The following is a 135,000-nucleotide window of genomic DNA, read 5'->3' as shown; positions in this document are numbered from 1 at the left end:
TCTCGGAGCTTCCTCAGCTCTTCCCGAACGATGGATTGCCCGCTGAGTACCATCTGCAACTCCCGCTGGCTCTCAGTCTCAAACGCATCTTCATCTGAAAAAGATGAAGAGTTAATGAGGAATCAGGAGATATATTTGTGTCTAAAATCATGAGGAATAGATCGGGTAGATGCCCAGGATCTCTGGCCCAGAGTAGGAGAATCGAGGACCAGAGGACATAGTTACAAGGTGAAGGGGAAAAGATCTAATAGGGGACTGAGGGGAAACATTTTCACACAAATAATAATAATAATAATAATAATTTTATTTATAGAGCACCTTAAAAACAAACAAAGCTGCAACAAAGTGCTGTACATCACTAATCATTGACAAAAAAGTTAATACACACCAAAAATAACAATCAAAAGAAATAGTAGGAAAAGACATGTAAAATAAAGAAACATCAAAAACACCACAAACAGAAGCAAAGCCTCAGGCATGGTCAAAAGCCAGGGAGTACAAATGTGTTTTAACACTGGATTTCAAGATGGTGGTGTATGTAACAAAGGATGGTGGGTGTATGTAACAAGCTGCCGGAGGAGGTAGTTGAGGTAGGGACTACCCCAACTTTTAAGAAACTGTTAGACAGGTAAGTCAAGTCAAGTCAAGTTTATTTGTCACATACACATACGAGATGTGCAGTGAAATGAAAGTGACAATGCTCGCGGTACATGGATAGGATAGGTTTGGAGGGATATGGACCAAACGCAGGCAGGTGGGGCTAGTGTAGCTGGGACATGTTGGCCGGTGTGGGCGTTGGGCCAAAGGGCCTATTTTCACGCTGTATCACTCTACGACTCTCTATGACTCTAGGAGCACGAGAAGGTCTACAGTGTGGTTAAAGAATATATTTGTCACCACATTCCCCCCCCCGATAAAGGCCCGGACTCCAATCAGATAGGTTGCAAAATGAATCACCCAAATCTCAATTCACTGCAAACAATTTGCAAGGTAATTCTTCCATCTATCCCAAGGGAAGCAGGATCCAGAGAAGGAGAAAAAGTTCTCTACCTGGTGGAGACTTTCAACACTTCCTCATGTGTAAAACCCTTGAATACAAGAGGATTATCATGAATTCCTGCAGCAATTGGAAGAACCCTCATCCCCCTAGAAATTAGTTTCCTCATTCCTAAGATGATCAGGAACTGGACCTCACCACCCCACCAGGTGTCTGTCGAAATACTAGAGTTCGATCCTTGGTTCGATCCTGACTACGGGTGCTGTCTGTCCAAAGTTAGTACATTTTCCCTGGGACCGCGTGGGTTTCCTCTGGGTGCTCCGGTTTCCTTCCACATCCCAAAGACGTGAGGGTTTTCAGGTTAATTGGCTTCGGTAAATTATCCCTAGGGCGTAGGATAGAGCTAGTGTATGGGGTGATCATTGGTTGGCATGGACTAGGTGGGCCGAAGGGCCCGTTTCAACGCTGTATTTGGAAAACTAAACAAATAATATCTTAAACAGCAATAGTTTCGTCTCGTTTTAATTTAGAGATACAGCGCGGAAACAGGCCCTTCCATACCGACCTGTGATCCCCGCACACTAACACTATCCTACACACACACTAGGGACAATTTTACATTCACACCAAGCCAATTAATCTGCAAACCTGTACGTCTTTGGAGTGCGGGAGGAAATCGAAGATCTCGGAGAAAACCCAGGCTTGTCACGAGGTGAACGTACAAACGCCGTACAGACAGCGCCCGTAGTCAGGATCGAACCCGGGTCTCCGGCGCTGTAAGGCAGCAACTGAACCGTTACGCCACCCGTAGGTTTTTAAAAAAGACCACTGATAATGTCTGCTCCCTCGATAAGGAAATCGAACGCGAGTCGACAGGGGTTTGTAACCTGCGTGGGTTTTCTCTGAGATCTTCAGTTTCCTCCTACACTCCAAAGGCGTACAAAGGTTCGCCGGTTATTTGGCTTGGTATAGGAGACACCTAGACAAGGTGGACAAAGACAATGATAGAATACTCTGACCCTTCAATGTCCAGCACCCTACCTGGAGTGGACAGCTCAGGGTGTTGCTTCTGAAATTCGTTCTTCCGCTTCTCCAAGTCTTTCTCAAAACGTTCATATTCCTTCTGGTACTCATCCTCCCCTTGCGCCTCCTGGCCTTGGATCGAGGTGGCCTGGTCATGATAGGGCAGGTAGTGGGCAAGGAAGATTCAAGATTCAAGATTCAATTTAATTGTCATTTGGACCCCTTGAGGTCCAAACGAAATGCTGTTTCTGCAGCCATACATTACAAACAAATAGACCGCAAGACACAACATAATTTACATAAACATCCATCACATCGCTGTGATGGAAGGCCAAAAAAATTATCTCTCCACTGCACTCTCCCCCCACGATGTCAGAGTCAAAGTCAAAGCCCCCGGCTGGCGATGGCGATTGTCCCGCATCCATTAAAGCCACGCCGGGTGGTGCGAGGTCGCACACCGGGTCTTGGTGTTAGAGCCCCCGGCGTGCGCTCGCAGAGTCCCGCGGCCATTCCAAGCCGCGCGGGGCGGTGCTGTGAGGCCCCGCTCCAGGAGCTCTTCGACCCCGCAACTCGGGCGGGAGAAGTCGCCGTTGCGGAAGCCCTGAAAAGCGGTCTCCCTCCAGGGACCCGCGGGCTCCCGGTGCCGCCGTCCGCCAGACCCGCAGTTGCAGCCTCCGAATCTCCGGAAGAGAATAGGATATGCAAGGAACTGTAGACGCTGGTTTACAAGTGCTGGATAAATCGCCAGGCCAAGCAGCTTAAGTTTACATTCACAAGTGATAGGAGCAGAATTAGGCCATTCGGCCCATCAAGTCTATTCCGCCATTCAATCATGGCTGATCTATCTCTCCTCCTCAATACCATTCTCCTGCCTTCTCCCCATAACCCCTGACACCCATACTAATCAAGAATCTATCTATCTCTGCCTTAAAAATACCCACTGACTTGGCCTCCACAGCCTCTGTGGTAAAGAGTTTCATAGATTCACCACCCACTGTGTGTATCTTATGCCCTGGAATCCTCTCGAGTGATATTTGCTATTTAGCTCAAGTCATCCAGGGAACTAAAGTAGGGAAGTGCTCTACGCTCCATCGGAAGGCAGGATGGGAATGGGAGGTGTCCCAGTCGGTGGAACCTTTTTGTTGGGATTTTTTAAACAAAAAATAGATTTATTCAAATATTTACAAGTACTATTTTACTATACCAACTAATTCAGAACAAAACCCACCAAGTAAAACTAATTTTCCTCGCCCTCGTCCTTGTCAAGGAAACATTCCACCCCCCCCCCCCCCCCGCGGTGCCCAGCGGTCCCACAAATTCCCCAGGGCGCACGTGGGCAGCGCGTGGACCCCTCTCTGATCGCGGACGTAATCCCGGAAAAGGCAGCCAGTTCGGGACAAGCCCACTTACACCTGCCGCTGCCGGGAACAAAGGAGGACCTGATGTGTTGAGACTGCCATGTGGGGGGAGGGAGCGGGACTCGGTGTGCGGGAGGGGGAGAGGGAGGGGGGGGGAGAACAAAGGTGGACCTGGAGTGTGGACCTGGAGGAAATGCCGTGAGGAAGGCGGGAGAGAAGACAAAGGAGAAGCAGGCGCAGGGTAATTTGTAACTTGTCAGCGCCCTTTACATGGTGACTATTCGCATACCTTGGGCCTATAAGTATTCGATAATTACACAATATTCAACTCAACTCAAACCCCCATAGAACTACCTCCCATCTCCGTACTTACAAACAAGCCTTGCAAAGACATTCTTGCCATAGAGGGAGTACAGAGAAGGTTCACCAGACTGATTCCTGCGATGTCAGGACTTTCATATGAAGAAAGACTGCATAGACTCGGCTTGTACTCGCTAGAATTTAGAAGATTGAGGGGGGGGATCTTACAGAAAATTACAAAATTCTTAAGGGGTTGGACAGGCTAGATGCAAGAAGATTATTCCCGATGTTGGGGAAGTCCAGAACTAGGGGTCACAGTTTAAGGATAAGGGGGAAGTCTTTTAGGACCGAGATGAGAAAAACATTTTTTGCACAGAGAGAGTGGTGAATCTGTGGAATTCTCTGCCGCAGAGGGTAGTTGAGGCCACACAGTTCATTGGCTATATTTAAGAGGGAGTTAGATGTGGCCCTTGTGGATAAAGGGATCAGGGGGTATGAAGAGAAGGCAGGGATGGGATACTGAGTTGGATGATCAGCCATGATCATATTGAATGGCGGTGCAGGCTCGAAGGGCCGAATGGCCTCTACTCCTGCACCTATTGTCTATGTTTCTATGTTTTTATGCCCCAGTTTCTTGCATAGACCAACTTGGCAACATTGATTAGTGGCATGACTAACACTAGCCCAATGCTCGCTTCCAAAGCCTCCGTCCCTTGACTCACCAGCGTTCCCGGGTCAGTCAAGCTGAAGGTGATGAATGACAGGACATCGTGGTCATCTGGAAAACATGGACCACATTATTATTGCAACTAATGTCTCAACATTTCGCTTGCTTTTAAAATTTTTAATTTGGTTGGAATCATGTGATGCAGCGGTACCGTAAAGGAGTGCTGATTTCAGTTCATGACGCGGATAGATCTACATCTCCGAATACAGATTTGAAAATTTCTCTTTTAAGGGGCCTTCTCTTCTATTTCTACTTTCCACTTTCTCTCTTCCTTTTTTATTTTTTATATACACACTTCACGTTTTTCTACTCTCTACCATCTATTTTTCCACTTTTTTTCCTCTTTCTATTGTTTTCTTTTTCTTGTCCTGCTTACTTCCTTCTCATAACATAAAACTAGAGGTTGTACATAGAATGGATTACGGTATTACATAGTTGGCACCTAAAATTAGGTTCCACTGTACTGTTTTGTGCTGTATTAACTTCTAATAAAATTAACAAAACACAAAAAAAAAAAAAAAAATTAATTTGGGAAAAAAAAAATCACCACCTCAGCATCCACCAGCTTCAGTAGTGATCACATCTAAAACTGCAGGTAGACAAAATTGCTGGAGAGACACAGCGGGTGCGGCAGCATCTATGGAGCGAAGGAAATAGGCAACGTTTCAGGGCCGAAACACAAAGGAAATAGGTAACGTTTCGGGTCGAAACCCGAAGGGTTTCGTCCCGAAACGTTGCCTATTTCCTTCGCTCCATAGATGCTGCCTCATCCGCTGAGTTTCTCCAGCAATTTTGTCTACCTTCGATTTTCGAGCATCTGCAGTTCCTTCTTGAACATCTAAAACTGCTTTACAGCTCGATGTTACTTGAATTCAGTTGCACTTTTCACATTGGTAATTGAGGTAGTTCCATTTCCATGGCACCTTCAGCATTCTATGGGTTAGGGATATCGGTCAGACAAGGGCAAGTGGGACTAGTTCAGTTCGGTAACTTGGTTAGCATGGACAAGTTGGGCTGAAGGTCCTCTTTCCGCACTCCCTAGCTCTGGGTGGGCAGCATGGTGGAACAGCAATAGAGTTGCTGCCTTATGCCCCTGTTGCTGCCTTATGCCCCTGTCCCACTTAGGAAACCTGAACGGAAACCTCTGGAGACTTTGCGCCCCACCCAAGGTTTCCGTGCGGTTCCCGGAGGTTGCAGGTAGTGGAAGCAGGTAGGGAGACTGACAAAAACCTCCGGGAACCGCACGGAAACCTTGTGATCCATATCCCTCTCTTCTCTGCACTTCCATTTGCCTATCTAAAAGTCTCTTAAATGCCACTAGCTGTTCTGCCTCCAGCACAATGCCTGGCGATGCGTTCCAGGCCACCACCACTCTGGGCAAAAAAAAACTCCATTAAATTTTCCCCCTCTCGTTTCCACAAGTTCACAAGTTATAGGAGTAGAATTAGGCCATTCGGCCCATCGAGTCCACTCCGCCATTCAATCATGGCTGATCTCTGCCTCCTAATCCCATTTTCCCATTCCCTTCTCCCCATAACCCTTGACATCTGTTCTAATCAAGAGTTTGTCTGTCTCTGCCTTAAAAATATCCACTGACTTGGCCTCCACAGCAATAAGTCCCACACTTTAATTACCCTCTGACTAAAGAAGTTCCTACTTTCTGAATGAGCGCCCTCTCATTCTGAGACTGTGCCCTCTAAGCCTAGACTCTCCCACCAGTGGAAACATCCTCTCCACATCCACTCTGTCTTTGCCTTTCACTTTATAGCTATGCCCTCTAGTGTTCCACCCTGGGATAAAGGTTCAGACTTGTTAGTCAAAGTCCAGCCTTAACACTGCCACTAGATGGTACCAAAGCCACACCAAAAGCGGAACATTCTGGAAATACTCAACAGGTTTGTTTTCTGTCCGGGTCAGATCTGACCTGTCCTACCTCAAGTTGCCCACCAGATATTGGCTCCGGTTTTCACCGCCTCAGCAACCTGTTTCCCTTCCTTCACTAATAAAACTGTGAAAGGCCTGGATAGAGTGGACGTGTTTTTCGTTTAGTTTAGAGATACAGCGTGGAAAGAGGCCCTTCGGCCCATCGAGTCCATACCGACCAGCGATCCCCGCACCTTAACACCATCCTACACACACACTGGGGACAATTGTTTACGTTTACCAAACCAATTAACCTACAGACCTGTACGTCTTTGGAGTGTGGGAGGAATCCGAAGATTTTGGCAAAAATCCACGCAGGTCACGGGGAGAACGTGCAAACTCCGTACAGACAGCACCCGTAGTCGGGATCGAACCAGAGTCTCCGGCGCAGCTGGCACTGTAAGGCAGTGGCTCTACCTCTGCGCAACAGTGGCCTCCACGGCATGTGGAGAGGATAGATAGATAGATAGATAGATAGATAGATCCTTTATTGTAATTCAGACCTTTCTGTCTGATCGAAATTATGATGTTTCTACTAGTGGGAGAGTCCAGACCAGAAAACGTCAAAATCTATCCCTTTGCCCAAGTTTTTGGTCAGTTATCCCAATATTGAGCCTAGGATCGAACTCTGTTCAATAAAGGCTAGCACTGCGATTCAGCTAATTAGAACTGCAGCCTCACAGCGCTAGGGACCTGGGGGAATATTGAATTGAGGACCAGAGGACATAGGTTTAATGTGAAAGGAGAAAAGATTTTACATAAATCTGAGGGGTAACTTTTTTCACACAAAGGGTGGTGGGTGTATGGAACAAGCTGCCAGAGGAGATAGTTGAGGCAGGGACTATTCCAACATTTAAGGAACAGTTCGACAGGTACATGGATAGACAGGGCAGGTTTGGAGGGATATGGACCAAATGCTGGCAGGTGGGACTAGTGTAGCTGGGACATGTTGGCTGGTGTGGACAAGTTGGGACAAAGGGCCTGTTTCCACTCTATGACTCTATGTCGAGTGAACCTACAAATCCACACGCCTTTGAGATTTGGAAGGAAACCAACACGGTCGGAGGGACACTCACCAGCAACTGCGCCTGTGGCTGACGACACTCCAAAGTGCCCGTCGATTGGTAGGTTCATGTCCATGACTTCAGTACACAACTCGTAGTTCTCATCGACATCAGCCCTGCCCAGATTTATGTAAACCTGTGGATGAGGAAGGCACAGAGCATTACCACAGAGTCGTACAGCGTGGAAGCAGCATCTTCGGCCCAACTTGCCCACGCCGACCAACATGCCCCATCTACATGAGGGAGTGCAGCGTAGGTTTACAAGGTTAATTCCTGGGATGGCGGGACTGTCATATGCTGAGAGAATGGAGCGGCTGGGCTTGTACACTCTGGAATTTAGAAGGATGAGGGGGAATCTCATTGAAACATATAAGATTGCTCAGGGTTTGGACACGCTAGAGGCAGGAAACATGTTCCCGATGTTGGGGGAGTCCAGAACCAGGGGCCACACACAGTTTAAGAATAAGGGGTAAGCCATTTAGAATGGAGACGAGGAAACACTTTTTCTCACAGAGAGTTGCGAGTCTGTGGAATTCTCTGCCTCAGAGAATTCCACAGTGGGGGCCAGTTCTCTGGATACTTTCAAGAGAGAGCTAGATAGGGCTCTTAAAAATAGCAGAGTCAGGGTATATGGGGAGAAGGCAGGAACGGGGTACTGATTGTGGATGATCAGCCATGATCACATTGAATGGCGGTGCTGGCTCGAATGGCCGAATGGCCTACTCCTGCACCTATTGTCTATTGTCTATTAGGATTTAGGTTGCCAAACCAGGCCGTAATGCAACAAGTCTATAAACTCTCCACTGTTTACTGTTTGGTATGTTGATGTATACTCTCCTGCAGAGATTTGGTAGAGTGTTCATCGATTTACCAAATCTTCGAGGAAGTAGATAGAGGCTTGGATGGGCCCAACAGTATCGATCACCTCAATACCAAACCCTGGATGTCAAGCTATATATCCCTCATGTCTGCATGAAACATAGACAATAGGTGCAGGAGTAGGCCATTCGGCCCTTCGAGCCTGCACCGCCATTCAATATGATCATGGCTGATCATCCAACTCAGTATCCCATCCCTGCCTTCTCTCCATACCCCCTGATCCCTTTAGCCACAAGGGCCACATCTATCTCCCTCTTAAATATAGCCAATGAACTGTGGCCTCAACTACCTTCTGTGGCAGAGAATTCCGCAGATTCACCACTCTCTGTGTGAAAAATGTTTTCCTCATCTCGGTCCTAAAAGATTTCCCCCTTATCCTTAAACTGTGTGACCCCTTGTTCTGGACCTCCCCAACATCGGGAATACTCTTCCTGCATCTAGCCTGTCCAACCCCTTAAGAATTTTGTACGTTTCTATAAGGCCCCCCCTCAATCTTCTAAATTCTAGCGAGTACAAGCCGAGTCCATCCAGTCTATCTTCATAGAAAATATTTCTATAATGAATGAGCAAGAGACTGGGGAGAAGGGGAAGGACATGCGGACTCAACGAAAACCAAATAGAGGCGGATCTAAAGGGGAGAGCATCAGTTCGAGGTGTAGCACTAAGGTTGAATAGCGAGTCAGAGTTTGTTGGCCATCCAGCGTTGCGTACCTGCAGTGTCTTCTGGTAGTACCGTATCCTCACGCGCACGGCCTGATAGCTGTTGCGATAATCGCGCAGACACCACCCCTGAGCCTGGCTAGCACCGTCTCTGCAGAAAGGATTGAAACCAGAGTGTTTTATTATCAACTGCTTCGAAAATGGACGAGTTAGTTCAATTGTGTAGGAAGGAACTGCAGATGCTGGTTTAAACTGAAGGTAGACACAAAAAAGCAGGAGTAACTCAGCGGGTCAGACAGCATCTCTGGAGAAAAGGAACAGGCGATGTTTCGGGAAGAGGGGCCTCGACTCGAAACGTCACCTATTCCTTCTCTCCGGAGATGCTGTCTGACTCGCTGAGTTACTCCAGCTTTTTGTATCAATCTTCGAGTTGATTTAATTGATTGATTGAAAGAAACAGCAAGGAAACAGGCCCTTCAGCCCACTGAATCCGCACCTAACATCAGTTTGAATCAGTAGTTCTATGTTACACCACTTGCTCATCCACTCCCGACACAATCAAGGCAATTTAGAGAGAGGTCAATTAGGCTTCAAAGCCACACGCCTTTGGGATGCGAGGGGGAATCAGAGCACCCGGAGGAAACCCACGAGGTCCCAGGGGAGAACGTGTAAGCTTCACACAGACTCTGGAGTTCAGAAGGATGAGAGAGCGAGCAACACTGGAAATTGGAGGAACAGCACCTCATATTCCGCTTGGGGAGTCTGCATCCTGGTGGCATGAACATTGAATTCTCCCAATTTTGTTAGCCCTTGCTGTCTCCTCCCCTTCCAACCTCAGCCCTCGGGCTCCTCCTCCTCCTTTTTCCTTTCTTCTCCCCCCCCCCCCCCCCCCTGAAGGAAATAGGCAACGTTTCGGGTCGAAACCCTTCCGGGTTTCGGCCCGAAACGTTGCCTATTTCCTTCGCTCCATAGATGCTGCTGCACCCGCTGAGTTTCTCCAGCACTTTTCGATTTTCCAGCATCTGCAGTTCCTTCTTAAACACCCCTGCACTCCAGGCCTGCTCAACCTCTCCAGTCCTGGCAAAATCCTCACAAACCTTCTCTGCACCCTTTCCAACTTGACAGCATCTGGGAAAAGCTGAACACAATCCACTAAATGTGGCCTCACCGTCTGATACAAGTGCAACACGACCTCCCAACTTCTACGCTCTGATAGTCATCGTCCGCGATTTCTTAAAAAATATCGCCAAAGACATCAAAGAGCAAAATTACTTTTTCTTAAATCGATTAAACGTAACACGACGAAATGAATGACAACTCACGTCATGTGATCATAGGCCATCTGGCCGTCATTTCCCGCCACAAGCACAATCGGGTTGTTTTTCTAGAAGCCAGCGGGAGAAAGAAAAGTTGGTTAGCGTTCAGCCGCCTTTCATCCACTGGATCCATCAAAGGTCCAAGGTCAACAAACACCATCTGTTGCATCTGTGAAAACGACCTCATTAACGACAAATCGAGAGATTTACATTTGCCGAGGCAACTCGGCTATTTTCCGCTGGTTTAGAACCTCTGGTTAGACTGAAACCAAGGATTGAGTCATAGAGTGGTACAGCGTGGAAACAGGCCCTGGAAACACCGGCCAACATGTCCCATCTGATTAGGGATAGTCAGCATGGGTTTGTATGTGGGAGGTCATGTCTCACAAATCTGATCGAGTTTTTCTGAAGACGTGACCAAAATGGTCGATGAGGGCAGAGCTGTAGATGTTGTGTCCAAATCTGAGGAAGGACATTATTGCCATAGAGGGAGTGCAGAGACGGTTCACCAGACTGATTCCTGGATGTCAGGACTGTCTTATGAAGAAAGACTGGATAGACTTGGTTTATACTCTCTAGAATTTAGAAGATTGAGAGGGGATCTTATAGAAACTTACAAAATTCTTAAGGGGTTGGACAGGCTAGATGCAGGAAGATTGTTCCCGATGTTAGGGAAGTCCAGGACAAGGGGTCACAGCTTAAGGATAAGGGGGAAATCCTTTAAAACCGAAGAACCTTTTTCACACAGAGAGTGGTGAATCTCTGGAACTCTCTGCCACAGAGGGCAGTTGAGGCCACAGTTCATTGGCTATATTTAAGAGGGAGGTAGATGTGGCCCTTGTGGCTAAGGGGATCAGGGGGTATGGAGAGAAGGCAGGTACGGGATACTGAGTTGGATGATCAGCCATGATCATATTGAATGGCGGTGCAGGCTCGAAGGGCCGAATGGCCTACTCCTGCACCTAATTTCTATGTTTCTATGTACATTCACTTCAGAAAAGCATTCGACAAGGTTCTGCATGGCAGGCTGCTCTGGAAGGTTAGATCTCATGGGATCCAAGGAGAGATAGCTGAATGGATAGAAAATTAGCTTCATGGAAGGAAGCAGAGAGTGATGGTGGCTTCTCGGACAGGAGTCCTGTGACTAAGACTGCTGTGCCTCAGGGTTGAGTGCTGGGCTTGTTACAGTTTGTTACCTACATCAATGATTTGGATGAGAACATACACCACAAGATTAGCAAGTTTGCAGATGAGGCAAAAGTGGGTGATTTTGTAGACAGTGAAGATGGTGAAAAATTGCAGGAGGATCTGGATCGATTAGCCAGGTGGGCTGAGGAATGGTTGATGGAATTTAATACAGAGAAATGTGAGGTGTTGCATTTTGAGAAGTCTAATATGGGCAGGACCAACACAGTGAATGGTAGGGCTCTGGGTAGTGTTGTAGAGCAGAGGGATCTAGGAGTGCAGGTGCATGGTTCCTTGAAGGTAGGGTCCCAGGTACAGTAGATAGGGTGGTCAAAACGTTTGGCACATTGGCTTTCATCAGTCAGAGTATTGAAGTCGGTAGGTCATGTTGGAGTTGGATCAGATGTTGGCGAGACCCCATCTCGAGTATTGAGTCACCCTCCCTGGAGCTCAGACCCTCGAGTCCTAGAACCTCAACATCCTCGTAAATCTCCTCTGCACCCTTTCCCATTGGAATTGGTTAAATGTTAAATGGTCAGCTCGACACAGATTACAAAGGGGACACGACTTGAGAATTAAGGGACTGAAGTTTAGGGGTAACATGAGGGGGAACTTCTTTACTCAGAGAGTGGTAGCTGTGTGGAATGAGCTTCCAGTGAAGGTGGTGGAGGCAGGTTCGTTTTTATCATTTAAAAATAAATTGGGTAGTTATATGGACGGGAAGGGAATGGAAGGTTATGGTCTGAGCGCAGGTATATGGGACATGGGAGGATTATGTGTTCGGCACAGACTAGAAGGGTCGAGATGGCCTGTTTCCGTGCTGTAATTGTTATATGGTTATATGGTTACAAGACCTACACCAAACCAATTAGGAGCAGATGAGGGCATTCGATCCAATTTGTGATCCCAGCTACAAAGACAGATGTGTACAGCAATTCGTTCTTCCCCCGCACAATTAAAGCATGGAATAATCTCCACCCAACTGTAGTTACCCAACCAGATACAACTAAATTTAAAGTAGCTCTTTCTTCCCAAAAACCCTTTCTGGCTTAAGTCCTCCCTCCACCATTATGCCTCCAAGGAAACCAATTGGAGTCCTTGGAGGCATAATGAATCAGAGTAGCCTTGTGGGGATGTAGAGAGTCAGCTGTGCTTCCTTGATCATGGGGAGTCAACATCTCCCCCCCTTGTTACTTTACAAAAAACAAAGTCAGTAAAGCTCACGCCTCGCTCCGTTATACTTACACCGCCGTCGTTGTCGAACGTATCGAAGAAGACGCCAACGCCGTTCCACTGGTCGGCTGCTCCGTACACCGGTCCCGCCAGCCCCTCTCCTTGCTGTACCACACGGCCTGAAGCGGCAGACGGCTCGAGTCACATTCACATCCAGAGGGGTGGGGGGGGAGAGACGTGGAGGAGTGGGGAGGGAGGGAGGGGTAGGGGGGTAGGGGGAGTGGTGGGAGAGGGACAGAGGGGTAGGGGGGGAGGGAGAGAGGGGAAGGGGGTGGGGTAGAGAGGGAATGGGGGTGGGGGGTGGGAGGAGGAGGGGGAGGGGGAGGGTGGGGGGAGGGAGAGGGAGAGGGTAAGTGAGTGAGAAGTGGAAGAGTGGGGAGGGAGGGGTAGGGGAGTGGTGGAAGAGGGAGGGGGTGTCAGAGGGGTAGGGGGGGAGGGGGAGGGGAAGAGGGAGGGAGAGGGAGGGGATGGGAGGAGGAGGAGGAGGGGGAGGAGAGGAGAGAGGGGTAAGGAGAGGGAGAGGGGTGAGGAGAGGGAGAGGGGAGGAGGGAGAGAGGGGGGGGGGGGGAGAGAGGTGTGGGGGAGGGGGGAGATGGGGGTACCACCTCCAGTTTAAATTCCATTTGGAATATTTTGGAGAACCAAGAACCACGTATTTCAACAAACAAGGACACTTAGAAACACAGAACACAGGTGCAGGAGTAGGCCATCCGGCCCTTCGAGTCAGCACTGCCATTCAGTATGATCGTGGCTGATCATCCTAAATCTGTACCCCGTTCCAGCATATCTCCTTTAAACTTTGCCCCTCTCCCCTTTCCCTCTTGTTTTTCCACAGTGGGGATAAAGGTTCATTCTAAAGAATGAAGAAGGGTCTCGACCCTTCCATGTCTTCCTCTCCCCTGACTCTCAGTCAGAAGAAGGGGCCCATCCCTAAACGTCACCCATTCCTTCTCTCCAGGGATGCTGCCTGTCCCGCTGAGTTAGTCCGGCATTTGTGTCTACCAAAATATTCTGACTGTCTACTCTACACTATCTATGTCTCTGGTAAATTTTACATGCAATATTTCTAAGAGGTGGCCCCATAACCTCCTGTGTTTCAGAGAATCCAACTACATTCTGCCCAGCCTTTCCCTGTAGCTAATACCCACTAATGCGGGCAGCGTTGTGGTTAAACCTTGAACATGTACACACCAGCCCGTCAGCACCAATCCGGTTTCTGCCTGTGATCCGGAAAGCAACTTCAATTTCCCAGTTGACAAAGGCGACACGGTTCTTGGTCCAAACCGAACCGCTTTGACTTCTTATCGAAGGTACAATCCGGACTTGGTCAGATCTTGGGAGGGCATCTGAAAAATAATCAATGGTTAAAGTTGTTACACAAGAACGGGCAAGGGGTGAAGGGCCTGTCCCACTTGGGTGTCATTGGCGCCTCATTTACGCGCCATGCAGAAAATTGGTCAACGTGTCATGACGCGTGGGTGACACGCGGATGGTGAGGCGTGGAATCGCACGCGGTATTGCGCGACCCTCCAGGATTTTGTCGTGTACTGAAATCCTCGCACGTCACCTGCGTGACGTATTGCTGACACATTGGCGTCGCACGCTGTATCGCGCGGTGAGGCATGGTTGCGTCACCGTGCGTCCACGTCCGTAAACATGCGATGCCCGCCTTTTACGCGTCACGTAACCTCCAACCTCGTCCACACAGACCTCATCCTGGGTTTCTTGCTAGCCTTTCTCATTGTACTCCTGCCTGGCTGATCTGTAAGTATGAGGGCTGCTGCTAACAGAAGTCTCTGTTGTAGTTCTTCCATGATGGTCATGAGGCAGAATAGAGAAGTAGGGTATTCTAATGACGTCACGCGCACAGACGGCCGTGCTGGCGCATGATTTGCTCGCAAACCATCGCGCGTCGATCACGCAAATGATGCCCAGGTGGGACAGGCCCTTAACTGTGTGAAGTCCAGTCAAGAGGAAAATGAGGAGACTACTGTTTATAAACACTGGTCACTGTGAGCCCAGGACCAGATCCACCACATCCCAGCACCTCTCACACATCCCAATGAGCATAATCAAAAACTGTTGATCAATAGTCACTGTAAAACTAATTGAAGAAAGACACAAAACGCTGGGGTAACTCACCGAGGCGGGCAGCATCTATGGAGAGAAGGAATGGGTGACGTTTTGGGTCCAGACCCTTCTCTCGAACCATTCCTTCTCCCCAGAGAGAGTTACTCCAACATTTTGTGTCTATCTTTGATGTAAATCAGCATCTGCAGTTCCTTCCTAAACAAGCTTTTAGGCAGCTTTGCTATAACAACACTTGAAAGACATTTGGACAAGTACATGTCCAGGATAAAATTTAAAGGGCTATGGGTCAAATGTGGGCGGGGGACTATTGTAGATAGGGCATCTTGGCTGGCAGGGGCAATTTGGGCCGAAGGGTCTGTTTCCATGCTGTATGACTCGTTACTTTGATGTATCAAACGTGGAGGATCATTTATTTTAATCCCAGCTAAAGTTCTTTACAGCATGTCGTACTAAAATAGCACTTAGATGTTGTCATGGCAACGTTTATAGGATTACACAGACCTGTCTACATTGCATTAGCGTGACAGGTTCTAATCTCATCACAGGTCGCCCATCTAAAGTCTGTAATCACTTGTCCCTCCCTTACATAAAAACATTACTTTGGAGAAATCAAATCTTCCATTTTCCTCCCGACACGGGTACCATGTAACCCCGTGCTACCCGCTCAATGGTCGGATAGTTGGCGACTAAACCGTCTCCCCCACCTGGTTTGCCAGGTGAGGAGGGGGGCTGTGGACCCCCAGCAGGACCGAAAACAAGACCTGACAAAGGCCGGATGAGCTCCTAGCGAGCTAACGGCCATCCACACACTTCAGTAGATGTTGCGATCACCGCCGTACATCGCATTGTAATGCCCCTGTCCCACTTAGTTAAACCTGAACGGAAACCTCTGGAGACTTTGCGCCCCACCCAAGGTTTCCGTGCGGTTCCCAGAGGTTGCAGGTGGTTGCCGGAGGTTGCAGGTAGTGGAAGCAGGTAGGGAGACTGACAAAAACCCCCGGGAACCGCACGGAAACCTTGGGTGGGTTGCAAAGTCTCCAGAGGTTTCCGTTCAGGTTTCCTAAGTGGGACAGGGGCACTGTGCCTGTTGATGTTTTCAACAATGATGATGGTGGTGATGAGGAGGAGGAGGAGGAGGAGGAAGGTTCTCAGAAGTTACACCAATGAAGGAACCAACAAAATTAAAATTCTTTGCCCACATGTAGTTTCAATGAAGGGTCTGCAAACTGAAATGTCAACTCTTATTCTCTTTCCAGAAAGATACATAGATAGGATACATGGACTGTGTAGGAAGGAACTGCAGGTGCTGGTTTACACCAAAGATAGACACAAAATGCTGGAGTAACTCAACGGGATGGCGGCATCTCTGGAGAGAAGGAATCTCCAGTCAGAGATGCTGCCTGTCCAGCTGAGTTGCTCCAGCATTTTGTGTCCATCTTGGATATATATGGCTTGGACAGGTGCGGGTTTAGATGGCTACGGGCCAAATGGGACAAAATAACCCAGAACGTATAACACGACAGCAGAGGAACGGGCCCTTCATCCGACAGTGTTTGTGTTGAACACAATGACAAGTTAAACTGCTCTCGCCTGCCTGTACGTGCTCCATATCCCTCCATTCCCTTCACCTCCACTGTCCCACAAGCATGCGACCTGCATGCGGCAAGCGTGACCAAACCAGAAGTAGGGGCCGCGCGGAGGTCGAGTGAGTGACGTGAAGTTCGAGCGAAGTCCGCGGGAAGTTCGCGTGTGACGTACGGTGTCGAGGTAGGCCGTTGCCGCGCGGAATTTTTGAACACGGTCAGTTTTTCGGAGCCCCGCGCGATGTCGGGACCAGCTCCGCACAACTCCATACGGCTCTGGCGATCGAAGTGGGACCGGCCACACGAGGCCGTACGGCTCAAGTGACCACGTTAGGTCGCGCTTGCCGCATGCAGTCGCATGCTCGTGGGACCGGCCCTTAAAAGCCTTTTAAACGGCACGATCGTATCTGCTTCCACCACCACCCCTGGCAATGCGCTGCAGGGCCCCACCACTCTGTGTAAAAAAAACTTCCCCCCCCCCCCTCACCTCGCACCTATTATGCCTGCATGGGTCAGCATGGACATGGTGGGCCAATGGCTCTGGTTCCACAGTGCAGAGGGATTGTGGAACAGCGGTAGAGTTGCTGCCTTACAGCGCCAGAGACCCGGGTTCGATCCCGACTACTTGTATGCTGTCTGTACGGAGTTTGTACGTTCTCCTCGTGACCGCGTGGGATTTCTCCGAGATCATCGGTTTCCTCCCACACTCCAAAGAGGTGGAGGTTTGTAGCTTTTGTGAATGTAAATTGTCCCTAGTGCGTGTAGGATAGTGTTAGTGTGCGGGGATCGCTGGTCGGAGCTGGCACAGTGGGACAAAGGCCTTGTTTCCATGCTGTATTTCTAAACTAAACTAAACGCAGCTCTATGACTCTGTGAGATGTTTCCTGACCCGAGTGTTTCCAGCATATCTTGTTCACATTACATTATGAGCTGTAAAGCACTTTGTGTCTTCCTTGTGTGATAAAAAATTGCTATACAGGTACTATAGAACTGCAAGCCTCGCATGGAAAACCACAGTTAATCAACTATTAAAACACAAAGTTCTCAACATTAACATTGTTAACATCCTGAAGTAACTAAACAGCATCTACCCACATCCTCCAGAGATTCTGCCTGAACCGCTGAGTTACTCCAGCACTTTGTGTTTTCTGCAGCATCTGCAGTTTCTTGTATCTCCATTAATCAACCACTGTTTTGTACATAAGAAGTGACAATGTTTTACTGGGGAGTGGCAGGGTGGTGTAGCGTTAGAGTTACTGCCTTACAACACCAGAGACACAGGTTCGACCCTGTCCACAGGTACTGTCTGTGTGGAGTTTGAACGTTCTCCCTGAGAACTACTCCGGCTTCTTCGCACACTCCAAATACATACAAGGATGTAGGTTAATTGGCTTGGTATAATTGTAAAATTATCCCTAGTTTGTGTAGGATAGTATTAGTCGCTAGTCAGCCGGGACTCGATGGGCCAAAGGGCCTGTTTCTGCACTATCCTTAAACTAAACTTACTGACTAATAATCGGGCTATTAAATGAAGTAGGGCCTCGACCCAAAATGCCACCTATTCCTTCTCTCCATAAATGCTGCCTCACCCACTGAGTTACTCCAGCATTTTTTGTCTACTTTTGATTTTTTTCCAGCATCTACAGTTCCTTCTTAAATATTAAACACTACAACCTCATAAGCTCTTAACTACAATACTGTTATTATTATTGCAATATTATTGTTTGTTTTTTGAGTATGTGTGTGTGTGTATATATATATGTGTATATATATTTGTGTGTGTGTGTATATATATATATGTGTGTGTGTGTGTGTATATGTGTGTGTGTGTGTATATATATATATGTGTGTGTGTGTATATATATATATATACATGGTGTGTGTGTGTGTGTGTGTGTGTATGTATATATATGTGTATATATATATATGTGTGTGTGTGTGTGTATATGTGTGTGTGTGTGTGTATGTATGTATGTGTGTGTGTGTACGTTTAGTGCAAGGTAAAGCCAGCAAAGTCCGATCAAGGATAGTGCGAGGGTGATCAATAGGGAGAGAGTAGTCCAGCACTGCTCTCTCTGGTTGTGGTAACTTGCCCTAATGTTGGGCACAGCAGGCTGGAGGTCTTGCCCCTGTATTGTACCGTGCTGTATCAGTGCTGTAACTCCACACGTGTACTAAACGCACGCGGAATATATCTACCAGAGCCGATAAGGACGGGACGTTTCACAATAGTAGACCACGACCAGCCAGAATAAGGTGGAAACGTGATGTACACACCTATCTCCACTTTTATTTACCCGTTCAAACTTTCAACAGCCGGACATTCAAAGACATTTTTGAAATATATCACCAAAATGCAACACGCGTCAGATTGCAGTGTTACGCGGGGCCAGCGAAATATACAAGTCTTAACAACTAACAATGTAGAGATGTCCAAAGGTTGATTAGTTTTGCAATGGGTCAGTTGGGAAACAGAAGCAGAGGGGGTTGGGGATAGCGTTGAGTATTAGACGGGGTTAAAACTTACTGCCGTGGTGGGTCCAGAATGGAATGGAGCCGTCCTTCAAGACTAAGTGCGGTCCTTTGAAGCTGTGTTTGTATTCGAACCTGCGACTCGGCCCCTCAGCTCTCTGGCCGGAGGTGGGAGCGGCGAGCAAGCAGATTAAGGGCACTGCAGACACAACAAAAGCCAACATCGTTCACCCTGCACTGAGCCGGCCGGCGTCCGGGGAAACCCTCGTCGAGAGAGAGGAGCCACTAGGCAGTTATCTATTGGCTGTCGCCGCCTGGGTAAAGAGCTTCTACTTGGGTCAATAAGGTCCCTATCTCAACGTGGTGTTTGTTGTTCACAGGTCCCAGCCAGCTGAAACACAGGCACTGCTCTAACAGGCAGAGGGGGGGAAAGTTTAAAGCAGATTTGCAGGGAAGGGTTTTGTTTCAACACACAGCAGTGAGTGGTGGGTGCCTGGAACATACCACCAAGGGTCTCTGACTGGGTTGTAATCATGTATTGCCTTTCTGCTGACTGGTTAGCAGCAAAAGCAACCAAAGCCTTTCACTCTACCTGGATACACGTGGCAGTAAACCAGTCTGCAAACTGTTGAATTCAATCAATGCAGCTGAAGGCAGAGTTGCAAAAAGGGTTTCAGTTCTGAAACTCCCAAAGTTTCGAGCCTGTCTTTCCAAAGACAAGGCACAATGCTGGTGAGCTGGGAGAATTGAATATAGACAATAGACAACAGGTGCAGGAGTAGGCCATTCGGCCCTTCGAGCCTGCACCGCCATTCAATGTGATCATGGCTGATCATCCCCAATCAGTACCCCGTTCCTGCCTTCTCCCCATTTCCCCTGACTCCGCTATCTTTAAGAGCCCTATCTAGCTCTCTCTTGAAAGCATCCAGAGAACCGGCCACCACTGAGGCAGAGAATTCCACAGACTCACCACTCTCTGTGAGAAAAAAAGTGTTTCCTCATCTCCATTCTAAATGGATTACTCCTTATTCTTAAACTGATACAAAGGTGTCGAATAATACAAAGGCAGACACAAAAAGCTTGAGTAACTCAGCGGGACAGGCAGCATCTCTGAAGAGAAGGAATGGGTGACGTTTCGGGTCGAGACCCTTCTACAGAGATGCTGCCTGTCCCGCTGAGTTACTCCAGCTTTTTGTGTCTACCTTCACCATGAATATCTCTGTTCAGGATTTCTCTGTACACTTATGAGGGTAATTTTTCCTCCTTTTATATCAAGTCAAAATATAACGTATTTAGATCATCCCGTCAACTGGGGCTCGAGGCCCATGACCGAGGAAGAACTAAGGAATGGACTTGAACTTTATTTTGCCTTCCATCAGAGCGAGGAATGTGTAGAGTCACTGTGGTGGATGTTCATGTTAAAATGTGTTTTTGAGTGATCTGTTGCTTTTAATTGTATGACTAACCTGGACAATAAAATTACTGGTATGTTGCAAAACATATTTGGCGAATAAAGTGTGATTCTGATTTTGATCAGAAGTACATGCCAACAAACCAAATACTTCCTGGTGGAGATACAAGGAGCTGCAGGTGCCGGGATCTTAAGCAAATTACAAATCGCTGGAATATCTCAGCAGGTCAGGCAGCATCTGTGGAGGGAATGGATGGGGGACTTTTCCTCAGGGCAAAAACAGGGCACTGATTGGGGATGATCAGCCATGATCACATTGAATGGCAGTACTGGCTCGAAGGGCCGAATGGCCTACTCCTGCACCGACTGTCTATAATGGAGGATCAGATAAAGCTAAACATTCATGCCAGTTCATCAGTGTGAGTTTACATTTACAGCTTGGAAACAGGCCCTTCGGCCCACTGAGTCCACACTGACCACCGATCTTCCATTCACACTAATTCTATGTCACCCCACTTTCTCATCCACTCCATACATACTAGGGGCAACTTACAGAGGCCCAATTAACCTCCAAAGATTCAGATTCAGATTCAATTTTAATTGTCATTGTCAGTGTACAGTACAGAGACAACGAAATGCATTTAGCATCTCCCTGGAAGAGCGACATAGCAAACGATTTGAATAAATAATAATAAGTGTCCAGGGGGGGGTGGTGATTGGCAGTCACCGAGGTACGTTGTTGAGTAGAGTGACAGCCGCCGGAAAGAAGCTGTTCCTCGACCTGCTGGTTCAGCAACGGAGAGACCTGTAGCGCCTCCCGGATGGTAGGAGGGTAAACAGTCCATGGTTGGGGTGAGAGCAGTCCTTGGCGATGCTGAGCGCCCTCCGCAGACAGCGCTTGCTTTGGACAGACTCAATGGAGGGGAGCGAGGAACCGGTGATTCGTTGGGCAATTTTCACCACCCTCTGCAATGCCTTCCGGTCGGAGACAGAGCAGTTGCCATACCATACTGTGATGCAGTTGGTAAGGATGCTCTCGATGGTGCAGCGGTAGATATCTTTGGGATATGGAATGAAAGGTCTGGATAGAGTGGATGTGGAGAGGATGTTTCCACTAGTGGGAGAGTCTAGGACTAGAGGTCATAGCCTCAGAATTAAAGGATGTTCTTTTAGGAAGGAGATGAGGAGGAATTTATTTAGTCAGAGGGTGGTGAATCTGTGGAATTCTTTGCCACAGAAGGCTGTGGAGGCCAAGTCAATGGATATTTTTATGGCAGAGATATTCTTGATTGGTGCAGGTGGCAGACACCAAATTCTGGAGTAACTCAGCAGGTCAGGTAGCATCTCTGCAGAGAAGGAATGGGTGACGTTTCGGGTCGAGACCCTTTTTCCGCCTACATATTGTGAAACTACATATTGGCTACATACTGCCACTGAAGGCCAAATCACTGGATGTATTCAAGAGAGAGTTAGATACAGCTCTTGGGGCTAACGGAATCAAGGGATATGGGGAGAAAGCAGGAACAGGGTACTGATTTAGGATGATCAGCCACAATCATGGCTCAAAGGGCCGAATGGCTGACCGCTGCACCAATTTTCTATGTTTCTATGAAACAACATATTTTTGTTATGTTTGTCATTAATCTGTGCCCTCTCCTTTTAGATATGAACAGAACGTGAATCTGACAGCATTTGCTGCGTTGATGTTAAGGTTTGGTGACTTCATACTTTTAATTAACCAATGCTACCACTTGGTACATGGGCAATACACAAGTACATGATTACAATTAATTCTCGGATGACTTCTCTCCAGAGATGCTGCTTGTCCCGCTGAGTTACTCCAGCTTTTTGTGTCTGTCTTCGTTTCAAAGCAACATCTGCAGTTCCTCCCTGCACATTTGGAACAGCCCTAGACAAGGGGACTGGAAAACCTGCCCAGCCATGCCTGCAGCTGTAAATAGCTTCTGTTGGGCTACACGTAACAAAACTAGATCCCCATTGCGATACGCAAAGTATTACCATAGCAAAAAGAATTACTCTCGACCTGTATGGGCAAAGCTGAAAATTCCCTTAGCTCCAAGTTTAATGAATCTACCTAATGGGTAATGCAGGCACCCATTTTTAAACTCAAGTCAAGTCAAGTCAAGTTTATTTGTCACATACACATACGAGATGTGCAGTGAAATGAAAGTGGCTAACTTTGATAACAACTGTTTTTTAGCTAGCCAGGATCATAGAAATAGAAATTAGGTGCAGGAGTAGGCCATTCGGCCCTTCGAGCCTGCACCGCCATTCAATATGATCATGGCTGATCATCCAACTCAGTATCCCGTACCTGCCTTCTCTCCATACCCTCTGATCCCCTTAGCCACAAGGGCCACATCTAACTCCCTCTTAAATATAGCCAATGAACTGGGCCTCACTACCCTCTGTGGCAGAGAGTTCCAGAGATTCACCACTCTCTGTGTGATCAAAGTTGAACAAGTCTGAAGAGGGGTCTCGCCCAGAAATGTCACCCGTTCCTTCTCTCCAGAGATGCTGCCTGTCCCGCTGAGTTACTCCAGCTTTTTGTGGCTATCTTTGAAGTTTAACAATGTGATGTAAAAATTCAGGAGACATTGCACTTAATTTTCAAGGTAGTTCGATCTCCGCACCTCCTCTAATCTTTGTTTCAAGTTATGTGCAAGGGGAAAAAATATACATATATATCACTTCACTTCCCTTATCAATAGTTTAATTAATGGAAGAATGGCATTCTGCAATTCTACGAACTGTATGATTGATTGGTTTTAATGTAAAAATATGGAACTGCAGATGCTAGTTTACACCAAAGGACACAAGTACTGGAGTAAATTAGTGGGTCAGGCACAATCTCTGGAGAATACAGAGTCATAGTCTTACAGCTTGGAAACATGCCCTTCAGCCCAACTTGCCCACACCGGCCAATATGTCCCATCTACATTAGTCCAACCTGCCTGCATTTGGCCCAAATTCCTCTTACCCCGTCCTATCCACGTACCTGATAAATGTTTCTTAAATATTGCAATAATACCTGCCTCAACTACCTCCTCCGGCATTTTGATCCATATACCTACCATCCTGTGTGAAAAAGTTATCCCTCAGATTCCTATTAAATCTTCCCCCACCTTGGTCCAAACCAGTCCTATCCATGTGCCTATCTAACTGCTTCTTAAATGTTGCAATAGTCCCTGCCCCAACTACCTTCTATGGCAGCTTGTTCCATACACCCACCACCCTTTGTGTGGAAAAAGTTACCCCTCCGATTCCTGAGAAATCTTTTCACCTTCATCTTAAACCTATGTCCTTTGGTTCTTAATTCCCCTACTCCGGGCGAGAGACTCTGTGCATCTACCCGATCGATTCATCTCATGATTTTGAACACCTCTATAAGATCACCCCACATCCTCCTGTGCTTGCAGGAATAGAGTCCTAGCCTACTCAACCTGGATAGGCGATGTTTGGGGTCAGGATTTTTCTTCAATCTGAAGAAGGGTCCCGACCTGAAACGTCACCCATCCACGTTCTCCAGAGATACTGCCTGACCCATTGAGCTACTCCAGTATGTTTAAGAAGGAACTGCAGATGCTGGAAAATTAAAGGTAGACAATAATGCTGGAGAAACTCAGCGGGTGAGGCAGCATCTAGGGAGCAAAGGAAATAGGCGACGTTTCGGGCTGAAACCCTTCTTCAGACTACTCCAGTGACTGGCTCGAGGTTGTTATTTTTTTTTAAATTCTGGATTTTTTTTTTACCCAATTTTAAATTCTCTTGCTATTGCGGTGGGGGTTAAAGTCCTGTGTGCAGATCATTAGTCATGCCAGGGATCTCCAGTCTTGTGTAACAGCATGAAGTCCGTTGCATGTTTAATTTGTATATGGGAATCTTGTTTACGTAACAAGGTACCTTTCTACAACACATTTTATTACAATGTGCAGCACCTTTACTCCTGCACACCTAGATTACATCTACAAATTCTCTCAGCAGGGCAGATACAAAGCTTATTCCATTGCAAGTTGGAACAACTTTAAAATATGAACACATTCTTAATTCCCTTCCAGTGTTATTGTTGCAGGATGCAAGCCAGGCATTTGTTCTTGCTCCTGAAACCATTAACCATTTCCTTCCTCAGATGCTGTAGGAAATGTTCTCGGAAAGATGTCGTCAAGCTGGAAAGGGTACTGATATTTTCAAGGATGTTGCCTGGTCTAGAGGGTCTGAGCTATTGGGAGAGGTTGAGTCGGCTGGGACTCTATTCCCTGGAGAGCAGGAGGATGAGGGCTGATCTTACATGGAACATGAGAGGAACGTATAAAATCATGAGAGGAATGAATCGGGTAGATGCACAGAGTCCCTTGCCCGGAATAGGTGAAGCGAGAACCAAAGGCCATAGATTCAAAGGACTACATGAAATTAGAGGTCAATGTTCATACCGCTGGGGTGCAAATTGCCCAAGAGAAATATGAGGTGCTGCTCCTCCAATTTGCGGTGGGCCACACTCTGGCCATGGAGGAGACCCAGGACAGAAAGGTCGGATTCGGAATGGGAGGGGGAGTTGAAGTGTTGGGCCACCGGGAGATCAGGTTGGTTATTGTGAATCGAGCGGAGGTGTTGGGCGAAGCGATCGCCAAGCCTACGCTTGGTCTCACCGATGTAGAGCAGCTGACAATATTCTGACGATGTAGAACAGCGGATGCAATAGATGAGATTGGAGGAGGTGCAGGTGAACCTCTGCTGCACCTGGAAAGACTGCTTGGGTCCTTGAATGGGGTCAAGGGGGGAGGTAAAGCGACAAGTGTAGCATTTCTTGCAGTTGCAAGGGAAAGTGCCAGGAGAGGTGGTAGTACGGGTGGGAAGGGATGAATAATATTATGTATTGCCATATTTGCAGTTTACCGAACAAGACCTTATTGGGAGACGCATAGTAAAGCTCATAAGCAAAAGAGTTGATCTAATCTGTGTAACATATGTCACTAGTAGGGTGCCAGCAGCTTCAGAGAAATTTCGACAAAAACCTTTTGCCATTATTCAGCAAAAAATCCGTCCCGTGAAATGCTTATTTGTAGAAAATAAAGATTCAGGGAAAAATGTTGGACTTGCCAGCTACCATTCACTTTTCAAGGAATGAAGGCCAAATATCTCTACAGAAACCATTTCAATCCTTGCACAATTTGTTCTTGGAAAACAGATTAGCAAGGAAACATTTATTCCACTTCCATGTACTCATAGGGCTCAAGAGTACCCGTATGATGGTGTACTGTTATTTTTAGAGTTGCATACTTAAGTGGAATTGAACAACTTGGCCTGTGATGGGAAATGTTTTCAATTTCAGTCACTGGTCAGGATCACTTGTGGGTGGCAGAATGGCAGAAATCCTGTCCTCGGGTGCTGTCTGTGTGGAGTTTGCACGTTCTCCCTGTGACCGCGTGGTCTGTTTCCCTCCCACGTCCAAAAGACGTGCGGGCTTGTACGTTAATTGGCCTCTAGTGTGCAGGGAGTGGATGCGAAAGAGATAAAGTAGAACTTGTGTGAACAGGTGTTTAAGAAGGAACTGCAGATGCTGGAAAATTGAAGGTGGACAAAAGTGCTGGAGAAACTCAGCGGGTGCGAAGGAAATAGGCAAAGTTTCGGGCCGAAATCCTTCAGATCGGTGGTTGGCGTGGGCCGAAAGGCCTTTTTCCAAGCTGCATCACTGAGAATACTGTATTCAAAATTAAATGTACCCTTCCTTTCTCAGCCTGCCAAGTTTCTATTGAACAAGATTTGCACTCTAGCCAAGTATGTGTCCAATGCAAAATAAATTGCCCAAGATCAGACTGTAAGATCAGGGTCTGAAGAAGGGTTTCGGCCCGAAACGTTGCCTATCTCCTTCGCTCCATAGATGCTGTTGCACCCGCTGAGTTTCTCCAGCATTTTTGTGTACCTTCGATTTTCCAGCATCTGCAGTTCCTTCTTAAACACATCAGACTGTAACAGTTGCCTCAACCTAACACAGGCACAATTCATGGATTTTATACGTTACCTTTATCCCATTACTAGATTACCATAAATTTAATTATCATGTGCATGCCAAATTGCAAATTACATTTTATTTTGACATATCCATATTTAGCTTCTTGAGACTATCTGCACATATTGTTTTCTTAGGTTTTAGCTGCATAATATCTCAACTTGAGTGTGTGTAGGAAGGAACTGCAGATGCTGGTTTATGCCGACAGGAGCAACTCAGCGGGACAGGCAGCACCTCTGGAGAGAAGGAATGGGCGGCGTTATGAGTCAAGACCCTTCTTCAGACGTTCATGACCCGAAACATCACCCATTCCTTCTCTCCAGAGATGCTGCCTGTCCTGCTCAGTAACCACAATATTTGGTGTCTATCTCAACTTAAGTGACAAGGCATATACGATGAAACTGTCATTTTATTCCTGTAGTCTGCAACAAAAGAATGTTGTACTGGGAGAACAATCTCCGGTCATCATCTATAATACACACAAAATGCTCAAGTAACTCAGTGGGTCAGGCAGCATCTCTGGATAGAAGGAATGGGTGACGTTTCAGGTCGAGGCCCTTCTTTAGACCTCCAGCATTTTGTGACTATAGAAACATAGAAATTAGGTGCAGGAGTAGGCCATTCGGCCCTTCGAGCCTGCACCGCCATTCAATATGATCATGGCTGATCATCCAACTCAGTATCCCGTACCTGCCTTCTCTCCATACCCTCTGATCCCCTTGGCCACAAGGGCCACATCTAACTCCCTCTTAAATATAGCCAATGAACTGGCCTCAACTACCCTCTGTGGCAGAGAGTTCCAGAGATTCACCACTCTCTGTGTGAAAAAAGTTCTCCTCATCTCGGTTTTATCTTTGGTGCAAACCAGCAGATGCAGTTCCTTCCAACATACCTGCTCATTGTCATCTGCCTGGTCTGTGGTTACTTGCAGTGAATTTTACTTTTGGAAATACTGCAACTAATGCACGTGAACCCGACAAAAAATTTCAACACGTTACCTATAAAAGATGGAAACCTTAACTAGGTTCAAATGCATCCAGTCTGAAAAGGCATCACAAATAGTTCCAGAAATATCAAATTACAATAATCCAATCTCACCTTGGCTCCAAATAACCAAATGGATTCCAACACAGCATTCAGAAAATATTAAGATCTAGTGATTGATTCCGATCTGAAAATCACTGAATGAATGAGACAAAGTTATCTTGTGAACATGCTAACTAGTGACTAGAGAAATCAAATTGCAGGAAGAGGCCTTTGGTGAAAATAGGATAGACAAATTAATGGACTAGTGATACAGAAGCACAGATTAATACAAGAATGAGCAAACACAAGGTGGTCGTGGAGGGGAAGATGCTCCTCAAACTGCGGAGCATCTTGGACAGTACAGCTCACCCCCTCCATGACACTGGTCAACCTGAGGAACACCTTCAGCAACAGACTAGTTCTACCAGGACAGAACACTGCAGGATATCCTTTTCCCCTGTGGCTATCCAAACTGTACATCTCCTCCCCCTTCTGTCGTGGGGTAGACAGACTCTCCTCTCCCCATACCCCTCTTCGCACATCCCCAATCCTTTCCACTTGTTACTTTAATTTAATGTATTGTCTTTTGTTTGATGACTGTTGGCAGATCAATTTCCCTCCTGGGATGAATAAAGTTCTATGGTATCGCATCGTAAGTTGGTTTAAAGTCTGAAGGAGGGTTCAGGCCTGAAATACTGTCTGTCCATTTCCTTCTGTAGATGCTTCCCGACTCGCTGAGTTCCTCCAGTGGCTTGTTTTCTTGCTCAAGATTCCTGCATCTACAGTCTCTGATAAAATAATGAGCTTGTTTGAAATTAGTTTCTTGAAATATCATTTTAACAAAGAAACATAGAAAATAGGTGCAGGAGTAGGCCATTCGGCCCTTCGAACCTGCACCGCCGTTCAATATGATCATCCAACTCAGTATCCTGTACCTGCCTTCTCTCCATACCCCCTGATCCCTTTAGCCACATCTAACTCCCTCTTAAATATAGCCAATGAACTGGCCTCAATACCTTCTGTGGCAGGGAATTTCACAGATTCGCCACTCTCTGTGTGAAAAACGTTTTCCTCATCTCGGTCCTAAAAGATTTCCCCCTTATCCTTAAACTGTGACCCCTTGTTCTGGACTTCCCCAACATCGGGAACAATCTTCCTGCATCTAGCCTGTCCAACCACTTAAGAATTCTGACACTTCATAATTGCATTGGTTTGGAATTACATGAACAATTAAATTAGCTTACATTTAAAAACCAAGATAGTCGAGGGGCTAAGACACCGGACCATTTGCAAGACATTTGGACATCTACGTGTACAGGAAAGGTTTGCACGGGAAGGGGATAACACGGCAAATCAGACTGGATTAGGTGGGGAATCTTGGTCAGCATGGACGAGATGGGCCGAAGGGCCTGTTTCATAAGGTCATAAGTGATAGGAGCAGAATTAGGCCATTCGGTTCAACAAGTCTTCTCCGCCAGTCAATCATGGCTGATCTATCTCTCCCTCCTAACCCCATTCTCCTGCTTTCTCCCCATAACTCCTGACATCCATACTATAATAAAGAACCTATCTATCTCTGCCACAAAATCTCTGCCATGCTGTATGACTCCATGGCTCGGTAGCATAACCACACTTTAGGAAAGACAACAATTGCACAGCACAAAAATGAATTTTAGAAATAATTCTAGAGCCAAGGGCTTAAGCAGTTGTAGACAAGGTTAGGGCAGATAATTAATTAGCCCCTTTGTCAGCTCATTGCTAACGCAGCAAGGATTGCAGCCTCACAAGCAGCATAGATAATTCTCCTGGGAAGATCACAGACATCACACCACCAGTCATTAGGTGAAAGACATTGCATGGTTCAAGAAGCAATGTAAACTTTAACCAAACTGGAAGGGAAATAAGTAGGAAGGATCTGCTGATGCTGGTTTAAACCGAAGATGGACACAAAATGCAGGAGACCAGAAGCATCTCTGGAGAGAAGGAATGGGTCACGTTATGGACTGCATCATCGTCAATATCTCTCGTTTCCCTTTCCCCAGTCTGAAGAAGGGTCTCGACCCGAAGTGTCACCCATTCCTTCGCTCCAGAGATGCTGCCTGTCCCGCTGAGTTACTCCAGCATTTTGTGTCTATCTTTGGAAAGTAAATCATTCTGATTTTTTAAAAAACTGCAAATACATTGTGGCAAGGATCACAACATGTTTTACTAGTTCACTGACTTTAGACTTTAGGGAAACAGCAATGAAACAGACCCGTCGGCCCAACGAGTCGGTGCCGACCAGCGATCACCCCGTGCACTAACACTATCCTACACACAAGGGACCTGCATGCTGTAAAAGAAAGAGGCTCAAGAAAGCTCACCTGTCCCCCCCAGATCCTGACCAACTTTTACTGCTGTACCATCGAAAGCATTCTGACCACCTGCTTCACGGTATGGTACAGCAGTTGCACCGCAGCGGATAGGAAGGCACTACAACGGGTGGTGAAAACCGCTCAGCACATCATCGGTGCCCTGCTCCCTGCCATGGATGTCCTCCACCGAAAACGGTGTCTGAGACGGGCCGGGAAGATCATCAAGGACCCCTCCCACCCTAACCATGGACTGTTTGCCCTCCTCCCATCAGGGAGGCGGTACAGGAGCCTCAGGTCTCGAACAAGCAGGATGAGGAACAGCTTTTTCAACAACACACTTACATTGCTGAACTCGGAGTCCCGTCGCTAGATATCTTTGGTCTCTCCATCCACATTGTTAACCAGTACTCTTCTTACTCTAATGTATGCTTGTTCTGTATTTTTTTTTAATTCCTATCTTGCACTATGACTATGACCAGACGCTAAACTGCATTTTGTTGTACCTATACTTGTATCTATGCAATGACAATAAAGTTGAATTGAAATAAAAACCTACTAAACAATCCCTTAATACCACGAGCCTGCATTTTTGAACATATACAATTACTTACCCTCAGCACAACGCTTAAAAACATGTGGGCAAGTTGATGAGAATTGAATTAAAACAAAATTATTCCCACACACCATGCAACTTCACTTTGTCATAGTTTTTCCAGACTTCGGTCCAGACTGTAGCAAGTCAGAATTCCAGCACCTTGTGCATGCAGCCATTTTCACTACTTGTGTGCCCAGCAGCGGCTAGTTCGGCGTTAGGCTAGATCTTGCTCTCATCTGTGCAGACTCACTTAATAACACAGGAAAGAAAACACAAGTTGTGTGACGAACACCCAAACTACCAACACTCCAATTCCTCCGTAAGGTTACGTCAGTGAGCGTCGAGACAAACTGCTGGGTAACATTTTAAAACATGCGCATCGAATTAATTCCTCTGAAAGTGATATTTATCATCATCTCCCTCTGCTGGAGGCAGGAATGAGACATGCATCATAACCTTTGCATCCATGTTGTGCAGAGAACATGCTTACAGATCCCACCGATTAATGAAGCATTGATGCTGATGGTACAGCCAAATCTGCCATGTGTAGGAAGGAACTGCAGATGCTGGTTTACACCGTAGGCACAAAATGCTGGAGTAACTCAGCGGGACAGGCAGCATCTCTGGATAGAAGGAATGGCTGACGTTTCGGGTCGAGATCCTACTTAAGAGTCTGAAGAAAGGTCTCCTGAGAGATCTCACTTCCTGAGAAGATTACGGAGGGTCGGGTTGTCAAGGAGGACTCTCTCTAACTTCTACAGGTGCACAGTAGAGAGCATGCTGACCGGTTGCATCGTGGCTTGGTTCGGCAACTTGAGCGCCCTGGAGAGGAACAGACTACAAAAAGTAGTAAACACTGCCCAGTCCATCATCGGCTCTGACCTCCCTTCCATCGAGGGGATCTATCGCAGTCGCTGCCTCAAAAAGGCTGGCAGTATCATCAAGGACCCACACCATCCTGGCCACACACTCACCTCCCTCCTGCTTCCTTCAGGTAGAAGGTACAGGAGCCTGAAGACTGCAACGATCAGGAATAGCTACTTCCCCACAGCCATCAGGCTATTAAACTTGGCTCGGACAAAACTCTGAACATTAATAGCCCATTATCTGTTATTTGCTCTTTATCAGTTTATTTATTCATGTGTGTATATATTTATATTATGGTATATGGACACACTGATCTGTTTTGTAGTAAATGCCTACTATGTTCTGTGTGCTGAAGCAAAGCAAGAATTTCATTGTCCTATCAGGGACACATGACAATAAACTCACTTGAACTTGAACTATCCAAAGATGCTGCCTGTCCCGCTGAGTTACTCCAGCATTTTATGTCTATCTACGGCCAACTCTGCCATGTTCATCTGAAGCGACAAACTCGAGCACATCTCAAATAATCAAATCAAAAATTAAAAGCATGTTGGAGGAGAATTATTTTCAAGATTATGGGGCATCTAATTTTTTTCATTTGTCTGTGTTACAATATTACAAGAATTGGTCAAATCATCAAATGTGGCAAAACTTACCACTTCTTTCACCAAATGAGCATTTTATCGAGTTGTTTTTTTTCCCCAACAGCTTGTGCTTTATTTATAAACAGATAATAAACATGAATCACTTGTGACATCTCCAATGCATCTGTGCAATTAACTACCTTTATTTCACATATCTCATGTTGCAAATGTACCTCGTCAGCCACAAGCATCACTGACTTTATCTACAGGTGAAGAATCAAAAATCCATCATTTTGCCATATACAAACAAGCCTGGAATAAAACTTTTTGGAATAAAACATGAATTCATTTTCTGGTTATAGCCCAGCACCTGCAAGACAGGCAACACCAGAGCAAAGCCATTCCAGTACTCCCTCAGTTGGAGATGAACGAGGCTACAACAGGGTTAAGACAACGACAGCAGGAAAATTCTTCCAAGTTTTCAAAAAATCTAATTTTAAAACGTAACAGCCATTTAGAAATGGTCATTATGGAATGGTTTATTTCAATATTTTAATCTCAGTCTTGGCAGCTAAAACAAATGCAATGTACACCTCCCACACTACATGCAATGAGTTCACTTCAAACCAGTGGAGCATCACAGAACATAAAACTGAAAATCCATTTTTCGTTTATAAAAACTACGTATTTAAAAAAAAAAATCCGAATAAACAAATTTAGGTGGGAAAGCAAAAAAAAAAAAAAAAACACAAACACAAAACTGTGTTATGTTGGTTAAGAGAAATGTTTCACCACGAGACCTCATTTTGACACAACATTTTGGTAGGACAAATGTTGCAAACTATAGATAAGCAAATAAGCACCATCTTTTGGCTGGAGGCACTTGGCACAAAACAAAGACCACAAGCAACTGAAGGTCCTGACAAAAGATGTGTAAGCATGCTTTTTCTAGTGGGGATAAGGGGATCACTGGGCTGCTGCAGTATACAACTTGGGGGTGGGAGAGGGGGAGAGGGGGGAGAGAGAGAAAGGGGAGAATGAAACACAAGGCCATGATATGCAGAGTTCTTTTTTTTGAAAGTTTGCTTTGTAAAAGTCTCAGCACTCTTGGTTCAATGTTGAGCAGTTTTTAAAAAAAAAGTTCCATGTCATTTAGGTTCTGTCACAGGTGAACGTCCTTAGTTCTGATTTCCTGCAACTTAGTGCGCAACTGCTGGAACGTTGGTCTTCGACCCGGGTCCAATTCCCAGCACAGTTTCATCAACTCATAAACAGACGGTGAACACCCATCAGGTGGATCCATTTTGTAACCTTTCTCAACACGAGGAACCACATCCTTCAGAGGCTGAGGGATCAATTAAAAAAAATCAGTTTAGTTTCTGTTCAGTTTATTGTTGCGGGTACAGTGAAAAGCTTTGGTTGCGTGCTAGCCAGTCAACAGAAAGAAAATACACGGTGGCGCAGTGGTAGAGTTGCTGCCTTACAGCGCTTGGAGCACTAGATTCCCGGGTTCGATCCCGACTACGGGTGCTGTCTGCACGGAGTTTGTACGTTCTCCCCGTGACTTTTCACAGAACTGACAGAACAAAATCTCTGAGATCTTTAGTTTCCTCCCACACTCCAAAGATGTACAGGTTTGTAGGTTGACAAAATTGCTAGAAAAACTCAGCGGGTGCGGCAGCATCTATGGAGTGAAGGAAATGGGCAACGTTTCGGGCCGAAACCCTTCTTCAGACTTCAGACAGGTTTGTAGGTTAATTGACTAGGTATAAGTGTAAATTGTCCCTAGTGTGTGTAGGATGGTGTTAATGTGCAGGGATCGCTGGTCGGTGCAGACTCTGTGAACTGAAGGGCCTGTTTCCGTGCTGTATCTCTAATCTAAACTAAACTAAACACATGATTACAATTGATCCATTCACAGCGTACAAACACATGATAAGGGACTAACGTTTAGTGCAAGGTATACCCAGCAAAGTCCGATCAGGGGTCACCAAGACCCTTGGTGTTGGATGTGTTGGGTTAGATGTGGCCCTTGTGGCTAAAGGGATCAGGGGGTATGGAGAGAAAGCAGGTACAGGATACTGAGTTGGATGATCAGCCATGATTATATTGAATGGCGGTGCAGGCTCGAAGGGGCGAATGGCCTACTCCTGCACCTATTTTCTATGTTGCTACCAAAGAGGTAGGTGGTAGTTTAGCACTGCTCTTTGGTTGTGATAGGATGATTCAGTTGCCTGATAACAGCAGGGAAGAAACTGTCCCTGAATCTGGAAGTGTGTGTTTTCACACTTCTGTACCTTATGCCTGATGGGAGAGGGGAGAAGAGGGAGTGGCCAGGGTGCGACTCATCCTTGATTATGTTGCTGGCCTTTCTGAGGCAGCGCGAGGTATAAATGGAGTCAGATATACCTTTGGCGGTGATAATAATCAGCACGTATGGAAAGAAATGCAAAAACGAGGACATTTTTTTTGGCTATTTAAACATGTTCCTCGACTCATCCCACGTCTATCCGGGATTTAGTTCAGATGTGCCACTACTCCTATGTAACTTGAATAATACAAGTTGTCAATGCAATGTACAAAGTGCGCTGTTGCACCTCTAGTACCAGTTAGCCCAATAAATGTACAGATAACAGCAAATGTCGAATAGTTATAAATGGCTGATTTAAAATGCGCATTATGCCAAGCTGCTTAACAGTCATGGCCAATACACATCTGGCGGTTACAGAGAATATTGATCTTCCTTCCTGGCAGAACACACAGCATCTCCATCCTCCAGTAAAGATATGCAACCACAGTCTTGTCTTTCACTTGACTTGGCCATGTTTCAAAATCAATCAGGTGTCCTTGGGGACTGTGATGAGGAGCGCTAAACAGAAAGCCACTACACAGACACTAGCTCATTTGACCTTGCCAAGGGCAATTTTGATGCAGCCTTCTCACATAACTCTCAACAATGACTCCAAGCTAATCATATCATGCAGAGACACTCAGCGGGGGAGGGGCGGCACTGTAGAACGACTAATGGGATTGCTGCCTCTCAGCTCGGTTTTAACCCCGACCTCCAGTGCAGTTATCTCCCCGTGACCACTTGCGTTTCTCCCAAGGTGTTCTAGTCTCCAACACATCCGGCAGTCACGGTAGAGTTGCTGCCTTACAGCAAATGCAGCGCCGGAGACCCGGGTTCGATCCCGACTACGGGTGCTGTCTGCACAGAGTTTGTACGTTCTCCCCGTGCCTACGTGGGTTTTCTCCGAGATCTTCGGTTTCCTCCCACACTCCAAAGGCGTACAGGATTGTAGGTTATTTGACTTGGGAAATGTAAAAATTGTCTGTGTAGGATGGTGTTAATGTGCGGGAATCGCTGGTCAGCATGGACCCAGTGGGCAAGGGATCTGTTTTTGCGCTGTATCTCTATGTTATGTTACATCCCACAGCAGAGCTGGTTGCTACTTTAATTGGCCAATGTGAATCGCCTCTAGTGTGTTGATGAGCAGGAGGGTCTGGGGGAAATTGATAGAAGTGAGTGGAAAATAAAAATGGGATTAGTGTAAATGGGTGCTTGTCTGAAGTGGACAGTTGCCCGTGGACAGTTAGCAGTTACATTTATCGGGACAATTAACCAACAAACCTGTACGTCTTTGGCGTGTGGGAGGAAACCGAAGATCTCGGAGAAAACCCACGCAGGTCACGGGGAGAACGTGCAAACTACGTACAGACAGCACCCGTGGTCGGGATCGAACCCGGGTCTCCGGCGCTGCATTCGCTGTGAGGCAGCAACTCTACCGCTGCACCACCGTGACCGCCCACACCCACAGGTGTGCAAGACTGAATGCCGATGTCAGCTATTGCCACCTTCTGCGGCCTCAGATCTGACCACTCAAATAGATCCAAGAGAGGAACTCAGCGGGAGTAAATCCTCCATTCATCTGGCTCAGAAAATAACCAGTCATGTACACAGGCAGGATTTTTGGATCATATATGCAGCAGGCTGTTTCACTGACTTAATACATATTACGTTAAACTTTGATTTATTTTGTTCTATTCACAAAATATTCATCTCCATAAAATAATTTTACAAATAAATTAGATGGCAGGTTATGATTTATAAATTATTTCAAATATAACATATTGACATATCAATATTGTAAACGATGGTTTGTACATTTGCTCCCCAAAGTCCACTGCTAAAGCTATGCACATGTCCGCTGTCTATTTTAACAAGTGGAAAAGTAGTCGTTTTTATACCTACCATTCTGGGATAAGGCACTCGCCCAAAAGAGTAAATTTCCCATAGAAGAATTCCAAAACTCCAAACGTCAGATTTAGTAGAAAAATTCTGTAACAGGTAAAATGCATAATTCGCTCACATTAGTCATTGACTGTTTGCACATTTAGTTGATGAACTCATTTGTTAAGCTACCCAATTTGGGCAAGAACCACACAGTGAATGCTATAAACACTGCCCAGTCCATCTCGGTTTCTGACCTCCCCACCATCAAAGGGATTTACCGGAGTCACTGCCTCAAAAATGCAGCCAGCATCATCAGAGACCCACACCACCTTGGCCACGCACTCATTTCACCCCTGCCCTCGGGAAGAAGGTACTGGAGCCCGAAACTGTGACATTTGGGATCAGGATTAGCTTCTTCTCTACAACCATTCAGATATTAAACACTACAACCTCAAATAAGCTCTGAACTAGGGAGACTATTATTGCATTACTATTGTTTGTTTTTTTGTGTGTGTGTGCATGTGTGTGCGTGTGTACGTGTGCACGCGCGCACGTATAAATAAATAAATAGATATATAAATAGGCACACATAAATAAATAATAACAGATACACATATATATAGATCATGTATATATAGATATACACACACACACGATCTATATATACATGATCTATATACGTGTGTATTTGTGAGTATGTGTATATATATATACACACACACACATTTCACGACTGCAACGTCACTTATTTACAGTCAGCCTGAACCTCATAAAAGCATCGTTCTGGTAAGAGCAGGACTGTGTGGAGGAAGCTGCCCAGTTTCATTTCATGCACCAAAGCATTGCAGTACGCAACAAGCATACACTTCTTAGAAAGAAACTGAAAAGTTCCTCCTTCCATGCAGCACTGCCCAAGTGATTCAGGAACTGAAACTCCTCTCCCAGAACTGTTGTATCATTTTTGGCCATCTCACTAGTCCCTTTTATGATATAAATAACTTCACAATGTCCCAAGGACACAGGCCAAGAAAACCATTACAAATCGTGCATTACCTTTTCTTTAAGAGCTTCAGGTGCAGTCCATTTTACTGGTAACTTCCCAGTGTCTTGTGTAGAAGAAGCCTCTTTCGTAAGACCAAAATCACTAACTTTAGCTATGTTATCCTCCGAGACCAAAACATTGCGAGCAGCTAAATCTCTATGTACAAAATTATTTATTTCCAGGTATTCCATTGCTTCACAGACATTACTAAAGCAAAAAGAAAGAGAAAGTGTAACCTTTGACATTTAACGTGGCATTAATGCTGACAATTTACTTTTGAATGGAAAAAGCATTTGCAACTTTTTGTTAAAAAAATATGGGCATCTCTGTCCATTCCCCTTGCTCTTAGGAGCTGGTACACACCAGAGGTTAATTAAGCTTCAACCAGAATAGTGGACTTAGAATTATATCTCAACAGAAAGGCAAGGGAGGGCAGACTTGATTCCCCAAAGGATACAAATTAATTAGATGCGTTTTAGAGTTCTATACTGTCCTGGTGAAGATTAGTGATAAAGAATACGTGGGCAGTACTGAACCGGGCTGGGGAACCACCAGGTTGGAGTATGGTGGGGAGATCGGCGGAGGTGATGAGATCGGTAAAAGCCTGTAGAAGAGTCCCGACCCAAATCATCACCTATCCCTGTTCCCCAGAGATGATGCCTGATCCACCAAGTTATTCTAGCACTGTGTCAAGATTAGTGGCGGTGGTGCTTTTTTTGCCCCGACTCTCCTGAATTTCTGGGATGTTGCTGGTGTCTTCTGCTGAGAAGACAGATGCAAAAAATGTATTCAATTAATTTCTTTATTCCCTATCAGTATCTCCCTGGCATCATTTTCCAGTAGTCTAATGTCCACTCTTGCCTCTCTTTTACACTTTATACATCCGAAGAAACTTTTGGTGCATTTTAAATTATTAGTTAATTTGCCTCCATCTATCATCTTTTCTTTCCTTATTGTCTTCAAGTTGCCTTCTGTTTCATGTTTATATTTAGTAGGAGCAGAATGAGGCCATTAATTTTTAAAAGCTTCCCAATCCTCCAGGTGAAGATGTACTTTGATGAAATACCTGCAGGATCTGAAAGTCTCAGCTTTGGTGGAACTGCCCCGACCCTCTTGCTCATCCCTTGGTCAATTGGTGCTTAACATACTGCGCCGTTTTTGTAAGTTTACTTTCATTCCTTGATTTGTATTGATATTGCAAAGTCAGCCATCGAAAATTAAAATACTCACATGGAAAACTTTAATAGACAATCTCCACCAAGGACCGATCTGCCTCTTGATCGGAGGTAATCCACCAAACTGCCCTAGTAATGAGGAAGTTTCAGTCATTAAGATATTAGTGCGAGTGCCTTTATTTTTGAACATTTCAAAACTCAAGACTCAGTTCAGTTTAGTTTATTGTCACGTGTACCGAGGAACAGCGAGAAGGCTGGGATTTGCTCCTGTCGGTTGATACTTAGTAGAACATAATCATTGGAGAACAATGGGCTAAGAGGCAGAAAGCGACTTTTCCTTGTCTAAATGTTCTCACTCATTGAACCTAAACTGGTTCAGTTAATTCCCCTTCACCCGTGCATCTTTTCAGAGGCTATTTAAAGCAACAACATATTTCGTAAGATATGGGCCCTGCTGTGAACATCCACCCTTAGATGATGGGCGAGGCAGCAATTTGAGACTGAGAACCAGATGAACGTGTCAGATGTCACATAACGGCCAGGGAGCAGATTGCCTTCCCGGAAGGCCCATTTTTAATGAGAATGCAAAGGTTCCCACAGTCACTACTGATAATAGCACATGAACTAAGTATTTAGTTGTGCTGGGATTCAAAACGTGTGTCTCTGGATAATGGTCCAAGCCCCTGGAATCCTGCCCAATGACTTATCCACCATGGGTCCATGGAGTACAGCAAGGTCAACATAAAGAATAGCAATTAATTAACTGGAAGGGAACATCAACAAACAGCTAATCATGGCAGAGGTCACAAATTGTTATTTGTACAAATAACCCTTGTGCTCAAAAGAATCTGAGAACAGATGCATTAAATGACACAAAGAGCTGGAGTAACTCAGCGGGTTGGGCAGCATCTCTGGAGAACATGGAGAGGTGGCATGGTGGCACAGCGGTAGTGTTGCTGCCTTACAGCGCCAGAGACCACGGCTGCTGTATGTACGGAGTTTGTACGTTCTCCTCATGACCTGCGTGGGTTTTCTCTGAGGTTTCCGGTTTCCTCCCGCCCCTCAAAGATGCACAGGTTTGTAGATTAATTGACCTGCTATAAATATAAATTGTCCCTAGCATGTGTATCATAGTGTAAGTGTGTGGGGATCATTGGTCAGGGCAGACTCAATGGGCTGAAGGGCCAGTTTCCATGCTGTATCCCTAAAACTAAAAGGTGATGTTTCAGGTTGGGACCCTTCTACAGACCCTGAGAGTGAAGTAGGGTCCTGACCAGAAACGTCACCTATCCGTGTTCTCCTAGATGCTGCCTGATCCACTGAGCATTTTGTCTTTTTTTGTAAACCAGCATCTGCAGATACTCGTTTCAACAGAAGCATTAATCCCCTTTTGGAAGTGTTCTTATTTGTTGTAGAACTTTAATTTAGCATACAAACAATAACCCATTTCAGAGTTTAAAAATGTTAAAATTGGCAAATATTTGTCGGTAAATCCAAATTGTTATTGTATGACAAAATTCATTTCCTTCATTGAAGAATCATTGTTTTAACTTCAGAGGGAAAAAAAGGTACAAAAATACAAAAGACTAATCATTCAAAATTGCTGGATTAGGGGGTATTAGCTATAGGGAGAGGGTGGACGGATTGGATTGTTTTCTCAGGAAGGCCAGAGGTTGTGGGGAGACCTGACAGAAGAAATATTATGAGGTGGGCAGTCAGGATCTTTTTCCAAGAATGGACAAAATCAAACACTAGAGGGCAGAGCTTTAAGGTGAGAGGGACAACGTTTAAAGGAGATGCGTGGGGCAAGTTTTTTTAACACACAAACAGGGCAGCGAGTGCCTGGAAAGCTCTGCTGGGTGTGGTGTTTGAAGCAGACATGTTAGTGCCTTTAATAGACTTTTGGGTCAGCATATGGATATTCGGCAAATGGAGGGATATGGGTTATGAGCAGGTAGATAAATGATGATCTGGACAATATGCTTGGCACAGACATTGTGGGCTGAAGGGCCTGTTCTCGCACTGTGTTATAAAGATTGTTTTACCCCAAGGACAGCATTGTGACCTGGTATCACAAGAGGGGAAACAATGTACTTCTCCATTGTGCAAAAGCAGAACTCGGTAAATAGAAATACTTTAAACGTCTTAGGAAAATATGATGAGAAGCAATTTGAGTACAGACATTTTAGAAACCCGTGACATAAATTGTGCAATTGTTGAGGAAAAAAAGTAAACCCAATTACTTAACAGGGAGAAGTCAAGGGGGAAAGAGAATACAATCTGCATGTAGAGGGCTCAGTTCATCAATGTCGATTAACAACTATTTTGCATCGATCATGTGTCACCAAGTACTGGCTAGAACCCTAACCAATCACTCTCCGACTCCTGTTTAATAGCCTGATTATCAGTTTCTATTATTTACCCTGTATTGACTGCACAGGAATCTTATGAATAATTTCATCGTAAAAAGGGTTGTTTTCAGGTTTACATCCACTCAGTTTCTATCTTCAGTTTGGAAAAATAGACTCTGAGCAACTTTATCCACCAATCTTTCAACTACATATATTTTTTGCTCATCTAACTGGTCGACATAGTGGTGCAGCGGTAGAGTTGCTGCCTAACAGCGCCAGGGATCCGGGTTCGATCCCAACTGCGGGTGCTGTCTGTACGGAGTTTGTATACTCTCCCTGTGACCGTGTAGGTTTTCACCGAGATCTTCGGTTTCCTCCCACACTCCAAAGATGTACAGGTATGTAGGTTAATTGGCTTGGTGTGTGCGTAAAATTGTCCCAGGTGTGTGTAGGATAGTGTTAATGTGCGGGGATCGCTGATCAATGCTGACTCGGTGGGCCCAAGGGCCTGTTTCCGCACTGTGTCTCCAAAACTAATAAAAAACTATCTAGTTAAACCGCGAGTGATGATGCACTTTCTTGATGCTAACCCCAAAACTGATGAAATGTTTGTTCCATACGCAATGTATGTTCAAGTCCTGAATATCATAAGTAAATTACGGATTATTACAGCACTCAAAGATCACAAACTTTACATTAACTACAATGATCAGCGCCAGCCTTTCATCCATCCAGCCATCATACTTACTTTTGCCATGTACTCTGTTACAATATACAGTGCTCCACTTTCTTCCACAATGACACCCAGCAATTGAACTAAGTTTTTGTGGCGGAGTTGTCTGTGTTAACAAAATAAAATTAGTTAGGTGTTAGTCTTCACAAAAACTAAATCTGGGTTTAGAATTGAAGAATTGAAGAATTGCAGTGAAGAATTCTTAAAAATCCAGCACTACATTGCCTAAAAACTTCAGCTGGTTTTTAAAAAATTGTTTTTACTCAAAATGCTGCAGTTACTGGAATACATGAAATACAAGCTCTAACCACAAACTCAGTTCCTGACCCTCAGAATCTTGCTCAATTCCTACCACAAGCTAGTCATTCTGCTTTTCAATACTTAGCCATTTGTTCTGAATAGTGTACAAGACAAAATATCAGATCGCCTTGGAAATGTTCACAACAGTAACTTAATACTGGACCAAACGAGCAGAATGAACCAGAGGCTGGCACATCAGATGAGTGAAAATGAGTTTGCAATAAGATAGTTAACCATTAGGTTGTGAATTTAACCCCTTCCACTTCCACTGTCACATATCAATGCAGAATTATCTCCACAAATTGATTCTTTGCTGTGGCAGATCATGTCTCACAAACCCCATTCAGTTTTTTGAAGTAGTAACTAAAAAGGTTGTCACGGGTAAAGCTGCAGGCATTGTCTATATGAGCCTCAGCAAGGCAATTGATGGTAGGCTGTTAGTAGTTTGGTGAATACAGAGAGGACAAAACTAAAGCCAAAATCTACTTCTATTCAGACAGCAAGACGTTAATTTATCAAGGTTAAAAATAGAAGCAACTTGAACACAACTAGATTGCACAGGATCGATGATAAAACTTACGTCATTACAGATGCTTCAGCAACAAAGGCTTGCGCGGTTGCATCATGTTTAATGCATTTGACGGCAACTTTGTTTCCTCTATATTCACCCAACATCACATCTAGAGATAAACAAAAGATTAGTTAAGCCGCGTGTTAAAAGATCACATTTAACACGTGACAATAACACACATTTGACTCTTGGACTTGTGAGCATGTAAAATTGACCATTTTCAACAATCAACTTGATAGGTGGTGGGGTCTAAACAGAAAAGAGCGGCATTAAAGTATGGGTTTAATAAAAGCAGCACAGACAGCAATGTCTGTCAAGAGGATGCGGGGCTTGGGACTTTTAAGTGGCAATTATCAGATTCAGGTTCAATTTTAATTGTCATTGTCAGTGTACAGTACAGAGACAACAAAATGCAATTAGCATCTCCCTGGAACAGCGACATAGCAAATGATTTGAATGAATAATAATAAGTGTCCGGGGGGGGGGGGGGGGGGGGGGGGGGGGGGTGGTGATTGGCAGTCACCGAGGTACGTTGTTGAGCAGCTATGGACACGAGCCATACCTGTATCAAGAGGGGGAAGGTGGCAAGATATACATAGATGCTCTGGTAGTAGAGCACGTGTGAGACGGGGTTTTTAGTGTGATCTTTTAAGCCTGTCTCAGCCTGTGGTCAAAAGACCTCAAGATAACATTTGAAGAGCAGGAGGGAGAAGTACATCTGATGGTCAGACCGATAACAATCGCCCCGCAACCAAACAGCACACATTGATGCTTGAGAAACATACAAAATGGAAACCCCGTCATTCTCTCAAGATAATTAAATCTCCCATCTTGATAGTGGTCAGCGATATACATATGCACTATGTTTATATGTTCATTGAGCAAGCAATATCTAATTCATTTATTGTCGATAAATAACAGCAAAAAAACTAATTAGCAAGCCTCGTGCACAAACACCAACGGAATAACCGATGGTGATTAAAATAAGTTACCAATACAATGCAAATTTTCAAAGTAGAGTAGTATCAAGTGAAATATATAACAGGATAGTGTTGTACCACATGATCAATTATTAAAGGTTGGTACTTGCCTCCAAATTCTCCTTTTCCTATAGTCTGTAATAATTTCAGCTCTTTCATATTTAGTGCCCACCCACCTGTAAAACAAAAGTTAAAAGATGAAATGGAAACTCAAGAGACTGCAGAGTAAAAAAAAAAACAAGCACTGGATGAACACACAGCAGGTGAGGCAGCATCTGGGGGATCGAAATGGACAATATGAAACCCAACCCAAAAAAAGTCGCCTTTCCATATCCCTCCGCAGATGCTACTTGGGCTGCAGAGTTCCTCCAGGACCTAGTTTTCCCCTTTAAAATTAAAATAAATAGTGTCCTGAAGCAAGGGGAGAACCGGAAGTAGGAAGCCATTTATGGAAATAAATTTTGTGCAGACCTGCAATGTAACCACATAGTTAAAGCAAGTTGATTGCGTTAAAGTCCAAATCAGAAGGACCATGTCTTTGAATGTGTAGGAAGGAACTGCAGATGCTGGTTTAAATGGAAGATATACACAAAAAGCTGGAGTAACTGAATATCATCGTTACAGAGGTTGGGAAGAAACATGGAAAAGGAGGCAAAAACATTACCACTCATTTTTCCACTCACTTCGAGAGAATTCATCCTGTGCAGCCACTGTCCCTTCCATAAGCTTGGGAGTGATGAGATGTGTACACAACCCGTCAGCATCCACGGTGTAATGCTACAAACAGAAGGAAACAAATGATGTGCAGTTAACAAATGGCGTGTTGGCAATGCTTGGGGACTGAGATTCGCTGCACCCCAACGGCTGCCGAGGCTCCAGCTTCCCTCACCTGGTAATGTGTACTAAATGCATGCTTCCCTCTCTCTCTCTCTCTCTTTCAAGGCAACAACTACTGTTTCCCTCAGCATTTTGATTAAATGCGGAGATAGTCCAAATCTGAAGACCTTAATTCAGAAGTCAAGGTCGTATCACAAACTAAAGATCAGGCATTCAGTTGGATTCACCCACAATACCACCTCCTCTAATTTGATAAACACCCTGATTCCACTGAACGCTTCATACCAGCTATTCTGAACTAAGAGAACAGTACCTTTCTTAAAGTCCCTTATTTTATTGCAGAATAGGAATCATTTGACTTCACAAGGACAGAAATCCTGTCATTCTGCAAGTGTAATCTTACTGCGGAGATTTAGTTTCACTACAACCAGTGTACCGTTGATTGCATTACTTTTAGCGTGAAGAACAAATGCCCATTTGGGGGAAAACTGAGTGTAGGGAAAGATGAGGGAGAGGGAATGCAAGCGCGACAATAGACAATAGGTGCAGGAGTAGGCCATTCGGCCCTTCGAGCCAGCACCACCATTCAATATGATCATGGCTGATCATCCCCAATCAGTACCCCGTTCCTGCCTTCTCCCCATATCCCATGACTCCGCGATATTCTTTAAACACATGTAATTTGTAAAAGTGCCAAGACTGCTTCTGCCTTCACATACTTTTGCAAATATTAGCGATAAAATTAAAAGAGTAATGGTGTAAAAGCTGTGAAATGACTGCAGTGCTGTTAAGAAAACAAAGTTATCTGCCAGCACAATTGTCAATAATGCCTCAGCCTTTTCTTGATACAGAAAGACATAACATTTAGATAACCCCAAGATGTTGGTAGTGCTAGGCTCATTGTCATAGACAATTGGATTCTCTCATGTGGCACAAATGTTACTTGCCATTCATCAGCCTCTATCTGAATGGCACCAAGATCTTGCAAGATGCAAGTATGGATTGCGTTGTTGCGATTACAATTGAATACTGTAGTGACCAAAACACTAACCTTACAGCTGATGTGCGTCGGGGATGAATGAATACCCCACCTCCAAACACAGGCTGTGTTTGAATGATTCATCTCATGTCATTGAATCTACAGCCAGTGGAGACTTTTACTAAAGCTTCTCATCTCTGCATTCAGTCAAACATTGCCTTGATACTTTGGTTTTGGACTATCATAGTCTGGTTACCTAGTATTATACATTTATTTATTGTATGGTTGAGTACTGTATGTTTATTTGTATATTTTTGGGTTAATCAGCTCGGAAGCTGTCAGGATACAACAACAGACAGCTTAGCTTGAGAAGCCTTCAGTTGGATTCAGGCTTCAAACTCCATACAGTTTCTCTTGGAACAAATGTCTTATCAAAACTAATTCAGACTACGTGACCAATGTCAAGTTTCTATCAATTTTTATGTGCTAGAGGAAGATAACTTTGTGGGTTACTCCACTGACCTTGACAATGATTCTATGTATGAGAAAGCATACACCCACAAGAGGTGAAGCTCAGGTAAATGTGTCTCCTGTGGCAAACAAAATCTTAAGAGCCTTTCAATCAGCATATAATTGAGCATTCGGCCCACTCGTTTAATTCGAAGACTCAGAACAAGATTTTATACACAGGGTTCGTATCCAAGCATTTTGGCTGAAGCCTCAGAGGAACTATTACAGTTTCAGATGAACGGCAATCCGTTTCTAGTTGAAAGCTGAATACAGGAAAGGGACTTGGCATCAAATTTGAGATTCAAATCAGCTGTTGTGGAACAAATCCAGAAATGGCCCACAGATGCCAACCACAAAACCCCATTTGGGAAATTATGATTAGCTCCTTTTCATTCATTAATAATCATACAGCATTGGAGCTCATTAATAGAGTAGGCAGTTGTAGACTTAAGTACCAAACTTATTCGATGCCAACTTTAAAGATATGTTTGCTAATTATTTCTGAACCTTATATCTGACCATAATAAGGTGGTAAGTGATAGGAGCCGAATTAGGCCATTCGGTCCATTAAGTCTATTCTGCCATTCAATCATTGCTGATCTATCTCTCCCTCCTAACCCCAATGGGAACATTACAAAATAAACTGGTTTTAGCTGCATATGAAAATCTGCACAGTTCCCATGATCAATGCCAGACAATTTGGTAAAGAATTGGTTTTGCGAAAATAGTTTGAAAACAAAAGTTGATCACTGAATCAGAAATTTACAAATACGATTGTAGTACAAACTAGTTGGGAAACCACTAATAGCAAACCAGGAAATGTCTTTGCAATTCTGTTAATATAAGCTCATAAGTGACAGGGGCAGAATTAGGCCATTCAGCCCATCAGGTCTACTCTGCCATTTAATCATGGCTGATCTATCTCTCCCGCTTAGCCCCATTATAGTTCAACTCATCCTTACATTTGATTAGCAAATTCTGAAAAATTACATAATTAGCGGCCACACAGGAAAATCAGAGGTTTAAAACATTTCGTCATTTGAAATAGCATATTAGGCTCTCAAATTGTCTTACAATAATTCAACGATTAAAAAGTTATTAAAATCTTGCTAACCTCTACCAACTGCATCAAGTTATCAAAGAAGGCTTCTTCGTCGATGCTGAGTTTGCTGGAGGAGTAAATTATTCGGTAATGTTCCACCTTCCCGCTACAGCTCACACACAGTGTGTAGTCTCCAGGATAGTTGGTACTTTCCCGTACTAAATATAACCCGTCTACAGGAGGACAGAGTAGCCGCTCAGCTTGCTCACGCGTAATTTTTCCATGAAACCAACTGCAATGTACAGAAAGGCAATGTTACGATGGATGAAGCAGGCCAACAAAAAAACACGACCATCAAAATTGGCCACGGTCTTGGAGGGAACACTGTGTAGATTTAGCAACGTTATTCTAGGAGGAACTTCCATTTATGAGGACAGACTAGATCTTGCCTCATCACCATCTATTCAGATTCTTCTACTGTTTTTTTGTCAGACTTTTTCCCGAACATAACCTAATTCTTAGACACAGACCCATCTGAGACACATCCACCGTTAAATCCCTCCTTTCTTCTTCCCGCCCACCCCCACCCTGAAGAAGGATCTTGACCCGAAACTTTGCCCATTTCATTGGCTCCATAGATGCTGCCTCATCCGCTGAGTTTCTCCAGCATTTTTTGTCTATCTTCGGATCAAACCAGCATCTGCAGTCCCTTCCTATATAACGTCAATCTCCCCGGGTCATCTATTCCCACTCCTAATTATCAGGTACTTCCACCCAAGACCAAATATAGCAGAAATCTTCGCCTGCAAGTTTCAACAACTGCTGTAATGTTTTCCTGACATGTGCAGACACACAAATTAAACACCTACAGCATCTATTAACACCAACATTAGTAGATCAGCACACACATTGCAATCTAGAACAAATGAATATCTAAAAAAAAAAGGGTTATTTGGCCACTGTTCCTGGGACCATAAAAGTAATGATATGATGTATAACAATGGCATCACATAATATAATAAATAGTTGTCAGATAAGAGTTGCACTATGATACCATATTTCTCATCTATTTGATGAATTCATTATTTTAGTACCCTGTCAAATGGGAGGGGGAAATAACTTGTATGCAATGATAGTATCAATTACTGTTCGCTGCAGAAGATTCCAAACTGTAGGAGAATCAATTACTTAGTTCAGCAAACGGCACACATCAAATACAAATCTTTAGTCTGTTCTCAGTGTCAGAGGGAAATTTACATTAAGCCCAATTTTTCTTCACTGAGACATCCATTAAGGTGTTCCTTTGAATGAAGCTCACCGCACCTTACACAATGTATCTCAAATTGTAACCAACTTGCTTGTGCATATTTGAATCTGATTGACAATTCAGAATTTAGCCAACCGACTACACCTCTCCCAAATGACTATCCTTGATCAAAAATCGCTGATGGGTCTTTTGGAGCCAGTATCAATTTTGAATTAAAGCACAGTAGCGCAGTGGTAGAGTTGCTGCCTTGCAGTGCCAGGTTCAATCCCGATTATGAGTGCTGTCTGTACGGAGTTTGGACGTTCTCTGGGTGTGACAACATGGGTTTTGTCTGGGTGCTCCGGTGTGCTCCTACACTCCAAAGGCCTACAGGTTACTTGGCTTCTGTAAATTGTCCCTAGTGTGTAAGATAGAACTAAGCATGGTCAACATGGACTTGTTAGCAGAAGGGCCTGTTTCCATCCTGTATCTCCAAACTAACTTAGATAAATTAAATACATTAATGTTGGATAAACACAAAATGCTGGAGTAACTCAATGGGACAGGCTCTGGATGGAAGGAATGGGTGACTTTTCGGGTCGAGACCCTTCTGCAGACTGAGAATCTTGGATTTGATCCATTAAATCTTGCAAACAAGGCTGGAAAACATTTTCTTTCCCCTCCCAAGGTCTATATTGTCAAATTCCAGGATAAAATAATCAATTGAAACATCTCAAGAGCAGCCATTACGACATTTATCTGGCCCTGCAGCCTAGTAATTAACTTTTACGGTTTATTTTTCAGCTGAATGGTAAAATTGTGTTACTTAAAAGCCGGCTGACTGAAAATGATAGCAACCCATTCCCCAGAAATCAATTCCAGCTGCCCTTTTGACAAGGATGGATCATATAATGTCTGAAAAACAGTATCAGTACATGTCAGAACTAGTCATTTTGAACATTTTCTGTGATGGGTCTCAATTTACCTTTCCTTCTCAAGATTTCCTTTCCTGGTTTGGATACGAGAAGCCCATATCACTAAAGCTCTTGCGTTCCCAAGGGTTTACGGATAGTGTACAGCCTGTGGATTCTAAACCTTTGTCCATTATCTAGACTCAACTGGGAATCCATTTAGATGAGTTATTGCTTAATCATGAAGGAAGTTAGTATTGTATTCAAAGCAACAAGCATTGCTCATTCGTGCAACATAGAAATTGAACATAGAACACAGAACAGTCCATCACATTAACAGGCCCTTCAGCCCACATTGTCAGCACCAACATGATGCCAAGTTAAACCTATCTCCTTTGCTTGTAACTGATCCTTTCCCCCCCCCCCCCCAATTCATTCATTCAATGTTTATCTAAAAGCTTTTTTAATGCTACTATATTATCTGCCTCCATTACTACCCCTGGCACCACCAGACACCCACTGTAAGAAAATATGCCCCACTCATCTCCTCTAAACTTTGCCCCTCTCACCTTAAAGCTATGCCGTCATCTTTGAAATATGAGGAATAGGTTCTGTCTGTCATAAAGTCATGTGACAGGAGCAGAATTAGGACATTCGGCCCATTAAGTCAACTCCGCCATTCAATCATGGCTGATCTATCTCTCCCTCCTACCCCCCATTCTCCTGCATTCTCCCCATAACCCCTGACACCCGTACTAATCAAGAATCTGTCTATCTCTGCTTCAAAAATATCCATTGACTTGGCCTCTACAGCCTTCTGTGGCAAAGAATTCCACAGATTCACCACCCCTCTGACTAAAGAAATTCCTCCTCATCTCCTTCCTAAAGGACGTCTTGTCAATGGTTACCCTACTTCTATACACTTCTATCAGTTCCCCTGTCAATCTCTGCCATTCCAGAGAAAACAATCCAGCCTCTCCTTGTAGCTAATTCTCTTGAATCGAGGCAGCATTCTAGTAAACCACAGTGGTAATACAACCATAATTATTGTGGCCTTATCAAACATAAGGGTTAGCACTACACGCTACGAATCCCAGTTGTGGAGACACTGGTATCGTTGTCTCGTTGTAGGACATTGATCATTCTTTTAATCTGGATTTTTAACTTATGTATTGTGTTTTTATTTATATATATATTTTTTTTTTTAAAGATATAATTTATGATGCTTTTATGTGATATACTAAGATTTTATATGTACTTTATAATATTTTTTTAATATGCAATGCATTTTTTTATGTAATGTTGCCCCTTGTCTGGACCTCGAGTCCGTAATAAAGTTTAATATTATTATTATTATTATTATTATTATTATTATTATTATTCATGACAATGTAACTTAAGAATTATGGCAGCAGTAGTTGGTTAAATATTGATGAAAAATGTAAAGGTCTCTCAGCAAACAAATCTGAAGGCAGATGAGATCAGCCTAGGAGAAATTGTTTCCTCCCCAAAAATGTTTACCTCACCTCTGGCAAAATTAAACAATGCCTTTGGCACTTAAGCCACTCAAAGCACTGGCAACACCAAGTGGAAGGCACTGTAGCAAACAAATCTAACCTAACCTCCTCTGATGTACAACAGCTAGCTTCAGGAGATTCAATCGAAGAGCAGAGTGTAGATTAAGTTATTCCAACAGCAGAAGCTCACCAAAGAGCAACTTGTAGCCATAAAAACAATTTTGGAAAAAATATTTCCTTCCAGTGCATTTATTACGCCCCATGTCAGTATGTAATGGGACTTTTATTTTGCTTACATCAATTGACTGAACAGCGATTCCAGCCAGTAAGCATGCCAGAAAGCAAAGGCAGCCAAGATTAGATAATAGTCTTTAAGAAGGAACTGCAGATGCTGGAAAATCGAAAGTAAAGAAAAATGTTGGAGAAACTCAGAGGGTGCAGCAGCATCTATGGAGTGAAGGAAATAGGCAAAGTTTCGGGACGAAACGTTGCCTATTTCCTTCGCTCCATAGATGCTGCTGCACCCGCTGAGTTTCTCCAGCATTTTTGTGTTCCTTAGATAATAGTCACTGCATTAAATCAAAAAGGGCAAAGTCCAAACAAAGAGATAGACACAAAATGCTGGAATAACTCAGCAGCATCTCTGGATAGAAGGAACGGGTGACGTTTCGGGTCAAAACCCTTCTTCAGACTTCAGTCAAGGGAGAGAGGGAGACACAGAGATAAGGAAGGGGAAGGTGTGAAAACGAGACATCAAAGGAAATGTAGAATACATCATTGTTACCTAGGAGAAGGTGACAACAAATGTGGAGTATCAACGTTCACCTTGTTGAACGTGAACATTCTAGGGATGATGCCGCTGGCTTTCCACATAAGAGCACCATCCATCGAAATTAACACCATCGGTTTAAATCCTTAGAACAGTGACAATTCCCCATTTGCATCTTTTCAATTTTGAAGCAATAAAACATTATATTGCTATTACAAGTGTCCATTTCATTAATCTCTGTATTCTATAGTCTATGGTTACAATGCTACACCAAATCATCTACTTACGGCATAAGGCTAAGCTTGGCACCAGACTTGACTCCCTCTCTCTTCTGGACATAGTTTGCAGGGATAATTCCTTCTTTACCAATTTTGCTTTTTGCTTTGTACCAGTTTGGATCCTAGAAAAATTAAGAAAGATTTTGGAGCCTTGGTCGCTATAGCGTGGATAGACAAGTTATTCAGAATGCTGGGATGAAGGAATGAATTCAGCTCTTCACATATGCAGAATACACAAATAACTGGTAATACAACCACACGGATATTAGCGATACAAATATTTGATCTTGATCAATTCTTTGTACTTTGGAATATACAATTGGAATAAACCAATTACATATCAGAAATCAGAAATGGTTGTAGAGATATCAATTCTTTTTTCAATTTGGACCTTTTTGCATCAAGATTTTCATTTCTATTTCCTCCAATAGAGTTATTCAGGCAGTGAAGAAAGCAAATGGCATGTTGGCCTTTATAACAGGAGTCGTCGAGTATAGGAGCAAAGAGATCCTTCTATAGTTGTACAGAACCCTAGTGAGACCACACCTGTAGTATTGTGTGCAGTTTTGGTCCCCTAATTTGAGGAAGGACATTCTTGCTACTGAAGGAGTGCAGCGTTCTCCCGGTCCGACGTCGGAGTTCCATCGACCCGGCGAGCTGGCCTGAACATCGGGCCCCCTGTAGCGGCGACTGCGGAGGGCTTGGGAAGCCCCGACCACGGGTGAACATCAAAGATCATCAGAGGAAGATGACTGAACTTTTTGTGCCTTCGCTCACAGTGGGAAACTTTGATTCTGCTGTGTGGGGATGTTTTGTTGGAGTCTATCCTGTGTTGTGTTCTTTTTTTTAAAATTCCAATGGCTACATTGTGACCACACATTTCACTATACCAATTGGTACACGTGACAAATAAATGTATCTTGTATCTTGAAATAGCCTAATTAACAAATATCAGATTTGGACAATTAAATTGTAATATACTGACATCATTCTACTCATTGTGAATTTTCAATTTCATCCACATTACAGTCGGTTGAAGAGGTAATAATCTATTTGTTATTACAGTGGGTATAGAAGTTGGGGAGCAATCACAAAGCTGACCGTGAAATGGTATTTGTTTTAAAAGTACACCATTTGAATTAATACACAAAGTCAACCATGAGCACAATTTGGAATAATAAATCCTGCTAACAACTAATCTGTTTTCTTTACAGCTCATCTCTTCAAGGAGATGGCCTGAAAGACAACACTGGTACAACAATGGCAAATAGCACGTTTCACAATATCAATCATACATTAAAAAAATTGCATAAACTTTGCAGGTACGCATTTCAGGATAATCACTCAAGATTACTACTATAATGAGATGTTATATTTCCATGGAAACAATAATGAATCCTATTACCTTGGTAACTGATACAATGGTGAGAACATCACCCTTGTTAAAAGGAAGATCTTGTTCTGCACTGCCACTGAAATTGTACTTGGCTATACACTCTGTGCCTGATGCCCATATTGTCTGCAAGAGAAAAAGGACACCAGTTAACATGAAGATTAGATTTTAGCACCTTAAATTTTTCTTTGCCAGTTGCTTTTAGATCTACTCCAGCAGCAGCATTTTAAGAAGGTCATATGGATTATCAATTAACAAGTAAACTTTACCAAGTGTAGCATGTCCATAATAACACAATGGCCACTGTGACCATACCATGGCTATTTTACTTCTCCGTGGATTGGCACATTGTCGTGGTGGAGAAGCTTGTGTGGACCTGAGATCCTGAGAGCCATGCCGTCTGGAGCTATGCTCCTGGTAGGGCTACCCATGGCGGTACGGTCGATGGGGAGGTCCATGGCAAAAAGAAATCCAACCAAGAACTCAACGGTGGAACAGGCAGAGGATGATGGCTGACTTTAGTAGAGCGTCACAACGACTGTGAAGGCATCTTCAGTTCCTCGAATCCACATTCCATTTGAAGTTTCTTGATATATGGACCAGTGCGGAGAGGTACAAATGCAAAAAATGAAAAAAATCTTGCTTGCAGCCGCACTCGGGTACAGAATAAAACACACAAAAACAAAGGGTGTACCTATTATCAGTTTATTATTGTCACGTGTACTAAGGTACAGTGAAAAGTTTTTGTCGCCTGCTCTCCAGTCAAAGAAAAGTCTATACATAATCTAGTCCACAGTATACAGATAAAGGGTACAATATTTAGTTCAAGATAAAGAAAGCCTGTGCAATAAACAAGACATTAGTTCAAAAACCTATGAAAAAGAGTCCACAGTCATGTAAGGGGCGAGCCATGTAGTTTAGTTGTCGAGGTAGCATCAGGGTTGTGCAGGTTGGGTGAAGAAACTGGAGGTTGTAGGAAAGTAGCTATTCCTGAACCTGGTGGTGTGGGGCTATAGGCTTTGAACCACTAGTAGCAGAGAGACGAGGGCAAGGGCCAGATGGTGGAAGCTATGGTAAGCTGCAAGCTGGCCCGACCCCTGGCCATGTTTTGGGCCTGGGCTCTTTCCACTGTCTGCACAGTTAAAAACTCCATCATGCTCCTCTGCACACCTGGCCTTCATCCCAGTTAGAGTATCTGTGCACATGCCCAACTACTAGTTCCTGCTGCAGGCACACCCAGAGTCCAACAGCCTTCAGGCTTTGCAACAAATACATCCCCCCTGGCCATTATCTCAACAATTCACTAAAAGTACATGAGAATCACATCCACTTTAATTTAACCGACCATACGCAAAACAACTGAATATTGCTTTAGAAAAAAAAAACGCAAGCAGGCTACACATTTACACTTCCTGAACAATCTCATTTGAAATGGTAATGGTATATCTTTCTGATCATGTTGTGTAGCCAGAATAGTTAATAAATGTGAAAGGTAAAACTAGGACAAGACAGCTAATGTAATCTTTCGTAGTCATAAATCAGAATATTTAAGATGCAAAAACATTTCATAGGCTTTATGCTTTTAGTAGTACTGAATTATGCATACTTCAAAATTCTCATGCTCACATGGCTTTGTAAGAGGGAGGTGTAGCCCCACAGCAAATTGCTAATTAAGCCTTCTTAGTATTGATATGTACACTTCAAACAATTTTTCCCATCAGCATTTAAAAGCGATTTAAGGCGGTGCACCAGCCTATTATCGTAGGTTATATGCAACACATTCTTCTACCAGTTTAATTTTCATTTCACAATTTGTTCAAAGCAAATTTCCAGTGTTTCTCCCAAACATTTGCCCTATAGAGCCTTATGTTTGGTTAAGATAGGAGATAAACAGGACACAAACAGCTGAAATGTATGAAGTGAGAGGCTCTTGATAGTTTATCATTGTATGAGCAATTACACAAATTAACTTAATTCTTAGGATTAATAAATCTAAAAGTGAAGAGCTTCGCATGTTAGTTGGCTCTGTAAACGTTCAGTACCTTTGAGAGCTTGTAACTCAGACGTTGAGATAGCATGGACTGGTACAGAAAATACAGGACCATTAACGTTGGACTTCTAAATATAAAATTATGGCCAGAATTAAGTTCAGTCCAGATTGATCAAACTAAACATGGCCAAGGTATAAACGGCGGGAAATTATATAAATTAGGATTTTACTGTTAATGGGTCAATTTTGAGTTTTCAATATCAAAAGGTAAACAATCAGATAGACAATGAACTGTCTACTAATTGTTGGTTAGGGTGGAGTGGGGGACATTTAAAAAAAAGATTTGCATTAAAAGAAAAAGCTTGTACGAAGGTGAAAGTTTAAAGTCTTCCACAGATGGTCATTCCTGCCAGATGAGTTGATCAATTTACATCCAATATTAATGGATTTCTTAAAAGATATATGATGCTTTCTGATATTAAGAGTGATATGTATCAAAAGGAAGATTGATGGCCTCAAGTCATGCGATGTCAATTAGCTAAATATCCTTCACCTGTTCCAGTGCTGAACCAATGACTCGACTTTTAACAAGTTTACTTTTTGCCCTATATTTAATGTACCCTTCCCCTAAAATATTTTCCAAAACTTCTCAGCTTCCATTGTACAACAGAAAGGGCAGCATTCAATAGGCAAGAGAAATGAAGATGTAACCGTTTCCAAATCACACCAGTGACTAATCATTGGAAATTAACTAATGTCAAACATACGGACATGGGCACAATATTAGAAGATACTACTGGCTATTGTACCCAAATGTATATACCTGTTTCTAAAAGCCCTGTCCCACTGTACGAGTTCATTCAAGAGTTCTCCCCGAGTTTGCCCTGATTTGAACTCGGAGATTTACGGTAATGGCCACTCATCGGTACTCGGGGCTCTCGTGGACATTTTACAACATGTTGAAAAATCTTCACAAGTCTTCCCGTGCTTACCTGCCATTAGTGAGTCTTCCCGAGTACCTGCTGTTAGCGTTATGAGCCTCTAAGAGACGTCCCCGAGCTCTGACGTACCCGATACGTTCATTCTAGGTGCTTACCACGAGTTTGATTATTTTTTAAACTCGGGAGAGCACTTGAATGAACTCGTACAGTGGGACAGGGCCATAAGAGTGTAGGGAGTGCAGGTGCTGGTTTAAATCAAAGATAGACACAAAATGCTGGAGTAACTCAGCGGGACTGGCAGCATCTCTGGAGGGAAGGAATTGGTGACGTTTCGGGTCGAAACCTTTCTTCAGACTGAAATGTCACCCATTCCTTCTCTCCATAGATGCTGCCTGTCCCGCTGAGTTACTCCAGTTTCTTTTTTTGCGTCTACCTGTTGCTAAGAGTGCACTGCAGGGGTCCCAACAACAGTTGAGCTATTAGAAAGCAATTGGCTGTAGCTTTATACAAAATGGTCCACTTTAATTATTATTTGACAGGAGGGGTTTGGAGGGACACGGGATGATTTGGACTGGCTCAGCTGGACAGCTTGGTCAAGGTGCCTGTTCCCGTGCTGTATAACTCCATGCCTCCTATTTTATTTTTAGAGATATAGCATGGAAACAGGCCCTTCATCTCACCAACTGCGCCGACCACCATTCACGCCTACATTAGTTCTATCCTACACGCGAGGGTAAATTTACAGAAGCCAATTAACCTGCAATGCAGCACGTCTGGAATTGGAGCTCCTTTCTCCTCCAACATTATGAACACCAGGGTTTATAGATGTTAGTACTGAGCATGTCAGTACCTGGAACAGTGAGCAGCAAAGTACAAATAGATCAAACAAAAATGTACAAGTTGTAACCAGCGTCAAACAAAACAATCAGTTAGCAAGTGTCACAGGAAAATGCTAATTTTCTCATGCTAATTTTCCCAGATTAAAAGACATTGGTGAACGAGTATGATGATTATATAGGGAACTAGAAAACATTATGTATCACTATAGTTTCCCATAAGATTGAACAACTGCATCCCTTGCATCAATTAATGCAGATGAAAGCTTTCAGTGGTAATTAACATACTGCCTGTGCTTCACACGGCCTTTTACCTTAATGCACGGTTGTACTTGGGAAAAAAAAAGTCACAAGGCAGTTCATACCTCATTAACCAAAGACCAGACTTGTATCCTTGTCCTATCTTACATTTGCACCCACAAACATCCTTCTATGCCAATTTTTAACTGCAGAATAAAACTAGAAGAGCACTGGACCAGGAGAAATCATTTTACCTGTGGTTGTGACATGTTGCAGTTCGACAACGGTTGCTGTGGGTGGAAAGTCTCACAACGGTTCAACGCTTGCCAGGTACCATCAGACCTGCATCACAGAAACAAAATAAGACGGTGGTTATGAGCGATTATATTTAAAGTTTCATGTACATTTTTCAACAATCTGTAGAAATTGTGCAAACCAAAGTTCAAGTGCAGGGGAAGGAAATATTTTTTCCAAAGTTGTTTTATGGTTACAAGTTGTTCTTCTCTTCAATTGTATCACCTGAAGCTAGCGTTTGTGCATCAGGGGAGTTTGGGTTAGATTTGTTAGCTATACCTGTTTGGAAAATGGAACCAGTATAGCTCAGCGATAAGCAACACCGTCCTTGCATCGGCTCCAGATGCCTACACCATTCAGAGAAATCACCAGGGGAACAATTTCCAAACTTTTAGACCATATGGAGAAAATCTCACCACTAACTGTAATCAGCAAATAGCTTCAGGAAATGGTAAAATCGCAGTTGAATGAAATGAAACGGATTTAATGATTTTATTCGGAAAAGCCAAATGGCCATATATTGAGAAAAATATCCATACATCAGTGCCAAGCTTTTCCGATAGTTTATGATGTCTTAAAATTCTACAGAACATTTTAATTTGAAAGATTCAAAAATTCAGTTATATCAAGTACAACTTCCATCAACATATCAAGTACATCACAGTTTAAGGATAAGGGGGAAATCTTTTAGGACCGAGATGATAAAAACATTTTTCACACAGAGAGTGGTGAATCTCTGGAATTCTCTGCCACAGAAGGCAGTTGAGGCCAGTTCATTGGCTATATTTAAGAGGGAGTTAGATGTGGCCCTTGTGGCTAAAGGGATCAGGGGGTATGGAGAAAAGGCAGGTACAGGATACTGAGTTCGATGATCAGCCATGATCATATTGGATGGCGGTGCAGGCTCGAAGGGCCGAATGGCCTACTCCTGCACCTATTTTCTATGTTTCTATATTTCTACGTTAAACTTGCAGTTTCATACTTGGAATTATGTGCACAGTTTGGACTCTTTCCAAGTTATTTGCTGCACAGAAATACAGCAAAGGTGCAGACTGATCCTGAGATAGTCATTTGAGAAGAGATTAGGACAATTAGGTTTGTAGCCACTGGAATTTCGTAGCTTGTATCAATCTCATTAAATCTGGTAGAGCTAGATAGACTGGATGAAGAGAGGATCATGTTTACCCTGGCAGGTTTTGTCCAGAACATGGCTAGTCTCAAATTACACAGCGAGTTGCTGAGATGCAGAAATTTACTCATGCATAGTGTGGTGACGCTGTGGAATTTGTTACCACAAAGTGTGCAGAGGCCATGTTTGGTTTAGTTTATTTGGAAGCAGGTCCTTCGGCCCGCTGAAATAACGCCAACCAGTGATCTGTGAACATTAACACTATCCTACACAGTAAGGATAATTTATAATTATAACAAGCCAATTGCTGTACGTTTTGGGAGTGTGGGAGGACATCGGGGATCCTGGAGAAAACCCACGCAGGTCACGGGGAGAACGCACAAACTCTGTACTGACAGCACCCGTAGTCAGGGTCGAACCCGGTTCTCTGGCACTGTAAGGCAGCAACTTTACCACTGCACCGACATAATACATTAGAGATCAAAGGTAGACAAAAATTCTAGGGGAACTTAGTGGGTGAGACAGCATCTATCGAGAGAAGAAATAGGCAATGTTTTCGGGTCGAGAAATTGTTGGTACAGATCAAGTATTTAAAGCTCATTAATCTGAGCTTGTTAAAACACTGAGGTGGTACCATCTGGTATATTTATTAATACTGTTTGTTTAACCCCAAGCCTAGAATACTCAAGCCTCAGAAACAAGATTGTGATGAAAAACAGCGAAATATCGTTTTACTCAAGTGTACAAAAATAGTATATTTATCTCAAAACGTTGTGCAATAATCTATCCACCCCACCTATCCAGCATCAGTTCAAGAGAAAAAACCATCATGGCCTCTTTCATGCAATTTTAAACTTCCCATACAGATCTGCACAGTGACCAAACCAAACCAGGGACAGGCATAGCATAAAGGCACAAAGGCAGGTGAATATAAATGCATTCACTTTATTGTTCCCCATTTTACATTTTCCCCATGACAAACCCAGAGCATCGCAACAGCACACAGAAGAAAATTCTCACCTCGGGTCAAATCTCACAATCAGCAAATGCAATTTGAAATAATTTTGAGAACTCTTGAAGTACAGCATTTGAGAATGATGTGCATGCTGAGCAAAACATTATAACCGAAGATTTGATACCATTGTTTTAATGCAATTGAACACGATCAACTCCAAATAAACTCCAAACTGTCTTGATTGCATTAGGGACTTTGAGCTTTGTGTTTTTGTACTATATTGGGTTTCTTTTATTGAACCTTATTATGTTTGTTTATTATATTAGCTATTGAGTATTGTGTTTACAGTCCTGTTGTGCAGCGGCAAGAAAGAATTTCAATGTTACGTTTTGGCACATGACGATAAAACATTCTTGACTAATGCCCAGAAAGGGGTCGGTAAGGATTTAAAACGGCTGATTGCTGCAGTTTTGAGATTTTTATACGACTAGATTTTATCAAAATCAATTTTCACCAATTCCATTGAACATGAGACTGCAATGATTCAGCATGTGATACAACAATGCCGACCCATGTGTTGATGAGCAAATTAACCCTGATCAGTCATTATGTAAACATTTTAAGTTTAAACATTTTAATCGATGTTCATACTCTACCACTATGCCACCGTGCCGCCCAATATGTGCCTAGCAAATATTCTGAAATTCTGCCCTAAATGTTTCTTCCTCCTTAAAAGTAGTTTTGGGGCATGCTTCCATTCACCCTTAATCTTGATGACAAAGAAAGGTTTAGAGGAATGTGAGCGAGACAAGGGTAAATGGGATTGGCTTAGATGGAGCATCTTAGTCGGCATGGACAAGTTCCACTTCCATACTGTATGACGATGATAAATCTTGTGCTTTATATGTGCTGGTGAAGCCACATTAAAAACACTACTATTAATGGCCTTTCATTGCAAAATCTTCTCTAATATACAGCTATACCGCTGCTCGGGTTCTTGCTCACACAAAGAAAAGTGTTCAGAATGATGTTAAAAGCAACATTTGAGAAAAAACATTAAACTGAAATAAAAGATTTAAAAGCTGAGAATGTGTTCACATCTAGAAACGTCAGCGGTCAAACAAATGCAAATATCAAGATTATTACATGTAGCTCATATCTAGGCTGTGCACTACACTGCAGTAACCTATTGACCATTCGTTGGAATGCCATTCATTTCATTGAGTCTTGCTTTATTGTCCCACTTAACCAGGCTGCAAAACTTTAAATTCTTTATAAAGCGAACAAAGGAAATTCAAGATCACCAGAAGATTCACACCATTCATGGACTGCACTGCTTAACCATATCAGTTACAGAGCAATATTCTTTCATATACGCCAGCTCAGCACCAAGAGTTCATTTCACTAAAGTTTACTGGTACAAGTAGCTCACATCACTGAAATGGATTCTTTCATAATTAAGATCTCCAGCAGTTTTAAGTGGTCTGCATTGCACAGGAAATGAATCATGGTAATCAGGTCCTTAACATACATTATTAACAACAGCACCCAGGTTCTTTATACCTCATTAAATGTATATTCATAAAATTGTTTGGATGTGAATGTGCACACATAGAGCAAAACCAGCTGATAAAATTCTTCCATATTGTCTCCAAAACATTGAGGCTTCCTTACCCCCTCCTCACTCTCCAACACATCCAAAATATAGCAAACAAATTATTTCAACTACAGGGGGCCTATGGTTACAAATGCTCTGACTTATGGATGTCAGACTCCCATATATTTTGCAAATTCTTCCATACATTCTGAAAGCATTTGTCAAGCTAGTAATAATAATATTTCATGGTATTCATTCAGTGGATACAGTATATATTTCAGTAGTTTAATAGTGGATAGCTTTGGTAATTATGCAACAAAATGATATTTACAGCAAGTGCAGAGTGATGCAATATGGTAGCTATGGAAAACAGACGTTTTTGGCTGGGCTTCTGGGCAGTTCCCAGGATCGGGTCTCTCCCATAACCCAGGGACTGCCTGTACACAGTGCGGGAGATGGGATAAATGTGTTTGAGGAAAGGAATTTGCTTCTATTTAATCACATTTTTTAATTCAGAAGTTGCAGAGCAGTGGATGTAGATGTAGCCCAATCCATCACACAGACCAGACTTCCCACCATTGACTCCATCTATACCATACAGTCTCAGGATAGAAAGCAACATAATCAAAGACCTTTCCCACCCCGGTCATTCCTTCTCCCTGCTCCCATTGGACTCAGGATCAGCTTCCTCTCCTCTGCTATCCTTGTTCATGGAATAATCCTTCTATATGCATGGGTGCAGTTCTGATTTTCCAACCTACCTCATTGCAGACATTGAGCCTTTTCTCTGGAAATATACTACAGAGCTGTAAATTATATAGAAACATAGACAATAGGTGCAGGAGTAGGCCAATCGGCCCTTCAAGCCAGCACCCGCCATTCAACATGATCATGGCTGATCATTCAAAATAGTACCTCCTTCCTGCTTTCTCCCCATATCCTTTGACTCCGTTAGTCCGAAGAGCTGTATCTAACTCTCTCTTGAAAGCATCCAGTGAATTGGCCTCCACTGCTTTCTGTGGCAGAGAATTCCACAGATTCACAACTACCTGGGTGAAAATGTTTTTCCTCATCTCAGTCCTAAATGGCCTACCCCTTATTATTACACTGTGACCCCTGCTTCTGGACTCCCCCAACACCGGATACTCCAACATTCTGCAGAGACACACAAAATTCTGGAGTAACTCAGCGGGACAGGCAGCATCTCTGGAGAGAAGGAATGCGTGACGTTTCGGGTCGAGACCCTTCTTCAGTCTGAGTTACTCCAGCATTTTGTGTCTATCTTCTTTTCCCTTCACTCTGTTCTGTGGCTTGCGTTTGGCTCGATTGTATTCATGCAAAGTATTATCTGATTTGTTCAGATAGCATGGAAACAAAACCTTTTCATTATACCCTGGTACACGTGATAATAATTAACCCAAACCTAAAGATAAATTGAAGGGCTCTACAGACCATTAACAGCTCCTAAATTGTTTAGAGGCTATGGGACAAACATTAGGTTTAAATGAGACTACCAAATGAATAGATTAATTGGCCTGTTCCTTTACATTTGCTTGTGGGAAAATGTTGGCGAAAGGTAACTAATCGGCAAGATAACCTGTACAGTTCGAAGGCGTTTAGATATGAAAAGACAAGCGGCACGGTACAGCGCCTGAGACCCGGGTTCGATCCAGACTATGGGTGCTGTCTGTATGGAGTTTGTACGTTCTCCCCATGGGTTTTCTCACACTCCAAAGGTACAGATTTATAGGTAAATTGGCTTGGTGTAAGCGTAAATTTCCCCTAGTTTGTAGGATAGTGCTAGTTTACGGGGCGATCGTTGGTTGGTGCGGACTTGGTGGGCCGAAGGGCCTGTTTCTTCGCGTGTATCTCTAAATGCCGCACGCAAGGCTCGAGCCACTTCGTCATACATGCACAAAGATGTCATACATGCACATCGTAATCTGTTTTGATGACGCAAATCAAAATTGAAATATAGCATGGGTGCAAAAATGAAAACCAGGTTGGGGACTCTGTATAATTGATCAAGAATACGTGACTCTTGATCAGATCAAAGAACTTTATTTTATACAAGATCAGTTCTCATTCCAGTGCAAATTTGATTTATTTTGCTGAACCACATGCACCTGGAGGATCCGCAAGTTCTTTCACTACAGAAGATTAGCTAAAACCTTTAAGGCCCTGCCCCATTTTCCTGAGTTACTCACAAATCCTCCCGAGTTTTCCCCTTGATTCGAACTCGGGGAATGTCCGTAGCGAGCCCGTAGATGTTTTGTAGTGACTTGTAAAGCCAGCCGTAGGAACTCTGGGCATCAGGTAAGTCGGGACTTTTCAACATGTTGAAAAATGTCGAGTAAAAAAAAATAGCCCCGAGTACCTACGAAAGGCTATTACCGTAATTATCTGAGTTTGAATCAAGGGGAAAACCAGGGAGAGGTTGTGAGCAACTTGGGAGAGTGGGACCAGGCCTTTAGTCTATCGAGTGATTGACAAAATGCAGCTCTCACCTACAAATATAATACTTGCGTTCAACAACATTAGCAGATTTTAAGTTTTCCTCTTGATATCAGACAGCATGATATAGGAAATACTATTCATTTGCAATTCTAAACCATTTTTGCCATAATAATACCGGTTTTTCAAAGGGTCTGCACTTTGAGATTACAAGACTAATTAATGTACCGCAGGTGAAGAACTGAAATGCAAGTTTAACTCCACCGAGCAGGCCTACCCTCAAGAACCTATCAAGAAATCTCGAATAGGGGTTAATGGTCCATGGTTACATACCAGAATGCAACATGAACTGAACTTTGCAACTTGCACTTTTCTACTGTAGCATTTTCTCCTTTATTCACACACATCTTTGACACATAAAATTAATATAAATGACTTACATTGGCTAGTCTCTGGTTTTTGTCCAATTTTATAACCATTTTTTGAGTCCCACATTCTCATAAACAATGTGCATACCAGGAAGGCAAATCATTGCCTCTAACCCATGACTCAAAAACTATTCCCTAGCCACCAATGACTTTCCTCACGCTAGTAACTGCATGAAGCTGATGCAGAATATTCATGACATTAGTACCATATTGACCAAGGTAACACGCTGAGCTTCACATAACACCTGCTCTAGCAATTGTACCTGCGAAACCTGATGTTCATTTCAGGGCTGGGATTAAGTCTCAATAACCCAATCCCTTTGAATCCAAGTTGCCCATCAACAAAATAAGATCTCAATTTTTTAGGACAGCACCCGTAGTGAGGATCGAACCTGCATTTCTGGTGCCGAAAGCATTATAAAGCAACTTTAACACTACGCTCGGTGGTACATACATTGAATGAGCTGCCAGAGGGAGTGATTGAGGCAGGTACAGCAACATTTAAACAGTCAATGGACATGAAAGGTTGAGAGGGATATGGGACATATGGTATAGATAGAAATCTTGGGTGGCATGGATGAGTTGGGCTAAACGGCCTGTTTCTGTGGTATATTACTGTAATTATACAAAGGTGGTTATTCATGTGAGCTAATAGTGTAAGATCCAGCAGGGACACAGATTTAAGGTTCTGAACAAATAAGAATTACATAGAAACATTGAAAATACGTGCAGGAGGAGGCCATTCGGCCCTTCGAGCCAGCACCGCCATCCATTGTGATCATGGCTGATCGTCCCCTATCAATAACCCGTGCCTGCCTTCTCCCCATATCCCTCGACTCCACTAGCCCCTAGAGCTCTATCTAACTCTCTCTTAAATCAAATTCCAAGATGAATTATATTTATTGATGAAACAATGCACTGCATCCCTCTGGTGACAAGGGAGGGAGAAACAGAGAGAAGGGTTTCCAAAAGGAAATTGGATATACTCAAAGGAAATAAAAGCAAAGCTATGGGGATAGAGGAAATATGAGATTGACTGGATTGCTTGACACAAGTTGGCACGGACTTCATGGGTCAAATTACTTTCATCTGTTGTAACGACACGGTGACAAATTACGGAGCCCAAATGCAACTCGTCTCATCCACCAATCCCTATTTATCGTCATCCCATATTCAGTGCCAACCCAATAACGCTGGTTGAGATTGGACATGCTGCCAGTATAACCAAACATCCTGCCATTTTGTTTAGCAGAGCTACACACTGCCACATCCCACCAGTGTATTGTGACGAATGGCAGATTAAAAATTCAAACATAAATATCCACTATACATTTTTTTCAAATTCTCACAGCAGTGAGCTCCGTTGTCTACTTGGTGCATGTGATATACGTAGAAATGAGTAAACCTCGAGCAGCCAAGCTGAGCAATAGAAACTGGGATGAATGTTCAATTGCCATGAATTGTTAAAGATCCTGACCTCAAATTCACCATTGGAGAAATCACTAAAAATTATTCAACACAGATAGAAAAAATAGAACTTGTTGCAGACAATTCAGGCTTAGAATTGAAAGGAACCTGGTAATCATAGTAGATAGACACAAACTGCTGGAGTAACTTCAGCAGGACAGGCAGCATCTCTGGTGAGAAGGAGTGGGTGACGTTTCGGGTTAAGACCTGAAGAATGGTCCCGGCCCGAAACGTCACCCATTCCTTCTCTCCAGATTTGCTGCCTGTCCTGCAGAATTACTCCAGCATTTGTCTTTCTTCAGTTTAAACCAGCATCTGTGGTTTCTTCCTACACATTAATCAGAGTAGAGTAGCCAGGGTAACATGAGTAGCTTGTAACATTTTCATAATTTCAAAGACAGGCAAGACTTCTGGACTCGGGCGTCAAATCTGAAGCAATAACAAAGCAAATTTATTGCAAAACTTTAGTTTTTCCACAGATTTAAGTATTTGTTTCAATGAAAGAATGAATCCTATATCTGCATATTTAATAGAGTCCAAGCCTAAAGCATTTGGAAGAAGGTTCAGAAACAGTTTAGCAGCACAGTGGCGCAGCTGGTAGAGTTGCTGCCCCACTGCGCCAGAGACCAGGGTATGATCCTGACCTTGGGGGCTGTCTGTGTGGAGTTTGCACGTTCTCCCAGTGACCGCGCAGATTTCCTCCAGGTGCTCCAGTTTCCTCCCACATCCCAAAGATGTGCAGGTTTGTAAATTGTGGAGGGAGCTGATGAGAAAGTGGGATAACATTGAACTCGTGTTGGGATGATGGATGGTCAGCGTGGACTTGGTGGGATGAAGGGCCTGTTTCCATGCTGCATCTGACAATGATTAAATAGGTTTGCCACGCAGCTGTAGTTTACAAGAATATAGTTGAAAAAAAAAACAATGTAAAGCTGCTAACTTCAGCTTTGTTATTTAGAATACTAGCTTCCAGCTAAGAAATTCTTCACACTGGAAAGCTAGCTTTCCAAATAGTAAAAAGGACTAATTAACAGTGCAACAAGGATGTGTATGTGCAAAAATGATTGGTGAACACAGAGAACACAGAGTGCACAACTGTATGAGAGGCAATGGGGCTAGCCTATTCTGCAGACTAATGCAGCACTGAGGGCATGCACCGATTCCTTCAGATGGATCAGCAGCATTCTGCAGTCACAGCATTTGAACACCGAGGGATTACTGCTTTGTGGTCTTCGTGATAAAAAAGCTTTGACTTTCTGCAAAGATATTGCACACAAGCAGGTCTCCTGGGCTCATCTCTGCAGTTTAAATATGATGAAAGGTTAATAACGAAAGGGCAGAACTGCAACCTCGCCTCTTCTAATTACCAAATGTGCTGTCGTCCTCCTTTCAAACAATAGAGTGGTGACATATGAACAGCCACGAGGCAGTAATATTAAGATAGCTGAATCTAGTGAACTCTAATGGCCAAAACCACAATCAACAGCAACAGAATCACTGAATCATTTATGAGAATCATCTGGCTTGAAGACTTAACGGGTTAAAAGCAAATAGAATAAATAGTATGCTCCATGCTTGTATAAAACACAAAGTATACACAGTAATGAAGAGTAAAATAGGGACTAAGAGGATAGCACACCTGGCTGAGATAGTCACAGCTGAGACTTGCCTGTAAATAGCTGGCTGCCGGTCACAGGGCACAGACGACTGGCTGTGTGAAGCAGTCACAAAGGAAGATCAAGAATGGACCAGACAACAAAATCCCTGTTGGTGCCACTTCAGCAAAGCCACGGGATCCCAGAATTGTGCACGCACTTCTTGCGCTGGCGAGTGTTTGAGATGCGTTGCCCAGTCCTGGAGTTTCTGCAGCACTCACACCATGGAGCAAATGCAATGCAGATTTTTCTCACATAGAACCGTGGAGAGATTCTGATGCAGCCTTCCAGCACTCTGTCTTCCAGTTATATTCCTACCAATAACAGTCTAGTTCCCCTCACAACTGATAACCGTCCAGCCAATGAACAACGTGTAGCTGAAATTACCATATTCTATCTGCAGCTCAATATACCAATAAATGTTTCACATATTCTGAACTCGTTAAAAAAATGCAATTGTTGAATAGGCTTTTTTCAACATCTTGATTCATTCCACATGAAAGTTAAAACAGCAGATTTAAAAAAATCCAACTCTTAAGAAACGTGTTATTAAACCTAAATTTTCCTTTAAGATAAAGAACTAAATGAGCATGGGTGGGGCATGAAGATTGAACGTGCTTGATTCAAAAGGGTGATCGTCGACTTGTTGACAATCAAGTCCAGAATTTTGTGAAATTCTGAAAAATTACGCGCATTATGATATTGCGGCTGCTATGGTTCGCAAGGTTCAAAACGTTAGGTAGCGTGGTTTATAATCCAGCATGATATCAAAACAGCCAAATTTGCTTTAGCTGCACATTAACAACTCACCAGTAAGATTAACATTGTTATTATTACACAACTCGCTCTCTAATTATGCAGGCCAACAATAAAAGACTCAATTGACACAATTGGATAGAAGGAATGGGTGACGATTCGGGTCAAGACTATTCTTCAAATCCGCCGACAAGGGAAGTGCGAGCTGACTTTTACCGCACTGAGGCCAGATGCCAGCTCTCGGACACCTCCTCCTACTTATCCTTAGACCATGACCCCACAGATGAGCACCAGGCCATAACCTCACAGACCATTTTAGAAAGTCAGTCTGAAGAAGGGTCTCGACCCGAAACGTCACCCATCCCTTCTATCCAGAGATGCCGCCTGTCCCACTGAGTTACTCCAGCATTTTGGGTCTATCTTTGGTTTAAACTAGCATCTGCATTTTCTTCCTACAATAAATGACTGTCATCAATGTATATGGGCCACAACCAGACAGGGAACGATTAACAATAACTACATTTTTGCCCCTGCTTAAAATTGAATTGATACAAATTGTTCGAGACTCCAAGTACAATCATGCATTGGGTAACTAACAAACAAGACACTGAGTTTAGCTCATGGCAAGTTGCCATGGTTCTACCATGGCAGAAACTACCTTTGGTGCCTAATACAAGCTTCCAATTTAAGCAGAAAAAGCATTGTTGTAATATGGGAAACAATGAACCATGCATAGGATGCTCCCAAAGTCACAATAAACATATTTCCACTGAGGAATGAACACTGGCCTGGATTCTGGTGATAGTTATCTTTCTGTAAAGGTAATGTGGGGGGGCGGGGGGTGATGCTCGAGTAATTCAACGGGTCAGGTAGCATCTCTGGAGGGCTTAGGTAACAGTCCTTGCTTTCTCCCTCCTTCCCCTCCCCAGCTCTCTCACAAGCATACTGTCCCTGCCTCTTCCTTTATTTTTCTTGCCATCCCCCCATCCCCCGCCCCCGACATTAGTCTGAAGAAGGGTCTCGACTCGAAACGTTGCCTATTCCTTCGCTCCATAGATGCTGCCTCACCCACTGAGTTTCTCTGGAGGACTTGGTTAGATGATGTTTCAGGTCAAGACTCTTCCCCAGCGCCTGCTCATTCAAGTGTCCAATTGGTTTCCAAATTCCTGTTACAATGGAAGTTGAACGCACAACGTTCTATGATTAGAATGTTTCCCACCATGTTCCAACCAGTGTTAATGTAGTACTATCATCAAATCACCTCATGGGGAGAATTAAACAATAAATATCAAGCATTATTAGGGATATTAAGACACATGTTGAGATCACAGATCTCTTTTTTTAAGGAGTATATTGGAGGAAAGAGGTTTTAGTTACTTAGATTGTTGACACGGAACTGGCATCACAACTTCAAATTCCACCAATCTATGTTACAAGTCACAAATAGGATAAATAACTTCACCAGAGTGGGCAGACTCAGCAGAAACCGCTCAATTACTATCAAACGGCTGCAAACATAAAATCTGTTCTTCAGTTTGCCCTACAAAGGTTATCATACAATTTAAAATGAAAGGATTAAATAACATACTAGGTCAATTATTTTGCTTTCGGAACCAAGCTTACATTGCAGCGGCATAGTAAATACACAAACATTTAATATAGTGCAAGCCACTTTGCTCACACAACCTATACTAAGCCCACTCACATAGGCCCAAGCCCAACTCCATCCACAAGATATTGATCAATATCCCTCAATCCTTCTAAAGAAATCTCACAATCAGAATTCTATATCGGTGAGACCAAGTGGAGGTTGGGCGATCGTTTCGCCGAACAGCTCCGCTCGGTCCGCAATAACCAACCTGACCTCCCGGTGGCTCAGCACTTCCAATCCCCCTCCCACTCCATAACCGACCTCTCTGTCCAGGGTCTCCTCCATGGCCAGAGCAAGCAACACCGGAAATTGGAGGAACAGCACCTCATATTCCGCTTGGGGAGTCTGCATCCTGGGGGCATGAACATTGAATTCTCCCAATTTTGTTAGTCCTTGCTGTCTCCTCCCCTTCCTCAGTCCTCCTGCTGTCTCCTCCCATCCCCCAGCCTTTGGGCTCCTCCTCCTTTTTCCTTTCTTCTCCCCGCCCCCCCCACCCCTGATCAGTCTGAAGAAGGGTTTTGTCCCGAAACGTTGCCTATTTCCTTCGCTCCATAGATGCTGCTGCACCCGCTGAGTTTCTCCAGCTTTTTTGTGTACTCACAATCAGAAGACCCACTTCAGTCAACACCAGCCCCAATGACCCTACTCACAAAAATGTGTAATTCTACTACCTTTAGTGAGAAAGAAAAATGCTTTCAAATATCACTCAATCTTGTGGATCATATCAGTTTTTTAGTTTTTTATGCTGGATTTCATAACATTTCTCTTAACTGTATATAAATCCGCGCATCCTGCAAATATTCCTTGTAATTTTTTAAACACGACTCAATAACCTTCATAATATTCAGAATGGTTAAGGTGATATGCAAGCATGCAATAACTGACCAATATAAAAACAATTTCAGTAATTTAGCACCATCTCTCGTAGGGGCATGCCATAAATCACTTTATTAAAGTTATTTCTATATGAACATTTTGTGTATCCGAGGACGAGAAATCCAGACAAAACGAGTCGATAAATGTCTCTTCAGATTTTGCAACTTCACTCTGACCTTTTGGTTATGATGCAAGACTAAGAGCTAAACAGATTTCTTGTAATGAGCATCCATCACCCGACCCCTTCCCCCGACCATCTTCCTGTAAAGGATAAACCAACAACTCCCTCGAGAAAATACCAGGAAAATTCTGATAAAGTCCTTCCGATAAAGATTTTCCAAGAAATAAGACATTTGATATTATAAATCTGCCACCATTTATAGCAATGTGGTTTTTCCGTAAGCACAGGTATAGTCAGTGAAGCCAGGGAAAGAGATGACACATTCGGGCAGTCGTCAAACCAGAAATATGGATACAGATGTAGACTATTTCTATGCAGCAAGATGGGGATAAACATGTGATAACTATTTTACTTTACTTTGATAAGACAAAAGTGGCCACACAAATGAAGAACAATGTCTGCTTGGCTGAAAGGAAGATTGAAATTGAAAAAATTGTGCAGTTTTGTGAAGAATCAATTATTCAGTGAAACCTTTATTCACAGATTGTTTTATCTAAATATAAAAGCAGACTTCACAGAACCTCGTGTCAAAAGACAAGCATGATCATCTGCAAGTGGTTGGGTAGGGGGAGAAGTTATTGTACTGCTTCTGGAAAGTAATGGATTGTCAATGTGTTTAGTGGCGGCTGAGGAAATAAGCTTTCAATATTTAATTAAACTCAAAATGCTTTCAATGGTTTAAATCTTTCAATTTAAAAGCCCGAGATATCAAATTACCACTTAAATTCCCTCTTCCAAATGAAGAGTTTTGTTTTGAATATTTGTACCTTTCACAATTCTCCGCCAGCAGGGCATTAGGCATTTATTCAGACATCAGGGCACCTTGCTACCGCAGCAATATATCTGCTCATTTACTCTTCAACGTTGGCTGTGCCCTCAGAAATGCTGCCTGTCCCGCTGAGTTACTCCAGCATTTTGTGTCCACCTTCGATTTAAACCAGCAGTTCTTTCCTACACTAACCTACAAATCTGTTGTCTTTGGAGCGTGGGAAGAAAACCGTAGCACCCGGAGAAAATCCACGCGGTCACAGGGAGAACGGACAAGCTCCACATAGTCATCAACCGTAGTTGTGATCGATCTCCAGCACTGTAACGCATTAACTCTAGCGCTGCAGAATTGCGCAGCCTTATTAGTATCAGTGTTTCTGCCAATTTGGAAAATTTAAGCACCAACTCACATTATAATTTTGACTATTGAGTTTTGAGGTGTGATCAGAGTGATTAAGGGAAGAGATGACATAAATCACAGGTGTACTTTTGGAAAAACAAAGCATAATCAGACGAACAGCATTAGAAGTTGTGTAGTTTGACTAGCAGAATTTTTTTTTTTTACACTTCAAAGCTCTACCAATTTTTGGCCAGCCATGATCATATTGAATGGCGGTACAGGCTCGAAGGGCCGAATGGCCTACTCCTGCACCTAATTTCTATGTTTCTATGTTTAACCAGCAGCTGTCGTTCAAACATTGACAATCCCTCGTCTGCAGAGAAATGATTTCAGATTCAGTCAATTTCATTATAAAAATGACGGCAGTAACATTCAAAAGGTCAACTTTAATAAAACCTTGAGCACTCTTGCTCTAATGTTCAGATGCTGCTCATTTATCACCAGGCATATTGGCAGCCCTCTGGTATAATTCAAAACAATATATCATGGCAAAACGGTAATTCAGAAAAACATCAGGACTATTAGTTGATGAAACAACCTCCGAGTATCCAGTTTCCCAGAAATATAGGCTATTGTTTAAAGAAACTCAAGATAGAATTAAGAACTGTATTGCCAATACAGGCCTGCATACATTTAGAGACAAAATACTGGAGAAAAAGGATGGGTGACATTTCAGGTCTTCTGACCAAAAGAAGGGTCACGACCCAAAACGTCACCCATCCTTTTCCTCCAGAGATGCTGACTGACCCGCTAAGTTACTGCAACACTGTGACTATCTTTGGTATAAACCAGCATCTGCAGTTCCTTGTATCTACATACATTTGAGGTGCCCCCATTGAATTGGATGCACAATAGCCTTTGACATTTGTGTTTTAAAATAGGATGAAATACTGCTCCTTTATACTTTGGGCAGTGACTTCAGATTCAAAGCAACTGGAGTCAACCTATTTGCATGTCTCATTAGAGGAATCAGTGTGCCTTATCATGGGACATACACCATATAGATCATTGTATACGAGACATGACAAGGCCACAAAAGGATACAAAGTGCTGCAGTAACTCAATGGGCCAGGCAGCATCTCAAGGGAACATGGATAGGGAATGTTTTGGGTCAGGACCCTTCAGACAAGCCCACAATTTGATCTCGAACCAAAAAAAACATTTTGGTCACCGTGCTATAGGAAAGATTAAGCTTAAAAGAGTGCAGGATGTTGCTAGGACTCAAGGGGCTGGTTATAGGGAAAGGTTGTGACTTTATTCCTTGGAGAGCGGGAGACTGAGGGGCGGAAAACATTGAGGGGCAAAGGTAAGCTTTTTCCCAGGTTTGGGGAAATCGTGAACTGGAGAGCATAGTTTCAGGTGACAGGGGAAAGATTTAATAGGAATCTGAGAGGCAACCCTTTCCACAAAAAGAGAGGTATATATTAGGAAGGAGCTACCAAAGGGGTTGATGCAGGTACAAAAACATTTAAAAGACATTTGGACCAGTACATGGATAGGAAAGGGCTTAGATGGATATGGGCCAAATGCGGGTAAAATGGGACTAGCTTCGGCAAGGATTTCGTCAGCATGGCTGCAGCATCATTTCCGTGCTGTGTGACTGTGCTTCTATGACATGGCCCATAGTATAGTAATTAACATGGTAGTTGTAAAAGTCAAACGTGCATCATCTGAATTGTTGATCGGACAAGACTGATGCTCAAGGTTTTATTTTTTTATACAAGTCGATCTTTTGAGTGTATTGTGGCTATTTTTATAATAAAATTTGCAAACTCAAAATTGATTGAATCGGAAATGATTCCTCCTTTAGAAAAGTCCTTTAGTTTGGAGAGAAGCAGGAGGATGGGGTTGAAAGGGAAAGAAAGATCAACCATAATTGAATGACTAGACTCGATGGGCTAATGAGTAATGGCCTAATTCAGCTCCTATGTCTTATGAAAAGTCCTTAAAAATGTCTAAAGGGAAAGTCTGTGGGTCAAGTGACATAGGGCTTCCAATGACAGTGACCTGGTTGTGTCTTTTGAATAAAAAACTGGTTTACACTTTCTTCCGTTAATCATGGGCAGAATCGCTCCAAATATTCAAGTTAACATACTGTTAATTGCAATTTTAGAAGCTTCCAATTGGCGAAAACATGCGATACACATAGTAGGATGAAACTCTGGCTTGGGTGGTGGGGAAGGAATCAGAATAGTGTAAACTGCACAAGGATTTTCTTGAATAATGCTTTAACAAGTCACTCAATTATATCAATCTAGTTGTCTGCTGCTGCATGATAGCCAACTACTTTCAAATGACAGCTAAATCACAAACATTACTCAACAAATGAACACAATGTCACTGCTTTGTAGCAAAAGTGTATATTCAGTTTCCATAATGTAGAAAGTGCAGACAGGATAAATAATAAGTCACAGCGATTAGTCTGCAACCATCTCAGTCTTACTTGCAACTGGACCAATTGAATCACTGTGGCGCAGCAGTAGAGTTGCTGCCTTACAGCGAATGTAGCACCGGAGATCCGGGTTTCATCCCGACCAGGGGCGCTTTCTGTACGGAATTTGTACGTTCACCCCGTGACTCGCGTGGGTTTTCTCCGAGATCATCGGTTTCCTCCCACACTCCAAAGACGTACAGGTTTGCAGGTTAATTGTCTTGGTAAATGTAAAAAAAAAAAATTTAAAAAATTGTTCCTAGTGGGTAGAGGAAAGTGTTAATGTGTGGGAATCGCTGGTCGGCGCGGACCCAGTGGGCCAAAAGGGCCTGTTTCCGCGTTGTATCTCTAAAACGAAAAAAACTAAAACCTCATTCTGTCAAGTCCATATGGTAGCACCAGCCTGTTCATGTTAAAATAAGTCATGCACACATTCCTTCCACTCCTCGGATCCGGAACGGACGAAATTCTTCCTTGACTTAGGAAAACAACCACAATGCCAAACAATTGCAAACCGAAGAACATTTTAATAGGGGAACAAGAGCCTGGAAACTACTGCAGCACACATTTATCTTAAAGGATCATTAAGGCAGGGAAGATAGACGTGTGCTGAAGAAGGGTCTCGACCCGAAACATCACCCATTCATTCTCTCCAGAGATGCTGCTTGTCCTGCTGAGTTACTCCAGCTTTTTGTATCTATCTTCGGTTTAAATCAGAATCTGCAGTTCCTTCCTACACATTAATGCAGGGAATACATTTGCTTTATCCAGAATACCACACACAGGGCACTTATGTAGGTTTGTTCTCCAAAACCACAGACAAAGAGAAAACTAGCATTCATTTAAAACCCCGTATGGAGTTGAGAATCGAGACTGTGTTTATTTACCAAATACACCAGATCCGAACCAGAACATTAAGATTCTTACTTGTTGCAGATTTATAAACTCATTAGACACAATAACAACACACTATAGATTATCAGTCATTCTCAGTGTATTATACCATGATCATAAAATCATGTTCATAAGTGATAGGAGTAGAATTAGCCCATTCGGCCCATCAGGTCTACTCCGCCATTCAATCATGGCTAATTTATCTTTCCCTTCTAACCCCATTCTCCTGCCTTCTCCCCATAACGTGTCACCCATACTAATCAAATCTATCCATCTCAGCCTTAAATATACCCACTGACTTGGCCTCCACAGCCTTCTGTGGCAACGAATTCTACAGTTTCACCACCCTCTGACGAAAGAAATTCTTCCTCATCTTCCCACAAGAACGTCCTTTAATTCTGAAGCCATGACTTCTCGTTCTAGACTCTCACACCAATGGAAACATCCTCTGCACATCCACTCTATCCAAGCCTTTCACTATTCTGTACGTTTCAATAACATCATTCTTCTAAACTGCAGCGAGTACAGGCCCAGTGCCGTCAAACGCTCATCTAATGTTAACCTAATCATTCCTGGAATCATTCTTGTAAACCTCCTCTGGACACCCTCCAGAGCCAGCACACCCCTCCTCAGATATGGTGCCCAAAATTGCTCAGAATAATAAGGGAAGAACCAATGTGTAGAAGGGTTGCTGGTTTAAACCGAAGATAGACACAAAAAGCTGGAGAAACTCAGGTCAGACAGAATCTCTGGAGAAAAGAAATCGGGTTGAAACCCTTCTTCAGACTCAAAGCAGGTTCAGAACCCATAGCAGTGCAATGCCTGTCGTGGTTCATCGGTCTGAGGTCGGTGAGATAAGGTTGTGTAAGTGGGGTAGGTTGCAGGGAATCTGCTGCTCTTGAACTTGGACACAACGGTTTTCGGGTTCCTCTACATTCCTCCCAATGATGGTAACGAAGGGAAAGTCCGGCCAGTGTGGTGAGAGTCTTTAAGGACATTATCTGCCTTCTTAAGGCAGTGCTTCCTGCAGATCCTATTGATGGTGGGAAGATCAATACTCATGATGGGCAATGCCCATTTGAAAAGGAAATTCAGGTTCAATATAGTTTTAGTAGCTTCAGGGTACGAGAGGGAGGCAGGTGGAGGAATGAATGAATGAGAACTATTATAAAATAGTCAACATAGCAAGCTTGATCAAACGAATTATTCAAAACTGTACATGTTGAAGCTAAAAATCTGTTTGAAAACATTTAATGCTAAAGTTCAATTCAATTAACGATGTTGCAGAGTGTTGATGGAGGGTAAAGTGTTGCACTGGTGTCTTTATATGGCACTGACGTAGGTCTATGCAAATAGAACCAATTTCATTGTGAATAGCAACAAAAGCAGTTATTTTCTCCCCTTGTGATTGGCATAAATGTACCTCATCCTTGCTCGATTCTCATCAGCATTCCCAATGAAAAGTGCAAATTAGAAGTCAAAAGGGATTTTGCAATTTCCATAAGTACACTCTATTTACAGAAAGCAAAAAAAATGATAAGATTACTGGAAACTTGATAGAAGCTGCCTCAGATGCGACAGAGCCTTAATTCCATCACATTATGCATGACAGTGATTGTTAAATAGTCAGTCGTACAGGCCCTTCGACCCAACTTGCCCACACCGGCCAACATGTCGCAGCTACACTAGTCCCACCTGCCTGCATTTGGCCTATATCCCTCTAAACCGGTCCTATCCATGTACCTGTATAAATGTTTCTTAAACGTCCCAGTCTTCTTCTTCGTCTGTCATGTGTCTTTTAGACCTGCAGCTCCGTTGAGGCGAGCAAGGCAAACGTGTCATCGTCCAATCAGTCCTCGTTCACCATTTGGTGGCCGGTGTTTGGGGCAACTGGTGATTATGTGCTCCACTGTCTGTGTTGGGTCCCCACACTCGCAGGAGGCGCTGTCCATGAGGCCCCACCTCGTCATCGCTACTCCATAGCGTCCGATGCTTGTTCTCAAGCGATTGAGGGTTGTCCACTGCTTTCGAGGCAGTCCCAGTCTCAACTACCTCCTCTGGCAGCCGTTCCATACACTCACCATCCTTTGTGTGGAAAAAGTTACTCCTCAGATTCCTATTCTTTTCCCCTTCACCTTAAACCTATGTCCCCTGGTCTTCGATTCACCTACCTTGGAAAAGAGACTCCGTTCATCTACCCGAACTATTCCTCTCATGATTTTATACACCGGTTTGTTACAAGTAAATCCAAATGGCAAACATTACTGATAAAGTCTCATCCATTGAAGCTCGTCCATGCTTCTCACAACCATGAACGACTAAATAATACAAGCATGAAGCAATTGGAAGATTTCAACTTAGACAAACAGCCAATGGCACATTTAAATGATAATTAAATGGATTAAGAATTCATATAATATGATCTGGTCTGCAAAGTTGCTTTAGTATTAAACAAGGCATGCTGCATGCATCAAAGCTGTGTACAGGGGTGAACTCTGATGGCAAGCAACTTAGTGACAGCACTAGAAATAGCACCAAATTTTAACCATTAGTCACAAAATATATTTTGCAGCATTAAAAATACATGTACATGGAGGAACCGAAAAGTGAGTTTGTAGAGTTGCTATTTTTTAAATCAACACATTGAATAATCAATTTCTGACAATCCATTTTACAGTAATGTGGATCTGGTAAACTTTGGAAAGCTCTCAATCTGAAGAAGGGTCTCGACACAAAACATCACCCATTCTTTCTCTCCAGAGATGCTGCCTGTCCCGCTGAGTTACTCCAGCATTTTGTGTCTCTCTGCCGTTGAATAATCAACTATGCTCGGTCAAAGTGACACTTGATTGTCGCAAATAACTATATAACACATATTGAATTATTTTTGTAAATTTGTGGACACATCTCGCTCTAAAACTTAATGTTATTTTCAGTATTTTCATTTTGTTGCAGCTGTTCCATTAACTTCAAATTCTCTAAAATCCCTTGGGTGATGGGAATTTTGTGCTCACCCCTTACCACAGTCTAAAGTTTGTGCGGCACGGTGGCACAGCGGTGGACCTACTGCCTTACAGAGCCAGAGACCTAGGGTCAATCCTGACCACAGGTGCTTATCTGTATGGAGTTTGTACGTTCTCCCCATGATGTGCAAGGGTTTTCCCTGAGATCTTCGGTTTCTTCCCACACTCCAAAGACGTATAGGTTTGTAAATTAATTGGCTTGGAATAAATGTAAAATTGCCCCTAGTGTGTGTCGGGTAGTGTTAATGTGCGATGATCGCTGGTTGGTGCGGACTTGGTGGGCTGAAGGGCCTGTTTCTGTGCTGCATCTCTAAAACTAAAAACTAAACTAAATGCATGCCTTATGATTTTGATCCTTCTACCAAAGGAAATAGATTGTTATTATGTACTCTATGTGGACCCCTTAATTTTATGGGCTTGATCTAGAAGAAACAACCCATGTTTATTAAATCACCTCAGAGCTACAATTTTCCAGTTCCAGCAACCGACTCACAATACAATCCAATGCGGAACTGCAGTTGTGGAATGGTTATTTTCTGAAGCAAACTGGAGACTGGGAATTGTTAAATTGCCTGATATGCTATAATCACCGAACAAGAGGCAGTAACTGAAGTTGATTGCAAGTTCATTTTTTAGACCACATGACTAGTTATAATACCTTTAAATGGATACACTTTATAACTAATAGCTGCAATGTAGTCACAAGTAACAATGCGTCGTAAATATGCAACTGGGAACGTTCAGTTATGCTTGACTCTAGCGCTGATCAGGTGCTCAAAATACTTATTGCATCAAAGATAGAATAGAGAGTCTGAAGGGCCTCGACCTGAAACGTCACCCATTCATAGAAATAGAAAATAGGTGCAGGAGTAGGCCATTCGGCCCTTCCAGCCAGCACCGCCATTCAATATGATCATGGCTGATCTAAAATCAGTACCCTGGTCCTGATTTTCCCCCATATCCCTTGATTCCCTTTAGTCCCAAGAGCTAAATCTAACTCTCTCTTGAACTAACTCCTTCTATCCAGAGATGCTGCCTGCCCCGCTGAGTTACACCAGCATTTTGTGTCTATCTTCGGTGTAAACCAGCATCTGCAGTTCCTTCCTACTTATTACATCATGCTGTACATATTTCTTCAAATGTGGCACTGGGCCTAATCTTCTCCAATTATAGACCAGTCTATAATGCATGACCACTTCCATATTTTATCAATTGTACATGGAACAGATTCTCATTTATTAGGCTAGTCTCTTTACATATTCCTTTGTATCTAGGCTTGAGTGAAGAGAATTAAATCACCTCATCTCCCCAACAAAAAATCCCAAGATCCAACTCAAGCCTACCGTTCAGATGCAAGTCCCACCACACCGCCTCATCCAAACTCATCTCGATCAACTAGATCACCTTTTACACTACTACCTTCGAAGACCTCTGTAACTTGCAATCAGAGGCCTGTGCCCTCTTATCTTCGCCACATCCGCTTCTTCCAGGCCATTCATCATTCGCTAAGTTTCAATGATGTCCCCCCTCATTCTTCGAAACTCCAGCGAGTACAGGCCCAGTGCCGTCAAAAGCTCATCAGATGTTAACCCAATCAACCATGGGATTACTCTCTTAAACTAAGACCAAAGACCTGCAGTGCTACCCAATGTTACAATGGTTCTTCAATCTGAATGAAAGCAAGCCCACTGCATGGCTCTTTGAATGAAAGCATCTTTTCAAAAGCTCAGCATACATTTCCTTGCCAACCACTTCTCTTGGAAGATGATGTGAAGTTTAGGATTTGGAAGCAGAGTCTGGTAAACAAACGTGGTCTTAATTCTAAACATCTCACTTCCAATATTTCCAACCGTTTCAATTGATTGCATCTTTAGAAAATGTTCTTTGCCTCCTTGTCTCCAATTGTGACCATCTTAAAAATAAACCATCAAATGCAGACATTCAAAATAGGATGTGTAATCGTCTTCCCATTGCCAAGGACATCAAACCTTCAGAATTTGTCAACCAAGCACTCTAACGTCAGAATATTGGCAATCTAACTTGTAACTAGTATCCAAGCATTAAAACAAAAAGGTTTTGAAAACAATATGTACACCCGGTCACACTCTGCATACACCTTCATCAACCACATAACAACTTCCTACATGCTTATACATCATGTGTATAAAATCACAAGAGAAATAGATTGGGTAGATGCACAAACTCTCTTGCCCAGAGTAGATAAATCGATGACCAGAGAACATAAAACTTAAGGTGAAGGGGAAAAGGTTTAATAGGAATCTAATGGGTAACTTTTTCACACAAAGGGTGGTGGGTGCATGGAACAAGCTGCCAGAGGAGGAAGTTTAGGCGGAGACTATCCCAACGTTTAAGAAACATTTAAACAGGTACATGAATAGGACAGGTTTGGAGGGATATGGACCAAACACGGGCAGATGGGGCTAGTGTAGCTGGGACATGTTGGCAGGTGTGGGCAAGTTGGGCCGAACGGCCTGTTTCCACATTGTATTACTCTGTGACTCATGGCAGACCAAGAAAGTTAGAGTTACAGGTACTGCAATTTTACCCCCAAAAGAAAACAAATTATCGTTTCACTTCTCCTTTACAACATAAAAAGTCTGGTTAAACATACAAAAAGAGCAAGGCAAACGGGAAGAATGGATAATGTGGGTTGGGGTGGACAGGTGAAATTGGAGGGTAAGAGAGGAGGAAGAAAAATAGTGAGAATGAGTCAAACCATCACAAAGTGCACATACCTTCACAACTGCTCAACGTTTTTGCATAATTGAACAGCTATGACCGGAAAACAATAAGTGTTACTCTTAATCATTGCCATCTTTAAGCACAGAACAAGGTGCAGGCACAAACTAGTACCCACCAGCAGTAACCGACCACAAAAATTCAAAGCATGTCTATATAAAGTAATTTGTTCAGGCTGAGCTCAAGCGAGAGGATGACAAAACACTACAAGTGTCAGTGACTTCTTCAAACCACAAAAGGAAATGACGCAACCAAGACGCACAACGCAAATCAGATGCACTGCTCAGCCAACTGCATCCCAAATCATCAGCCATCCAGAAAACACCTGCTTCCAGAAATGACAATCACTTTGTTCACTCGGCTGTGTCATGATCGGGCTAGAGAAAGTTACGACAAACATTGTCCACCAGCTTAAATACATTGGATAATAGGCAGCAGAATACCTTCAGAACCATTCCCCCAACTGCACAACAGTTGACCTTAATGTAGGGAGTTATGTGGTTGACTTGTGTGCAACTGGGTATACACTATTTTGTAATGCTGAGGTTGGCCATAATAGTTTACCTTACATTCGGCCTTTTATTCATAATGTTGAATATCCAAATTACATTTCCATCAGCATGGGCAATATTTCAGTTCGACCATTTTGTAAATATAAAGTACACCCATGCTTCAATGTCGATAATTTCAACAATAAGCTGGTTATAATTTTTTTCAGCTGGTTTTACCAGCCATGGGTTTCGTTCTGTGGACTTGTATTGGGACATTTTTGAAAATGGTCACCAAAAAAAGCTCAGATTGTAAGGTTTTCAATCCCATTTTCAGTTTGGAAATTTATGCAAGTCGTAGTGATACTCCACAAATTGACAGGGGTGGGACACTGGCTGTGCCCGAAGAGCAGATACTATTCTATTAATACTCCACACTATTAAAAGACATGTTACACATTTTCTGTGGATCCTAGCGAGATGAAGAGAACAGAGGAAGTGGGGCTCCAGCAAACCAGACGCTGACCGCTGTAACTTCCAAATAGACAACGTGGTTAATTGGAGTTCTACTGTGGTTGCTGGTTCCACATAAGCTGGGGGGAGGGCAAGAACCTGGTCTGTAAAGGGGTCTCGACCCGATACATCACCTATTCCTTTTCTCCAGAGATGCTGTCTGATCAACTGAGTTACTCCAGCTTTTGTCCATCTTGGAGAGGGGGGGTAAGTCAGTTGTATTTACAGCAGAGGTGACTTTCAACCATTACCACGATTGAGCACCTTCCAGATTTGGATCCATTACTGCAAACTTGATCATTCGGTCAGGTCGGGGGGGGGGGGGGGGGGGGGAGGAGGAGGTGACCCCCCCCCCCACGGGGGTACCATGTAATCCCGTGCTACCGTGCTTCAGTAGAAGTTGCGATCACCGCCGTACACAGCATTGTAAGGCACCGTGCCCGTTGATGTTTTTAAGGATGATGATGCTGATGATTGATCATTCAATGGTTCATCGCAGTTTCGTTTCCAAGTGTCACACAATTAAAAAAAACAATTAAATTCCCCATGTGGTTTGTGTCTCAGTCAAAACAAAACAGTTTTATTCCCTTGTGCAAGGTTTGGTAGGGATCAAGGTGTATGATGGAGAAACTAACGTGGTTAGTTAGTTGGCACCACCAACTCTGGTGGAACTTCCGCCACACCAACAAATTTTAAAGTAGGGAAACTAAATTGATCTAAAATTAAAATTAGGAATACACAAAGTTGACGAAATGTGTAATACAGAAAAGTGGGCACCACTGTTGCTGACGTACCTGGTAAGGACTCCATCCATAATGTGGACTACATGCTTGGTCCTGAGACAAACACATGCATCAGCTTCAGGAGGCCAAGAAATCCTCCACGTGTCTGGTGCTCAGAAGTGCATTTTCTGCACACTAATATCAAGACTCGCTCTCCTTTGAGATGTGCAAGCTGACTTCAAGCATCGGAAGGCTTATCGCGCTGCTCGCCCTCGCAAACAGCAAGCAACCCAGAAACACTGCAATTAACTCTGGCAGGTTCAAATTTAAATGAGGCCCAATCAACTAGGTAAGTCAGACCTCCCACTGATACGAGATTGGTGCAGCAGCTGCCTGGCAGGTTGCTCACCTGATGTACACTAAATAACATTTTTCTTCAGTTATATACTTCCATCTCTTTAAATAATTAAAACTGCAGAATTTCAACTCAAAGCATATCATCAGCCCATCAAATCCATGCCACCTGTGCAGCAGAAATCAAGCTAGTCCCATTTACCGAATCAGTCAACAAGATGGTGTGACTATCTAAATCTACTCCTTTTGAAAGGAAGTACTGGACATTGATCCGTTTCCACACCGTACCCCTCCATATCTCCACATCTCCCTCTCCCCTGACTCTCAATCTGAAAGGTAGCCCGTTCCTTCTCTCCAGAGATGCTGCCTGTCCCACTGAGTTACTCCAGCAGATTGTGTCTATCGTCTGGACAATTTGGCCTGTATTTACAGCAGGTTTATGGACTGATCGTACATGGAAAGCATTTCAGCAAAATAGAAAAAATATTGATACTAAAATTAAATGCATACTTATAGCATTGTTCATTTGAGGATTGTTACAGCATGCAGAAAGCAGATCATTCTCCATTACACATTAATGTTGAACTCAAAAGCTTTAAAGGTGAGCATGCCAAAGTCACAGGTGTTAACCCTTGCTCAGCGGTAGCTCTTGCCTCAAGTCAGATGATGAAGGGATCCAGCTCTGCTTTGAAAACTGAAAAAACATTGCCTGACTTGCCAGTTCATTTCTGAAGTGGCTAAATGGTCTCTGGGAATTAACAGGAAATTATCTGTCAACATTTAGTATGGGTCTAAAGAAACGTTTGGTGATGGCCAATGTGTTTAAGCCACATCTTATAAAAAAAAGGCCACCGAGTTCAGGGGATTGAAAGCTAATGACATGGTTCATAACTTGACAAGTCGTAGGAGCAGAATTAGTCTATTCGGCCTATCTAGTCCATTCTGCCATTCATTCATGGCAGATCTATCTATCTTTGCCTCTCAACCCCATTCTCCTGCCTTCTCCCCATAACCTTTAACACCCTTAGTTAATCAAGAACGTGTCAATCTCCGCTTTAAAATTATTCAATGGCTTGGTCTTAACTGCCGTCTGTGGCAATGAATTCCACAGATTCACCACTCTCTGGATAAAGAAATTCCTCCTCATCTCCTTTCTAAAAGCCAAGCTCTTTTCTCTCCTCATTCCCACCAACCAGCCCCAGTTTCTATCCCTCACACGCACTCTGGCGGCAACTGTTACAAATTATTTTTGGTCATCTCATGTCTATGGCACGTGGAAGGAAACCAGTGCCTCTGGGCAAAACCCATGCAAAAACAGGGAGTTTGCAAACTCCACAAAGACAGCACCAGAGGCACAAGGCCCAAGTGGACAGATGAGACGAAGATTAACATATCAGAGTGATGGCAAGAGCAAAGTATGAAGGAGAGAAGGAACTGCCCAAGATCCAAAGCATATCACCTCATCTGTGAAACCACGGTGGTGGGGGTGTGATGGCCTGGGCATGTATGGCTGCTGAAGATACTGGGTCACTTATCTTCATTGATGATACAACTGCTGATGGTAGTAGCATAATGAATTCTGAAGCGTATAGACACATCCTTTCTGCTCAAGTTCAAACAAATGCCTCAAAACCCATTGGCCAGCGGTTTATTCTAAAGCAAGACAATGATCCCAAAAATACTGCTAAAGCAACAGAGAAGTTTTTCAAAGCAAAAAAATGGTCAATTCTTGAGTGGCCAAGTCAATCACCCCATCTGAACCTAATTTAGCATGGCTTTTATATGCTGAAGAGAGAACTGAAGGGGACTAGCCCCCAAAACAAGCATAAGCTAAAGATGGCTGCAATACAAGCCTGACAGAGCATCACCAGAGAAGACACCCAACGCAACAACTGGTGATGTCCATGAATCACAGACTTCAAGCAGTCATTGCATGCAAAGAATATGCAACAAAATACTAAACATGACTACTTTCATTTACATAACATTGCTGTGAAGCAAACATTATGGTGCCCTGAAATTGGGGGGGGGGGGGGGGGGGGGGGGGGGGGGGGGGGGGGGGGGGGGGGGGGGGGGGGGGCTATGTATAAACACTGCTGTCATTTCTACATGGTGAAACCTAAATAAATAGAAATGGTCTTTATTAAAATCTGACAATGTGCACTTTACCTACAAGTGATGTTTTTCTATTACAAATCTCAAATTGCAGAGTACTGAGGCAAATAAATAAGTGATGGGTCTTTGTCCCAAACATTATGGAGAGCACTGTGATTGTACACATCCTGACCAAACGTCTTCATACACAAATATCAAACTACTATTAGCTAGGGGAAAAAAAAAATCTGCAAACATTCAAATGAACCGGATACTGACTAGCAATTTAAAATCTGGCTGTTGATCATAATATGTGTAGGAAAGAACTACAGATGTTGGTTTAAAATCAAAGATAGACACAAAATGCTGGAGTAACTCAGTGGGACAGATAGCATCTCTGGAGAGCAGGAATGGGTGACGAGGTCTGAAGAAGGGCCTCGACCCGAAACTTCACCCATTCATTCTCTCCAGAGATGCTGCCTGCCCCGCTGAGTTACTCCAGCATGTTACGTCTATTGTCAATCATAATAGTTTGAATGTTGTTCACATCAGGATTGAAAGCCAAGCCTACTTTCCCCATATGAACAGATGGGTCTCTTGAGCAATAGCTAAAAGATTATCTACATGTAAAAACAATTGAGCTCTATAAGATATTTTAACACATTTTTCAGATTTTTAAATTTGCTGTAATCAAATCAAAATTCAAGTAGTCTCATCAATTGTAGGGCACAAGATTTGTTGTGTATCATTTCATTTCAGTTCAGACTTAATGACTTTCATAATGACCATTAGATCAGAGTTAAACTAAGGAGAGAGAATGGATTTGCACGACAACAAAATAATTTCACAATAATGACGCTGCCTGCAATTATTAACTTGCCTGCACCCTGCAAATGAAAACTCCCAACTTCAGTTATTTTGACTGTATTAGGAATTTATGTTCATTACTTATCCCAACGTATCTCGTTCTACCCCACCTTACAAAGGTGAGGAATGCTTTGAATACTCAATCCCATTTCCTTGTCAGTGCATGCAATTCTTGCATCACGTAGAACTATTAGAGTCTACACGCACCAGTTATGGGGCTGGATGCAAACGCACAGACATTGACGGCTTGAAATTACAGAGATGGATAAAAATTACACTGCCGCATCACAGAGCATTCAAAATATTTGCTTTTCTAACTTTTAGCATGAATAGATGGTGCTTCACTAAACCACAGTTTTCTCACTCACTTTCTCTCTCTCTCTCTCTCTCTCTCTCTCCTTCCTCAGATTCTGCCCACGTTTGGCATCTATTGCAGAACTTCAGCTAACAAAGTCAGAAATCTCTCAATATAATTTCTCTCTTGTTTCTAGGGTGACCTTAATACACACCCACCAATCAGCATGCCTTTCAGTGGCAGGCCCTCGCCCAAGTGAAGCTTTAAAAACAAAGGCGATGAGAAGGGGAGGATGTTAAGGAAATTTCCATGTTAAGGTTGTTGCATTCCAGTTAATTATAGTCATTAGTTTTATTTCATGTGGCAGCATAATTGTTTGAAGTGACTTGCGGTTTCTAAAAGGGCAGTTGTTAGAGGTTGGGCTTTTCTTGGAGTGCAACATATTGTCTTGCATTTAAACAAATTCAGGCACTCATTTAGCCGTGGTAAAATAACAGAGGAAGCGTTGCTGGGAAACCAATGAATGAAATAAAAATAGGGACAATAATCACATTTCTGAAAATGCTTCGGAAAAATCCAAAAGAATATACCAGTAGAACCAAATCTACAACCACGATATTTATTAACCATTGATTTTGTAACTTCACCGAACCATCCATTCACTCACTAGACTATTGGTAATAAAGCCAGCAGCAATATCAGCTCAGCAGAATCAAAATAAAGATTAGGCCAATCGTGCACTGACCACTAGGGGTCAGTAATATGAGCACAAGCATTGGAGCTGTATAACACATAAAGAGCTGGAGTAACGCAGCGAGTCAGGCAGCATCTCGAGAATATGGATTGGAGACATTTTGGGTTGGGACCCTTCTTCAGACCAAATATGAATATTGATTTGTGTAACTTTAAGTATTACCTGCATTCACTATGTCCCCATCCAAGTCACACCAACTTCTCGTTCTCATCCAGCAAACAGCTAACAATGTCCTGTTTCCCTTAGTAACGTTACTATTTTGCATATCTTTCATTCATTTGATCCATATCTGTCTACATCACCGTTTATATCTCTCGTTTCCATTTCCCCTGACTCTCAGTCTGAAGACGGGTCTCAAACTGAAACTTCACCCCATTCCTCCACCGAGATGCTGTCTGCCTCGCTGAGTTACTCCAGCATTTTGTGCCCTTCTTCAGGCTGATCAGAACTGTGTTGTCAGGGCAGGTGGCACATTACGTGCCAAGCAGAAGCACTTTAGTGTGCAGTTGGAGTCACAGGGTGTGGGGTGGGGGAGGGAGATAAACATACACATACATATATACATACACACACACATATATATACACACACACACACACACACACACACACATATATATATAAATAAATAAATAAGATAGATGAATAAAATGAAAATAAATATATAAATAAATATGTGTGTGTGTATATACACACACACACACACACACACATATTTATTTATATATTTATTTTCATTTTATTCATCACACACATATTTGTGTGTGTGTGTGTGTGTGTGTATATACACACACACACCCACATACATATATGTGTGTGTGTGTGTGTGTGTGTGTGTGTGTATATATATATATGTGTGTGTGTGTGTATATATATGAATGACTGGGGGGGGGAATATGACAAATTCCCATACATTGTGTGCCACACAACAACTCGTACATATGTTCATGCTACCCAGGCTGCTCAGATGGAAACTGGATCTGACCCAAATGCTGTGGCCAAGGCAAGAACCCGGTTCAGAAGGAACATGATAAAGACTAGCAGCCCAGAACGATGAACAAAATTGAGATTTAAGAAAAGCAGGCTGACTGATTCATGCTTTAAGCTGGTCAACTGGTTTTACTTTCAATATTTATGACACTGTAAATTTGTTACACTATTCAAATAAAAACCTTCTTGACTAAGGAATGACTGGTGTGAAGTTATTCAGGCGTGTTGAAATCATTTTAACATCCCTGACGATATCAATCTAAATATTTTCAGGTTATTAACATTGTACTGGGACAAGTTTAAAGTGCAATGGCAAAAACAAGTAGGACTTGTACTGCCACTAAATGGAATTAAGGTTTTACTCCATTTATATAAAAAAAATCTTGCACAAACCATTGACTCAATTTATACCTCACACTGCCTGGTAAGGCCAGCAGTATAATCAAGGACGAGTCGCACCCTGGCCACTCCCTCTTCTCTCCCCTCAGGGAAAAGGGACACCTCCAGATTCTGAGAGAGTTTCTTCCCAGCTGTTATCAGGCAACTGAACCATCCAACCACAACTAGAGAGCAGTGCTGAACTACTTTCTACCTCATTGATGACCCTCGGACTATCCTTGATCGGACTTTACTGGCTTTACCTTGCACCACCTTTTTCTTATCACGTATCTGTACACTGTGAATGGCTCGATTCGGTCCACTGACTGGTCAGCACGCACCAAAAGCTTTTCACTGTACCTCAGTAAACATAACAATGAACTAAACTAACACTAAAAAAGCCATAACTTCACATTATGATATTTAATGACGTTACATTTTCAATGAGTGGATATTGAGCACAAGGTGACAGCAAAATATTAGCAAATACCATTCTATTTAAGAAACTGTAAGATGAAAGTATCAAAAGTTTAAACAAGCATGCTATTGCAAAATTGTACAAGTTGCGCTGAATGTAACCTATTTGAACAGAAATAGAGAATTTTGCAACAAACATTTTTGGCAGCTAAGCTAATTATAACATTTCACTCACAGGAAAGGCAAAGTTGCTCCATCCAAGTCAAATAGAAGACCATTTTAGATTAAACATACTGCATGTAATGAATTGTAACTGTTGCAAAATAGCCTTGGGAACATTCCATTTGCAGCAGATTGCATTCCAAACATTCACCGATACTATCACAATTAGATCACAATTTGTCAAACTAAAAATTTCATCTCCTTGAACAAATAGGTTTCAATAACACAAGTGGACATCAAACAATATTAATCAAAACAAAAAGAATTAAGAATACATGACTAATAGGTGGAACAACCATATGGATTAAAGGTTAAATCTATTTTGTATTACTACTGATAAATGCCATTTAAAGCTGGCCTGTCTAAATTAGTATCTTCCTGCAACCATCGAGATACTTTAAGCATGCACAGCAACATCACAACAGCTCTGAGCACCAAACTCAAATACAAGATGATTAAAGATTCAGTGTTAAGAGTTATACAGTACAGAAACAGATCTAACAGCCCACTTTGTTCATGCTGACCAAGATGCCTCATCTGAACCAGTCGTATTTGCCTATATTCGACATATCCCTGCAAGCCGTCAAGAGTCAAGTATGTTTTGATACGTCCCAAACAAAACAACGCAATTCTTACTTGGAGTGATACAGCATGGAAACAGGCCATTCGGCCCCTTACCCACACCGGTCAACATATAACTGCTACAATAGTCTCACCTGCCTGCATTCGGCCCATATCCCTCCAAACCTGTCCTATCCATGTACCTCTATTTCTTAAAGGTTGGGATAGTCCCTGCCTCAACTATCTCCTCTGGCAGCTCGTTACATACACCCACCACCTTTTGTGTGAAAAAGTTATCCCTCAGATTCCTATTAAATATTTTATCCTTCACCTTAAACCTATGCTCTCTGGTCCTCGATCCCCCTATTCTGGGCAAGATACTCTGTGCATCTATCTGATCTATTCCTCTCATTATTTTATACCCCTCTATAAGATCACATGCCGCTGTGAGGATTCTCCCAACGCCGGAGCACCATCACCCGGCGAGAACGGCCTGGAACATCGGGCCTCCATGGAGGCAACTGTGGAGGCCTCAATGGGCCCGACTATGGGTAAACTGGGGATGGGGACTGGACTTTGTGCCTTCCCTCATAATGGGAACCATTGTGGGGGGATGTTTTTATGTTTAAATATCTTTATTATTGTTATGTCTGTATTCTTTCTTTATGTGCTGCACGGAGAGGACGCTGATGCTGTTTGTTCGCCGGTTCTCCGTTTGCTATTGTCTGTTACTATTGTAAATCGACTTTGAGTCTTAGAAAAGCGCTATAAAAATTAAATTTATCATATCATCACCTACTTGCAGCAGCACAACAGATATGTAAACATTGTACTCAATAGATACCGTAATAAACAGGAAGTTCTATGAATTAAAAACAATATAACGCAAAAACCAAATCCAAGCTCGAAGTCCTAAGTTCAAACAAGACAGTACGTAGTCGGGCGTTTTGTTGCAGTTCGTACAGTGTAATAGCCTGATGGTTGAAAAGAGTGGTTGAACACATCTTTGTCCTCATTAAGGACAAATTTGTCTACCTAAGGAGTTGCTGTTGAGATTGTTGACAGCTTCAAGTATCTTGGCATGCATATCACTGGCAACCTGACCTGGTCCCTTCCTACTGAATGCGTAGGAAGGACCTGCCAACGCTGGTTTAAACCAAAGATAGACACAAAAAGCTGGATTAACAGTAAGCCCTACTGCAAGCATCTCTGGAGACAAAAACATGAGACCTGGCTGAATAAGTTTAGCTGAGTATTAACTGAAGCCCTGAAGCCACCAAATCATGGGTCTGGCAGGTCACCTAGACAGGGGCCTTTTGCTGCAAGATGCTCATCTAACCGCAAGAGTTACTCCAGCTTTTTGCTTCATCTCTAAAATGAGCAAGCTATGAGGGCTGATGATCCAGAAAAGAAGCACTAAGCAATGCTACAGATTTTGGAAGAACCCCGTGAATATTCTTAGCACCCAGATATGCACCATATGCTAATATGGAAGTCCGGAGTTATGTCAGACATGCATTATAGCGCTGGTATGGCAACTGTGTCCCTGCTCTTGACTAGCCTGGACAATACAGACTTCTAATGACTCGAAGGGTCTCGACCTCAAACGTCGCTTATATCATGCCATGAACAAGCTGTCCAACAACAAAGCAAGTGGCTCCAGCATATCTCTGCTGAACACTTAAGTACTATGTGCTCAAATCCTGTGGCATAAATGGCTTTAAACATTCATGTAGTAATATCGCTCAATGCACCCAAGTTAAGTGTTTAGGAAGTCATTAAGGACAGAGCTGGTAAAGTAGGCAGCCTAAATAATTACAGGCCCATAGCTTTAGCCAGCATATTGTCAAAAGTTTTAGAAAGAGTTCTGCTGGATAGAATAAATGAGTTTGTTAACTCCACAGATAACCAGTTTTGCTTTAAAGCTAAACATGGCACTGACTTGTGCATATATGCCCTAAAGGAGATTGTAAACAAATATAGAGACAAAAACTCTTCAATTCTTATGTGCTTTTTTGATGCTTCCAAAGCCTTTGACCGAGTTAATCACAGAAAGCTGTTTGGTAAAATGAGTCAAAGAGGGGTGCCTGAATACATTGTTAGAATTCTGGCCTACTGGTATGCCCACCAGACTATGCAAATAAAATGGGGCAATAGGGTCTCAGCCCCATTTGGGGTTAGCAATGGTGTTAGACAAGGGGGAATTTTGTCCCCAGTCCTTTTTTAATCTATATATTGATGATCTGTCAGAACAATTGAAGGCCTGTAACATTGGGTGCGTGATTGGTAATATTTTAGTGAACCATATTATGTATGCAGATGATCTCGTGGTCTTTAGTCCATCTAGCGCTGGTCTCCAGCAGCTCCTTACTATATGTTCTGTTTATGGTGTGGAACATGACATTAAATATAATGCTAGTAAGAGTACTGTTATGGTCTGTAGAACCAAAGAGGATAAATGCCTAAAATATCCTGATTTTAAATTATCTGACAACAATCTTAGTGTCTGTAATAAGATAAAATATCTAGGGCATATTATTACAGAACAAATGACAGATGAGGCAACGACGCATGCTGTATGTACAGGCGAATATCCTCTTGCGTAAATTTGGTACGTGTGCAGATGTGGTGAAGATGTCGCTATTTAGAGCATACTGCACACCCCTCTACACTGCGCACCTGTGGTCGAACTATTTAAAGACAAGTATGCAGAGACTAAAGGTGGCATATAACGACGCCATGAGAACACTGCTAAGGCAATCTAGTTGGTGTAGTGCCAGTAATATGTTTATGGCTGCAGGAGTCAGTACTTTAGAAGCTATCCTAAGACACCACATGTATAAATTCATTTGCAGGATAAATGACTCTAAAACAGTGCTTATTGTGGCCTTGTCAAACATAAGGGTTAGCACTACACGCTACGAATCCCAGCTGTGGAGACACTGGTATCGTTGTCTCGTTGTAGGGCATTGATCATCTTTTAATCTGGATTTTTAACTTAAGGGTATTGTGGGTTTTAAAAAATATATAAATTATGACGTTTTTATGTGATATACCATGATTTTATATGTGCTTATGATATTTGATATGCAATGCATTTTTAATGTAAATGTTGCCCCTTGTCTGGACCTTGAGTCCGTAATAAAGATTATTATTATTATTAGTAAAAGTTTCAGTCCAAGCAAACAAAATCCAACACTGAGCCACACACAAGACATTTGAACAACTGATCAAAGGTCTGGAGTAAAGGATGGTATAATTACCTTAAAATGAGGAAGAGGGGTTTGGTGAGGAAGTTCGAGTGCTCAGACTCTCAAAGCACACACAGGAAAGTGAATAAAATCAGCCATATGCCAAAGGACTTGGAGGAGCACAGAAATGAAGTTCTGAGGCTGCAGAGAAAGAGCAAGGATAAAAAAAACAAAAAAAAACGGGTTAAAAACAAACCTACAAACAGTCACGTTCAAACAAGAAGTCAAAACATGAATACAGCTGACTTCAGCAATCTAAATTTAAACCATCATTTGGTCCCCTTCCACTTTCCAGTGAATGTTTTACTCAAAAGTAAAAATTATTGAAACACAATAATATAGGAGTAGAGATGTCTAGAACTTGGGTCAGTCGCAAAGTACAAAATCAGCCATTTTGCCACATAATGTATTCACCTTAAGGGCAGGGACCACTGAATTTATCTAAATCGAGTGCACTATGGCAGCTCAAAATATATATAACCTTCCTTCGTTTGTGGCTTCACAGTTGGGGAAAACATTCTGAAGCAAAACGCCAATAATCCACAATCCAATGATTTGGTCCAAACTCACCTGGTAATGTTAAATGTGCCCCAGGGCCCTGGCTCACATTCACCAAAAACATCTGGTTGTAATATTATAATACTGTTTAATATTTAAAAGTGTTGGTGTTTTAATGGAACCAACATCCAAAGGCCAACAAAACATGCTGGCACCACACCACTAAGAATGAGCATGCTAGTTTAGAATTTCACTGTACTTTAGTTTAGTTTAGAGATACAGCACAAAAGCAGGCCCGTCGGCCCACCGAGTCCACGCTGGCCAGCGATCCCTACACACTAAAGGGCTGTCCCACTATACGAGTTTACCCAAGAGCTCTCCCGAGTTTTAAAAACACTCAAACTCGTGGTAGAATGTACGTAGCGGGTACGTCGGAGCTCGGGATGTCTCTTAGCGGCTCATAACGCTAACGGCAGGTACTCGGGAAACACGGTAAGCTCGTGAAGTTTTTTCAACATGTTGAAAAACATCCACAAGAACCCTGATTACCTATGAGCAGCTATTACCGTAATTCTCCGAGTTCGAATCAGGGGAAACTCGGGAGAACTCTTGAATTACCTCGCACAGTGGGACAGGCCCTTTACACTATTCGACACACACAAGGGACAATTTACATTTATACCAAGTCGATTAACCTACAATCCTGCACGTCTTTGGAGTGTGGGAGGAAACTGAAAAACTCTGAGAAACCTACGCGGTCACAGGGAGAACGTACAAACTCCGTTAAGGGGCAGCACAGATCGAACCCGGGTCTCTGGCGCCGTAAGTGCTATAAGGCAGCAACTCTACCGTTGTGCCACCATGTCACCCCATACTGAACCCAGACATTCTGTTCAGCCCATTCTGCGTTCAGTGCTTGCCACTCTTCAATTCGGCTAAGTGATCTCTTGTACTTCCTTGTGTACTTAACCCTGCCTTACTCTGCAATCCAAACTATTTGCCTCACTGTCTAGTGGCAGAGAGTTCCATAGTTGAACTACTGAACGAAGCAGTGAACTTGATTCATTCTTTAAACTCATGGTTCCAATTCTGGGCTCATTTACAAGCATGCCATCAAAATCAAAATCCTGTCAGGTGATCATTCCCTTCTTTCCACACTCTGTCACCCTTGAAGTTTGTTTGACTCATGAAACCCCAGCTTGATCTTGAACATGTAGATGGATTTATTTCCCTTCAGATCCTATAGTACTAAGATATTTTTCTCTAGAGATTCTGCATCCATTTTGTGACACCATTATCAGGACTTCAAAATCAATTTGCCGGCTTATTTAAAAAAAAAAAGAATTTTAAAACATTATTATTTTGATTTTCTGTATTTTGATTAAGAAAGTCAAAGAGTAGACTTTCTTACCATTTATCACCTACCATTTAAAAGCAACAATTTCAGTGTCCATCACTTTGGTTGTGCTTATCTGAGTTATCTTCAAATAAAGTGTGTGGTGTTTTGATTTGTAGCAAATGTTAACTTGCGAAGGAAGTCAAAGAGTAGATTATCTTAGCAAACTAACAGTTGCAGTAAATCAAAACACCACACACTTTTTTGAAGATAACTCCAAGATCTGAAGGGTCTCGACCCGAAACATCACCCATTCGTTCTCTCCAGAGATGCTGCCTGTCCTGGAGTTACTCCAGCTTTTTGTGTCTTTCAAAGATAAGCACAACTAAAATGATGGACACTTTGAAATGGTGGCTTTAAATGGTAGGTGATTATGCGCACAATGTCAGCAGGATGATAGGTAGAATCCAAATAGCTTGGTGGCTTAAATTTTCAAATGCACAAAACAAATGACATTAAAAATTTCATAATTACACATTACCACTAAACAGAAGTTTTAATGGGAAGCACAACCTCAAGGCAAATGCATTTTGTTCTAAGTTTATCTTTCAGATCTGGTTGAAATGTTCCATTCACCATCACCAGGCAACTTACTGCTTTGGTAACAATGCCTAATTTCAGAATGCCCTTCGGCACGTGCTAATCCAATCATACCTCATGTACTGCATGAATGGACTATTCTGTAATACAATGAAAAATTCATGATTTAAATAAAAACTCTTGGGTAACATTAATCTCACATGCCTTAAATCTTAATGTTGGCTTGCTTATATGATAATAATAATAATAATATCTTTTATTGTCATTGCAACGAGATTTAGTATGCAGCTCCAACTGATGAAAAAGAAAAGTAAAATAAATAAATAAGCTGTGTGTCGTGACCATCCAAGGGAGACAGTCCGGGGGGGGGGGGGGGGGGGGGGGTGGGGGGGCACTCAGCAGGGCCGGTTCAGAGCCGCTATAGCTCTTGGAATAAAGCTGTTTCTGAGTCTGGAGGTTCGGGCGTAGAAGGTCTTGTAACGTCTGCCGGAGGGAAGTAATAATAATAATAAATTTTATTTATGGGCGCTTTTCAAGAGTCTCAAGGACACCTTACAAAAATTTAGCAGGTGGAGATTGGGGCGTATTCTCCATTATGGGACCTCCTGAAGTCAATAATCAGCTCCTTGGTCTTGGAGGTGTTTAGTGACAAGTTGTTACGTGTGCACCAGTCCGCCAGGTTCTGCACCTCCGCCCTGTATTTTGTTTCATCACCGTTGGTGATCAGCCCAATCACTGTTAGGTCGTCTGCAAACTTCACGATGGTGTTGGTGTCGAATGCAGGAACACAGTCGTGAGTGAAGAGGGAGTAGAGCATGGGGCTTAGTACACTAGTACACACATGATGGAGTGATGGCAATGGTAGGATAACAAAAATTCTGGAGAAACTCAGCGGGTGAGGCAGCATCTATGGAGCGAAGGAATAGGTGACGTTTCGGGTCGAAACCCTTCTTCAGACTGATGAGGGGATGGGGGGGGAGGGGGTGGGAAGAAGAAGCAGTGGTAGGATGGTGCCTACTTGACCGTGAAGATGCAGTAGAGAATGGTGCCTGTATAATAGACATCGAAGGTGTTAGTAGCGGGTCAGTCTTTTAGTTTAATTTCTACTGCATGGAAACAGGCCATTCAGCGTACCGAGTTGACAACAGCCAGCGATCCTGCACACACTAGGATTAATTATGCCCAGCAAATTAACTTACAAACCTGCATGTCTTTGGAGTGTGGTAAAAAACAGTAGCACCCGGACAAAATGCACGTGGTCACAGAAAGAACGTACAAATTCTTTACCGACAAGCACCCGTAGTCAGGATCTAACCCAGGTATTTGGTGCTGTAAGGCAGCAACTATCACTGCGCCACCGTGCTGCCCAAATACCGCTTCATTTACGAAGATGTTGAAGAATTTCTAAAGATCAAGGATCTACAGACTGCTGTTTTACAAAGCGAGGCAAAATGCTGGAGTAATTTAGCAGGTCAGGCAGCATCTCTGGAGAACATAGAAAGGCAATGTTTTGGGTCGAGACCCTTCTTCTAAAGAGCACCTTTTCACCACTGCCATTGCATGCGGCTTGACAAGACAGACCATCTTGGCCGCCTGATCCCACTGACTTACCTGAACCTGGGTGGTGTTGAGGTCCACCTTCATGGTCTTGCATCCCTATGAATAGAAACATAGAAAATAGGTGCAGGAATAGGCCATTCGGCCCTTCGAGCCTGCACCGTCATTCAATATGATCATGGCTGATCGTCCAACTCAGTATCCTGTACCTGCCTTCTCTCCACACCCCCTGATCCCTTTAGCCGCAAGGGCCACATCTAATTCCCTCTTAAATATAGCCAATGAATTGGCCTCAACTACCTTCTGTGGCAGAGAATTCCAGAGATTCTCCACTCTCTGTGTGAAAAATGTTTTCCTCATCATGGTCCTAAAAGATTTCCCCCTTATCCTTAAACTGTGACCCCTTGTTCTGAACTTCCCCAACATCGGGAACAATCTTCCTGCATCTAGCCTGTCCAACCCCTTAAGAATTTTGTAAGTTTCTAAAAGATCCCCCCTCAATCTTCTAAATTCAAGCGAGTGCAAGCCGAGTCTATCCAGTCTTTCTTCATATGAAAGTCCTGACATCCCAGGAATCAGTCTGGTGAACCTTCTCTGTACTCCCTCTATGGCAAGAATGTCTTTCCTCAGATTAGGACACCAAAACTGTACGCAATAATCCAAGTGTGGTCTCACCAAGACCCTGTACAACTGCAGTAGAACCTCCCTGCTCCTATACTCAAATCCTTTTGCTATGAATGCTAACATACCATTCGCCTTCTTCACTGCCTGCTGCACCTGCATGCCTACTTTTAATGACTGGTGTACCATGACACCCAGGTCTCGTTGCATCTCCACCTTTCCTAATCGGCCATCATTCAGATAATAGTCTACTTTCCTGTTTTTGCCACCAAAGTGGATAACCTCACATTTATCCACATTATACTGCATCTGCCATGCATTTGCCCACTCACCCAGCCTATCCAAGTCACCTTGCAGCCTCCTAGCATCCTCCTCACAGCTAACACTGCCCCCAGCTTCATGTCATCCGCAAACTTGGAGATGTTGCATTCAATTCCCTCGTCCAAATCATTAATATATATCGTAAATAGCAGGGGTCCCAGCACTGAGCCTTGCGGTACCCCACTAGTCACTGCCTGCCATTGTGAAAAGGACCCGTTTACTCCTACTCTTTGCTTCCTGTCTGCCAGCCAGTTCTCTATCCACATCACTACTGAACGCCCAATACCGTGTGCTTTAAGTTTGTATACTAATCTCTTATGTGGGACCTGGTCGAAAGCCTTCTGAAAGTCCAGATATAACACATCCACTGGTTCTCCCTTATCCACTCTACTAGTTACATCCTCGAAAAATTCTATAAGATTCGTCAGACATGATTTACCTTTCATAAATCTATGCTGACTTTGTCCAATGATTTCACCACTTTCCAAATGTGCTGCTATCCCATCTTTAATAACTGATTCTAGCAGTTTCCCCACTACCGACATTAGACTAACTGGTCTGTAATTCCCCATTTTCTCTCTCCCTCCCTTTTTAAAAAGTGGGGTTACATTAGCTACCCTCCATTCCTCAGGAACTACTCCAGAATCTAACGAGTTTTGAAACATTATCATTAATGCATCCACTATTTCTGGGGCTACTTCCTTAAGTACTCTGGGATGCAGCCTATCTGGCCCTGGGGATTTATCGGCCTATAATGCATTCAATTTACCTAACACCACTTCCCGGCTAACCTGGATTTCACTCAGTTCCTCCATCTCCATCAAAAAATAAAGCCGATTTTGTCAAGGAAGCACTTTGAGACGGTAATCCATGCCTTTGTTACCACCCGGCTGGATTACTGCAATGCACTGTATCTGGGGGTTAGTCGGTCCTCCATCGCCCGTCTCCAGATGGTACAGAATGCAGCTGTTCGTCTCTTGACAGGCACACGAAAGCATGATCATGTTTCTCACCTTTTGGCCTCTCTCCACTGGCTGCCTATTCAGTATAGGATTCGTTTTAAAATTATTTTATTTACTTTTAAATCCCTAAGTGGTCTTGCCCCGTCCTACCTATCTGAGCTTCTTCACCCTTATTCGCCCTCCCGCTCTCTCAGGTCAGATCATCAGCTGCTCCTGATTGAGCCAAAAACTAAGCGGAAGCTCAGAGGGGACCGTGCCTTTGCTGTGTCGGCTCCGAGATTGTGGAATGAATTGCCTCTGCACGTTAAACAGGCCCCTTCTCTAGCTGTTTTTAAATCACTCCTGAAGACATATCTATTCTCCATGGCCTTTGTAGACCAGTGAGGCGTCGAATTGTTTATTAACTTTATTTGCTTGGTTTTGCTGCGTTGTTTGTACTTGTGTTTTATGTTTTTTAATTTATTGTTTGGATTTTTGTATGTAATTTATGCGCCTCGTGTTAGTTGTATGTTCTGTTGTTCTGCCTGTTTTATGATGTCTTGCTTGTTTTCTTTTTTCTGTACAGCACTTTGGTCAGCTTTGGTTGTTTTTAAGGTGCTTAACAAATAAAGTTATTATTATTATTATCTCATTTGACCCCCGGTTCCCTGCTATTTCCGGCAGATTATTTATGTCTTCCTTAGTGAAGACAGAACCAAAGTAGATATTCAGAACCAAAGAATCATTGACTTCCGCCTCAAGCTCAACACCTTTCACAAGCATGCTTCCCCAACCACTTCCTCAAAAACCTAGAAACCACATATGAACTGATATCACGCTATTCCTAAACTCCACGCATTCAATGGAATTCGTCTCTCTCCAGAATTCCACAATGTTCCTACTGTTTTCGTGGATATTGCAACCCTTCCAAAATTTCTTCAAATCATCTTATGACCGAGGGTGTATGAAGGAACTGGTTTAAACCAAAGATAGACACAAAATGCTGGGACAGGCAGCTTCAAAGACTTTTGCCATTTTCCTAGTTCTCAGCATAGGGCAATGATTTTGATTTTAAATCGAGACAGTGTTTGAGCAACTCAGCAGGTCAGACAGCATCCCAGAGTACACAGTGAGCGGCACAGTGGTGCAGCAGTGAAGTTGTTGCCTTACAGCGCCAGTAACCTGGTTACGGCGGCAGGCGCGGGCACACCGCGACGCCCTGTGTCTCCCTTTCAAGGGAGATGCTAAAAATGCATTTCGTTGTCTCTGTACTGTACACTGACAATGACAATTAATTGAATCATTTCAATCATTTCATTTCATTTCATTTTCATTTCATTTCGATCCTGCCTATGGGTACTGGGTGTATGGAATTTATACGTTCTCCCTGTGGCCACATGGGTTTTCTCCAGTACCCCGGTTTCTTCCCACATTCCAAAGATGTGCTGGTTATGTTAGGTTAATTGGCTTCTGTAAATTATCCCTAGTGTGTAGGATAGAATTAGTGTATGGGTGGACGCTGGTCTGCACGGACTCTGTGGGCCAAAGGGCCTGTTTCCACAATGTATCTCTAAATCATGAATAGGTGTTATTTCCATTCAAATATTATCTCCTGATGTTCTGCTTAGTTTGATGTCTCCTAGCTCCTGGTTTTGACTTTGCAAACCACATTGTCTTATTCTGACACTGTAGGTCCCATGATTTCTGAATTCCCCCCTACCACAGCAAGTTGCTGCTCAGCATAGAGCAGCTATCGTAAACTCTGGTACCTGGAAGGTAATCTCTAGCTAGTGGAAGGTAACGGGGAGATCCGGTTTCCTCTTAGTCCACAGACGTACAGGTTTGTAGGTAATGCTGAATTGGTTCTGTCAGAGCTCTCGTCTTTGTATTTCGTACTGATCAGTAGGAAACGCTGTTTTGGATTAACTGATACTGCAGGGGGGCCGCCATATTATCCAGTTATTTCCTATCCGCAGTACAGCTGTCAAAGTAAGTTCCCAGTTGCTAGTGTTTGCAGTAACTACTTGTGGGATGTGTTCAAGGCTCAGACCACTTTTTTTTTTAATTCTCCAATAACCATCCATTATTTTCAGCCTATAAGCACATGCATGAGAGTGATATTTATTTTTACTTGCAAAATGACAATTGCTTTGAGAAACTACCCAAATCAAGAATTATATAAAAACAGCCATTCCTGTAAAAGCCTTCACCAACTTAAAGGTCAAATCAAATTCAGTTTATAGATTGAATATGTTGAAGAGCCATTTTTTTCAAGAACATGGATTAAAACTAGGTTTAATTATGGGAGAATCTAGGACCAGAGGGCACAGTCTCAGAATAAAAGAATGTATCTTTAGAATGAGACGAGGAGGAATTTCTTTAGCCAGAGGGTGGTGAATCTGTGGAATTCATTGCCACAGACGGCTGCGGTCAAGTCATTGGGTATTTTTAAAGCAGAAATGGACCATTATTGATCATGGAACTTCACAAATATTGTATGACCTCAATGTTCTGATTTGTAAACCAACCTTTGTATAATAATGGCAACCACACGGAAGAATAAACCAACACTGTTAAAAACAGCCAAATTTTCTCACAACAGTGCTCCAAGTTATTTGAATGTATTACTATTACCAAATCGGAGGTGTTAACTTTCCAAAAACAAAAATGCTGAAATCAAACCAATTGGACAAATAAATGCAGAATTAGGAAGAGAACTGTATTTATGTTCTCAGCGCTATCTTTATATGTTACACACCATCGACTACGAAGCACAAAAAATGGACAACCTTAAATTACCACAAATAAAAACAGTATATGAACTAATCTGACTTCAATTAAAATGCAATTGCAAAATACTGTTTACATTTTTAATAAATAAAATCTGGAGCTTTACAGGTAAGTGACATGAAAGCAAACATAGAAACAACTTGGATGTAAATGTAGATGGGCTGGTTATTAAGTTTGCAAATGAGACCAAAATAACTGGAGTTGCAGCGAGTAAGGCTGTCAAAGCATACAGTGCGATATAGATCAGATATAGAAATGGGTGCAGAAGTTTAATGTGATAATGATGGCACAATACGATTATGGAATTCAAGGGGCTATATATATATATACGCGTGTGCAGAGAATGGAGGGATATAATGTGCATGCAGGGAAAGGAAATTAATTTAACCGCAATATTTTCAGCACATTGTGGACCGATGGAACTGTTCCTCCATTGTACTGTTCCATATTCTTTCAACGTTGCATCATATCCAATAAACCTATTTAAAGTTATCTCATTGCACATCTGATGCAAATCAGATAACAATTGAAATTACAGTAGTTACTTTTAGCTTTTAGATGGAATGAAAGAAAAGCAGAATTTGAATAGGATGATTTTCAGTGCTCAGATTACCAATGAGTCAGAGAAACTTAAAAAAAAAACAATACCATCAAACCGTACAGCTATAAAGAGGGGATACTGCATCTCAATTCTCAAAGCCCAATAACTAAGCAAAATTGGCAAAGCGTTACAGATGCTGGTTTACAAAAAAAAGAAAGTGCTGGAGTAACTCAGCAGGTCAGTAGCATCTCTTGAGAACATGGATGGGCGACGGTTTGGTTGGCATCCCCCTTTAGACTGCATCAGACTTTACAGATCATTGTTTTTTAATATACAATGCAAACTTCATTCTTAAACTGTACCCACTTCTCTGGTCACAGCTTCAATACATCGTCCCGTCACTTAACCAAACCTTCAAGCCACAACAGCGGTCCATTCTGAAATGTCTGTTACAAAAAAGTACACCAGAGAATGCAAATCTCTGGGAATTTACAGATGACTAGTACTTTGAGGTATATAATATTCAACATGCCACAAGAAACAGGAGAACCAGGGAACTTGCTTTACATTTAATTATTTTAAAACTCAAAGATGTACAACATGTCAGCACAACAAAAATATATTAAATAGGCAAACAGATGTATTGATTTTTTTCAATATTTCCTAATACACCAAAACATTGAGTCAGAGTTGGATGGCACATAAACAGGCTCTTCAGTTCACCTTGTCCGTGCCCATTAAGTTGGCATATTGGACAAGTCCCATTTGCCTGCATTTGGCCTTCCCCAAACCCGTCATTTCCATATAATTGTCCACATAGCTTTTAAAAGCTGTAATTGTACCCGCTTCTTTAGCTTCCTCTGGCAGCTCAACCGCGACATGGACCATCCTCTGAATGAAAAAGGTGCCGAAGGTCTATTTTAAATCTCTTCCCTCAAACCTTAAGCCTATGCCCTCTACTTTTAGAATCCTCTACCATGGGAAAAAGACTGAGCATTCACTGTTCATGCCCGTCATGATTTTGTATAACTCAACAAATAACACCAGTGTCTCGTAAACTCCAAACCTACAAACCAGAACGTCTTTGGAGTGAGGGAGAAAACCCACACAAGTCACAGGGAAAACGTAAAAAATTCATACAGACAAGCACCTGTAGTCTGGATCGAACATGGGTCTCTGGCGCTGTAAGGCAGCAGCTCTACCAGTGCTCCACCATGCCGCCCATTCTCCAATCTCTTATGTACCCTTTCCAACTCGATGACATCCTTCCGATAGCTCGGCTGGAAATTATAACATTTCTTCAGGCAAGCATTTGCTAACTAATACAATATCAAATGCCAAGTTGAGAGCAATGGTTTTCCCCATACAAGTTAAACTTTGAATGTTCCAGGAAACATCAACAAAAGTTGCGCAAGTAATTACAAAATATGACAGCTGAAATTTGAATATTCATCCAGCTCTAAAGTCCCAAGTATGTTTCAACAAGCGAAAACTACTATTTTCAATTGCAGGTTTTTAGTGTGGTTTATTATACTCATTTGTACCGAGGTACAGTGAAGAGCTTTGTTTTGCATGCTATCCAATCCTGATCAGATAATACTATACACAAATATAATCCACTATACACAGATACAATCACTCAAATCAGTATGTGGAGCAAAAGGGGGAGATATAGAGTGCAGAATATAGTTCTCAGCATTTTAGTGCATCAGTTCCATAAGCAAAGTTCAAAGTCCGCAATAAGGTAGGGTGAATCGGGACAGTACCCAAGCTTATGGAAGGACACTTCAGAAGCCTGAAGAAGAAAATAAGAGGAAGAGGAAAATAAGTTATTTGAATCTGATGGTGTGTGCGTTCAAGCTTCTGTACCTTCAGCCAGACGGGAGCAGGAAGAAACATAGAAATATAGAACATAGAAAATAGGTGCAGGAGGAGGCCATTTGGCCCTTCGAGCCAGCACCGCCATTCATTGTGATCATGGCTGACCATCTCCTATCAATAACCCGTGCCTGCCGGAATGAATGACCCCAGGGGGAAAAGCGTTTTTGATTATTTGGCTGCTCTTCTGAGGCAGCTTGAAGTGTAGATGGACTCAATGGTGGGAAGTCTAGTCTGTGAGATGGACTGAGCTACATCCACAACTCTGCAATTTCTTGCATTCTTAGGCCAAACTGATCCCACACCAAGCTGTGATACAACTTAAAAGATATGCTTTCACTAGTGCATCTGTGGAAGTTTATGTGTGCCATTGGAGACAAGCCAAATGTTCTCAATCTCCTAAGGAAGTGGAGAACTTGGTGCATCTTCACAGCAGTCATGTCAATATGGTTGGTTCAAGAGCATTAACCCAAAGAAATTAACCATGCAACTATTTCACCAAACTAATTGTTTTTAAAACATTCTTTGAAACAAATATCTTCATTAAACTGTATTGCAAGGTATGCAGCAAATTCTACATACATGAATGCTGGTAGTTATCAACAGTCAGACATTTCAGTTCATTGATAGCCTGATAAGGTTGTGCAAAATAATTTTCAAATAACTGACTTAATAGTTTGCATGAGAAAAAATGTAGGTCAGATACATTTTGCAAAATAAATTACAGCTTGCATTTTGCAGAAGGCTTGAGTGCAATTTATGCAGTGCATGACAATTATCACACCCATCCAGATCCACACATTATACCAAGACATTAACAAAGGAAATAGACTTCTTTAGTCAAATTCCTCTTTGACAGGTACGCTGCCAAAACATCTTAAATATTCCAAATGGAATAGTTGATTATTATCTTCCAAAACCAAGTTTGCATGAGATGCAATCTCAAGTGTCAAAATTTGCTTTGCAAATGTCAAGCCCACTAGTTGCTTGAGAGAGCATTTTTAACTTCCTTATTCACCAACCGTACCCTTCTCAATAGTCCAGAAAAAGGGGTAGAGAAACATTATATACGTATTTATTGGCCAAAGATAGACACAAAATGTCGAAGTAACTCAACGGGACAAGCAGCATCTCTGGAGAGAAGGAATGGGTTACTTTTCAGGTCGAGACCCTTCTTCAGACCCGACCCGAAACATCACCCATTCCTTCTCTCCAAAGATGTTGCCTGTCCCGCTGAGTTGCTCCAGCTTTTTTGTGTTTATCTGGCACTCAAGATAGTAAACATCAGGGTTAATTTTCAGGCCAGCTACTGCCCTGGCTATTCATCCTAAACAGTTAAAAAGAAAACAAGTTGACCAAGATTCAAGTACACAAACATGCCAAGAACTAAACATTACTCCGATCCCAGCACAGAATTCCAAACAACCAAGTCACTTCCTATTCCCACCCTTGATTATACATATTTAGTGAAACACAAAAAAGGATTATCTTGCTGCACGCACATTTGCATCTTTCCTGGGAAAAGCACTTTCTAAATCTAATTCAGCATTCCATGTACTATTAAGCACCAAACTCCCGATAAATTTCCCAAAACATTCATAATTGTACAATTAAGGAAACAGTTTACCAACTTTCTATAGGTGTATTCAGTTCATCTCAACTACCATAAAAAGAGTTTAGGAATCATCTGTAACTGGTATTCTATTCCTGCTGCATAGATTAACACAGCTTCCAATTTAGCCAGTTAAGTTTGGTTCAATGACTGATATTTTAGTCCACCCAACCATTCTGCTCTGCTAGCCAAATAAACGTTGCCCTTTTCACCCTTGGAAAGCATGAGCTCATGTAGGCCAACACGTACAAAAAGGTTACCCACTCAAATTTTTTTTTTTAATTAACTGCTGTACAGGGAGAACCAGTTCCCTTGTTTCAAGACTATCGACATTCACCCTCCTTGAGTTGCGCTGCAGCACAAGCCTGCACTTCACAACTCCCACAGGACAACTAACAAAGGAGTCAAACAGAAAGCAAGACATCTGGACACTAATAGTCCACAGTACGGAGCAGATGTAAATGCAGTTCAGTAAAATTAGACATGACAGAAGGGGCTTTTGATTAATCAATACTGGAGTGCAATTCCAAAGGAATCTTGGAGATAAAGGACAGAAGCAACCACAGAAAGTCCTTTCAGAGTAACAGGACACTACAAAATGATTTCAATTGAATTTTCTTTTCAAGTCATGTGCAAGTTGTGTGCACATTTCAAATTTTAGCAATGGGCGACATACTCCAGCGGGAAAACATTCATGCCAACTGAGTCTAATTAAATAGGAAACATTACAGTTTCGAATTAAGAGGGCAATCAGTATTTCTTACTGCAAAGCAGCACCATATTGGAACAAAGATACATTTACTTCATGAAATTTTAAAAATCTGACTAACTACACGTTCTATCTTAAAGTAGCAATTTAACTAATAATTTGGATGAAGAGTAGCAGATCCAATTTTGATTTGGAAGATAAAAATTAGAGCAACTGGGTTTAGCATCAATTGCAACTGTACAAATGGTTTAAAACTTTGACGCTTTTCATTATACCTCGGTACACGTGACAATAAACTAAATAACATTGCAAAATAGCAATATATTGCACAGATAGAAACACACATAGAAAATAGGTGCAGTTGGCCATTTGGCCCTTCGAACCAGCCTTTTCAATATGGTCATGGCTGATCATCCAAAATTAGTACCCCGTTCCTGCTTTCTCCCCATAGCCCTTGATTCAGTTAGCCCTAAGAGCTATATCTAACTCTTTTGAATGCATCCAGTGAATTGGCCTCCATTGCCTTCTGTGGCAGAGAATTCCACAGATTCACAACTGTGTGAAAACGTTTTTCCTCATCGTAGTCAAATGAATTGCCTACCACATATTCTTAAACTGTGACCCCTGGTTCTAGACTACCCCAACATCGGGAACATTTTTCCTGCATCTAGCTTGTCCAATCCCTTAAGAATTTTATATGTTTTTATAAGATGCCCTCTCATCCTTCTAAATTCCAGGGAATACAAGTCCATTCGATTAATTCTTTCATCATATGTCAGTCCCGCCATCCGAGGAATTAATCTGGTGAACCTGCGTTGCACTTCCTCAATAGCAAGAATGTCCTTCCTTAAATTAGGAGACCAAAACCGTACACAATACTCCAGGTGTGGTCACACCTGGGCCCTGTACAACTGCAGGTAAGACCTCCTTGCTCCTATACTCAAATCCTCTCGCTCTGAAGGCCAACATGCCAATTGCTTTCTTCACTGCCTGCTGTACCTGCATGCTTACTTTTAGTGACTGATGTACAAGGACACCCAGGTCTCGTTGCACCTCCCCTTTTCCTAATCTGACACCATTCAGATAATAATCTGCCTTCCTGTTCTTGCTACCAAAGTGGATAACTTTGGATAATTGAGTAAAGTCATTTTAAATCAATTTAACCATTATACACAGTTAAAAGTGAGCAACATGGCAGTGATGAACTATAGGAAGCAATATTCATGGTTTCATTCCTCAGAATAAGGAGAAATGCAAATGGCAAGGTCAGCATTCGATGCCCATTGCTAACTGCTTGTAAGATTTAAGGCAAGTTTAAAATTCAGGTTAAATAAATTTAAATTCCACTGCAGCCACGATGGGATTTCGACTCTCATCACAGCATTATTAGCTCAATCTTACTCGCCTGACAATTTCACAACCACAACACCCCAGGGCAAACTAAAAGCAACAAGCAAGATGCAACCAGTGATATTCCATTTTTTCTACACAATGTTCAGATTGAGTAATTTTATACCTTCTACTAGTTTCATGATCAAACCCTAAACTCCTCACAATATGCTATCAGACGAAATGAAAGCCTCAAATGCATTTTCAAGTGAGGACATTATTGCCAATGTTTGGGTCAATGCTCGTGGGTGTAAATTTAACACAATTAGAGCTGCATTAAAAAGATACATGCAGCTCATTATTTTTGTTCCTGCAACAAAAACTTGGCCACAAGCCCATTTATGATAATTTTAAGAATCAGACTTCAGGTCTGCAAATATTAAGCCGTTTTTTATTATTATGCTTCTAAGAAAACCTTAGAACAAAAGTAGATCGACGTCCTTTATTATAAAAGCTGGATTTTTGTAACTATGTCCATACATTAGTGTTGCCTCAGGTGAAAAATGAGGGACTGTGCTATAATACTTAAACAAGTAGCAAACTGGTGCCAAAGCAGCAGCAGCATTCTGTCCAAGATTTCTAACACACCCTGCTTTCTCTCCAAGAAGTAAAATGCAGAACAAATGCTGGCACCTTTGTATAATTGTGGAAGATACTTGTCTGTCACAATCCAAACAACAGTGAACATATTGCACACATTTGAATCATTCATAACTTAATCTCCCCCTAATAGTCCTTTCAAGCAATATTACTTGGCAGGCAGGGCAAGTGTGAACCTCGGCATTCTCCCTTGGACAATCTACATATCAAGAACAAGCTCATCAGGAATGCTGGTTCCGTCCTGGGGGCAGAGTTTGATTCACTTGAGGTGGTCTCAGAGGGGAGTATGCTCCTCAAACCACAGAGCATCTTGGACAATACAGCTCACCCCCTCCATGACACACATGAGGAGTGCCTTCAGCAACAGACTGGTTCCACCAAGATGCAGCACAGATCGCCACAGGAGATCATTTTCCCCTTTGGCTATCAAACTGTGCAACTCCTCCCCCTTCTGTCGTGGGGCAGATTGACCCCCTCCCCTCCCCTTCCCCCCAAATCTTTGCACATCCCCAATCCTTTCCACTCAGCATTTTAATTTAATTTTTCATGTAGCTTGTGTTTTATGACTGTTGGCAGATTAATTCCCCTCCTGGGATAAATAAAGTTCTATGGTATCGCAATACAAGACCAATGTGGCTTAAAGGTTTATTCCTTCAAACCATGATGCAAGTCCAGCATCAATGCAAAATTCTCATCCTCATGCAAGTACTCCATGCAACACAGATGGTTGCTTGCATAGATCACACTTTTACCCTAGAGATGAAGTTACCCTGGAGATGAAGATTCTCAGAGAATCCACAAGAGGAATAACCCAAGCTACATTTCAGTTGAGGCACTCGGGCAGTGATGTATGCTCCTCCTACAGGATGTGCAAGATTGGGGATAATTCCAATGTCCCCAATGACTGCACCTGCAGGACGAGTCCAGCTGCAGCTGCTGGCATGCGGCCTGCAGCAGTTGGAACTGTGCATGCTTTGGAGCATCTAGGATGCAGGAGATGTGGCAGATATTACGCCTAGTGAGCTAGTTACTGCAGAAGAAAGGCGAGCGAGGACAAGTTAGAGAGTCAAGTAGCGCGACATTCATCTCAATACAGTATACTGTGGTGGACCTATTTTTGGGGTGGGGGGGGGTGGGGAGAAAGAGGAGGTGGGGCAATTGCTTAGTTTAGTTTCGAGATACAGCGCGGAAACAGGCACTTTGGCCCACCGAGTCCGCACCGACCAGCGATCCCCGCACATTAACACTATCCTATACACACTAGGGACACACACACACACACACACTATCCAATTAACCTACAAACTTGCACGTCTCTGGAGTGTGGGAGGAAACCGAAGATCTCGGAGAAAACCCACGCAGGTCACGGGGAGAACGTACAAACTCCGTACAGACAGCAGCCATAGTCAGGATGGAATCAGTAGGGGAACATTTTGCAGATCGTAGAAAAAGATAGGGATAGACCAGCGTTGTGACGCATAAATGATGTCGCGTAAATGTCGCCCAAGTGGGTCAGGCGCTTAAGGCAGCAACTCTAACGCTGTGCCACCGTGCCACCCGCTAACACCAAGTTGGCCTCCCATGGGGCAAACAACAACCCAGTCTAGTTCATGGTACCACAGTGCACGCTGTGGAGAAGAAATAAGACTGGGAGAACCAGGGAATTCTGCCATAACGGTGCAAGCTACGGGTTTCTGTGACCATAAAGGAGACTCCACATTGCTATGTTGTCTCCCGGCGCTAGCATCTAGGATATCTCAAAGCAACTGCAGGACATTCTGAAAGGGTGAGGACCCAGTGATCTTGAAACATGCAACTACCAATGACATAGGTAGAAGAGACCAGGTTCTACGACACATGTTTATGCAGTTGTTTCATAAGCAAGTCCTCAAATGTTGTAATAAGGTCATGTGATACGAGCAGAATTTGGCCATTCAGCCATCAAGTCTACTCCGCCATTCAATCATTTCTAATCTATCTCTCCCTCCTAACCCCATTCTACCGCAGGATTTTTGAGATGCATCCATGCAGCCTTTTTGACATAATATATAGGAAAGACCAACAAGGGATGGAGTGTTATTGGATCTCACCTTCGGGAATGTAGCCAGTCAGATGAAGGGGGAATCAGTAAGGGAACATTTTGCACATCGTAGAAAAAGATAGGGATAGACCAGCAATTAATTTTTGAATTGGCCCAAAGCCAATTTCATTAACATAAGGCTTTGGCAAGTACATCTACATCTGCACAGTGGAAAGCAGTCAGAGGAGAAATCTCAAGAGTTCAATGCCAACATGTTCCCATTGGGACAAAAGCCAGGGATAACATGAATAGAGAACACTGGATGCCAAGGATTGGATAAATAGTTTTAAAAAAAGGAAGCTTATGACAGGTATCGAGAACTGGTGATGGGAGAGGGCTGACAAAAGTCTAGGAGACGCTTGAAAAGAAAATTAACGTACATCTAGAGTACTGTGTACAATTCTGGTCAGGAAGATTTAGTGCGTATTAACTATGCTGGAGAGAGATTTGCTAGGATGTTGCTTGGGATGCAGCAATTACAGAAACCAGGTCTTTTTTTTCTCAGGAGCAGAGGCACCCAAGATGGGACATGATTGACGTATATAAAATTACATGGGTAGACTGCATGGAAAATTTCCCCCAGACGTAGATAAAACAGGAGAACGTGGGGAAAGTGGCAAGAGATTCAGTGGAGGTGATATGAAAGGCAATGAGAGATAGGTTTCATCCAGAAAGTGGCAAGCATTTGGAATGCAAAGCCTGAGAGAGTGGTCGAAGTTTGGTCATTGACAGCTTTTAAGCATCTGGATGAATCCTTGAACTGCTCCAGCATACACAGGTAAAGACCAAGTGTTGGGCAATCGGGTTAATATGGAAGAGTATCTAGGGCAGGGGTGGGGAACCTTTTCACGGTGGAATGCCGCATTGAGCTAGCTGTAATCCAATAAGGCCGCATCCAAGAAACTTCAATTAGATATACTTCAAAATGCACATTATTTTGTTAAAATAGCCCTCATGACTTACTAATGTGTTAATTGTGGCCGTCAGTCGGGGAGGATTATTTTGTTGAATCTTCTTTTACTCTTTAGTATTTTAAATACGTTCATTTTAAGATTAAAATAAAAATAATAAAAGACGAAAAACATATCAATAAAAATAAAAGGATTTGTTCTACAAAATTTGGATTCAATCAAAAGCCGCACTTAATGGCCTAGAAGGCCGAAGGATCCCCACCTCTGGTCTAGGGTCAGTGTGGACCAGTTAGACCAAATGGCCCATTTCCATGCTTTCCAATTCTATGATTCTAATGGTCTTCAATAGGTTAAAAGTAAAAACCTGAATAAATCTGTTCATTAAAGGGATAATTTTGAATGTAGATTTATGGAAATTTATGGAAACTTGAAAATTAACTGCATTTGATTTTGTTTCATTAAGATGTTCAATTTTTATTATTTCATTTCGCATATGGGAGACAGTCATTACAGATAATCACCCGCATGTACACTATAAAAGAAAAAAAAAATCTAGAACTGTACAAAGAATCATCTAAAATTTTAGCTGATGGTTAATGTGCAATAATTGGGCATTGCTCAGAAGAGCTCTCATACACTCCATGTGAAGATTTGTTTAAAAAAAAGTGCCTGCTAACCATGTTGTCCAAACACAAAATTAATTTCTATTTTTAAATCTCTGAAAATGCAGTGGAGTTCAGTTTTAATCATGTAGAAAATGCGTGTGTGCAGGGAAGCAACTGAAAATTCCATGAAGTTATAATCAAGATTACAATTTATGTCATTTATTACAATTTATGTCAGAAATTGTAATCTGTAATTTTGATTATAACCTCATGGCATGCAGCTGCAGGAAATGTATTACAAATTGGCAGTTGTTACATTGCTTTTCAGGTTAATGTAGAATTCCTTGCACAACCGTGATCTGCCTTAATCTCAAATGGGAGTTTGGTTTCCTAAAACTGATTTTACACAACGCTCACTCTCTCATCAACAATTAATTGATAACTGAACTATGCACAAAGCTTCTGCAAAACAATTACAATTTCAAACATGCACTGTTAAACTGAGTAATCTCTAAAATGATGAAACCAACCACGGCCACTGTGGCGCTGCAGTAGAGTTGCTGCCTTAAGGGCCTGTCCCACTTGGGCGTTCTTTGCGCGTCATTCACGCGACATCATTTAGGCTTCACGCACACATGGCGTGCAGGTCAAAAGGAATCTCAGGCACCCAATGCTTATATGTTATTGTCAAATAAGCAGTAAGCTTTTTCTTAAATTAACCGCAACTATTCAAGTATGCAAAAAATGGAACACAAGGACAAATTAAATTAAAAATTAAGCAAATTGCAGCTTGGGTGAGCAAAAGTTTGCTAGTTGTGATTCAATGCACAATGCAGAATCTCCTCAGCTGCATGGTATATGCTGGGGGTTTTCAGGACATTCAGAAAATTTGAAAGTTTAAGCACTTTGGCTTGTCTGCAAGAAGACCACAAAAGGTGCCCGGAATTACAGGCAGCATTGAGAATTGATGCTGCAGCACAAATCTCAAAGGTACTGCTAGTTTCACAAAGCAATGATAGCAATGAAACTGCTGCAAAAAGCTAGAAATTACAGAAGCTTTCATCATATGTAGAGATAGGCAGGAGCAAGTCAGGCAATGTTACTGAGGTGCAAGTAGATGATTTTGGCAATTGCCCAAAGCTTATTTCAAACAGCCTTGGTTAGTTCTGCCAGGGAGAGTTAAAATCAATACCTATGAAACTATTTGAGAGTGTTACCATGACAATTTATCAATTCAAGGTAGATTATCAATATGATCGCAATACGAATTAAAGTTATTGCTTTAGTTGGGCAGGATATTTTTTTTATTAAAGTTCACTGCTCAATCAGCTTGTCAGCATATCTGTTGGATGTCTGGGGTTATATCCGAGAATAGGCCAAACACAAAATTGCGCTCTTTAACATTCAACATATTCAGATTGCGCACAACCTAGAGGCAGGGTGGGTAAAGAATGAGACTAACCCAACCAGCATTTATGAAAAAGAATATGGTACAATTTTGAGCATGTTGAAATAGTTTAAGTAAAGTACATTGGCGCACGTGCATTTCATGCTCTTTCTACCAGGAGCAGTTTCAACGATTCATTCATTTCACCAAACCATTTAAATGGTTATTCTATTGATTTTACTGCAACCTCAGCGGAACATGAAATCATAATTCAGTGAATAATCAACCAATATTAAATAAAATCTAATACAAAAACAAACACTCACCAAGATACTTGTTTAAGAAGGAACTGCAGATGCTGGAAAATCAAAGGTACACAAAAATGCTGGTGAAACTCGGCGGGTGAGGCAGCATCTATGGAGCGAAGGAAAAAGGCACCCGGAGAAAACCCACGCAGCCACAGGGAGAATGTATAAACTCAGTACAGATAGCACCCGTAATCGAATCAAACCTGGGTCTTTGGCGCTGTAAGGCAGCAACTCTACCACTGAACTACTGCGCCCCCATCCTGTTTTATATAATGCAATATCCACAAAACGTGTCCATAGAATATTTACATTGAAAAGCTCTGTACATTTTAAGCTCATGTAGCATTAAAATGGAACAGAAACAATTACTTTCAGCACCGAACAGTTGAACTAATTGTCACTGTACAAAGATGATGTCATTGAAACATCAATTAGTTAATCAAAGTCTTAAATTGAGGAGAATAACATCGGCTTCAGACAACATGGAAACGACCAAATTCAACAGGAGAGTTTTATCCAGACAAATATTAATTTAATTCCACCACCTTACCAAACAGCGTTTCCACACACCACAGAGTATTTCACTGAATAGTCTGAACAGACTGGGTTAACCGCATACATTTTATACCAGGAATGCTTCCATGGGTCAGAAAATGGAAGCTTGTGTAGTTTTAGAGACACAGCATTGAAGCAGTTCCTTCGGCCCATCGAGGCCCATCTGACCATCAATTCACACTAGTTTGATGTTATCCCATTTTCTCACCCGCCCTCTACACACTATAGGCAACTTGGAGGCTAATAAACATACAAACACGCACGTCTTTGGGACTTAGGAGGAAACCGACCATAATGCATAATTCAGATGTTGTTTTAAGAACATAGAGGATTAGACCATTCAACATGCACTATTGATCAGTAAAACCAAGGCTCATCTGATTTTGGCCTTAGTGCCACTTCCCCACTCATTTCCATGCCTCCAAATCCCATTGATTTGCCAGTCAGCTCTTAGATCACACAAATTCATCACAGAATCTAGCAGCAAAGCACAAACATTTCACCTGGCTGTGTTGCAGAGGTTGCCGAGTCAACATAACACCAGCATTCAAATTAAGACATTTTATATGGAAATAGCAGAAACAAGAGGAGAGGTAGCACAAAGGTCTTGGATGCTTCTTGCATTCAAATCAATAGCTAGGCATTTGCATTGGACGAAAATATAGAACATACTAGATCCTATTTTATAAAGGTCCGAGGGGCATACAAAAAGTACACAGGGAGACTTGCAGAGAGAAGCGAGCAATGAAGACAAAATGTTGCCTCCCAAAGCATTTGCTGAGAATTAAAGAAAGACACAAAAAGCTGGAGTAACTCAGTGGAGGAGGCAGCATCTCTGGAGAAGGAACGGGTGACGTTTCGGGTCGAGACCCTTTTTCAGTCTTCTTCTTTAGTGACTGAAGACTGAAGGGTCTCGACCCGGAATGTCACCCATTCCTTCTCACCAGAAATGCTGCCTCTCCCGCTGAGTTACTCCAGCATTTCGTGTCTATCTTCAGTTTAAACCAGCATCTGCAGTTCCTTCCTACACCGAGAATTAAATGCAGTTTCGATGTTTGATATAATCTTGCTGCATTTCTGCACACAAAGTCTGCAGTCATGTAAGAACACATCAGGTGTGACCTCCAGGCAAGAAACGTTGAGCAGACGTGTGAGATCACAAACGATTATAGGCAGTCTTTCAGGCAGAAGCATGTTCAAGATTAACACAAACTGTGCAATTCAAACTGGAGCAAATTTCCAGATATATCTTTCGCCTGAGTGCACAGAAGACAGGAAGCTGAAAGTTCTCTTAAAACCTATAAATTTGAGCTCAAAATAAAAAAGGCTGCACAGCGCTTAAGCAGGAAGGGAAGCTCCCTGACATGAACTCCTTCATGTTTCACAGATTTAACACGATACGTCAAATGTTCTCAGTGCGTTGTTCAAATTGATTTAGTGTAAAAGGACGTACCTTTAGAAAGGAGATAAAGAGGAATTTCTTTAGTCAGAGGGTGGTGAATCTGTGGAATTCATTTGTGGAGGCCATCATTGGGTACTTTTAAAGCGGGGATTGACAGAATCCTGGTTAGTAAGTGTCATCGATTATGGGGAGAAGGCAGGAGAATGGGGTTGAAAGGGAAAGATGAATCAGCCATGATTGAATGGTGGAGTAGACTCACTGGGCTGGCTTGCCTAATTTGCTCTTCTGGCTTACGAGGTTGTGTTCTTACTTTATTACTAATTCTAAAAGAAAAAGGGTGACACAATGGCGCAGCGGTAGAGTTGCTGCCTTTCAGCACCAGAGACCCGGGGTCAATCCTGACTTTGGATGCTGTCTGTACAGAGTTTGTACGCTCGCCCTGTGACCACATGGGTCTTCACTGGGTTTTCCGGTTTCCTCCCATGGTTCAAAGACATACACGCTTGTAGGTTAATAGGTTAACAGGTCTGTAGGATTCTGCAATTTGCAAATTGCCCCTAGCGTGGAGGATAGCACTAATGTACGGGGTGATCGCTGGTCGTCTCAGACACGTGGGCCGATGGGCCTGTTTCCATGCTGGATCTCTAAAATGCTAAACAATGTTCCAATGGTTTCTGCTTAATTAAAAAAGAAAGAAAATATCAATTCACCAGTATAGACAACTCAGCGGGACAGGCAGCATCTCTGGAGAAAAGGAATGGGTGATGTTTCGGGTCGAGACCCATCTTCAGACGCTAGTCTGAAGAAGGTAATTGTCGACCTTTGATTTTCCAGCATCTGCAGTTCCTTCTTAAACACTAGTCTGATGAAGGGTCAGTTTGATACATCACCCATTCCTTACTCCAGCATTTTGTATCTCACCTCAATCTGTGCAACAGACCACATTTCTCAATTTTTATTTTTAGGACATTAAAAACTAGATTCAATTATATCTCATCCACTCGTGCTTTGGTGCACTGGAAGGGTTAATTCTGACTTTAAAAACAAAACCAACAAATTGAAATCGCTGGGGTTTACACCCCCCCCCCCAAGCCTGCGTATGTGAGGCGCAAACGCAACTCGCTGACCAGGTAATGAGGGCAGAGAGTGACACCCCGGACTCCATGGACATTGTTTTGGGGGACTTCAACAAGGCTAACCTCAGCCGTGATCTTTCAAAGTACAGACTTCATGTTAGCTGCCCCACCAGAGGAGAGAGAACACTTGATTACTGTTACAATTCAATCAAGAACGCATATCACCTTATTCCGACCTACAGGCAGAAACTAAAATCTGCTACGTCTGTGGTCAGAACAACGAAAAGGTGACAAGCGAGGGCATTGAAAACCTACAATCCTGCTTTGACTGCACTGATTGGAATGTGTTCAGGGAAGCAACCACAAACCTCGATGAGTATACAGACACTGTGACATCATATGTCAACTTTTGTGAGGACAGTTGCATTCCCACTCAGACCCGGATCTGGTTCAACAACTACAAGCCCTGGTTTGCAGCAGAACTTAGACAGCTCGGCCAGTCTAAAGATGAGGCCTACAGGAGCGGGGATGCAGACTTCTACAGGCAGGCCAAGTACAAGCTGAGAAGGGGAATCAGAGCTGCCAAGGAAAGGTACTCTTGAGAAGTTGAGGAGCAAGTTCTCAGCTAATTACTCTTCTTCAGTTTGGAAGGGCTTGCAAGTAATCCCCCGCTCCTTGGACAATCGTCAGCTGACCAACGACCTGAACGGGTTTTACTGCAGGTTCGATAAACAGAAACTTAACCCTAGTACCCCTTCCCCAACCAACACTTCACACCTACTCACAGGCTGACTCCAGTCTGTAAAGGCTGAGCCCTCGTCCACTACCCTCCCCCTCCTTGCTGCCCAACATCAGTCTGGCCACTTCTCCATCACGAACAATAGAAATTGAGGAGATGGAGAGGCTATTCAGAAGACAGAAAAGTTGGGAATCTCCAGGACCGGCAATGTTTCCCCCTCTGCCCTCAAGCACTGTGCCAAACACAGACATTTTCAACCAGTCCCTGCAAACCTGTACTGTCCCTGTCTGCTTCAAAGTCTCCACTATTGTCCCTGTACAGGCAATGCTGTTCCAATTCTACATTGCCCTCGTAGAGTCTGCCTTCACCTTCTCCATCACGGTCTGGTTTGGCTCAGCCACCAAGGACAACATGCGGAGGCTGCAGCGAATCGTCCGATCAGCTGAGAAGGCTGTTGGCTGCATTGACGAACTGTACACTGCAAAGGCCAGGAAGCGAGCAGGCAAGATGATCTCTGACCCCTCTCACCCTGGCCACAAACTCTTTGAAGCACTTCCCTCTGTCAAAGCCGCAAAAGAGCCTTTTTGCCCACGAGCAGTAGCTCTACTCAATAACCAAAGGTCTGTAGCCTCCTTTTGCTCTGGTATTTTATTTAATTCACATGTTTAAACTGTAATGTTTTATTCTTAATGTTTAATGTTTTATGTTTCATTCTTAATTGTTACTGTGTGTCGTGTTGTTACTTGCGAGCGGAGCACCAAGTCAATTTCTTTGTATGTGTACATACTTGGCCGATAAATGTATTCATTCATTCATATTCATTCAACGAGAAAGTTGATTTTTCCGTAATCGGAGCACTAAAGGATAATTCAATTCTAAAGTAAAAACGCTACAAAATTTGAAATACTAGTTTTAAATTTCAGTTGAAATTTGTGGGAGGAAACCGAAGATCTCGGAGAAAACCCACGCAGGTGGCAGGGAGAACATACAAACTCCGGATAGACAGCACCCGTAGCCAGGATCGAACTCAGGTCTCTGGCACTGAGAGGCAGCAACTATGTCGCCGTATTTAACAGAATTCAAGTTTGGTTATCGTGAGCCCCATAAATTGATGCATTTTAACATTGGTATTGACAGCACAACTTGGTAGCTGTTCATTGACTGTTCAACCACCATCACAGAGGTTATTTCTACCAATGTCTCCGATCTAGGCAGCCAATCTAGCAAAGAACAGAGATTTTAAAGTTGTCAGGAGATGTTCTGATATAATGAAAGAGGAAGCTTCAGCTGAAAGGAGAGTCAGCAAAAAACTGACAATTAATATGGACACAAAATGCTGGAGTAACTCAGTGGGACAGACAGCATCTCTGCCCATTATTGGAAGGAATGGGTGACGTTTCGTGTCGAGACCCTTCACCGCAAAGATGTTGCATGCAGCAGTTTGAATTCCTTGATTGAATAAAGTCTGGGGTCCTGGGGGCAGTATTTTTGATATAATTATAGATATAATAGATATTTTTAAGGCAGAGATAGATAGGTTCTTGATTAGTACGGGTGTCATGGGTTATGTGGAGAAGGCAGGAGAATGGGGTTAGGAGGAAGAGATAGATCAGCCATGATTGAAGGGCGGAGTAGACTTGATGGGCCAAATGGCCTAATTCAGCTCCTATCACATGAAAGAGAAAGCAGAAGGACAGATAGAAACAGATGGAGATGCAACTCAGAACTTTCATTTCTAATATATACAAAGGATAGAACTGGAGAATGAAATAGAACAAACCTTGCATTTATATAGTGCCTTTCATGTCACTTTCAGGATGTCTCAAAGTTCTTTAGCGCCAATGAAGAGCTCTGAAAGTACAGAACAGTCATTGTTGTAAAGCGGGCTATGCATCAATTTACACACAAACTTCCCATAAACACCAACATGATGGTAAGATCCATATGAGTGATACAGTGTGGAAACAGGCCCTTCAGACTAACTTGCCCACACCGGCCAACATGTCCCAGCTACACTAGACCCATCTGCCCACGTTTGGCCCATATCCCTTCAAACCTGTCCTATCCATGTACCTGTCTAACTGTTTATTAAATGTTGGGATAGTCCCAGCCTCAACTACTTCCTCTGGCAGCTTGTTCCATACACCCACCACCCTTCGTGTGAAAAAGATTAGAATACAAAATGACAAACATTGATAACTAGAATAAAACATGAATTACACAAATCCAAATTCCTCATCAATCACAGGAGGGCTAGTTTCTGGGCAGGAACAGAATTAGAACAGATCTCTGATAGAACACTGCTCCAAGATGCACAGCTACCAATTATATTTTACCAATACAGCAGAGCAGCAATTGGGAGTAAGGGAATGCGTCTTTGTAACAGGCAGTGCAGGAGGCGTAGTTCAGATAACTGTGGGAGACAGTGGGTTTATAACAAACGTCAGTCTACTGTGATTGAGACAGATCAGGATGCAGGAACAGCGCTTCATATTCCACAATGATATGAACATTGAAACACACAAAATACTAATTTAAGCCATTAAGCTGGTCCCAATTGCCCACATTTGGCCCATAACCCTTTAAACGTTAGAGATACAGCGCGAAAACAGGCCCCTTTAGCCCACGCTGACCAGCGATCACCCCGTACACGAGCACTGGGGACAATTTACAGTTTGAACCAAGCCGATTAACCAAACAAACTTGCACGATCATGGAATGTCGCATGAAACTGGAGCACCCGGAGAAAACCCAAGCGGTCACAGAGAGAACTTAAAACACCTTACAAACAGCACCCGTAATCAGGATTGAACCCGGGCCTCCAGCAGTGTAGGGCAGCAACTCTACCTCTGCGCATTGTGCCGCCCCTAAACCTTTCCTATCCAAGCACCTTTCCAAATGTCTTTTAAATGTGCTATTGTACCTGTCTCAACTTCTTCCTCTGACAGCTCATTCCAAATACCGTTTCTGAGCGAAAAAGTCAAGGTTCCTATCAAATGTTTCCCCCATTACCTAAAACCCATGTCGTCTGGCTTTTGATTCCCCTACCATGGGTTAAGGACTCTGTGCATTCATCCCATCAATTCACCTCGTGATTTTCTTTACATCTACAAGATCACCCCAGAGCCTCCTGTACTCAAAGGAATAAAGTGCTAGCTTGCCAAATTTCTCCCAGAGCTCAGGGCCTCGCGTTCTGGCAACATCCTTGCAAATTTGGAGTAATTCAGCTGGCAGGCAGCATCTCTGGAGAGAAGGAATGGGTGACGTTTCAGGACGAGGCCCTTCTTCAGTTTAAACCAGCATCTGTAGTTCCTTCCTACACATGATTGCAAAGGTGTACAGCTCCATTGTGCACTAGAACCACAAACGCCTCGTCACCACCCAAGGCTGACAACTTTCTGACTTCTCCATGCTGCCCGATTCGTTGAGTATCTCCAACCTTCTTTGCTTAAATCCAGCCAACACTTACACAAATGTTCATCCCAGCAGCCACTAACAAAATATACACAAGAGACTGCAGATGGCAGAATCTAGAGCAAAAAATAAAGAGCTGGAGGAAGTCAGCAGGTCAGGCAGCATCTGTAGAGGGATTTCTTGATTTCAAAAATAAATATATACAAAACTAAAACTCTGCGAAAACTCCTCCTGCATTTGTGTCTTTACATTCAATAGTGTCATACACTCAGTTGTGCTCACTCCCAACTTTAAACAAAACACCCTCCCCACTGGTGGCTCCCTGAAATGATATGTATGCCTCGTTGTCACCTTCTCCTCAGCCAACAATGATCCATTCTACATTTCCTTGACCCACATCTGCTTCGATTTGTCATTTTCACACCTTACCCTGCCATATCTCTAGTCCCCCTCTCCCCTGACACTCAATCTGAGGAAGGACCTCGACTCACCCACGTTTTGTCACCAATTCCTTCTATCTAGAGATGCTGTCTGTCTCGCTGAGTTACTCCAACATTTTGTCTATCTCCAGTGTAAACCAGCATCTGCAGTTCCTTCCTATACTATTATTTCCCTTGTTTGACGGATAGCCCCACAGGACTCTCTCTCTACCCCACAATGTCCAACCTAGACTGTGATCGAAGGGGAATCTTTTTACTTCAAACGTAAACTTCATTCAGAATTGAAAATGTATACACAAAACAAAAACTATGCAAAATCTAATCCTGCAATCTGTGTCTGTACATTCAATAGTGAAATACTCAGTCATGTTCACACCCGACTTTAAACAAAACACCCTTCCATTCAGAGAGCAAGAGAGGGGCGAGAGAAAGAGAGGGGGGAGAGAGAAAGAGAGGGAGGAGAGAGGGAGAGGGGGGAGAGAAGAAGAGTGAGAGAGGGAGGAGAGAGGGAAGAGAGGAGAGAGGGAGGGAGAGAGAGAGGGAAGGGGAAGAAAGAGAGGGGGAGAGAGAGAGAGAAAGAAAGAGAGAGGGAGAGAGAAAGAGAGGGAGAGAGAAAGAGAGGGAGAGAGAAAGAGAGGGAGAGAGAAAGAGAGGGAGAGAGAAAGAGAGGGAGAGAGAAAGAGAGGGAGAGAGAAAGAGAGGGAGAGAGAGAGAGAGGGGGGGGGAAGAGAGGGAGAGAGAGAAAGAGAGGGAGAGAGAAAGAGAGGGGGAGAGAGAGAGAGAGAAGGGGAGAGAGAAGGAGAGAGAGGGAGAGAGAGGGGAGAGAGAGAGAAGGGGAAGAGGAGAGGGAAGAGGGAGAGAGGGAGAGAGAGAGGGAGCGAGGGAGGGAAAGAGAGGGGGAGAGAGGAGAGAGAGGGAGGGGATTTCTTGATTTCAAAAAATAAATATATACAAAAACTAAAACTCTGCAAAGACTCCTCCTGCATTCTGTGTCTTTACATGAGTGAAGGGGAGAGAGAAAGAGAGGGGGGAGGAGAGAAAGAGAGAGGGGGGAGAGGAGAGAGAGAAAGAGAGGGGGGAGGAGAGAAGAGAGAGGAGGGGGGAGAGAAAGAGAGGAGGAGGGGGAGAGGAAGGAGAGAGAGGAGAGGGGGAGAGAGAGAGAGGAGAGAGGGGAGAGAGGACAGAAGTGAGAGAGGGGGGGAGAGAAGAGAGGAGGAGGGGGGAGAGAGAAAGAGAGGGGGGAGAGCGAGAGGAGGAGAGAGGGAGAGGGAGAGAGAGGCAGAGAGAGAGAAGAGGAGAGAGAAAGAGAGAGGGGGGAGAGAGAAAGAGAGGGGGAGAGGGAGAGAAAGAGAGGGAGGGGAGAAAGAGAGAGAGATAGAAAGAGAGAGGGAGAGAGGAGAGAGAGGGGGGGAGGGAAGAGAAAGAGAGGGGGGGAGAGAGAGAGAGAGAGAGGGGGGGGGGAGAGAAAGAGAGAGAGGGAGAGGGGAGGAAGAGAGAAAGAGAGGGAGAAAGAGAGAGAGAGAGAGAGAGAGAGAGAGAGAGAGAAAGAGAGAGAGAGAGAGAGAGAGAGGAGAGAGAGAGAGAGAGAGAGAGAGAGAGGGAGAGAGAAAGAGAGGGGGGAGAGAGAAGGAGAGAGAATGAGAGGGGGGGGGGAGAGAGAGAGAAAGAGAGGGGGGGGAGAGAGAGAAAGAGAGAGGAGGGGGAGAGAGAAAGAGAGGGGGAGTGAGAAAGAGGGAGGGAGAGAAGAAAGAGAGAATGAGAGAGAAGAGGGGAGAGAGAGAGTGGAGAGAGGAGAGGAGAGAAAGAGAGGAGGAGGGGGGAGAGACAGAAAGGGATAGGGGGGGAGAAAGAGAAAGGGAGGGGAAGTGAGGAGGGACAGGAAGAGGGAGAAAGAGAAGTGGAGGAGAGGAGAGGAGAGTGGTGGAAGGAGCAGCAGCGGAGGCGCCGCCGCCTCCATGTCCCGGGGCCGGGGCCCGGCCTCACCTTCCCTCCCTCGCGCCGCCGCCGCCGTCTCCTCACTCGCGCGGAGGGCGGGCCCGTCAACCGTCAACCCTCAACCGTCAACCGCCGCCGCCGCCTCCTCGTCCAATCAGCGCCGCGCCCGGCTCCACCCAGCCCCGCCCCCCGCCCGCGCCGCTGACTGACATCCCCCTCCACCAATCACCCCCTCCCTCCCCCCCCCACAGCCAATCGGCCCGCTTCCGTCATCGCTTCCCCGCCCCCCCCCCATCACGACTCGGCCAATCGGAGGACGCGTTTCTCCCAATGGCGGAGGAAGGCACCAATCACCGACCAGCGCAGACCCCCCCTGCCCACCAATGGGAGAAGGGTTTCTAGAATCACACGGCGTCCACTCGCCGCTGATTGGCGGATCGGCCCACATCATTGTCCCTATCCTTGTAAACGCGGGAAACTTGAATTAGAAACATAGAAACATAGAAATTAGGTGCAGGAGTAGGCCATTCGGCCCTTCGAGCCTGCACCGCCATTCAATATGATCATGGCTGATCATCCAACTCAGTATCCCATCCCTGCCTTCTCTCCATACCCCCTGATCCCCTTGGCCACAAGGGCCACATCTAACTCCCTCTTAAATATAGCCAATGAACTGTGGCCTCAACTACCCTCTGTGGCAGAGAGTTCCAGAGATTCACCACTCTCTGTGTGAAAAAAAGTTCTTCTCATCTCGGTTTTAAAGGATTTCCCCCTTATCCTTAAGCTGTGACCCCTTGTCCTGGACTTCCCCAACATCGGGAACAATCTTCCTGCATCTAGCCTGTCCAACCCCTTAAGAATTTTGTAAGTTTCTATAAGATCTCCTCTCAATCTTCTAAATTCTAGAGAGTATAAACCAAGTCTATCCAGTCTTTCTTCATAAGACAGGATAGTCTTATTTATACAGGGCTGACCCTTACTCCAGTTGTATACCTTCTCTCATTCCTGAGTCCAGCCTTACACCCAAAGATCTTATAGCGAAGCGAAGCTATAAGATCTTTACTTACACCTGCCCCCCTATTCTACCCTGATCATAGCTGATTACCTACTTAGGTTCCCAGTGCTAAACAGTCCCATTGTCCCAGCTTTGACCGTCACATTCCAGACCTTGACTCTGGATGTTAACTTGGCCTTGCTCCTAGCCCCTCTTTTTCAATCGTCAAGTCAAGTTTATTTGTCACATACACATACGAGATGTGCAGTGAAATGAAAGTGGCAATGTTCGCGGACTTTTGTGCAAAAGACACACAACAAAACAACCAAACAAATTATAAACACAATCATAACACACATATTCTTTTACATAATAAATTATGGAAGGAAAAAACGTTCAGTAGAGTTAATCAATCAATCAATCAATCAACCTTTATTGTCATCTTGCAAGCAACAGTTGTACAGTGCAAAATGAAAAGACGTTTCCCAGGGAATACCGGAGCATCGCACATGAAATTTAAAACATTTCACACATAATAACAATAAAAACAATCCAGTCCCTGATGGAACAGTATAAATAGTTAAAAGCAGGTAAAACAACAACGTTAAAATACAGTAAAACCAATCATAAAAATGTCCGGGGCAGCTGATTTGAGTGGCCAGTGCCAGTTATTAAAGTGGCCGTGCCAAGCCGCAGAATCAGGTGACTGTGAGTACAGAGTGACTGTTTAGCAGCCTCACACCCTGTGGCAGGAAGCTGTTTAGCAGTCTTGTAGTCCGGGCTTTGATGCTGCGATATCTCTTGCCTGATGGCAGGAGATCCAGGTGTATGTGGAGGGGGTGCAGTTTGTCCTTAGCAATCCTCTGAGCTTTTTTCAGTCATTTTGGCTTGAAACATTTTGATTCAGATGGCTTTGAATGCGAGATGCAAACAGTAGGAGGTGCTAAAGTAATAGAGCCTCAAGGCAGTATTGTGTCACCCACAAAACGTCACCTGTTCCTTCTCTCCAGAGATGCTGCCTGCCCCGCTGAGTTACTCCAGCATTTTGTGTCTTCCTTAGGTTTTAGTGCCCATACCTCTTGTATTGATAAACGCTTTCAATGGCCAAAGAAAGGTGATAAAGCAACAACAAAATTGTCATTGTCTTCTTTGAACAAGCTCTTAAACATCGCATCTGAATCAGTTTCCATCTGATTACACTCCTTGAGGATGTTCATCTACGTGTTCAATGAATAAAACAACGAGATTGGGGACATTTCTATTCAACCTGTCAAAGGAATTTGGGGGGGAGGGGGGTTTAGAAACAGTGAGTGATGTAAACAAACATAATAGTTGAGTGGCAAATAACAATAGTGCTACCTTCCCAATATTTAACTGAAGGAAATAATGGGTTATCGGGGCTGTATGCTGTGACAGACGGCCCGACACCTTGAATGTCATTTTAATATTACACTTATCCCATCCCTCTGGATATTCCTGATTAAAAGAGAGGTTTTGTCAACCTCTCAAAGCATTTGAACACCATGGATGTTAGTACCACCGCAATCACATCGATTATCCAGTCTTTCACCCTTTATCTCATACTTTAAACCAATTGCATGAACCAAAACAATTCTTCCAGGGCTCGATGTCACCTATCTGTGTACTCCAATGAATGCTGCCTGACCTGCTGAGTTACTCCGGCTTTTTGTGTCTATCTATGATCTTCACAGAGGCAGGAATGTTATACTAAGGCATTTGCTTACCCTCTATTTGCAAACCCTGGTTTAAGGTGCATGAGGCAAAGTCTTTGTTCACAGGGGAACGGGGGCAGGTGGAGTGCATGCATGGGTGCAGTATCTCGCACAAGCTGACTGACTGCAGTACCTCAAGAGTGTAAATCCACCCTTACAGTATTACTTTAATGCACCTTTTAGAAGACAATGACAATTTTGTTGTTGCTTTATCACCTTTCTTTGGCCATTGAAAGCGTTTATCAATACAAGAGGTATGGGCACTAAAACCTAAGGAAGACACAAAATGCTGGAGTAACTCAGCGGGGCAGGCAGCATCTCTGGAGAGAAGGATAGGTGACGTTTTGTGGGTGACACAATACTGCCTTGAGGCTCTATTACTTTAGCACCTCCTATTGTTTGCGCCTTGCATTCAAAGCCATCTGAATCAAAATGTTTCAAGCCAAAATGACTGAAAGCAAATTTGACAGGTTATGCATAGCGGATATTTGCAGGTTGCATTGAGACATACAGGAAGCTTCACATTTCTGTAAGTTGCTACTTCACCCACAGCCAAACCCACAAAGAGCGATATGCATGAAGCAAAACGAAAAACAATTTTACAATCTAGATATGTGGATCCTTGCAAAAACATTGTGCTCATGGGACACATGTGCTCGTGTGGGCAGCAGCCATTGTGTCGTAGGTACACAAAAAAGCTGGAGAAACTCAGCGGGTGCAGCAGCATCTATGGAGCGAAGGAAATAGGCAACGTTTCGTCCCGAAACGTTGCCTATTTCCTTCGCTCCATAGATGATGCTGCACCCGCTGAGTTTCTGCAGCGTTTTTGTGTACCTTCGATTTTACCAGCATCTGCAGTTCCTTCATGAGCCATTATGCCGTGTTCAATGCATACTGTTGCATTAGGTCATAAGGTCATAAGTGATAGGAGCAGAATTGGGCCATTCGGCCCATGAAGTCTACTCCGCCATTCAATTATGGCTGATCTATCTCTCCCCAATAACACCATTTTCCTGCCTTCTCCCCATAACACCCGACACCCATCCTAATCAAGAATCTCTCTATCTCTGTTTTATAAGCATCCATTGACTTGGCCTCCGCAAAGATTTCCGCAGATTCACCAGCCTCTGGCTAAAGAAATTGACAATAATACTGTACGGACAATAATAATCCAATGTATCTGGAATAGCACCATCTTGTGTGCAAAGTATTAACAATAAAAAAGATAGCGGAACTCAAACGCTGACTATATCATTCCACGGCACGATGGGTGAGAATTCCTGCCGTTTCTCTGTGTGTAATCTTCCATTGAAATGGGCCCGTCCAGTCTCGCCAAATTCCCTGATGCCCCACAAACCCTTTGAATAATAATAATAATAATAAGTTTATTTATATAGCACATTTATAGTCAATTTTCATTGACCCCAAAGTGCTTTACATAATTTAAAAATCAGTTTGATACAAAGCATAAAGATGGGTTAACAAAATAATAAAATGCATAAACAGGACACAACATGTAACATAAACATCCACCACAGCATTCATCACTGTGGTGGAAGGCACAAAAAGAACACCAGATAGATCCCCAACGTCACTAATCTCAATCACCTACAACCCCAATGTTTCCTAATCCCTTACTCTCTGCCTTGGCTACCTGATCTCCAATCCATCCTTCCCCAGCTTAACTGAGCGGGTCAGGCAGCATCTCTGGAGAGCATGGGTAGGTGATGTTTCGGTTCAGGATCCTTCTTCAGACTTTGAAGCATAAATGCTCTCTACAAGTCCGCCACCAATTTTCAAGCAATTGTTGATCTGGCACCTCCCTTTTATCTGGATAAAATCACAAGAGTGCATTTGAAATTCCCCCCCCACCCCGGAAATTCACCCGAAAATGTGGTACCTAGGCTGGGTAAGGCGACCAATCTTGACCTCATCAGGACTTCTGCAGCCGATTGGGGTGGTCAAGAGAGGTCAATGGAATTCGTCCACAGATTCACCACCCTCTGTGGCCGGGGCTCTGGAACTCCGGTCTTGCCAGTGCCAACAGATCCATTCCCATAGCCGACCTCCGAGGCTGACTTTGCCGATCCGGCATCTCGGCTCCCTGGGTGCCTGGAGGGACCAATCTGGTACCATTGGACTCCTCTCAGTGGCAGTGACCTCTGTTGGTCCAGCAAAACACATAATCCGGTAAGGCTCTGGAAGCAAGAGGGCTGGACAATCTTGTGGGAGGACTTGTATTTTGTTTCAGTAACAATAATCTGCCATGGATTTGGTTAACAAAAATGCTGGATAAAACTCAGCGGGTGCGGCAGCATCTATGGAGCGAAGGAGATAGGCAATGTTTCGGGTCGAAACCCTGAAGGAAATAGTCAACGTTTCGGGTCGAAAACCCTGAAGGAAATAGTCAACGTTTCGGGTCGAAACCCTGAAGGAAATAGTCAACGTTTCGAGTCGAAACCCTGAAGGAAATAGTCAACGTTTCGGGTCGAAACCCTGAAGGAAATAGTCAACGTTTCGGGCCGAAACCCTGAAGGAAATAGTCAACGTTTCGGGCCGCAACCCGGAAGGGTTTCGGCCCGAAACGTTGTCTATTTCCTTCGCTCCATAGATGCTGCCGCACCCGCCCCCCCCCCCCCCCCCCCGGGACCAGGATTTTTTTTCTACCTTCGATTTTCCAGCATCTGCAGTTCCTTCTGTGAACAATGGATTGATGGTTCGAGTTTGAAATCCGCGAGTTGGAAGGAGTTGACAGCACAAATGAGTTCAGACGCAAGGGGCTTCCTCAATAGTTTCCAGAGTAAAAGCAGGTGACAGAATGGTTTGGATTAATCAAGGCCACGAGCACGCTTAGTTAAACCACACCATCTGTTGCACATCACCACAAAGTATGGAAGTTGGATCACAGCACATCTGCATCTTGAGTTCTTGTGAGCCAATTCTCCACTCGTTGTGGCTGAGATGACCTCTCTCTCCTTCAGGGAAGAACGCAACCAGACCTTCTATTTTTCTGCAATGAACTTCCTGGAAGCGGATCGACGTCTGACGTGATTTCAAGGCCCCCGACCAGCTGTCCTCGGATTCCATCTGTTTCCACTGCTCATCTCTTCTCCCTCTCGGCCCCTCCTCGAAGAACCACCAGATGTAGGTCTGAAGAAGGGTCATCGAAGATGGACTCAAAATGCTGGGGGAACTCAGAGGGAGAGCCAGCATTCTCTGGGGAGAAGAAATGGGTGACGTTTCGGGGTCTAAAAACAAAATGTCACCCAGTCCTTCTCTCCAGAGATGCTGCCTGGCCCGCTGAGTTACTCCAGCATTTTGAGTCTAAAAATCAAAGAGGGATAAATGCATTTCTGTGCCCACAGCAAATGGATTTCTGACACCCCTGGTTCAATTTACAACAGCAAGAAATCAAGGTCATAAGGTCATGTGATAGGAGCTAAATTAGGCCATTTGGCCCTTCATCTACTCCTCCATTCAATATTGGCTGATCTATCTCTCCCTCCTAACCCTATTCTCCTGCCTTCTCCCCATAAGCCATGACAGTGACACCCATACTAATCAATAATCCATTGACTTGATCTCCGCAGCTTTCCGTGGCAAAGAATTCCACAAATTCACCACCCTCTGTCTACAGAAATTCCTCCTCATCTCCTTCCTAAAGGAAATTCCTTTAATTCTGAGGCTGTGCCCTCTGGTCCTAGACTTTCCCACTAGTGGAAACATCCTCTCCACATCCACTCTATCCAAGCCTTTCCCAAGTCAAGTTTATTCTCATGGACACGAGTGTGGTGCGGTAAGGTACAATGAATATCTTGCATCAGCAGCATCAAAACGCACAAAAGAAGGGTCTCGACCCGAAATGTCACCCATTCCTTCTCTCTAGAGATTCTACCTGTCCCGCTGAGTTACTCCAGCATTTTGTGTCTATCTTCGATTTAAACCAGCATCTGCAGCTCTTTCCTACACAAAAGTATAAATCATACACAAATTCTACCAGACAGTGCAAAACACAATTAAAAATCAAATCCATAGTCGTTCAAGAGGTTGTCTGTAGTTTTCTGTAGCCGAGGTTGAATTAGAGTTGTTTGGGTCGTTTCAAGAACCAGATGGCTGTAGGAAAGAAACTTTTCCAGAAGCTGGTGGTGTCTGACTTCATGTTTGTTTCGAGTTTAGACCCGAGGGATACAGTGAAGAAACAGGCTCTTCAGCCCACCGAGTCTGTGCCGGCCAGCAATACCAGGCGTATACTAGCACTATCCTACATGCTAGGGACAATTTACAATTTTTACCAAAGCCAATTGACCTACAAACCTGTACGTCTTTGGACTGCAAGAGGAAACTGGAGCACCCGGACAAAACTGATGCAGTCACGGGGAGAAGGTACAAACTCCGTACAGACAGCATCCGTAGTCAGGATTGAACCCAGGTCTCTGGCGCTGTGAGGCAGCAACTCTACCGCTGAGCCACTGTGCCCTCTGTCCAAGGGTAGCAGTGAGGGGAGGGCAGAAGCTGCAGAACCCCACATGAATCCTTCCTCTGTGGAAGGAAGCTATTTGGCCAATGAAACCCACACATTCCTGCCAGTTTCCCTGCCCTGTAACAGTTCATCCAAGAGTCACCAGCTCCAGCAGCCCCACGCTCTTCCAATTTGCAGTTATAGCATTTAAATCTCCAGAGCAGGACTTGAGTCATGAACATGCTGAGAATATTACCAATTGAGACAAGGCCAATAGAGTATAATGTCATGATTTGGTTGAGTTTGTTTCATTTAGAGATACAGCGCGGAAACATGCCCTTTGACCCACCGAGTCCGCACTGACTAGCGATCCCCGCACATAATTCTAAAGCATTTCTTGAGGTAAACGCACTGCAAGAAGAGGCTGCAAATGATAGTTTATTCCAGTAATAAATAGGAGAGGGTATCGTTAACTGTGTAATGTTACATCACACTACTTTGGCTCCCGAGCTGTTCTCGCTCAGCTGTTGTTTTCTCATATGACTTGCTTTATCCTTGTCTCACCCCACACTATCTTCTTATGTGTGGAGCAAGACTGGAGCCATCTGAGGAAGAAGTGGAGATAGGCACGAGAAGCTGGAGTAACTCAGCGGCTCAGACAGCATCTCTGGAGAGAAGGCATCTCTGGAGAAACCCTTCTTCAGAATGGGTCTTAAAGAAGTGGCATGGGATAAATTAGAATGAAGCTCCTGATCAAAGTCTGAAAGTTAGCCTAGTTGGTGCGTCAGTAAGTGGTGGAAGTCAATGATAATAAATCAGAATTAGACCGAAGACAGACACACTATGCTGGAGTAACTCAGCGGGACGGGCAGCATCTCTGGAGAGAAGGGATGGGTGACATTTCGGGTCAAGACCCTTCTTCAGAAGAAAGGTCTCGACCCGAAACGTTACCCATTCCTTCTCTCCAGAGAAGCTGCCTGTCCCGCTGAGTTACTCCTGTTTTTTTGTGTCTATCTTCGGTTTAAACCAGCATCTGCAGTTCCTTCCTACACAGAATGAGACTGATGCTCCCTGGATGAGTTTGGTTTTCTTGACTGATATTTGGTATATTATTGTCCTGTGTAGCAAGATACAGTGAAAATCTTTGTTTGCATGCAACCCGAGTTCAATCAAGCCACTCTCAAGTACAACAGATAAATGCCAGAGTACAGAATAGAGCGTTACAGTGTTAAAGTTACAGAGGAAAAGTCCAAGTCTGCAATGAGGTAGGTTGGAAGATTGAGATCCCATCCTACCTTATGGAAGAACCATTCAGTAGTCCGATAACAGAGGGGACGAAATTGTTCCTGAAGGGACGGTTCCTCTTGGGTGACCTAATCCGCGAGTTCTGGCGAGTTTGCCCTCGACTCATACTCGCAACATGGTCGACAGGAGGTCATAGGAGGTCTTCGTAACTCTCCTTCATGCTCGAGAGTGGTCTCCGCGTACTCGAGGCCTCAGCTAGGTCGCGGCGTATTTTACAATATGTTAAAAAATGCCCGCGCGTAAAATAAGGGCGCCGTGGAAAAAATCGATACTTTTATTACTCGTAGGTTTAGTCGGTCGGCTTGTTAGTCGTAAGTAATTGAGGGTAGTCGAAGGTAGTCGTAGATAGTCTACAACATAGTCGAAGGGAGGTCGAAGGAGATCGTCTTCACTCTCCACTATTCGGTGTCCAATTTTCCCGAAGTTAGTCGTGTCTAGTTGTAGCTAGTGGAAGGTGGTCTTCAACATAGTCGAAGGAGGTCTTCAACATGTCATTTTTTAAAACTCTTCTAAACTTGCCAATGAGGTCACCCAAGTGGGACAGCCCCTTGAATCTGTTGGAACCTGCTTTCAAGCTTTTGTACCTTCTGCCTGGAGGAGGGGGGAGAAGAGGAATTTATTGGTGGTTCTTGATTGTGTGGACAATGTGGTCTACACACTGCTTTGTGAGATGTTTGTCCCTCAATCCCCAGTATCCATTCCCAGCAAGTTGCGCAGGTAAGTCCAGCTGAGGGACAAGGATCTTGTACCAATGAGCCGTTCTTACTAACTCAATAGCCCTGACCACATGCAACTTGGACCAAAAACCAAGGCACAAGGAACTGCAGATGCTGGTTGACAAAAAAAAAAGCAGAGTTGATAAAATGAAACATATAAGATTGTTAAGGGTTTGGACACGCAAGAGGCAGGAAACATGTTAGTTCCACTGTTCGTATCCCTTCGTTATCACCTCTTCCACAGCCAACAATGGACCATTGTGGGCTCCACCTTTCCTTGGTCATCGAGCCACCTCTGATTTATTCTGCACCTCTCATTTGACTCTCGTTCTGTAGAAGGGTCTCGATCTGAAACGTCACCCATTCCTTCTCTCCAGAGATGCTGCCTGTCCCGCTGAGTTACTCCAGCATTTTGTGTCTATGTCCAGCAATTTGCAGACAGGAATGAAGATCAAAGGGAGCACTGATCGCGGTGTTGCCAATTAGAGACAGAAGAGGGAGCCATTGCTCAGGGAGTCAGCGCTGATATTTTTCACCAGCGAAACATGTTTCCTGCCTCAAGTGTGTCCAAACCCTTAACAATCTTATATGTTTCAATGAGATCACCTTTTATACCACTGGGTTGTACACTGCCCAAGCGAAATATGAGGAGCTGTTCCTCCAATTTGCACTGGGCCTCACTCTGACAGTGGAGGAGGCCCAGGGAAGAAAGGAGTCTGATGTGGTTGAAGTGTCTGAAAAGGAGATCTGGTGAACGAGGGATGGAACAGATACAGACAGTGGAGAAATTGAGAGAAAACAGCAATTTGTGAAAGAAGATAGAGACTGGAGTAACTCAGTGAGACAGGCAGCATTATCTGGAGAGAAGAAATGGGTGACGTTTCGGGTTGAGAACCATCCTTAGACTATTGTTTGTCTCCTCCTCTCCAGAGACTAGTCTGAAGAAGAGTTTCAACCCAAAACGTCACCCATTCCTTCGCTCCAGAGGCGCTGCCTGTCCCGCTGAGTTACTCCAGCATTTTGTGCCTGACTTCGGTTTTAACCAGCATCTGCAGTTCCTCCCCACACAATTTGTGAAAGAAATCAAGGGAAGCAAGACGACGGGCTGAGAAAGAAAGAAATATTGCTGAATAGAAACACTCCGACGGGGGAGCGAAACGCCACGAACAAGTTCAACGGCAAAATGCAGGATTACGTCACTGACGTACAAAACAAGATCTAATTAATAAATTCATATAATGGAAGAGCAAAACCCAAGAGGTTTACAAATGTCAGAACAACCTAACAAATGGAGCTACTGCCTGAAGTCATTGGCAGAGCTGAGTTGTTTATTAAAATGGTGAATGTTGTTTCTTCATTAATCTTCCAACCATTGCGAACTAAGGTCGGCTCCACATCAGGTCAATGGCTCTACTCTAGAGACCAGAGAAAACTTACTGGAGATAGCCTTAAAAAGTATTTGAAACCATTTGGTAACATGATTCCCAATCTACTCATGTTCTTATCTACAATATTACAAGCCATCCATTTCATTCTCCCTTACCTTTAGTGTCACGATGACATCTAATACCAATGTTGCTGTCTTACATGTCAGTACCACTTGTTCACCATCTCTCTTGTCCTGAATCAATTAGCTTTGACTTGCCTTAAGCATAAAGGGCCTGTCCCACGAGCATGCGACTCCATGCGGCAAGCGCAACCTAACGTGGTCGCTTGAGCCGTACGGCCTCGCGGGGCCGGTCCCACTTTGATCGCCAGAGCCGTATGGAGCTGGTTCCGACATCGCGTGGGGCTCCGAAAAACTGACCGTGTTCAAAAATTCTGCGCGGCAACGGTCTACCGGCACGCAGCCACATTGGGGCCGTACGCACCGCCTCGACGGGCGTGCGCGGCGTCTTGACGCCGTACGTCACGCGCAGACTTCGCTCGAACTTCACGTCAACTCGTACGGGATCACTCGACCTCCGCGCGGCCCCCGCTTCCGGTTTGGAAGCTGTCGTATGCTCGTGGGACCGGCCCTTAACTGTGCAAGATGATACAAAGGGTCCAGTGGATTTGACCATGAATTCTTTGCTTAGTTTGGCTTCTGAGCCGATAGATCCAGAAGAGTACTGAAGGGAGCTAATTCAATACTATTGGATAATGAAAGGAAAATCCTAGCGTGAAACACGATGTCTCTGGATGTCAGGCCCAAGTGATAACACACAGAATGCTGGAGTAACTCACCCATCCCTTCGCTCCAGAGATGCTGCCTGTCCCGCTGAATTACTCCAGCATTTTGTGTCTACATTGTATTTAAGCCAGCATCTGCAGTTCTTTGCTACACATTGTTGGCCGTTGTGGGTGAGTTGGGCCAAAGGGCCTGTTTCCACACTGTATCACTCTCTGACTCTGAAGGACCTGTCCAACGTACGCAACTTTTACAGGCGACTGCCGGCACAGGGTCATAGGTCGCCGAAATTTTCAACATGGTGAAAATTCAGTGGCGACCAGAAAGACACTACGACTCTTTGGAGACCACTCACGACCATACAGGTGACCCCCCCCCTGGCGACATGTTGCAGGTGACCTCTCACGGCCATACAGCCCTACGGTCATGAGAGTTCTCCAAAGAGTCGTAGCGTCTTCCTGGTCGCCGTTGAACTTTCAACATGTTGAAAATTTCGGCAACCTATGACGGGTTCCGCCTGTAAAGGTCTCGTAAGTGGGACAGGCCGTTAACTCTATCTGCATTTGAGTCTGAAGAAGGGTCTCGACCTGCAACGTCACCCATTTTCTCCGGGTTCTCCGGTTTCCTCTAATATTCCAAAGACGTGCAGAATTGTAGTAAAAAAAAAAAAAAAAAAAAAGAGTTTAATAATAATAATAATAATAATAAGAATAATAATAATAATAATAATAATAATAAATACTTTATTGATCTCCTCAGGGAAATTCAGAAACATAGAAACATAGAAATTAGGTGCAGGAGTATGGGCCATTCGGCCCTTCGAGCCTGCACCGCCATTCAATATGATCATGGCTGATCATCCAACTCAGTATCCCGTACCTGCCTTCTCTCCATACCCCCTGATCCCCTTAGCCACAAGGGCCACATCTAAGGGAGAGGCAGGGGAGAGAGAGGGAGATAGGGAAGGGGAGAGAGAGAGTGAGAGAGGTAGAGAGGGAGAGAGGACGAGAAGGAGAGAGGGAGATATATCTATTTTATTTGCCATTGAAATTGGAGGTCAATTGGGGCAGCACAGAACTAGTGTGCGAGTGGTCGATGGCCATGAACTCCATGGGCCAAAGAGCATGCCTCTTTCTAAACGCTGGACTCTAAACTTTAATTCATTGACTGTGCAGTGCTTTGGTGGCTCGAGTGGGGGAAGCT

The 135,000-nt window shown here is 43.3% G+C and overlaps 2 protein-coding genes across 4 annotated transcripts in view; both read right to left on the bottom strand.

Moving 5' to 3' along the window:
• LOC129713459 (protein ERGIC-53-like) overlaps positions 1-19,385 on the bottom strand; it is a 64,197-nt gene extending 44,812 nt beyond the window's left edge. Inside the window, 10 exon segments of the mRNA XM_055662505.1 lie at positions 1-94; positions 2,039-2,168; positions 4,401-4,456; positions 7,405-7,528; positions 8,983-9,082; positions 10,254-10,315; positions 12,678-12,757; positions 12,760-12,784; positions 13,857-14,011; positions 18,867-19,385. The exon segment at positions 1-94 is cut by the window's left edge and continues 106 nt beyond it. Coding sequence (XP_055518480.1) covers positions 1-94; positions 2,039-2,168; positions 4,401-4,456; positions 7,405-7,528; positions 8,983-9,082; positions 10,254-10,315; positions 12,678-12,757; positions 12,760-12,784; positions 13,857-14,011; positions 18,867-19,035 — 995 coding nt within the window. The 5' untranslated portion in view covers positions 19,036-19,385.
• Positions 19,386-31,858: 12,473 nt separating this feature from the next.
• Positions 31,859-118,482, bottom strand: csk (C-terminal Src kinase). Of its 3 annotated transcripts, none has more exons than XM_055662503.1 (13): positions 118,412-118,482; positions 56,806-56,893; positions 52,557-52,670; positions 51,161-51,273; positions 46,503-46,722; positions 43,746-43,839; positions 43,173-43,238; positions 42,092-42,191; positions 41,227-41,317; positions 38,183-38,256; positions 36,964-37,159; positions 35,929-36,015; positions 31,859-33,021 (listed from the first exon to the last, which is right to left on the bottom strand). In XM_055662503.1, the coding sequence occupies exons 2-13, from the start codon at positions 56,818-56,820 to the stop codon at positions 32,839-32,841; spliced, it is 1,353 nt and encodes a 450-aa protein (XP_055518478.1). In that variant the 5' UTR covers positions 56,821-56,893; positions 118,412-118,482; the 3' UTR covers positions 31,859-32,838. The 3 variants fall into 3 exon arrangements, with proteins under 3 accessions (XP_055518478.1, XP_055518477.1, XP_055518479.1); XM_055662502.1 differs by lacking the exon at positions 118,412-118,482 and adding an exon at positions 92,188-92,336; XM_055662504.1 differs by lacking the exon at positions 118,412-118,482 and adding an exon at positions 66,545-66,772.
• Positions 118,483-135,000: the final 16,518 nt, after the last annotated feature.

Source organism: Leucoraja erinacea, chromosome 36 (assembly GCF_028641065.1).
Source record: "Leucoraja erinacea ecotype New England chromosome 36, Leri_hhj_1, whole genome shotgun sequence".
Lineage (NCBI taxonomy): Eukaryota > Metazoa > Chordata > Chondrichthyes > Rajiformes > Rajidae > Leucoraja > Leucoraja erinaceus.
This window is presented reverse-complemented; position numbering and strand designations above follow the sequence as displayed.

Coding starts and splice junctions, on each gene's coding strand:
- csk (XM_055662503.1), bottom strand. Junction 43,840..46,502: donor ACTTGATGCAGTTGGTAGAG/GTTAGCAAGATT, acceptor TTCTGTTTGTAG/CATTACACCGTGGATGCTGA. Junction 36,016..36,963: donor CTGAAGCTCTTAAAGAAAAG/GTAATGCACGAT, acceptor TACCTGTTACAG/AATTTTTCTACTAAATCTGA.